The 144,179-nt window shown below is 38.4% G+C and overlaps 2 protein-coding genes and 1 pseudogene across 3 annotated transcripts in view; all 3 read right to left on the minus strand.

Moving 5' to 3' along the window:
* VPS54 (VPS54 subunit of GARP complex) overlaps positions 1-750 on the minus strand; it is a 135,447-nt gene extending 134,697 nt beyond the window's left edge. Inside the window, exon 1 of the mRNA XM_049650292.1 lies at positions 662-750. The gene's annotated coding sequence lies outside the window, so the exon portion shown is untranslated. The remainder of the gene's footprint in view (positions 1-661) is intronic.
* A 6,747-nt stretch (positions 751-7,497) lies between these two features.
* Positions 7,498-69,201, minus strand: PELI1 (pellino E3 ubiquitin protein ligase 1). Of its 2 annotated transcripts, XM_049650307.1 has the most exons (7): positions 69,114-69,201; positions 26,245-26,383; positions 23,238-23,367; positions 20,104-20,205; positions 15,743-15,940; positions 15,458-15,646; positions 7,498-14,676 (listed from the first exon to the last, which is right to left on the minus strand). In XM_049650307.1, the coding sequence occupies exons 2-7, from the start codon at positions 26,313-26,315 to the stop codon at positions 14,110-14,112; spliced, it is 1,257 nt and encodes a 418-aa protein (XP_049506264.1). In that variant the 5' UTR covers positions 26,316-26,383; positions 69,114-69,201; the 3' UTR covers positions 7,498-14,109. The 2 variants fall into 2 exon arrangements, with proteins under 2 accessions (XP_049506264.1, XP_049506265.1); XM_049650308.1 differs by lacking the exons at positions 15,743-15,940; positions 69,114-69,201 and having other exon boundaries at positions 26,245-27,700.
* A 61,418-nt stretch (positions 69,202-130,619) lies between these two features.
* Positions 130,620-131,171, minus strand: LOC125936325 (60S ribosomal protein L17-like; annotated as a pseudogene).
* Between the last annotated feature and the right edge of the window lie 13,008 nt (positions 131,172-144,179).

Raw genomic sequence — 144,179 nt, forward strand, 5'->3', positions numbered from 1 at the left:
GTTAAGCATCCAACTTTGGCTCAGGTCACGATCTTGCAGTTTGTGAGTTTGAGCCCTGTGTCAGGCTCTGCTCTGACAGTACAGAGCCTGCTTGGGATTCTCTCTCTCTCTCTCTCTCTCTCTCTCTCTCTCTCTTTTCCTGACCCTCTCCCACTGGCACTCTCTCTGTGTCTCAAAATAAATAAATAAACTAAAAAAAAAACAGGTTAAAAAAACACAAAAAAGACTACTTGCCAGCATTCCTTGCACTAGATGTTCCATGTTCTATGGTCAATGGATTTAAGTATTAATAGCACATGGTCTTCTCCTGATCCTTCCTTCCTTCTGCTGAATAGAATGCGAACAAAAATGATGGGGTTGGGGAAACTGCTAGACCAGGATGTGGAAGACAAATCCTGAGGACAGTAAACAAGGAGCTAGAAAGACTCTTGATTCTTGACACCTTGGCCCTATTCTACTTGGAGTTTACGTAAGAGAGCAATCAACCTTTTTCACATTTACTGTTATTTGGACTTTTCTTGCAACCAAATATAACTAATAAAGCAAAGTTGGATCATTGTAACTTCCTCCCCATACCAATACTGGGGGCTCTAAATGCTGGTGGTCAAATTACATGACTAAGCAGATCACCGCCTATATCTAGTACATTCTCCAACCTCACCTGGGCCCTCAGTGCTGCTTAGCGGTGTCTCCAATTCTTTCCAGTAGCCACTTCAAACTTCCTTCATGCTCCTCGAACTTTTCTCTCTTCCTTCTTCCATTTCCCTTTCAATTGCTTGAAATGAATAGTTGACCTCTGCTTATTTCAGAGAGAAAATACAAAAAACCATTAGATAGGAACTTCCCCCCTCAATCCTCCCCCTCCAAGATTACTCATATCTATGCCCATTCCCCCCCCCCTTTCCTCTAGTTACAATGAAATTAGCTTCTGAAGGCTAATTCCTCCCCTGTGCTAGGGATCCAACCTCTTCCATCCCACTCAGGAACTACCCTCTCTCCATCGTCTTCCTCCCCTATTCCACTGGCTCCTTCCTTTCAGTTTTCAAGTACCTCAAGTAGTTCTCATCTGCAAAATAAACATACAAAAACTTTCCTTCAACCTTACATCCCTGTCCAGTTTTCTCATCTTCCCTCTGTCTTCCCCCTCTACTCCCTTCCTTTACATCTCTCCTTTCTCTCTCCCTTCCCAACTCCTTCCCTCCTTAGCCAAACTACTTGACTTTACTAGGTCTCCACTTCTTCACCCCTCAGGATCTTCTCAAACCTCCAGGGCATGGTTTCTGCTCCCACCACTCCATGAAAATGCTGTTTTCAAGGTCTCCAACACCTTCCTTATGGCCAAATCCAATGGCTGTTTCTCAGTCCCCTACTTACTTTGCTCCTTAGTAATGTGACTCTGTGGACACTTCTCCTTAATGCATTCTCTTGCCTTCCATATCATTCATTTCTTCTGGCTTTGTCTTTTTTCCTTCTGACATCTCTTTCTCAGTCTTTGTTATGTGTTTCCTTACTTTTACCCTACCCCTTAAAGGTTAATCTTTCTGTCCAGGTCATAGCTTCCTAGGAAGTTTCATTCACTTATAGGACTCAGGCTGGTGATCCCCAAATCTTCATTACTATCTCCAAGGTGGATCTCATTTTGGGGCTTCAGAGTCCTGCATTCAACAACCAACAGAATAGCATCATGGATCTCTTATAGGGATCTCAAACTACATTCATCCCCCATCCCTAAACCTGCTCTTCTGTTATTCCAATATGGTAAATGAACAACCATCCATCTTGTTGCCCAAGACAGTCATGGGTCCTCTTTAATCAATCATAAAGTCTTGCCAAGTTTACTCTTAAATATGTTTCAGATCCATCCACTTCTCTCCATTCTCACAGCTACTTCCCTCACGCAGTTCCTCACCATCTCTCACATCGGCTATTCTAAAATTTTCACTCTGCCTCCAGTCTTGTACACCCATTCTCCACGGTATGGCTGAGTGATGTTTCAAAAGTGCAGATCTGATCTTGGCATTCCCTGATTCCCAGTGGCCATTAGGATAAAGTCCAACACCTCGGTTTTTCTTACAAAAGCTGTCTGATATGGCTCCAGCCTGTGTCTTTGGCCTCTTCTCTTGCTGTTCCCCTCCTTTTATTTTCCACTCATCCCACATTCAACTTCAGTTCCTCAAAATATCTGCTACTCTGTATTGGTGCTGAGCCTCTGCACAAGCAGAGCTGTTCCCTCTGCTGGGAATCCTACTCCTGCTGCCCTAACCTGCCACTCTCCCTCATCCTTGACTACCCTTCCCTCCTTTCAGGTCCCTGATTGATATCACTTTCATCTAGAGAGTCTTCTTTGACCTCCCAAGTTTGGTTCAGTGCTCCTCCTATGTGCTGCTCTCTACCAATCACAAAGATTGACACCTTTATTTCTGTCATAGCACTTACACATCATATTGTAATTGCTTATTTACCCATTTCCTTTTACTAGATTTTCAACATTGTGAGGGTAAGGACCATGTCTTTTCACTTATCTTTGTATCCCAGTGTTTCTCACTTACTAGATAGTCAATGTATTTTTAGTGAATACATGAACCCAAAGTAGGCATTTGGTATTCAATACATGTTTCCCTTTCCCAGTGGCTAAACACATCTGACTAGTCAGGCAATTAAGAGATATTCAATGAAACAATTCTCATGGTGAGTGAAAAGAAAGAATCTCTCTTTTCAGACATTATTTAATGTTTTTTTCCTTAATCACTAAAGTTTAACAAATCTCTTTAAATTGTGATGCTTATGCAGAGAAAAAGATCAAATTAAGATCTGCTCTTGCTTTCCAATTAAGTTGTCAACAGGCTTCCTTCTCTGAGGCTTCCCCAGGAATCCCACAGGACGAGGAGAGAGAAAAGGTGTATCAGAACTGTCAGCAAAGATCCTTATTACTTTCCTACTCTGTTCAGGAGTGGAGTTCCTCTCTCCTATCTTGTGACCTCAAGGTTGCTGGAAAATTAAAAATAGCTCTTTATCATTCATGAAGGATGAAGGGTCCACTTCTGTTCAAATATTCAAAGAATATTTAACTGAATGCTGACTATATGCAAGGCATCCTCTTATTTGTCACAATCTCCGGTTTTATGAGGGATCAAACTTTTTTCTCCTGTGAGTATTTTACTTTCTTATAGACCTCCTTTCAAGAGGGAGCCCCTTATTCTATTACCAAAGGCCCCCTAGCCTTTAAGAAGGCATCTGACTTTGGCTCGGGTCATGATCTCGCGGTCGGTGAGTTTGAGCCCCACATTGGGCTCTGTGCTGATAGCTCGGAGCCTGGACCCTGCTTCAGATTCTGTGTCTCCCTTTCTCTGCTCCTCCCCCACTCATGCTCTGTCACTCTCTGTCTCTGTCAAAAATAAATAAACTTAAAAAAAAAAAAAGAAGCAGAATGAAGTCAGAGAAATAGTTTCAGTCTAGGTCATCCAACTCCAAGCCACATTAAGACTTAAGACACTAAAAAGAATTTCGCCCTGAGCTGTTTTTGTAATCATATTGATCATGATGCATTGCACTACTTATACTCTGATTCAGTTATTCCCGATGGCCCCTAACTTAAAATGGTCTGACTTAACATTTTGATTTTATGATAGGTCGAAAGCGACACACATTCAGTAGAAACTGTATTTTAAATTTTAAGTTTGGATCTTTTCCCAGGCTAGCGATAGGCAGTTCGATCCTCTCTCGCGATGCCGGGTAGCAGCATCAAGCCACAGTTCCTACCTAGTCAGCCATGCGATCAGGAGGGTAAACCGCCGATACACTTACAGTCACTCTGTACCCATACAACCATCTGTTTTTCACGTTCAGTACAGTATTCAATAAATTATGTGATATGGGATACTTTATTATACAATAGGCTTTGTTAGATGATTCTGCCCAACTGTAGACTGATGTAAGTGTTCTGAGCACATTTAAGGTAGTCTAGGCTAAGCTATGATGTTCAGCAGGCTAGGTGTATTAAATGCATTTCCAGCTTAAAATGGGTTTATTGGAATGCAACTCCATTGTAAGTCGAGGAAGATCTATATATATTAGCCCCTGATACAAGTTTGCTGGTCATAAAATGGCTTTTCTCCATGAGAAGATATTTGGTCCAGAAAGGGATCAAATTTTAGAATTATTAATAAGCCAAATCCACTATCTCCAATTCATTTAGAGAACTGATCTCCTGGAATTCCCGGAAAACATGGCATTCATTACCTCATTGGCATCCAGATCAGTTGAGTTGGCTTAGACACGATACCACAAAACAAAAAATAAATGCTGGCATTTTAGAAATGCTGTGTTAGCTGGAAATAAGCCATGCAAATTGAAGCAAATGAAGGAGGGTCTTAAAAGTCACTGTGTTTTTGCCAGCCAGGAAGTTGATGTCAGTGCATAAGATTCCATTTTGTTTCATCATACCTAGTTCTCCAAATAAAGACTTCTATCACCTTTCCACATAAGGAGAAACTGTAAAAAAAAAGCAAAGTCACTAACTAGATTTCCTGGAAGTGTTCTCACTCGTTGCCATGTAAATCATCTCTAGCGGATGCTGGGTCCTGGTGGTTACAGGTATACTTGTGAATCAGACCAAGGGTATTTATTTCAGAATCCAGAAGGTTAACTGGTAGCTCATCAAAATGTCAGCTGTTATGAACAATGATAATGGTATATTATCACTATAAAGTTAATGTAATATTCTCAGAGTAAAAATTCAAACTACTACATGTTGTATCAATTCTTTCATTCGTGTCTCTCCCATTTTGTAGTATATTTCACGGGTAAGCAGGCTTAATCCATCATAATGAAGAAATACATAAAAAGGTTAAGATCCACTATTCAAATTCCCAGCATAATAAGCCCATGCAGATCGAAAACATGTTCACACTGTTGTCACAAATCAACATAGAACTAAATTCTGATACAGGCTCATAGGGGTGGCTTCTTGGAACCTGTTAGGGGATTTCTCAAGTTGCATCACTGCCCTGAACTCTGCCCCTCAAACCAGACCCTTTCAGAAGCATTTCAGCTATGAATAACTTAGAACATCCTTTTCATCAGCCACTGATTAAAAAAAAAAAAAAAAAACAAAACACTTAAACTGAAGATAATTTTATAACTTCTTTAAGATTCTTTGGTTTTGTTACATTCCGAAGAGGCTTCTGAGCTCTCCAAATGAAGAGGCCATACATCTACTAATCTGGGGCCATCTGCTCTGACAAGTCTAATTCCACACAAAGGACCAGCACCAAAGTCCTATGGGACTAAGGCGAAGTAGAATGAGTATTAGTTTATTGATGCCAAAGAGTTGGATTATCTTATTCCCATGGGTTAGCAGGTAATGAGATTCCTAACTGCAATACAGCAAAGGAGTTAAACATAAAAGCATGTTACAAAATTATAGGAAATTCAGTATAATTGGATCCTCTCCAAAGGGGGACTTCTTATCTCAGTATTTTCGAACTCCCCTCACTGAGTCTCTAGTTTATTTACAGTGAATAACTGCTCATTGTTACCTGCTCTGATAAAAAAAACATCTAAGGACTAGTATCTGAGGCCAGACTGGATTAAGGTTTGGACTCAAGCCTTGTCTGAAGAATTCCTTGTGTTTGTGAAATTCCACCCAGATATTTTCAATGGTCTTTTTGTATTTCTAAAGGAATTAAAACACTTTGGTAAATAAATATGGCCATATTTGAAGTCAGTAGAATAATGAAACCATGAAAGCACTTTTAAACAAACTCTGGGTTGTAAACTCTCAAACTTTTAAACTCCAATAGCACATGCCAAAGTGGTAAACGTTCTTTTAGTGCTTCTCTGCAAAAGGCCACGTCTCCAGAGCAGTATCTTTGACTTTCATAGCATCACATCACGGCTTCATTTCATAGTTCTATTCATTACCTCTGTGACTGGATACCAACACCTCGTTCAGGGATTCCTGCTGTCGCTGAGTTCTGAGTAAAATCAACATTTGCCTTCATGCAGTGTGGCTAATATAGAAATTACACTAACGAATGTGTTAGAATTTACACACTCAGGTGAACACTGGTTCTTTGAAAAAGTCACCTTGAGAAGCTATATTCTAAAATTGGAAGCGGCTGTTTGGGGTGTGTGTGTGTGTGAGAGAGAGAGAGAGAGAGAGAGACAGAGAGACAGAGAGAGAGACAGAGAGCTCTAAGAAACTGCCAATCTTTTGATGTTATGATTCCTTCCTATAATTTCCACACCTGGATGTATGGATAATTATGGTTTTGGGGGGGGGCACAACAAATTCTGTCATCCCCTATCCTTTTCTTAAAAATTCTTTTAAAGAGATGGTGAGTAGGGGAGGGGCAGAGAGAGAGAATCCCAAGTGGGCTCTGCGCTGACAGCACAGACCCCTATGTGGGGCTTGATCCCACAAACTGTAAAATCATGAGCTGAGCTGAGACCAAGAGCCAGATGCTTAACCGACTGGGCACCCAGGCACTCCTGTCATTCCCTACCTATCCCCAATCCCTGTTTACACTCAACTTTGGAAGTAATTACTTTAGGGATCCTAACATGTTACCAAGACCCACAGTGGGAAATTCCTCCCGCTATACCTCTGCACGTGCACCTGAGCCCAGCCCAGCCCAGCCCAGCCCAGCTTTGGGAGCTCTTACCTACTGTAGACCTTAGATAGTCATTTTGTGGGAAATTCCTTCTTTATTCCTTGTACAGCTAGCCCAATTCAACTACTGTCTCTCCACGTAGGGATCTGTCCCTCCTGAGTCAGGCTTTGGACAACTTTATGGACACTTAGGGTTTGGGTTGCTATTATTATTCGATTATATCATGGATAAAAAAAAGATCTTGAGTTGCCTGGCAATATAGTAATTTTAACATTTTAATGAAACATTACAATCACCATTTCAAATAACTCCTTTTCCAAAGGTCATGTGACAAGCCAATTGAAAGCGAGGAGTATCTGAATGTGTTGCATTCTTGCAGAGGTGTGGTATGCAAAACAATTGTGCTTACTTCACAATACACAGAAAAGGTAAAATAAGAGCCTTGTCATTTGAGTGAACACTCATGTTGGCTGAATGATTCAAGTAGAGTACTAAGGGGCTATTAGTGAAAGTACTGCACAAGGCTTTGGTTTTCACTTCCTATTCTTGTGTTTCATTTACAAAGCAGGCAGCCTTTTAGTTGAAAGATTTCTGAAACAGACTATCCTCTAAAATTGGGAATCACTGTTTATATCACAACGAGTTGATGTTTTTGACTCTATTGGCACCTTTAATTTAAAAATAAAAACAAAGTGCAACATAGTTGTCTCTGCTTCAACAAACAAAACTCGGGAATTTAACCAAATCCTGGTGACTCAAGTTCCTGTGTTAGGATGGACATAGGAAACAGAAGTTCTAGTACCAGATTTATCAGTCGGTAGCCACTTTGTCTGATTAGGCTTTGGTTTCTCAACTGTAACTTGATTGCCAAGATCTCTTCTAGTTTCATATTCTATATTTTTATTAACAGCTACACAGTAATAAGATACAGTAGAACTTCAGGAAATTCCAAGGCAGACAGACTTTAGTTTTCCCTTTCAATCTTGGATTGCTTTTTGTGCCTTTTGGACCGATGATAGGCTTTCAAGTCTGGATGACATGCTTTGAGGCTATGGTCGATATTCCTTCTCTTTTCTCCAGGAGAATCTTTTTTTGTTCTCTTCTGGCATCATCTATGGGCTTCTTCTTGTTGCCAAGTCACCTACTTATTGTCACTTTTGGCAATGTCTCCATGTCTTCCATTTTTATCTTTTCAGCCAATAACGACACATTTTCTGATCAAATAGCTTCGCAAACTTCATTCTTTTGACTGCTTTTGTTAATGCTCCTACTTACAGAGTGTTTTGGTAGCTTAATGGTTCAGAGTTCTAACAGTTTCCTACAATTACCTAAGAAATAGTTTCTGACAGGCCATGATAGCTCATCCGCTCGGGAAAGAATTCCTTCAGTGTGTTAACGTGGGGAAGCAGCAGACAGGACACCAAAAGCACAGGCAACAAAAGCAAAAATCAACAAGTGGGACTCAAAAGCTTTGCACAGCAAAGTAAACAACAAAACGAAAAGACAACCTGTGGAATAAGAGAGTTTATTTGCAAACCATATCCGATAAGGACTTAATCTCCAAAATATATAAGAAACTCTTAGAACTCAATAGTAAAACACCCTAGTAACTCAATTAAAAAATGGGCTAAGGACTCGAATATCTAGTTCTTTGAAGATATACAAATGGCCAACAAGTATATGAAAAATGTTCAATGTCACTAATCATCAGGGAATGCAAATCAAAGCCACAATGAGATGTCATTTCACATGTCAGGTTGACTATTTTCAAAATACAAAAGACAACAAAGTGTTGGCAAGGATGTAGAGCAATTGGAACCCTTGCACAGTACTGGTGGGAATGCAAAATGGTGCAGCCCCTAGGAAAACAAAAAAAAAAATTTTTTTTTAATTCCTCAAGAAATTAAAAATATAACTACCATATTATCCAGCCATCCCATTCATTTCTGGGTAGTTACCCAAGAGAATTGAAATGAGGGTCTTGAACAAATAATTAGCACTCTCGTGTCCACTGTGGCACTATCCCCTCGGAGCCAAGGCATGGAAACAATCCAAATGCCCAACAGGTGAATTAATAAAGAAAAAATAGTATATACATACTCTGGAATACAATTCAGCCTTAAAAAAGGAAATTTTGCAATAGGCATTAATATGGATGAACCTCGAGGACATTATGTTAAGTGGAACAAGCCAGTCACAAAAAGACAAATACTTCATGAATCCACCTATATGAAGTAATGCTACTACATCCTGGATGTGAATTTTTCTGGTTGCAGGACTAGAAATGATCATGAGTTTCTGCATCAGTGAATTTGTTGCTACCTTCCAGGCAGCTGCATGGATCTTATAACTAATCATGTTTAACCTGCGAACACCTTTGTGCTAAATTGATTTGTGGCTCACATTTAGCAAGTTTATAGGTCTTCATTAAATCTATTCATGCCACTTCTGGTTCTATCTTCTTTTGTTATAATACCAAACCTTTTTTGTTGTTATTCTTTTAAAAAATTTTGATGTTTAATCTTCTTAGTTACTTACAATTTTGGTTTGCTACCTTAAATCATTTTTTAAAAACTGTGCAAGACATAGACTTCAGATCCCACTCAGTGAAAAAGGGGGAAGGAGCAAATATGGTAGTTGCATACACAGGTATGGAGCAAGACTTCCAAGGTTCAAATTCCAACTCTTGCACTCATGAGCCATATGAACCTCGGGCAAGTTCCTAGATAATGCTGTGCCTGGTTTTTGTTGTGAAAAGGAGACAAGAGTTCCTACCTCACAGGGCTGTTTTGAGCTTTAATTAATATACTTAAAATTGTGTATTTAGAACAGAGCTTGACACATAACAAATACTCAAATGTTAGCTGTGAGGAATTTATTTTACGCTGTGGTTTAACATACATAGCTGAATTTACAATCTAATGTCAGCCTGAAGACACCAGCATTCGCATCATATCATTTAAGAGAATGTTTGGATTTGGATGTGATGCTTTACAACACTTACTAGGAAAACTCTTATCTTATTTACTCCATTTTCTGCTGACAGTATTATCCAGTACAGGCATATTTCTTTAAGGGAAGCTGGACTTAGAGAGAGGTTCAAGAATTCTTTGTTTTCCATCAACACCTGCATATTAAAAAGATTTTAAAAAACCAAACACAACTTGTGCTTTGCCACGGTCAGAAAGAATTTGAAACAGCAACATATTAAGATTCAATAAAATAGGACTTTTTTTTTTTTTTAAGGCAAGACCTAAGGAAAAAGATGTACATGAATGAGAAGGGAGAAAAACTGTATTAGGATACATTGGCTAAAGGAAGTTACTGTAGTTGAAAACAGAACTTCATTTCCTCAGAAGGCAGCTGAAACAAAGAGAAACATGAGAGGTGTCCCAACTCTCTATTTCAGTGAAAGGAAGTTTGCCATTAATCAGGAGAAATACTTTTTTGTTTCTAAGGCAGCACAGTGTATATGGAGAACATTGATCATGATGGTTTAAGAACTTTGACAGCACCTTAAAAAAGCAGAGACAGTTTACCTTTGGCAAATAACTTGTCTAACAGGGAGTCTCCATCTAATGTCCGTCCAAGGCTAAGTTCCTGATTCCACAAGCAATGCACCCTCCCCCCAAACTTTTATTTTCATAATCTCCACTTCAAACAGTAATTCTATTCTTCTAGTTGCTCAGGCTAGATGAGCCGAGTCATTGACTCCTCTTCTTTTACAACCCATATTTGATCTGCCAGCAAATATTGTCAGCTCTGCCTTCAAAATATATCGATTCTGTCCACTTTTCAGACCAGCCCCATTGCCACCACTTTGATCCATGCCACCATCATTTCTTTCCAGGGTTACTGTGATGGTCTAACTGGTCTCCCCACTATCACTTTGGTCTATTTGCATCTATTAAAATAGAAGTCAGATCATGTCACTTCCTTGCTCAAAATCCTCCTGTTGCCCCCGTCTCACTGAGAATAAAAGCCAAGCCTCAGGAGGCCCTTCATGATCTAGTTTCATCCCCACACCCCACTTATCTCTATCACTTTTCCTTTTTGGCCTTTCACCCTATATGGCTACACTGGTGTTTTGCTATTACAGAAATATTCCAAGCACACTTTTACTTCAAGATTTTTGCAATTGCTACTTCTTCTGCCCAAATAATCTCCTAGATGTGGCTTTCCCTTGCCTTCCTACTTAATACTGCAAACATTCCACACACATCACATAAAACATTTTGTATCTCCCTTCCCTGCTTTATTTGTCCCTTCAACACTCTTCACTATCATGCTGTATCTTCTATTTTTCTTACTCATTTCTATCTTCCCCACTAAAATATGAGCTCCGTGAAGGCAGGGATTTTTTTCTTGTTAAATCACCCAAAGTTTAGAACAAGGCTTGGTGCATAGTAGATATTCAGATATCTGTTGCAAGAATTCGTGGATAAAACTTGAGGGCATGGACTAAAAGCATACTTACTTCTGAAAGTGGGAGTAGGAGACAGAAAGAATAATGCAGTTCAGTAAGCAGCATTTTGATAATCTCATTTGCTACAGGGTTAATGCTTAGAACATAAACACAAAAGAATGGATCACCCATCTTTTGGCCAGTGGTCTCTAAGGTGGGATACCACAAAATGATCCATCACAATGAGGGGCCAAAGTGTTAAAATTATATTTATCTTATAAATTTAAAGAAATAATGGATGGATTTTCATTGGTGCCCTCACTCACTTGCTCAGTCTATATGTCAGAAGGTCATGCATCACACATGGTTCTTGAGGTATCCTGAGGGAGGAGTAGAGTAGCAGTATTCATGTTAGATGTAATTATATATTTATTTACATGATTATTTACCCCTATACTATTTTGCATGTGTCAGAATGTTTTTTAAATGATGGAAGTAAGCAATTACAGCTTCAGGAAGATAGCCTGGTAAAAGACTCCTCCTTCTGGATATTTACTCTTTCTTGCTTCATGACCCTAACATGTTAGATGAAGGAAATTCCCTACACAAATTAAGGAAGTATTTAGATAATTAGATCACTTTCATAAAAGAGTTAAGCCATAAAGATTACCTTTGGGAGACCTAAATGCAACTTTTTCTCCTTGGCCAGAATACTGACATTCCCTTAATACAACTGAGTAAGTAAAAGTGTTTCATTAGATATAGGCAGAATGACGGAACCAATATTCAAAATGCTTGAACAGAAAAACACCTAATGATTTAAATAGCCTGAGTTTTCAAAACTTGAATTTGATAGAAAATGAATCAGACTTTTCATAGCTGGGAGGAGAAAATTCAGGCACTTTGAGAAGAACGTGGACCTTTCATGGACATCGAGGCACTGTGTAAACAGTCTAGTATTCAACTTGCAAAGAGCCAACTCTCTAGCAGGACTTAACTAAAGCCTCAATTATTCAACCACTACACAAAGTTCCTTTATTAATAAGTAAGAGATGCTTTCCCAAGAGGACCAGCGATTTAAAGTGTTACATTAAATGCAAATTCTTCACCTATTTAAAGTGAGTATTTTTGAAGTGGGGGAGAGGTAGATTTGTCCACAAGTTTTTGTGTCTGGTTTCCCATTCTCAGTTATGCAATAATGAACTCACAGAGACAAATTCAAGTATCTATTTTGAAAAGTATTTACTTAGTTTGAATAAATTAATTGCAAATAAAAATTAGCTACAATATATAGCCTGAATAGAAATGACTAGAACAAATACAACACAGGACTTGATTTCCTTGCATTAGTCACAAAGCATGTGACTATGTGGAAAACTTCAAAATCAATTATACTTCTTTGAAAAGGGGATAACAGCAGTTACTGATACATCACAACTAGTAAACTTATAATACAAGTTTCCTGACATGCATTTCCTGAGTGAACCCAAATGATCATTTTTAAAAACAAGGAAATTCTGACAAGTTCAATTAAAGTAAAAATAGTTCATGGCTTCTAAGCAACAGGTTTTTTTTTTTTTAAACTAAAAGAAAATTCAGAACAGCATAGTAATAGTTATGATAAATTAAAGCTATACTACCACATACAAAAATTTGCTAGAGTCAATTAAGTATTACACAACTTTCAAACTAAAGGAACACAAATCAGAAGATTAAAAAAAAAAAAAAGATCCTGTCTAATCTAAAAGTGTACTGATTTCTACAAGGTCACAAAGGGTTTGATGTAGTGCAACTGTCTATGCGTCCCTTGTGGTACATTATGAAAAGGGGAGGGGAGGGAGTGAAGAAACATTTTCTTGCTTCTTGAAGCAAAGAACTCATTGGAATTAGAGAATAAACATACCGTGCAAGTATGTTCCTCTACTCGGCTGTCACTGGTGCTCATCTGCCAACCAAACATTTCCTCGAGTCACACGGTGGCAACTCTCCTTAGAATTCAAAGCCCACACAGTTAAGGCTGGTCTGCTAGGTTAAAAAAAAGGGGGCACTGTTGTCATTCAACCCTTTATCTCTTTCTAGATTTCTTAATGCCTGGGAAGACCACATACAGAATAATCAATTAGTTAAGCATTTCTTTTTCTAAAAGCAAATCAAGTCACTCTCTTCCTTGTTAATTTATGCTTTTTTCTCATGAGAATGATTTTTTTCTAGAAACAGTGAACAGATGAACCACAGTTTATATCTAAAAAATAAACTTGCCAAATGTTGCTGGTACTAAAAACAGATTAGTTATCATGGGAGAAAAATAGATAATCTAGATTAAATTGCATATTCAACGGAGCATATAAAATGTTTCTTAGCATTAAGTTTTCGTTATATACTACACTTGAGAGAAACATTAAGAAAAAGAACTTTCCTGATTATATTCAACGTGGTTAAAAACAAACAGCTCTTACACAATAGTAATTAATATGAATTTGGTTTTACAAAGTATTCTAATTTACCAAACTCCATATTTAGAAGGGGAGTGGGGAGAGGCTCTCTTGTCCTTCTTTCTAAGCTTGCAAATCCTTGAGCTATACTCGCTAAACTACCATTCACACCAAGAGTGTGACACCATCGTTACCATGCTACTCTATCAAGAACATTCGAAGATATTTTCTATAATAAAGATAAATAGAAAAAAGTTAATATACACGTTGCTGTATTTTACAATGTTTGCAACAAACTGTAAACTAACATAGTTTGAACCAACAGTACCCTCAGTTATATAAAACAATTTTTCAACACTGAGGATGGGTGATTCAAAAACACTAAAAGGAAGGCAACAAATTAGACTATGTCTTTTTATCCTCAAAATAGATTTTCAAAACTCAGAATTCAGAAGTCTGGTACTTTCAGAAATTCTTTTCTTGAGTTTCCCAGATTTTTTGATCAGAAATTGTTGCTATTTATTATAAATGTTTAAAAAAATTCTTCATCTTAATGCAAATGACCAGAGCAGAGAAACTGTGACATGGACAACAGGTTGGAAAACCCAACTCACTTAGCTTATAAATTTATAATGTAGTCCTGGAGGACAACTGTCTGTTAGTCTAGAGGTCCTTGGAAAATAAGTCTGATGTAGCCTTGTTCACCAGCCAACTGATGTGCACAAAAGGGGCAGGCTGCGTGAAAAGTATGAGTACCATGAGGAAGTGGGATCTGGGACCAATAGGCAGTTGTCTTTTCTGAACACACATGCCCGCATGGGCTGAACGCATGGGTTGGAGGGCCGGCGTCCACATAAAATCCAGCTTCACATCCAAGCCACAGAGGGACATAGGGACCAACAGACCTACACATGGGACATTCACGATCTTTTCCATCACGTTCTTCTTTGTTTCCCCAGTTATGATAGCCATGCACATGGCCGCAGTTTAGATATACCCATGGTTGTTTTTCATCAACAACATCTTTCCTCTTCATACTAGGAAACGCTAGTGTGTTGAACCCGACAGGGCACTGAGGTCGTGCTGCATTGATTTCCTGTCTTAAAGCTTCTAAATGCTTCACTGTAGGAGTGTGGGAAAGGCCTTCTGCAGTACGCCACAGCAATGTTGCACCGCAGAGGTCAATTAATGAGCCATCTTGTAATTGATTGGTTTCAATTTCCACCTAGAGGAAACAAGAATCAAAAAACACATTCACCACTGTGTTTTCAATTCTCATGTGAGAGTTTTGGTCTTACATGCTCCTTACTCAAGAATTGAGATTTCCTATGACTGTTACTAAATAGAAGAAACTCTAATGGTAGTCATGAAAAATGTAAGCTTGAAAACCAAAGGTAAAATATTGAGCAGGAACAGATTTCTTTTCAGCCTTATGGTAAAGACGACAGATGATTAAAACATGTAGCTCATCAGTAAGTCTAATATTTCCAATATATGTCATGATCGAAGAGATATAGATACAAGTAGAAAATCACAGTGCTATTTAACTTAGAAAAGCTTAGGTTTTAAAACATATTAACATGATATGAGAGAATAAATTTTTCAAGTGTCTTGATTAAAACATTCAGATATTATCCTCTAGTATAATATTTAGTAGTCCTTGTTTTATAGTCAGACTTGTGTCAGCAAGAGATTTAAGAGTTTTTGGAGGGGCCCTTGGGTGGCTTAGTTGGTTAAGCATCTGACTCTTGATTTCGGCTTAGGTCATGATCTCAAAATTTGCAGAGTCAAGGCCTGTGTTGGGCTCTGCACTGACAACATGGAGCCTGCTTAGGATTCTCTCTCTCCTTCTCTCTGCCCCTCCCCTGCTCATGCTTTCTCTCTCTCAAAATAAATAAACTTAAAAAAAGAAAAAAGAGTTTTTGTAAATACGTAATACATTCAGTCTAACTCACCTTAGGTACAGCTTACTGTACCTAGGTAAGAAACTACATCTCAATACTTACCATTTTTCCTCTCTGCTGAGCTGATCTGGTTTCCCGCAGGCTGAACACATTTCCACACACTGATATTTCTCTCCATATTCCAGGCTTGGAGTCTTCTGTGAACCCATTGCGTGGATGCATAACAAGAACGCCATTAGTGGTCAAACCATCCATCTGCCCATCTGATGTCTTCCATTTGGCAGCCTTCTCCTAGTAGCAATAAGAATAGTGAACTTCCATTTATTTGTAAATTGGAAACAGAAGTGGTTATAAAATAACACATCATTTAGGAAAACAGCTTTTTACCCCAAGGAAGATGTTTTTTGATGAGTCAAATCCTGCAGCATAAATCCGTGCTGTAAAGGGGGGATTCCGTTCACATATGATTCTACAGGCAAACCTTGATATAGTGCTTTGCACGGACTGGGTATCAGAATTACTTTGGCTTCCGGGAACTGTGTCAGTTACTACAAAATCAATTGGACTTTCAGTTGACCGACCAATCTAAGGGAAAAAGAAATATCTATAAACCTATTGAAAGGAATACAGTGGAAAATCCATTCAAGAAAGGTATAATAAGATGAAATCATTAAACTTCTAGAATTTCTAAAGCTTAATAAACTTATACTGAACTCTGAGAGCATCTACACCGTAAAAAACTAATCTGTCAAACTTGTTCTGATGTAATAATCATTTAGAGCACAGAAAGAATTAAGTGGGAACTTACCACCCAGAATATATGAAACCCTCAGGGAATGCAGAGCTTAGGATGGCTGAGATTTTCGATGGCTGCAAATTTTAATTTTAACCCCTTTGGATGGAAATATGCCTACCATGTATTACTCTACCTTCTTTACCAGAATGTAGTGAACATACAAGTAAATCTTTTATGATGACTCAAGGACATTAAACTATAAATACCATTTAAATTAAACTGAAATGCAGTGATGTCTTCAGGTACTATAAAGGTGTACAAGAATGCTGATCCTTATGTTAATGTTAAGAGCTTACACAGGTTTGCTTTGAGGTCTTACGTATACTTTACAGATATTCTTGTGTGTTTTCTGTCAGCTTGTCAGCTATCATTTCTTACTGTTGGGCATGCTCATCTTTAGCAGCATGCTCGCCTCTAACCAGTTAACTATTATTCTGATATTGGTTGAGAAATCAAAAAAACTAAACCTCAAAGAACAGTATTTCAAAAGGTTCTTGGTGAGATCTTAAAAGAGTCTCCACAGAGCAAAGAAAAGGAATTTCAGCCCATGGCCTGTGTGGCCTTTATTTTATATGCCAGATGTCCTTTTTTATTTTCTTCCTGGTTCTTGGCCGTATTTCTGAAAGATAAGGTTTCCAGCTAAGGAGAGTTCTGGTGGGTGGGTCAGCAAATTAAAACATCTTCAGAAGTACCAGCTAGTAAAGAAATTAATTTTCATTTTGAAAGATGAAAGTTGAAAAGGAAATCAGTGGAACAGATGACAGAACTGACAAGTGTCACAGGGCTTTAAAGTAAACATTTAAAAATGATCAGTTCATTCACGGGTTTGTTACAAAGTAGTATCTAAAATTGAGGAAACTGGATACTGAGAAAAAACACTGACCCTCCACAAAGATGACACTTCAGTCATTCTTTGCATAGTTGAGCCTCAAGAATTCCTCATACCTACACACCTTTGGATAAAATACTTTTAGTGTTTTTGTCCTATCATCAATTGTAAGTCATTAGTTTGGATAGTTTTTGAAAGAAATTGGTTGGTTAACAAATGTAAGACTGGATGTCTCTTTTCCTGCTTTTTAAGATAATAATAGCCAAAGAAAATGGTCTCTGACTTTTGAAACTAAAAATATTTCCAAAAATAAAAGCTCTTTTATTTTTTTTATTAAAAAAAAATTTTTTTTAATGTTTTATTTATTTTTGAGACAGAGAGAGATAGAGCATGAATGGGGGAGGGGCAGAGAGAGAGGGAGACACAGAATGCAGAGTAGGCTCCAGGCTCTGAGCTGTCAGCACACAGCCCTACGCAGGGCTCGAACTCACGAACCACAAGATCATGACCTGAGCCAAAGTCGGATGCTCAACCAACTGAGCCACCCAGGCGCCCCAAGGCTCTTTTAGATCCAAAAGATGTAGGCCAGGAAATAGATTGAGGATTGATATTTAGAATCAAGAAATTCAGAAATGGCACTTATTTGGGAGGAGAGATTATTCCAGAAGAGTTGATATTTGATCTGGGACTTGGAGGATATTTAAGACAACAAAGCAATATTGGTAAAGACAGGTAAGAAGGAAGAAATCTCATGAATTTATAAAGAGAAGAAACCTCTGTGATCATGATCAGATTCCAAAATATAATTTTTGTGTGTTAAGATAAATTTTGTAATTCTTTCTCTTTTGAACTGCTACTATGAGCTTTAAAAACATATATCCCTATCATGTTATCTCCCACTCTCATTAAAAACCCCAATGGTCTCTTACAGGCTATCCAAACTTCTTAGTTTCTTATTTCTATAATAATTAGAAACTGACCTCACAATTTGCTTCCCACCAATCCAGTTTAATTTATCATTGCTATTCACACGAAAAGTATATTCTAGCTACAAGCAGCTTACTTGTCAATCTACCACACTGTGTACTTTGCCATCTCTTTTGTCAGAATGCCTTTCTACTGGCTGGACTGGCAAAATCCTGCTCAACTTGACTAAAAAAAAAAAGGAGAGGGGCACCTGGGTGGCTCAGTTGGTTAAGTGTCCAATTTCAGCCTAGGTCATGATCTCACGGTTTGTGGGTTCAAGCCCCACATCGAGCTCTGTGCTGACAGTTCAGAGCCTGAAGCCTGCTTCGGATTCTGTGTCTCCCTCTCTCCCTCTGCCCCTCCCTTGCTCTTGCTGTCTCTCTGTCTCTCTCTTGAAAATAAACAATGAAAAAAAAAAAAAGGCCCGGATAAAAAGGCACTACTATTGAAGTCTTTCCCTCACCCTTCTTCAATCCAATCAGAAGCTTCACATTTAGACTACCAGTGTAGGCTATGAATACAATCAACTTGTAATGTCTCCTTTATTTAACTTCACAGTGTCCACCAATGCAGAGTTGGAGTTTGTATAGCTAATGAATTGAACAATAAATTATCTTGTTCAGTTTGGAAGCAATCCTAGAATGTGTATACAACCAGTTTCTCAAAGACTGGCTAATTTATCAGCGTGGTTTCTGATGTATCTCCATTTTTTTGATATAGAAATGTTTGGATTTTCCATACACATAATGCTTGTAGAAGGAGCATCATGTCTATTATATTGGGAAAAACTCTCCATTCCTTTTTGAAAAGGAGAAAACCAAAAATGGCACAACTTATTTAAGGACCTTCATAAGATGGTAAAGACACTGTTCCATAATTCAGAATGCCCGGTTTAATCCCAATTTTGCCCCCACCTAACTTTGTAACATTGAATTCACAAGATTTCAGTAACTTTATTGACAAAAAATAAGGGATAAACAAATAAATTTAAGGTATTATCTAAAACTAAAATTCTGGGGTCAAACATCTAGATAGCATCTTGATTCTTAAAAAAGTTAATTAGGCACATTCATTTTAACTGGCTATCAGTGAAAAAAAATGTGGAAATCATCCTAAAGCTTGTGTTAGGTTCTCATTAAGATCCCAACCTTCATCTTCATTAAGGGTGTTATTTATTTTAAATTTTTTTGGGAAAAGCAAGAAAGACATAAACATACAACCATATTCTAATATTAACTACAGAGACACTATTCTAGAAAATTCAGTATTCTATTAGAAGGGCAGTGAGTGACTTCAGAGAAATATTTTGTTACTGGTTATAATTAAAGACATCCCAGGCCTTTCCACATTCAATCTTGTAAATAAAGAAAAACTGCAAAGTCACTGGGACAGTAATTATAAGAGCAACATTATCAGGTACTAGTAATGTCCTATTTGTTTCCAAAAAACCCAGGGCTTTACAAAACCAAATAAAGGAGAAGACCATGATTTTAGTTTTCATCTTTCGGTTTGACCGTTCTATCATATATCAAGTTTACCAATGTACCAATCAGCACTGGATTGGTACAAAAATGAGAGAAAAAAACCTTTTACTGCATCAGTAGTAGCTTGGAGCAAATATGTGCTGGAAAACAAGCCTGACACATACATGATATGGACAGTTTACAGACTGCCCATACATTTTGTTGCCTCGAGAGGAAGGTGGGAAATAGTGGCAAAAAAGGTCATAAATATGTGCAGAATATTTCTTGGTTCCTTTTTTGGGATAATAGCTAACTGAACTATTATTATAACTACTATTATTAATAGCTAAGTGTTTACCAGCCACCTGGCAGAGCTTTGAGCACTTCACATGTACTAACACATTTAAGCCTCCTAAATGTCATTATGAGGGAAGCTCTATTATCTGCACTTCATAGTAGGAAACTGAGGCATAGAGTGGCTAAGTAATGTTTACTAGGAATTCTGACTTCAGAGCTCATTTCTTAACCATGCTATGCTGACTTCTATATATGAGATTTAGAAATCAAAATATATTTTAATGAAATATGTGGTTAAAATATACTAATCATTAATCTGAACACAGGAAAAGTCACTGACAATAGGTTTTTAACTTTTTTGTTTTAAGGAAAAAAAAAAATTCAGATGTCATAATACCTGAAACATATCAGTGTTGCTGTCATGAGTATATTCAACCACTACTGTCTGGGCCCGAGATAAGGTATACGATATGCTGTGCTGGTCCTTGTTGCTTATTGCCTAAGAAAGAAAAGATTAATAGCAAAAATTAGCTGGTAGGGTAATCAAATCAAATTTAAAAAAGAAAAGTAATGTATTACATACTTGACATATTTTCTCCTAAAATTTAAGGGAGAAATTAATAACTCTTCCATAACCTCAGCTGTGACAGTAGCTTCTTGGGTCGAGTGGGGTGTAAAAATAATCTGAAGATGTTATAGAGTAAGAACATAATTTCATTGTATAAAAACACTATAAAACATGGATCTCCCTTACAAATATTTTAAATGATAAAATAATCAAAATCAAGTCCCATGTAGAAACTGAAAACAGTACTGAATACTGTTCTAATAAGGAGAAAATACAGTATTTTTCAAGATAATGAAGAAAATTATTTTTAAAGTAACTCAAAGAGTTATATTAAGTTACCACAAGCAGAGTTAACTGGTTTTAACCATTCTGTGGCTCTACAGATGACAAATATTTGCCATACGCTGGGCCAAATATGGAAAAATTCATAGAATGATTAAACATTACCAAAGGAAATGGACATAATGCTTACGACTGTATTTCTGACTTATCCCAAACTAAAAACATTGCTAAAAAGAACTTTTTGGTTTTGTTTTCAGGCGTTTTCTATGTATATGAGTTGAAGATAATATCAGAAAGGGGGAAAACCTACACAAAGGAAGTGGAAACAGACTGCATAAAAGGAAAACAGAAAAGAATGATTATACACAGCAAAGAAGCTAAATTTAAAAATGTTTCTTAACTAGAACTTTGGTATTATACATCTTTACTTGGTTTCAATTTGTAGGTAATCTGTAATAGATAAAGCCCTAAAACAATAGCTTTAAAATTAATTAAGATTGTGAAATTTTCCAATATTTAAAGAGAATAAACAAAACACCTGGGTACCAACTACCCAGCTCTATCAAAGCATAATAATGCCACTTTTACTTCTGATTTCTTAAAAGAAATTAAATTCAACAGGTAATATCAATGCTGCTTACATGTTCTTCTTACTCTCCTCTCTTCACAGAGGTATCCAACCTCATTAAATGCACTGTAGATCCATTCCCATGCACGTTGTTAACATTTTAAAAATAAACATTATATAATCGTTTTACAGGCTTTAAAACCTAGAATTACTTTAATTCAGCACAAACCAATGATTTTTCAAATAACTGCCCAGAACCTTAGAAGTTAATTCTTAATGGCTAAAGAGATTTGAAAACACAGGGTTTTATGTACATTGAGACTGTAATCCCTGGCTTTTTTTTAGCTATTAAACCTACTCTTAGATTAAGAATAAGAACTATGTCAAGTTAAGTTCTCACTGGACTGAAAAGCAGGGTTTAATCATATCCTAGATGACTGCCAGAATAGGGTATTTTAAAAGTGGGATCAGAAATATTTTCCCTATGATAGTGGTTCTCAACCACAGGTAGTATTAGCTGTGTAAGGGGCACTTGGAAATATGTAGGTACATATTTTGGCTGTCACAATGATTTGAAGGCTTAAATGGCATTAGTGGTTGGGACAAGAATATTAAATGTCCTGCAATATACGGGACAATCCTGCATAGAAATGGCATACCCAAAATGCAATAGCACTCCTGCAGAGGCAATTCTGGAATAAAGTTCCTCAGGTTGGATCAATTAGCCGTTCACTTTCACTACCTGCTTAGCACATCCCTTCTCTGCAAAAAGAGACACTTAAAAGAAATTGTCCCTTTTCTACATTTACTGGGTCTCAAACAGTAATAGAGAAGGCCTCGTCAAGGCAAGAGGACTGTTCTAGACACTACACTGGACACAAACAAATCCAATTAACTTCAGGACTGGAGTTATGACCTAAAACAAGTCATCACATGTCAATTTCTCTCTCATTTATTTAGCTGACAAAGATATGCCTCAGATGGTATAATATTGATGCACATCCTGGGGCTGCTTAGCTAAAAACACAGGTATTTCCAGAAGCTCAGAGACACTTTGTAATTTTTATTCATTCAACACGATATCAAATACAGTTTATGTTACAAAGTTGGAAGTAGAGGAATTCATAGAAATGTAAAGATTTGAAATTCCCCCTAATTGTCTATCACTCCAGGAAAAGCCCAAGTGTTCTGAAATGAGGGCCCAGTTCTGGAGATTTGGATAAGGAAAGAAAAAGGAGCTAAGAGCATTAAATATGTGAGGAGACTGAGAAGTTAAACTGTAGATACAGCTGGGTATTTGCTTTTACAGCTTTGATTCATTTTAATAATTACTGAGGTCTACTTTGTTCAAGGCACTATATTAAAAGCTATGATGGTCAGAGGCACCTGGGTGTCTCAGGAGACTCTTGATTTCATCTATCCTCATAGGTCACGAAATCATGGTCACCATGGTCACCAGGGTCATGGGATCAAGCCCCGCATCAGGCTCCGCTCTGAACATGGAGCTTGCTTAAGATTCTCTCTCTCTCTCTCTCTCTCTCTCTCTCTCTCTCTCTCTCCCGCCCCTGACCTCTGCCCCTTTGTCCTGCTAGTGCTGAAAATAAAAAAGAAAAAAAAAAAAAAAGGAAAAAAAAGCTATGAGGGTCATAAAATGAGCAAACAAAACATATGAGAATACACAGAATCTCTGATAAAGACCCTTACTTTAGAAAAATCACCTCATCCAAACTATGCTTCTAGAACCTGAATATGCTTATTATATACTACATTCCTTGTCCAGCCCAGGCAAGACCTCCTTTGGTAATAGTGGAAGCCCTGGCCCAAACCTACCTTTTTTTTTTTTTTTTTTTTTTTTAAATAAGAAAAGGGAATGTTTCCTTCTAATTTCCACCCACTGATCCTGGTGTGTCACTTAAAAAAAAAAGTCTGATGCCCTTCCATACAGCAGCCCTTCAAATATTATGTCTCCAAAGAGTCTTCTCCCATCCAAACAAAAGGAAACTTCTGGTACAGAATGTGAAATGAATGCTAGAGAATATAAACAACATGTACATGTCTTTCAATTTCTCCAAGTTAACAGATTTATTTTAATCTGTGTTTGTTTGTTTTTTACCTTTGCAGCCTGAGGAGTACAAGCAATATGCACAGTGCTGGGCTTCACCCCATTTGCCTTAGGTCTTTTAAACAAAGCAAACCTACTTTTCCTTCTTCCTCTATCGCCGTTTGGGAGAGATCCATTATACCTGGTGGAGGGAAAAAGTCTAGGTGATCTCTTTTAAGAACCACACAATTTTAAATTAAATGCTTTACTTTTGCCTTACAATAAGAATCAATCCCCAATTAATCATTTATTAGCACATTGTAAGTATCTCAAATTCCATTTAGTCACTGCTGATCCCCAGACCAGCTGTCTACGAGTATGAAACAAAATGAGATTTTGCTTACATTCCAAGTTACAAAGAAGTATTTTTTGGATTATAAATAGTCTTAAGTTATATGTATTTTTCTTCCCTCTTTTATTCAAGATAATCAAGAGCTGATTAATGGCATATCTGATTCCTTAGGACTCATTCTGTGTCTTTTAAAGGTAAATGTTTGCATGTGCTAATACAACCTTTAAAAAAGTCCAGTATGAATTGTCTAAAACAGAATCTCCTTTAATTGTCATTTAAATAGCTTAACTTTTGAGAGTTTTTAGATTTGTTTGATAAGTCTCAGTGACTTGAATGCACACATACACATTCACATACACATTGGCAAAACCTGTCCAAAGGAGATGCCTGATAAGTAGTGATTAAATACACTTTTGTTGTTCAGATCTCGTAATCATTTCTCCATGATAACATATATATGTCTTGAAAATAAGCAAGTAAGTGAGGACTGAATAGGAAAGAAGTTCACACCAAAACACTGGGTGTTTACTATGTATTAGGCACTATTGTGTTCTTTACCACATAACATCTCATTTCATCTATCCTCATAGAAACTCTTGAGATTGGCATCACTCAACCTTTACAGGTTAGGAATTAAGTTATTCCTCAGAGGAATAAGATTCCTTAGAGGCTTAGAGAAATTAAGCCATTTTCTGAAGGTCACACAAATGATAATGGAAAAACTAGGATTTGAATCCAGGTGTTTGTCATGCTTTTTTCATTCTTTATTGCTTCATTATGGAACGAACAGTGCCTTAATAATAATCTCCTCATTCACTGTCCCATGCCCTCTGACAAAATCTTTGGTTTGCTAGTCTCTCATATATAGTTGGTCAATCTGAGGGAAAATGAGGCAGGGACTAAGGACAGTTTTGAGGTTGAAGGAGAATATAATTGTAAAATGGCCTACATTAGTGGCTGAGAAGGAAGAGGAAGAAACTTACACTGCCACATACAGAAATTATACTAACTCTTTATACAAAACTAAACACACTGATTTCTATTGGAGAAAGCCCTTGCTAATCAGAGTTCAGAGCAGTGCCCCTTAGTTAATGTACTACTCATTCCAGGATGTGTGTTGCCACCAGACCCACTGTGGGTACCTGACCCTTCTGTCTGCCAAGTTGCATGACTTGTTTCTCTTCTGGGAATATACTCCCCTCCCTCATTGTGTTACCATCGCTCAAAGCTCTTTTCTAAGTAGTGACAACACCAAACTGACAACCATATCCAGCTTTATTTCTCCTAGGGGGCTGAAAAGTATTATTTGTATTTTAAGATACCAAGAGTGCCAATGCAGAGACAACCACTAACTGAGGGTTAAATGAGAAACTGCTGGGCTAAGAAAGACAGTTTAAACCATATACTCAATTTTAAATTCTAGTCTTCAGGGATGCCTGGGTGGCTCAGTCAGTTGAGTATCCAACTCCTGGAAGTTGAATCGCTGCCTGGGATTTTCTCTCTCCCTCTCACTCTGCCCCTCTACTGCTTGTGTTTATGCACATTAAAAAAAAAAAAAAAAAATCAATTCTAGTCTTCAAAGGACTCAAATTTCCTGGCAGAAGAATTTAATTTGGAATATTTTTTGGTACTTAAAAGCTGTTTGTTATTAATACATTAAGATCTATGTGATTTGAAATTGTAACATTGTAGTTACTACATAAGTTTCTAATCTTTTAAGTTGTTTTTATTTTTAGGTCTCAAAGGGTCTTAGATGATCTTGTCTGTCATTTTACCAAAGAGCAACCTAACGCCTAGAATGGTTAAGTAACTTGCCCAAGGTCATATATAACTAGCAATGTTGGAATAGGCACTGGAATGTAGCATTCCTGACTTCCAGTCAAGGTCATTAACTCCATATGATCTGTCTAGTTTCTTTTACTCTCTCATCTGAAACAATGGACACATTCTCACTTAAACAAGAACTTGTACCAACCTGATTCTAAAGCATGTTGTAATGTACAGAGAGCTGTTTTCTAGACAGAAGAGAAAGGGAAAGTAAATTTTGCAATTTCTAGTTTCTGAGATTTCTAGCTAGTAGACTAATATTGTGTCTCTGTTTTGATTAATGCAAGTTTAGACTAAATAAATTGAAATAATGGAATCATTTGTTCCTCAATCTTTAGATTGTGTTTATGTAAATGGATGAGAATACTTAGGAAGCAAATAAGTAGTGAGATCCTGGCCTTCAAAGTCATCGTATCATTATGTCTATACAACCCTATCATAAGCAGCACAGGGCCATAAGCACAAAGCAACAACTTCCTCAGAGGTATAAAGTAACAAATAAATGCTAACCTATGTGAAATGACCTCAAGGGGGGAAGGGATTTTGGTAAAGACAGCTGAGGCAAACTTTTCTAAAAGATGGGATAGGGAAGACAAATGTAATGACTATATGACTTTAGATAAATACACTATTTTATCTTAAGAGGATTTGTGCTTTCTGGGGGTGAGGGTGAGGCAAAATTTATGCATATTAGAGCACTTATAAGAGATGGCATAAAAATGAGAATTGAAAGAGTTTCTTGATTTAATATTATCAACATTATTTTGAGATAATATTACCTTGTAGCTCTAAATTGTTTTTGGAAATAGGTAGGAAATACATTCTAAAAAGGTTTGATTTAGATGCCAAAATTACTACCTATTATTCAGTTTTATGTGTCATCAGATGGGGAAAACTTACCCTAAGACAATGAGTTCACCATATTTTACTGGTGCTTTGGATGGATGATTTTCTTGATCAGGAGAAAACATGAGCTTGGCTGTCTTTCTCAAATCTTTGTTCACTGGTCAGGAGCCTTGGACACCTTTAGCATTATCTCCTAGAGGGAAAAGCTTTCATTAATAATATGAACAATGAATTTCAGTTAAAATAAAGATGTTGGGGCACCTGGGTGGCTCAGCTGGGTAAGCATCCAACTTTGGCTCAGATCATGATCTCACAGTTCATGGGTTCGAGTCCCTTATGGGACTCTATGCTGACAGCTCAGAGCTTGAAGCCTGCTTCAGATTCTGTCTGTCTGCCTCTCTCTCTGTCCCTCCTCTGCTCACACTCTGCCTCTCTTTCAAAAATAAGTAAACATTAAGAAAAATTAAAATAAAGATGTTATTTTCTAGCAGTCCTTGTGAGCACAATATTATGCAAAATATATCACATTATATAGAAGGTGTGTGACATTTTTCCAAAGGGTGGTTATATATTTGGTCCAACTGTTTAAATAGTTTAAAAATGTAAATTTGGAAATTTCCACTTCTAGGAAGATAGAGTAGGAGTATTTTTCCCTATTATTTGCACTAACTACAACTAAAAACTCTGGATATTATATATAAAATATAGGAAGACTCTGAAAAGTAGAGAAGGTGACCAGCTAGGGACCTTGGGGCACAAGGAACGACAAAGTGCTGAGTTCTCTGGGTTTTCTTTTTGCTTAATATATCCCAGATTTAGAGCTGAAGAGAATCCAGCAATCTGGAAATGTCAATTGGCAGAGACAAAAAAAAGCCACCTCCAAAGCTTGTTCACTCTAGTTAAAGGAAGGAGAAAGGGGCAGCCTTAGCAAGACAGGTTTTGACAATAGCTAGTCTACTGCAGCCAATCACCACAGAAATCACTGGCCCTACCACTGCCCACACAAGCAAGAGCCAAATGGGGAGCCTTGGCTTCCACCTCAGAAGGCCATAATGAAGAGTCCCTTGCTCCTGACAACCAAGGTATTTGTAAGGGCAGCCAAGTAGGGAGTCAGGACTTCCACCCTCCTGGTTGGTAACATGTCTTCACCCCTACTCTAGCTATGTCAGTGGAGACCATATGGGGAGCCTGGACTTCCACCCTCATCTGACAGTAACAAGGATCTCCTTCCCTTGGGTGTCAATGAAGGCTGAGTATGGGACCTGGAGTTCTAGGTCTACCTGGCAGTAATAAGGAGGCAGTCCCTATTCCCCTGCCAAAGCAGTGTCAGAAAAAGACAGTGGAAGCAGATTTAAATAACATCCAGAGTCTCAGAACATAATGACAAAACGTCTAGGTTTCAATAGAAAACCATTCATCATAGTAAGAACTAGAAAGATTTTTAAGACAATGCAAAAAGAATAATCAATAGATATCAAAGCTGAGATGACAGAGATGTCAGAATTACCTGACAAAGATTTTAAACCAACTATGATAAAAATGTTTTAGTAAGCAATCACAAACATATATGGGACAAACAAACAAAAAATAGAAAGTCTTGACAAAAAAAAAAAAAAAGATTTAAAAGCTCACTTTTTAGGATGGGCTCACCAGCAGAATAGAAGGGACATAATAAAGAATCAGTGAACCAGAAGATAGAAATTACCTAATCTTAACAAGAGAGAAAATAGGCGAAGAATAAGAAAGAAGAAAGAAGAAAGGAGAAGAAGAAAAGAAAGAAAGAAAGAAAGAAAGAGAAAGAAAGAAATCTTGAAAGCAATCAGAAAGAAAGAGAAATTACATCTTACTTAGGGGGCGAGGGGGAGGGGGGAAGAGCAATTAGAATGAGAGTGGATTTCTTACCAGAAACTATGGAAGCCATAAGAAAGTAGCTTATTTTTTTCAGGTGCTAAAACAACTGTCAACTCAGAATCTTATACCCAGCAAAAATGGAGGAGAAATCAAGACAGTCTCAGGTGAGGGAAAATTTGTCACCAACAGATCTACTCTAATAGAATGGCTAGAGTAAATTCTCTAAGAGAAATGATAAAAGAGAAGAACCTTAGAACATCAGAAAAGAAGAAACAACATGGTAAGTGAAAGTACGGGTAAATACAATACGTTTTCCTTTCCTTGAATTTCTACATTATGTCTGAAAGTTATAGCAAAAATTAACACCATCTGATGTGGTTCTAAATGTATGTAAAGGAAATATTTAAGACAATTATATATGGCACACCTGGACATTTATCCTAGAGAAATGAAGACTTATGTTACAAAACCTGTACATGAATCTTTATAGCAACCTTATTCATAATAGCCAAAACCTGGGAACAATCCAGATATTCTTTACTGAGTGAATGATTAAACTGTCATACATCTATGCCGTGAAATAGTATCCAGCAATAAAAAGGAACAAACTACTGGTATATGAAATAACATGGATGAATCTCTAGAGAATGATACTGAGTAAAAAAAGCCAACCTTAATGGGTTACACAAATGATTTTATTCATGTAACATTCTTGACATGACAGAACTATAGAAATGGTTAACAGATAAATTCTTGCTAGGAGTTAAGGAGGGGGTGGGAGTAAAAGGGAAGTAGGTATGGCTACAAAGGACAATAGGAAGGACCCCTGTGGTGAATGGACATGTTCTGTATCTTTACCAGTGTAGTTTTGCAAGATATTACCATTGGGGAAAATTGTGTAAAGGGTATACAAAATCTCTGTATTATTTCTTCTGGCTGCATAGGAATCTATAATGACCTCAAATTAAAAAGCTTAATTTAAGGGGCATCTGGGTGAGTCAATCAGTTGATCATCTGACTCCTGATTTCAGCTCAGGGTCATGGGATTGAGACCCTACATCAGGCTCTGTGCTAAGCATGGAACCTCCTTAAGATTCTCTCCCCTCACCTCCCACCCAGTGCTCTCACTCTTTAAAAAAAAAAAAAAAGAAAAGAAAAGAAAAGAAAAGAAAAGAAAAGAAAAGAAAAGAAAGAGAAAAAAAGCCTTATTAAAAAATATAAATTTGACACACATAGGGAAAACAACACTAACACTTCTGATAAGCCACAAAAACTGCTACTATAAACAATCCTCATAATACTAGCCTGTCTACTTTATCAGCAGTTTAATGGGATCAGGTATTCCTACATCTATTCTCTTTATGGTCTTCTTGTTAGACCTGTTACAAAGGTTTTACAACAAAACTCTTACTAGCTAACCCATGAAAGTCTCCTGGTTTTTTACATCCACCAACAGTTTTCATAGGAAACTCATGAAAAAAAAAAAATGCCTTTCTACAGTACAGTGAAATACAGCTTCTATAGCAGCACTTTCAGAGAGAAGACAACACAGACTATTTGTAGCCCAATGAATGAGAACAAGCAAAAGGAAAAGGCTTAGCCATTTTCACCCTCTTTTATCTCTTGTAACTGAAATACACATCTAGACCAACAATTCAGATAAACACACTAATTTTTATTAGTAAATTTAAAAAACACTAAATTATTTTAAAGAAATAAAACATGCTTAAGAACTATTTATTACTTTTTTAAAATGTTTATTTATTTTTGAGAGACAAAGAGGGGAGGGGCAGAGAGAGAGGGAGACATAGAATCTGAAGCAGGCTCCAGGCTTTGAGCAGTTAGTGCAGAACCTGACCCAGGGCTTGAACCCATGAACCGTGAGATCATGGCCTGAGCCGAGGTGGACGTGCAACAAACTGACCCAACTGGACGTGCAACAAACTGACCCAACCAGGTACCCCCATGCTTAAGAACTATTTAAATAAAACATATCTCCTCCATTCAGATACACTATAAACTCCCTGCATCTCCCCAGATGAATTTCTCCCCAGAGAAATGTTTTATTTCAGTAAAATAAACTATTCTGATCATATCCCTCATTTGGAAAAAGAAACAATATAAAGCTAACTAAAATCTTCAGTGTAAAAATTTAAGAGTTTTAAAACGAATTAATTCAAATTAACTAAAGAACAATTTTGGTTCCATCTAACAAGACCTTCTGATCTATGTTAAATCATACTTTAATATGAACAAGAATTCATACCTTCTTATTTCCCCCATAAAGAAGCATCCTATTATAACAAAAAGCTAAGCAAAGCTTAATTAGAAGCTTTAACTGTGCCTTTCTTATTAGACAATTAAGGTACTGCCATCAAACAGGAAAACACCGCTTTGACACATTTCTGACCAAGAACAGCAAGAATTAAAAATGTAATAATAAGAATTAAATTTAAAGTTTAAATTAAATTTTAATAGCATAGCTTTGTCTTGATTTGGACTCCTTTTTAGAGTTACTTTGTATTTTTAGGAAGTGATAATTTTCCATTTATAGTAGTAAAATGTTCCTTTTAAAATAAACTTTAAAGAGGTAAGCAATTTAAATGGTATTAAATAGTATTAGTACTGTGATCTGAAATCTGGAAGTGATAGAAATGGATGCCCATATTTGGCTGACACTAGCACGTAGCGTGGTTAGCAAGTATTAGCCTATGTTCTAGTTCTAGCTCTCTTTGAACAAAGCAATGTTTCCTCATCTCTAAAAATGATGGGACTAAAGGAGAATGAAGAGCATTTTGGAGCTGTAAAAAAATATGAGACCATCTTCTAACATAAGAATTTACAAGTAATGTACATATAGGACTACATAGATTTGGCCCATTGCCTCTACAGCAAAAGGAACAATTTTTAGTTTTGACAAATAACTAGAGTAGGGCTAGCATACATTCACCATTTTATACTTCCTGGAGCCCTTGGCCTAATTAGCCAAGAAAAACAATAGATTTCCAATTATACTTATTCTTAGTCTGCTTAGATACATTAGAAGGCTTGATTTGGGGATATTTTATCAGTGATATCAAAGTTTCAATCACAGGAACACACTCAAACTTGGCTTCTATTTCTGTATCTAATAATCTGAAACCTATAATAAAACACTTTAGTAGTATTGTTCATACACTTAAATGACCCAAGATAAAACAGTTTTCTTAAATTTAAATGGTCAATGCTATATAAACTGGCATTCTTAAACTATGAATAACATATGCCATGATAGCTACTTCTCCAGGAACCTTCTATTACAATTCTAAAACATGTTGATAGGTGACTGTTGGAAAGAAGTTGTTAGAATCTTTATATTAGGTTCTGAAGAGTCATGATTTTCACAATAGTTCAGAATCTTTAACAAAACCCAGTTGCTAGACAGTGATATTGCACTCATTCTCTTTGTATATTCTCTGTATTTAAAATCTAAATAAGATATGGAATTCTTCAAAATTAATTCCTAAATTCAATCACTTGAGAACATGAAATGAGTAAATGTATAAATTCTAATGACTCAATTACTGGCTCCACCTGTTGATATTCAATTAAGTTAGTTGGTCTGACCACATATATTCAGTTCTATCCTAATGTGATGATCTAACAAAAATAATACTAAATAATGCCCTTAATTCTGAGACTGGAAAAAAATGACAGAAAAAAAATCTTGCTAAAATAGTAAAACTGTTTTCTATAATACCTATTATTTTAAACCTCCGCTTGATCCTTAAAAAGCGAGCATGTTCTCATCAGCAGGGGCCTTCCCAAGTTCAACAAATTTTTTTAAAGAAACCTATTCTAGAATAGTATTCTTTCTTCCTTCCCTCCTTTTCTTTTTTCCCCCTCCTCTTCTTTCTTTTCTTCCTTCCTCCCTTTCTTCCTTCCCTCTTCTTTCATCTCTTCTTTCTTTTCTTCCTCCCTTCCTTCCTTTCTTTCTTCCTTCCCTCTTTTTTCAACTCTTCTTTCTTTTCTTCCTTCCTCCCCCCCTTTCTCTTTCTTTCTTTCTTTCTTTCTTTGAGAGAGAAAGCACAAGCAGGGGAGGGCCAGAAAGAGGGAGGGAGGGAGGGAGAGAACCCCAAGCAGGCCCTGCGCTGGCAGCACAGAGCCTGACATGGGGCTTGAACTCATGAACCATGAGATCATGACCTAGGGCGAAACCAAGAGTCAGATGCTTAACCAACTGAGCCACCCAGGGGCCCCAGTGTTATTTTCTGTATAGGCTGAGAAAACATTAAAAAAAATGAGCAATAAAATATACATTTCTTAGAAATAGTCTCATTACTTTGACTAATAAAACATTCTAATCATTTGTTGTTTAAAAGCCAGTGAAGTTGGGGCGCCTGGGTGGCTCAGTCGGTTAAGCGGCCGACTTCGGCTCAGGTCATGATCTCACGGTCCGTGGGTTCGAGCCCCGCGTCGGGCTCTGTGCTGACAGCTCAGAGCCTGGAGCCTGTTTCAGATTCTGTGTCTCCCTCTCTCTCTGACCCTCCCCCGTTCATGCTCTGTCTCTGTCTCAAAAATAAATAAATGTTAAAAAAAAAAATTAAAAAAAAAATAAATAAAAGCCAGTGAAATACAATTGTTTTAACATCAACTCTTCCCAAAGGGATCACTTTCTATAACATATAATTGTCAGTTTCACTTAAAGAAGGAAAACTGGGAAATCAATCTTTTTTGTTCAGGTTGCCCTCTCAACATTACACATTTTTTCTTTTATTATCTACATTGCACACAGACTTTTGCTTACTACCTACTAAACACAAATACAAAATTCCTGCCCTGAAAAAATACAAAGCAAAACAAACACTAAGCAAAAAACAAAACCAATCTTAGGTAGATGTTTACATAATCTTCTGAACACTTCTATTTTGAAGGGGAAATGAGTAGGCATAAAGACTGCTGAGGAAAAAAAAAAAAGAAAAAGGAAAATGTTTTAAAACATGAAATGCTTCTTTATGGTGAAAAACATAATGTGGATTGCATATATTGTCTCTAATGAAACAGATTCCCAGCTACACTAGAGTTCCCCTTTGGTTGATTTCAAAAGGATGACTCAAACAGAACTGTTTTGGTATGTTTGTGATGGAGCCATTTTATGAAACCAATTAAGCTGATGATTGAAGGGAGGTGAATTTATAGCAGTTTCTTGATGAGTGAAAATCTAATCATCTTCTTCCTTCTTTTACAATCGGCAGGATTAATAAACAGCATTCATCCATAAAAGGGAAGAAAAAAGAAACAATGGAGTATGAGGTTACTACTGCCTGTCAGTGACTTTTTACTTTTAACACAGCAATGGAGGAAGTAAAGTCCATGTTCTGCTTCCCAAGATACAGGGCACCCCACGTGCAAACACCCAAGTCTTCCCTGTTAGGACAGCCAAATGACATGCTGATATTCTACCACCTATAGGGATAACATTATTTTCATCCTGATGGGAAAGCAGTTAACATCTTTCCCACACAGACAGTATTTGCTCCTCTAAACTAGGGTTTCCCAACCTTGGCACTACTGATATTTTGACATTGTGGGTGGCTGGCCTGTTCACCACAGGAGGTTCTGTAATACCTGGCCTTTACACCCTCTACATGCCAGTAGCATTCCTAGTTGCAATGATCAAAAATGTCCCACCTTCCCACCCTCCCCCCATCTCTTACTCTCCTTCCCACCCCTCACCCTATGAGAACCACTGTTCGAATCTCAAATTGAGGAGGACAATTTGTTTTAGGAGGGGGATTTCCCCTATTTTGGCATAGTGCTTGGCACAAAGTAAGATATTTAATACATATTTGCTTTCTTACATCATCATATTGATGTCTTAAAGGATTATTACCAAGCCTTGTGTTAGTGAAGGCAATGGCTTAGAAGGTAGCTGCAGTTTCAGTATTTTGTTAGTCGATAAGAGTGGCTGGAAGTGAAAACTAAAGAACTATCATCTTACCCTGATGATTAATTATTAATATTTCTGTGTATTTAAAATATCTTAATATTGTAGCAACCTCTCTCAAGTAGTTGAAGGAAAGGGACTGAAGTTGGGGTGGCCACAGAAGTAGTTTTAGAGGCCACTGCTGGGTAGTCTGACATTTAGAGAAAGGCTAATCTGTGAAGGCCAGATAAGCAATTATCTTTCTGACCTAGGGGACCCATATCTAGAGAAATTAAAAGCAAGCTTTGGAAAGCATGGGGAAATCTTTTTAAATCAAAAGGGGTGTCAATGTGAATCAACCTTGGATTAAAGTCTATCTTGCACTGGCACAGAATGTTAATTAGCAAAGTGCTTTCACATAAGATTATTTTACTTGACCCTCACAATAGCCCTGTGAATTAGGTAGCAAAGTCTTATTAACTCCATTTGCCAGATAAGGGAACTGAGTGTGTCAGTCAGAAAGGCCAATGACTGGGTTCAAGGTCAAACAGGTAATATCTGGCAAAGCTAGAACTGAAACCCATATGTTAATACAACACACATTAACTCATTTAATTTCTATCACAACTATGTCAAGTATAATCATTTGCCCCCATTTTATAAATGGAGAGACTGTGGCTCCTATAAGTTATCTGGGTTTTCTGACACCACCAATCAAATCCCACCCAAGATTGGGAGGTGGGGGCTAATTCCTACATAAGAATAAAAGGCGCTATTATGGGACCATTTAGGAGAGAGACGAGAAAGTATAGCTGGGTAAGATAAACTAAACAAATTACACTCCAGTATAGACTAGTAACAACTATGCAACTATGACTAGTGTTTTTTGAGTCTGTTGAATAACTTTGTCACTTCCTTACTGCTCACTTAATTTGTCAATCCTGTTTCCTGGTAGCAATGAACAATAAAAACTTCAGTAAATGAAATGGACTTTGTATGGTTGTTTAAAAAAGGAAAAGGGAGAAAGTAACCTCAGGTGAAAAGCAGGGTATTACACCAGAGCAAATCCCTGGTACCACCAGGAAGAAAAACATGTATTAAAAGTGTCAAGATAGCTTATAGGCAAGCACCTTCATGTACTCCCTAAAAAGGGACAAGCAAGAAAAAACTGCAAGGCAGTATTCCTGACTGGCTGACCTCGATGATCACTTAATCTCGTATACGTAGAAACGTATTTTAAAAAGACACAACTAAGGTCTCAAACATTTGTTCTGTTCCTGCCCATACTTGGCCTGTATGCGACCCTTTCAGATTACCAAAGTTCCAAAAATGATAATATGCTTCTCAGAAAGCAAGACTAGAAATTCCCCTAGGTTTAACCACTAAAGTCCTGAACAAAAGTCTGCAGAAAGCAGCAAATTCAGTGGGATTTGATAGCTATTTGGAACAAAAACATCGGATAAAAGTATACTCATGGAAAATTCTATCATTTTCTAAAGTCAGCACCCAACACTGGCAGTCAACTCATGCTTATGCTACCTTTTTTTTTTTTTTCATAGTGGCTAACACTTACTGGGTTCTGTCCCTGTGCCAAGCACTGTCCTAAGCACTTTACATGTATTAACTGATTTAATCCTCAGAACAAACTTATGAGGTAGGAACTATTACAACCCTTATTTTATAGATAAGAAACTAAGGTTGTTACAACTCAAACTCTAGCTAGTTCTCTGGAACTGCTGAAATAATTGAGTTTAAAACTATACGTGGGTGGTGGGTACACGGGAGAGAACTACAATGGGAAACCAAACAACACACAAGAAAACCCCCCAACTCTTCCTACTATAAAATATTAAACAGAGCTTACATAAATTCTACTGTCCTAACATGGAAATAAACTACAATACTGACTAGCCATTTTAATTTTCTCAGTAATTCAATCAATTGTTTAAAGTTGTATTTAAAAGTCCCTTGGGTAAAATTTAAACATGGCAAAAAAATGAATAAAATGGATTTTTCCCAACCACTTTCCCAACCATTAAAAAATGCAACAATGAGTCCATGGTCATCTTTTTTTTTTTTTTTAAGATTTATTCATTTTTCAGAGACAGAGCCTGAGTGGGGGAGGGGCAGAGAGAGAGGGAGACACAGAATCTGAAACAGGCTCCAGGCTCTGAGCTGTCAGCACAGAGCCTGACGCGGGGCCCAAACTCACGGATGGTGAGATCATGACCTGAGCTGAAGTTGGACACTTAACCGACTGAGCCACCCAGGTGCCCCTCCACGGTCATCTTTTTAATCTTTAGGAGTAAACCATATTAATCTTCTGTAGGTTGTGGGCTCTTCCAAAAAGAGTATTAAGTAATAATTATTTTGGACAGTTAAATTACTCCTAGATATTTCTGGGTTCCTCTAGTCTTTATTTTTCTTGAAACGCTGACCAAGTTGTATGCATTTTAAAAAAAGCAACAACAATGGTCTCAAAATATCTCCCCTAAGACATTTATTACTTATACAGGAGAAAACAGAAACTTCATAGTGGGGAAAACCTGACAGACTCCATTTTAACCAAGTAATCAAGGATAACATTATCCATAATAAGACATTTTGAGATCATGTATCCCTTGATTATGATGCACCAAGGACCCATCACTTCTTTCCATGGTATGTTGCCAAAAAAAATGTATAACCTCAATCTAATTACCAGAAAACATCAGACCAAAACAAATTGACAGACAATATTTCCACAAAATAACTATCAGTACTCACTCAAAGTGCCAAAGTCATAAAAGACAAAGACTGAGAAACTCCCAGGCTGGAAAAGGTTAAGGAGATGCAATAACTATCTCGGACATGGGATCATGAACTGGATCCGGGAACAGAAAAAGGACATTAGTGGAAAACTGGTTAAATTTGAATATGGGCTATAGTTTAGTTAATAGTATTGTATCAGTGTAAATTTCCTGGTTTTGATAAATAAAATCTGGTTACATACACTGTTTACATTGGAGGAAGCTGAGTAAAGGGTGTATGTAAACTTGCTGAATTATTTTTCCAATTTTTCAGTAAGGCTAAAGTTACTTCAAAATAAAAAGTAAAAAAGACACAAAAATAGAACGCACAAAATAGCCCTTTAATTTAGTAAAAGGCATTAAAAGACAAATTCAAGATTCAAACTTTGCCTCCTTTCAGCCTTCTCCTAACCTAAAGGTGCAATGTATCTAAGCTGTGTGCTGGTCCTGTCAAGTCATAGCGCCTCCCAGGTCTCAAGTTCTTTCTCTGATATGAAACTGCCCATCCACAGCCCCCTTGCTCAAGAAAGTTGTTACTATACAAGTGTGGCCACTCGACGGACTGAGTGATACCAGAACCAAAATGACCCATTCCCACACTGACCAGAATTTTGTAGAACGATATTTCATGGATTTTTCTTTAAAAAAAAAAAAAAAAAAGTTATGCACATAAGGGCAACTTTACTATTAATGTTGTAGGTGGCTTTATTAGAAAACATTTTGGGGGCCCTTGGCGGCTTGGTCAGTTTAGCATCCGACTTCAGCTCAGGTCACAATCTCATGGTTTGTGAGTTCAAGTCCCATGTCGGGCTTTGTGCTGACAGCACAGAGCCCACTTCAGATCCTGTCTCTCTTTCTCTTTGCCCTTCCTCCACTGGTGCTATCTCACTTGCACTCTCTCTCTCAAAAATAAACACTTAAAAAAATGCTTTAAAGAGGGGTGCCTGGGTGGCTCAGTCGGTTAAGCATCCAACTTTGGCTCAGGTCATGAGTTCAAGCCCTGCATCTGGCTCTGTGCTGACAGCTCAGAGCCTGGAGCCTGCTTTGGATTCTGTATCTCCCTCCCTCTCTCTCTGTCCCTCCCCTGCTCACCCTCTGTCTCTCTCTCAATAATAAATAAACATTAAAAAAATTTTTTTTTATATGCTTTAAAGAAAACACTTTGTATATGCAATAATATCATAGTTCCTGAATTCATGCATTTACATTTAATTTTCTTATCTATAAAGTGAAGGTTTATAATAGTTCCTTCCTCATAAGGTTGTTCTGGGGATTAAATCAGTTATACATGTAAATTCAGTTAATGTATGGACATTTACATGTAACTGACATCTTTTAACAGTATTTGAATTTGAGTTCTGTCCACCTATACACATGAATCCTGGTCTTAAAGAATTTATGAAAAGGAATAGAAGGGAGCAAGAGTTAGGAAGAAGCAGCATCAACCTATTAATTCTGATATATTTCATTAAAACAGAATCTTGAAAAGCTACAAAGTCAAGGACTTTCCTGACTTATTCACTAATTACTTCATTATGATAGTGTTTTCTTTAAACTAGCGGAGACACTTGTGAAGGTCTAAGCTGTGACTGCCTAGGGTGAACCCTGAGAACTCTGGCCCTGGACAGTCATGAGGGCTAGATCCAGGTCCTTCATGAATTCTCCAATCTACTATTCTGTAGCACATGATTCTGCTATTCTGTAGCACGTGATTTTCTCTACCAATAAAATGGTGACAATATTCTCCATACTTCATAGAATTTGTCACTAGGACTGAGTAAGAACAACAAAGCTGCTTTGAGATTTGGATGTTGGGCCATCTGCTCAGTTCCTCACTGTATACTTAAGTCATAGACTTTTGGGTCTCTTAAAATTATTTAAACTGTGAGAGTAAAAAAAAATTTAAGTACTTGCTAAAATACCTAGTATGTATTTAGTTAGGCATACAAAGTAGGTCTTATTAATACTTCGTTAATTTATGGTGATACTGCTTCATCACTTTAGATTTTTCTCAGAGATTTGTCTTTATTTCTTAGTACCTAAACAAATGTTTACAATCTATTCTTTGTAAGTAAATTTGACATTATGAAAGTTCTAGTTTTCTACTTCTTACAATATAGTTAACAGGCCCTGAAATACAAACGAAGTCCTCAAAAATCATCGCAATTAGTTTTAAGGTTGAATGTTGTATAAATGTTTGGTTTTTAATAGGGTAAAAATAGTACATCTAAGTCCAGTTGGATTTTGTATACATATTACCTGCTCATATAGGGAAGTTAACTTCAACTTTTAATAGTTTCCTAATTCCATTATAAGTTCTACTCAAAAGGACTGGAAAAAGAAAAGTGTAGTTGAAAATTCAAATTACAAATCATCTCCAATATTGTTTTAACATTAAGGTCAACTACCTATAGAAAGAGATCATTATTTTTTAATTTTTTTATATTAAATATAATTTATTGTCAAATTGGTTTCCATACAACACCCAGTGTTCATCCCAACAGGTGCCCTCCTCAATGCCCATCACCCACTTTCCCCTTTCCCCCACCCCCCCATCAACCCTCCGTTTGTTCTCAGTATTTAAGAGTCAGAAAAAGATCTTATTAAAGGATGACAACTATTATTAATCTCACTAACAAAAAAAGTTTCATTTTGTAAGTTTTAGTTTTCTTTCTGGCTCATGAAAAGTTCTCAGAAGTAGCAGCTGATCTTTCTCTGACCAAATCATGTTTTCCCCATAAATTTTTATAGCAGTAATTTAGAGACATTGTGTGTGGGAGGCTAAGAACATCTATTTTTTAGCAGAGTGAATACTTTAAATCACTAAGTGTGGCATTCCTATTTAACTCTTTTCATTAGGAAAATGATACATACATATAGCTGAGGTATTTCTACAAATTTCTTCTCTCCACTCTGATTAATGTTATATTATCACATTACAAATACCCCAATTATGTAAAATTATCATGATAAATTTTTCCTTATTTGCAAGTTTTCTCTTGTTACTGACTTCAATTTTATACATGTACAAGAGAGTGAGTACCTCCCTCTCACTAACAAATTAGAAAATTTGATAAAAAATGAACACACATTACTGGGCAGCATGTCAGTATTCTAGCAAACAGATTCCGTTTTTAATAAATTTCCTATAAAAAGAAACAAAATCTCAATTATAACCATTTTTTTTAAATGAAAACACAATGCTTCAGAAAAGAATACTGGGGAACTTATGATTGTTCATTTTATAGCAGAAAGCACCCCCTCTCATCAATCATCAGATCTAAATTATTAAATCTCTTCCTATCATATCAGAGGAGGAACAACAAAACATTCAAGGTAGAAACATTACTTAAAATCCTTAAAAGCAAGATTCTCAATATTAAAAAATCTTTACAATTTTTCCTTATCTTGTAAGAATGTCTAAATAGTAAATTGTAGTTATCTCAAAGGCCTACATCTCTTTGAGAGGATCTCAAGAGGAGATTTATGGTCAAAAGACAAGATTCTGAATAAGCTGTCAATAGCTAACCAAAGTACAATAACAGCACCATCATTCTGGTTTCCAACTAATTTCCTTCAGAGAGCAACATAATTCTCAAATTTAATAATTTAAAAGAAAACAATGGACAACATTAAGTTCTAAAGCATGTAAAAAACTATATACTTGGATTGGAAAAATATTACAAATGAAGAGTTTTCAGGTTTCTGTTGACCAACAGTCAATGGGCAATAAACACCTGCAGTTATTTTTCTGTAGGACTGATGGGAGGTGAGATTAACATTTGTAAAGCCTCTCTAATGACACAAAAGCCTTGGAGCTTGAGATTTATTCAACCTTTTCCCTAAGACAGAAGGTAATGTAATTCATACATAACATACTTCTAAAGCTGAATGTGAAAAAATCAAACATAAGCAATCTGATTATGATTCAAATCATTCGTTACAACTACAACCTTACCTAAAACCTGAAGCACTGACGTGACACTTAATATTAAGCTACAGAATACCTACCTCTTCATTCCATCGCTATCACCACAAGCTAGATAAACAACCCACTCAGCAGAAGATAAAATCCAGATAGTATTAAAGCATCTCCCAATTACACTTGGAATCACACATTGAATAGCAGCCTGCTCAGTGTTCTTTCAGTTAAGCACTTCATAATGTGTAGGTGGGCCTGTGTTACGCAAAATAGGTAAACACTATATAACTCTAAATTCTATTGGCTCAAGTGAGAATTCACTTCTCCCTCACCTCCTCCCTAAGGAAGTCTGTGGCCCAAATGGGAAGAAACGGAAGTAAGAGGGAAGCATAGAACAGTTTTTAACACAGGCTTAATTTCAAGTTATGGAATAAGGTACCTGAAAAGGAAATATTCTATTTCTTAAAAGGCTGACTGAATTAACTACATAAATGCTCTAAAAATGTCAGAAGTATAACTAAGATACCAAACTACCCTTTCACGATAGTGTAATAGTCTATTTTTACCAGATTTGGTATAATACTCAACCTGTTAAGAAACATTCCATTAAAAAACACAGAAGAATCGACACAATTCATATGTAAAGAAACAGTGTCTGTTTAGCACTCTCTAATGAATCAGACTCTTTTTGTCTTGTTACAAAAGACTACATTATCCCAGGCATAAGAACAGGTGAACATCTGATCACATTTTCAACTGATCATGTTTTTTTATATCTAATTTTGTATTTTAAAATAAACTAGGTTCATTTGGTGCTCATGAACATGGAGAATCAATAGCAATACCCAGAGGTGAGCTGGGACTGTTTAAGCTTCACCAAATAGCTACTGGACACACCGTTCAGTACAGACTTCAGATGCTCTTTTACCATCCTACTTGTAAACTTCATTTGAAGAGTTAACTTCTTGTTACTCCAAATTCCCCCATTCCTCTTAGGAAAAGAAATGTGTTTTCTTATGAAGGGTTGTACATGGAACTCATCTATTCCTCAACACAAAGGTGAGCGTGCTTTGTGCTTAATTACATTTAAGATTTTTTTAAAGCACGCTAATTAAGTCATAAGAATAAATGCTGGTTTATACCTGTTCAATAGGCTGCCTATGCGATCTATACTCTCCACTCATTAAACTGTTGTCCAAATCGAGTCTAGGGGTTGATATTCTGTTACACAAAAATAAATGCTTTTGGCTGGCCTATGTCTAATAATACCTTGTCACCTAATGCCTTGGCACAAACTACACCTCCCTCTGTCTTATAGCTGCAAGTTTACTTCTGTTGCTTCCCAGCATTCCCTATCTGTGTCACATGCCCTGAAGCTGTTCTTCAGTAAGTCTACATCATGTTTCTTTTGCCCATTCTGCTGGCAGTAGGCCTTTAAGGTTACTGCGAAGTAAATCTGCTCTAGTATCGTGCTTTTGTTTAACCAGTGTAGATGCATGTCCAGTCCAGGAAGCATATCTGTAAAAATGATCTGGACACATTCTGAGATTTTGCTATTTGTTGATCCTGCCTTGTCATGTGACTCTAGGCTGATGAAACTGCTCAAGAAGCCGGACATTACAGGTCCAGCAGTCATACTAAATAGAATGCAGTTGTGACGGACTATGCCTTAAACTGGATTCTACAACAAAACCTGAGGACTTGCCAGTCTTTAGACCAACATATCAACTCTCTTAATTTTGGGAGTGTTTCTTGCTCAACAACTAAGGTAACTGAGATATCAATAGCTCATATGCTATCATCATGAACTACCTTAATGATTAAAATTAAAGCATTAAGACTATGAAAGTTCCTTATATATTTCAAACTCTGTGTTTATACCAAATAGTTTCCTGAGGGAATATAGTTTTCTTAAAGAACTCTAAGAAGACATTAAAGGCAAAACATCCATATTTTCTAAGTGAGTATGGTGAATTATTTTTATAATGAAACAAAGACCCATATTCATAAAGGAGAGAAGGGCAAAAATTATATCTCCAAGTTTTTCTTTCCCAATCTGAATTCTACTTTTTGCTTTTCACATGTGCTTTATTTACAATAATGTCTGATTAATAATATCATGTAGACCAGTCAAATACAAGAAAACTTTAAGTACTCTTCTTGGCTAGTGGGACTCAAAGCTCCCAAACACTGGCAAATGGACTTGAATCTTGGTGATCTTTCTCCTACACTTCTTCCATATCTAGCTTGGCTTACAGCTGTCTTAAATTTCCTTGTCTCCATCTACAATGTCTGAACTTTTGGCCAACATCTCAGTTGAGCTTGGAGACCAATGATAAACTTATAAAAATCATTCCAGAGGGGCACCTGGGTGGCTCAGTCAGTTGGGCGTCCAACTTTGGCTCAGGTCGTGATCTCACCGTTCATGGGTTTGAGCCCCATGTCAGGCTCTGTGCTGACAGTTCAGAGCCTGGAGCCTGCTTCAGATTTTGTGTCTACTCTCTCTTTCTCTCCTCTGCTTACACACAGACACACACTCTCTCTCTCTCAAATAAATAAATAAATATCATTCCAGAAAAAGACTAAACAAAAGTACACTTACCTCATGATTTATAGGCCTTTCCAGATGTTTCTTTTCTTATGGTCCTATTTTTCTTCTTATTCGTTATAGCCTAGCTTTTGATTTCACCTTTGGACACAACTAACCTCTGAAAGCTTGCTTCTTCTCTAATGTGATCTCTGAAAACTTCCGCGGATACAATCAAGGACTCATTCCTCATGGTCCCTTCACCTCTAGCCACACCCACAGCAGGTGTGTAAATTATTTCATCCTTTAGTTCTGCCTCACTGATGATGCATAGGCCATGTTCTTCTAATCCATAAGCAAACCCATACAGATGGCACTGGCTATTCTATCATGTCTATACCGAGTATCTACCTGTGCCTGGTTTTTTACTTGCCAAATTCATCTAACTCCATTCCTTTCCAGGAAAAGATACACTGGGGCCTAAGATTTTTCAACAAGGGAGGGAAGGAAGAAGAAGAAAGTCACAGGTATTACTGCACCATATAGTCACATTCTAAAGCTGGAAAGAACCTTAAAGAATATTCTGTTCAACTTGCCCATTTTTCTGTTCAATTTCCTCATTTTACAGATGAGAAAAATCTATAGGTTATAGAGGGTAGGTTATTTGATGAGGTTGGAGGGCTAAGGAGTGGAGCTAGCTAACAGATATTTTGACTTCTATGTTAGTCTGGTTCATTAGTTTTAGAGGCAATACTGCAAGTACTAAATAAAGAGCAGTCAGCCAACAAGTAACTCATACTTTGTACTGTGCAAATATTATCACATGAGATAGCTAAAGATCCACCTTTAGCTCTATTTGCTGTATTGGTTGTTATAATTTATATCATAAAAAGAAAGCTGAAAATTACATAAATAAAAATTTGATGATGGAGATTTCTCTTTGCTCACAGAGATGCTATGCCTCCCTGAATTGTCTGCTCACTCTCCCACTTTGTAGGCTTTTGCTAACCTGGAAGTCTCCTTAAACCAAAGAAACCTAGATGTCAAAAGTACTGCCATAGATAACCCACAGAATGGGAAAAAAGTCCTTGCAAATCACTTTCTCACACAGATATATCTATATCTAGATACAGATATATAAAGAACTCTTGCAATTAAATGATAAAAATATAAAGCCAATTAAAAACTGGTAAAGGATCTGAATAGACATTTCTCTAAAAACGATGAACGAATGAGCAGTAAGTACATGAAAAAATGCTCAACTCACGAGCCATTAGGGAAATGTAAATCAAAACCACAATGAGATCCCACTTCACAGCCACTAGGATGACACAGTAAAAGACCAATAGTAAGTACTGGATGTGGAAGAGCTGGAACTCTCAATCACTGCTGGTAGGAAAGTAAAACGGCGCAGTCACTTTGGAAGACAGTCTGGCAGTTCCTTAAAAGATTACACATTAAGTTATCATATGACCCAGGAATTCTATTCCTAGGTGTATAGCCAAGAGAAATGAAAACATATGTCCACACACAGACTTGTGCACGAATCTTCACAACAGCATTACACATATGGTCAAAAAGTGGAACAACCCAATGTCCACCAACTGATAAATGAATAAACAAAATGTGTTATGTTCATACAATAGAATATCTGGCAATAAAAATGAATAAAGAGCTATTAAAATAAAACACAAATGGTGACCAGTATTGAAAACTCCCTGAGCAGTCATACAAGCAAAGTTTAATTTAGCTTATTATGCAAGACAGGTGAAGTTAACTTGACCTGTGTCACTTCTAAAAATCATAAAATAGTTCCCCCAAATTGGTAAGGGGTGACCAGTTACCAATTCTTTTTAAGAAAATTCCAATATTGCAAGTATCTGAGCCTCATTTCATGTTTTGGTTGAATGCTCCCAGTTTACAAACTGTCTTTTTGGTGTATGCGCAATAAACTCTTACTAATTTCTCCTTAAGTGATTCATTGATTTTACCTGTTTTTTTAATGAACTTTTGACAGTACTGATAAATGCTACAACATGAACGAACTTTGAAAACATGTTAAATGATTGGGCACCTGGGTGGCTCAGTCGGTTAAGCATCAGACTTTGGCTCAGATCATGATCTCACGGTTTTTGAGTTTTGAGCTTGAGTTCGAGTCCCTCATCGGGCTCTGTGCTGACAACTCAGAGCCTGGAGCCTGCTTCAGATTCTGTGTCTCCTTCTCTCTCTGCCCCTGCCCCACTTGTTCTCTGTCTCTCTGTGTCTCTCGAAAATAAATAAATGTAAAAAAAAAATTTTTTTTTTAAAGGAAAACACGTTAAATGAAAGAAGCCACTCACAAAGGACTATGTATTGTATGATTCCATCTACGTGAAATGACCAGAATAGGCAAATCCACAGAAAGAAAGTAAAATTAGTGGCTGAATAGGGTAAGGGCAGGGAATTGGGGTTTGGGGAGTGATGGCTAAAGGCTAAGGGGCGTCTTTTTCAGGTGATGAAAATGTTCTAAAATTGATCATGATGATGTGGGTAAACTGTATGATACATCTCAAATAAAGCTGTCATTAATAAATAACAAATAAATAAAATATTACCACATTAAAAAAACCCAACTCTGACATAGACTTGAGATCACCGAATGCTGGCATTCATCTGGAATTCAAATACTGATCTTTTAAAGAATAAGAGATCAGAAGAACTTATGCAACTTTAGAACTTGCATAAGTTAAAAAATTCTAAATATTTTAACTCCTACTACTTGTTGAACCAGAGAAACTGAGGAAAGTAATCATTTGAACATTCTACAAGTTTTCACAAACAGAGCTTAATTAAGACTTTTCCAAACCAAATGCTTTTTGTGCCAGAGATCACAAAATTCACAATTAGGCTTGGAATTTCTAACCTCATATTATTTTAATCTAGCTTTAATTGTAGACACAAATTTTTTTGGTTCACGTTTTGCTGATATTTTACATCAAGTTCAGTTGATGCAACTGAGCACAGTGTTTCCTCTAACACCAATCAATTCATCAATTCTCTGGCACCAAGTGGGTGTCCAACAATTCAATTCAACTGACAACATCTACCTGGAGTTAACTCAGATCCCACATGTTAAAGGGCTCAATCCCAAAAGACCATCCCACTTCCAATGCCAGTCACAAATCCCAGGCTATCTTTACTTTCAACTAACAGGCTATCCATCCGGGGTTCCCATTCCCCACTCCTCATGTTCCATAATTTACTAGTATGGCTCACACAACTCAGGAATACACTTCACTTACATTTATTTTATTATAAAAGGAAATAATAGCTAGATATAATACCTTACAATCCTGTTTGGTTAAATAGCTAAAAATAGTTTAAAAACTATTATTTCTAGGTTATCAGATGATGCAATCTCTACAAGACAAGATTTCAAGAGCTATCCCTCTTCCAATATTCTAGGTTGGTATTTTCCATTAAATGCTTATTAATGATTTTTTTTTCCTACTAAAAATAGCAACTGTAGGTGTCCCTTGTGGTTTAATTAACTTGGATGTTTGAGTAGTTTTCAAACTGAGGGCTGTGATCTCCTTACCTTTAATTTTGTGCATCTAGAGTAACTAGTAATGCAATTACTAATTCAACAAATTATCAGTGAACATTCACTATGATGCCAGAAGCTCTGGGAGTATTCAAATGAACGCAAAAGGTGTAATTCCCTACACCACCACTTGTTTATTTATAGTCAGCCCAACCTAAATCAGAACAGGACAGATACTATATTAAAGCAAAAGACCAGAGGTACTGAAAGACTGCAAAGAAAAGTATTACCACTTTGGTGGAAGAGGATCCAGGAAAATCTTCACAGAAGGGGGTTTTTGATAAGCAGAGAAATAGCAGTTCAGGTGAAACAAACACATGCATCAAGACAAAAAAGGCAGGGAGTAAAAACTGGATTGTGTGCTCAAGAAAGGGTAAGTGAAAAGGTTCCCTGGAGGGAAGTGATTGGTTAGGAGACAGATAAACAGTAAATCTGTGGAAATCAAGGAGCATGTCTCTGTAAGCTCAGGCACTATCAGCAAACACTGAATAAATGTCTATCTAATAACTGAATGGGATGCAGCTGAAAGGCAAAGAAGTGCCTGATACAGCGGACCTTAAGGACCTGGAGTTAATCAAAAGTCTTTACACAAGGTTTCAGAGAGGGGAAGAAAGCAAGTGTGTCATCTACTGGGTAGCAGGTAATAGAACTTTGTTAAGTGTTAAACTCAATCTTTACAACTGTCTTCTAACAGATGAGGAAATCAGGCTAAATAATTTACTCAAGGTCATTTTGAAACTGCGCAGCAAGAGTTATGATCTGAATTTAAACCCTTGTCCTTTCCACCATTCCACACAGCAAAGGTCAATCAATCAATCAAACCAGGGCCAGAAATTGCCAAAAATGTTTACGATAAAAACACTGTGTTATGTCAAATTATGTCAAATTTGGGTGGAATTTTGGGACAGAGTGACCAAAATTTAGGCTGTAGTATCACACATAAAATTCACTTTGGGAATTCTTGAAAAGTCATCTCAAGGAAACAGTCATCCTTCAGAACAGATTAAACCGATACAAAAGAAGTGAATCTGAAGATGCATAGGCATGAAGACAAAATGGATGAAGTAATGTATGTAAAGGTACAGGCAGCCTGGACTTTTTTTTCTAGTTACTGATTCTGCTCACATGTCTTGGCAATTGTTTACTATTTAGGAAATTGTAAAATATATACTGATGAATATAGGAGGCTGGTGTGGGCTCCCTCAGCATTTGTGCACGTTATTGTTCAACTTCTCCCAGAGGGAAGGCTCTTTTCCTAAGGAAGGCAGGAGACCATTCAGGTCACTAAGAGGGATGGGTTTATACCTTTATTGTTCCTCAGAACGAATGGATCAAGAACAGGCCAGTAATGTGGGCTCTTAGAGTGAGATGAGTTACATAGATGTTTCTGCAATGCAAGTTTGTAAAAGGAATAAGAAACTGTATATGCAGCTGGAAGATGTTTATCAAACCATTTGAAACCAGCCAGGTCAAAACTGATCAAAAGAAATCTCTGATGTTGGACATGGTCTCTATACTTTTGGGTACTGAGAACCAGGACAATCTTGACTAAGTCTGAGTTTACCTATAGGAATGAGAAGCTGGGTTGAGGCAGGCTGGAAGAAAACCAAAGAAATTCCTCACCAATAGGACTTTCAATATTTGTACACCAAAATATGAAACTTCACTTACAAAAACTCAGTTCAGGGCAAACAAAAAGCATGTCAGCGCTTATCGATTCCCCTTTATTACCTCACAATAGAGAAAAATCTCTTTACCTTCTATTTTTTCAACAATGGACAGACTACCAAGACCAGAAAAAAACATTCCCTTAAAACATGTTAATTTGCAAAAGCCCAGGTTGTTAATATCCCTTTTTGCTGATGCTTATTAAAAAAACAACACAAGGGAGAATGAAAGCATAAAACCTATTAAATTCCATGCCATTAAGAGTTGACCTGAAAACTTTTCAGAGGCATGTTTCATTATATACTTGTTGCGAGACTATGATTTGGTAGATTATGACATCACAGCAATGTTTCCTAAACAATGTTAAGTGAGTCAGGTTTTTAACATTGGTTAACATGGCTTGAATTGGAAGTGGATGTCATCTGGAACAATGCTGTGCCAAATATTCATTTAATGCTGTTTTAACTTTTTCTCAAACTGTATTTCCAATGAGCCCCCCCAACAACTGCAATTTTGCTAATCCTAGTTTTATTCCTTGTTGTCAAAGGATTGCTGTACCTGAAATTGGAAAATACCTGTACCTGGAAAGTAAAATCTAGGCTTTTGCTTCAGTTAACATTTGAAAGTTAGAATTTAGCTACCCTCTAACAACATTTGTTAGGACTGACCACTAGATAGGAAAATTTCCCATCAATCATCTCAGATAAAAACAGACTCTTCCCATTCATATCATTTAGAAACTATATTCTAGACTCTAGATACCTGAAAAGATGGTATGCTGTTAAGTCAAGTTCCCTTTTGGGTAATTTCAGCTCAGGCTAAGATTGGGGAGATGAAACTATCAACCAGTTTTCTTCACGCTCAAAACTGAGAACCTATTTGTACCAAAATTGAGGTACAAAAGTGGGTGTGTGGGGAGGGGAGAAGTACAGTTTTACAGCCCAGAAAGATAATACTATCCTATTACAAAATTCCTAAAATTGAGGTTAGTTCAGTAAACATTTACAGGATGCCTACAAGTATCAGGTACAGTGCTAGGAGTTGCAGATACAAAGATTAAATGAGAAATATTTCTTTCTTAAAGGAGCCATTAAAATTAGGAGAAACACTTTTTTCCCCTTTAGAATTTTTCTGATATCCTTTTTTTAAATCATGTAAGCAAATACAAGCTTTAGATAAGCAAATATAAGCCAAGAGGCAAATAAAATTATACATGCTACACTTCTATGCTTTTAAAACTAAAAGATCAGATTTGCAAATGTACTTTTTAAAAGTACTGCATACATTTTAATTGCCATCAACATTTCTTTCTTCTTTTCCTCTCAATGAAGGGAAAACATTTTTATAAGACCTCAAAAATTTCCTAAAATTTTACATTTTTAAAACAGTTACAGACTGAATTGAACTAATGTGACAAACCATAATGAATTTTTAAAAAATTCTTAATTTGCTTCTATTGTCATCTCTAATTATTGGTGCTAATAATGACTCCTGCTTTTATTGGAGATTTATTGTAGAATATATGATAGTATGTTTAAATTCTACACATATCTTTGAATTTCATATAGCTTACAATTCTCAGCAAGGATCTCCATTAATATTTTCACATATCAACATTTGTCAAACAATTGGACTTTACATAAGTTAACATAATTATTTTTCATAATAGAAATAAACAAGATTGTAATTAACATATTGTTCTTTCTCTTTGAAGGCCCTGACTCGGACATAAAATTGCTGATATTTGGATCAGTAAGTTTGGTGGACTGTTTTTTTTCCTTAACCTTTGACCATAAAGTATTTGGTTTATCACTGTGTTTACTGAGCCCAAATATTTATAAGGACAAATGGCAAAGCTTCCTATTCATTCCAGCTAAATCAATTAGGTCATTCACACATTTACTGAACACTTGCCAAAAGCCCCCCTACCTCTTTTGTGGTATCAATAAAAAGCAATCTTATGATAAAGGTTTATTTTGTTTTGAAAAAAAGCCAAGGTTCTTAAATTCACTGTTACTTTGCAACTCCTGCTTCACTTGCCTTCTACACTGTGTGTAGGTGGAGGAAAGAAACCAAGACATTCAGAACAAAATGTGAACTCAAGGGAAATTTTTAGACAGCAATAAATTGTGAAAATGGCTTAAAACTACTGTCAGAACAATCTTTTTCAGAGAAACATAAATGTAGAAACTTTAACATACCTTTGACATTCAATGAAAAAGTACTAGGCTCAGAATACCATAAATTTAAATCTTATTTACTTAAACTAATTTGAGCTCTTTGACATGTAACTCAATAAACTGCAATTAAAATCATATTCAAATAGGTTCTGTCTAATCTCTTAGTACTTCAAAAAAGGACATAACTTCTTAATAACTTATGAAATATATTATTCTTTTTTGTGATTATGAAAATGTTCTGCAGTAAATACTCAGAGTATTTATAAATTTCCCAAGACCACTCATTTAAAGTCACACTGTATTTTGGAAAGTCCACTTTAAATGAACAATCTTATATTTGTAAAACACATTAATATATACATAAGAACTAAGCAAATAAATACATTGCTGATTCTAGCAGATGTAGAGTACAGACTACAATCGCTAATATTGCTGATCCATACACAATCACAGGAATTTCTTTAATGACTAATATTAGAAGATTAATCTAGCACCTTCTAAGGTAATATATATACTACTAAGTTTTTATTCTCATCATTGATTACCTCTTGAGAAACAATGTAATTTATGTTAGAAATTATCAACTTTTATTTATACTACAAAGTGTTATTGTGGTGGCTGAAATAGAAAACTTCCCATTTGATATGTCCCAATAAGTTCCATTACTTTTGATTTTTAAGTTTTAAACCATATATCTTTAGGATCCACCATAATTCAAATTCTTCCAGCTTTTCTCTAGATTTAAAATGATATATAACTTTTTTTGACAAAAAAAAAAAAAAGAAACAATGCTCAGTAAACAATAGTTGTTTTAATGTTTATCACTATTCACCTGTAAAAAATGCCCATGTTTCAAGATCCATTTGGTATGCCTTTTCCAATCAGGAGGTCCTTCCTTACCCTCTAAACACTTATCCTCATATCCAGCTTTAGATTATAGTAGGTACAATCTTGTGCTATCTCGTATTTGAGCTGAAAATTCCTCTAAGGGAAAAACTGTTTTGCTCATTTTGTAGAACTTAATAATAAAGGAAAGAAAATTTAAATATATGTTTAAGTTAGATATTGTGAACTCTTCATTTTAATTTGGTGAGTAAAGAATAAATATTTCCATAGTGTTAAGAAATCTAAAAGAAAAAACCCTAAAATTTCCTAAATACTATAGAATGGTAAGGCCTTATGGGGATGTTTGTACGCATTCACATATATTAATGTGACACAAAAAAGACATGGAAGGAGGAAAAAAAAAAAAAGGAAGGAGCTAAGGAGCTCTCTGAATGATTATATTAGAGACTGAAATCTAAATATAATTTTCCACTTCATTTCATATTTTTGGTGTTAAAAAGAATAAAAGTACAATAGTTATTTAATTTTCCTTTTCAGTAATAACTGAGTTTCCATTTTCAGACTAAAATCAGTTCCAGTAATCAATACATAAAGCCTTTGTTAGTGTCCCTCATCACCCCTTACTGCTTCTCCTCTCCCCCAAGGCCCTGAGTATCTAGGGGAGGTTCTTTATGAACTTCTTGTTCTCAAAACCCAGTGTGCTCAAGGCATTAAAGTATTAACCTAGAAAAACACAGAATCTATAAAGACACTGTTGTATATCACAAGAACTAGTAGTTATCAGCAAATTTGATTACAGCTAATAGGAAAATTAATAGCATGGTATTTGTTAAAGTAGGACCACATTAAAAAAAATTGATATTCTCAAAGTTCTTCAAAGGTGAAAAGTCTTAGCAATTACCATTTATATATTGCTTTAAAACAGTAATTTGGAAGTGAAATCATATAAATTCCAAATTAGCACTAAATACTAAATTAAAAAAAAAATCAAATTGGTCTTCCTTAGATGAGCCCTAACTCTTAAAATGGAAAAGATACAAACCAGAGTTAAGGACATCTATTTTCTGCTGCTCAGCATACATTCATGCTTCCTGTAACGGTATCTTCATTTCCTTTCTGGAAATTACAGTTTATGTGTATCTGGTGGTGTTGATTGTGCCCTCAAACTCGATGGCTGGGCATATGGCTTATTCCCAGACAAGCCAAGCTTCACATTCCCATGGCCACAAGGGGAGTGGGCCAGTCTGAGCCAGTAAAATGCAATGAGACTTTTGCTGGGGCTTCTAGGAAAAAGACGGTCCCTCTTTCCAGATACAGAGGGCACCTTAAGGATTTAGGGGCTGAAGGGATTAAAGTTATCTTTTGCTCAGGTAGGGCTCCAGAATAAAGCCAACAGGGAGGAAGCAGTGCCAAGAAAAGCACAGAACTTGAGTGTTGACATTATTAAATCCTTGGGTGGAGTCATTCTTGAAGCCATACCTATCCTGGTCCAGTTTACACAAACCAGTAAACCTTTTCCCCTCTTAAGCCAGTTTGAGTGGAGTTTTCTGTCTCAATAGAGTCTTAACTGATATAACAACTATTTTAAGTGTGTTTGTTTCCCTCAAGAGTAAATACAGTAGGTCATAGAATTCAGTTCCAAAAACAAGGTAAAACAGACTCTTCCTCATAAATGATTCTGGTTCACAGTCTACTCTCCTTCTCAAAACCCCCTCTCCTTGCTAAGTTCAAAGGCTACAAAAGACTTTTTATCTTCTGCCTTTATATTGTCTTAACACAAAGGAATTTTTTTTTTTTTGCCACAAAGAAATAATAAAAAACCAACAATGGAAAAATTATAAGCAATGGAGAAGTGGGGGAGTAAATCATCTATAGAAACTGTAAATAATAACCAGATGCACTTTTTACTAAAGGCCTAAATGAGAGTCAGGGACTAAACCTTACAAAATTAAGCAGATTCAACTACATACAGAACCTAATACAAAGACCTTAAAGTACTAAAATTGAAGTTCCTATTCAAAAAGCAGCTGATAAAATCAAAAGGAAAACTTCCTTGGGAAATTGAAATGTCTTTTAAAAATAGGCAAATAACTACATAATTTCAAAAGAGGTGATCATAATCACAAAAATTATTGATTTTAAGCATACTATGAAATATGACATGTTTTTGACCTCCCAAGTTATCCTGAAAATATTTAGCAGAACAAGATTTAACAGAGTAAGTAATTCACAACAACTAAAGACACTTAAGAGTAATATAAAATTAGTACTCCTACTTCCTAGGGATTTGTGACTTAACTGCTAACAAGAGAAAAAGAAACAATGCATGTGGAATAAAACGGAATTAAAATGCATATCCTTGTGTTTCTCATATCATATTAAAGTGAGCTTTTACCTGCATATTTTAGATCTTTTACATTTTAAACACCAGGTATGAGTGCTAGAATGAATTACAATACTCTCATGGTCACAATGAGACCATTAATATGAAGTCTGTGTGCAAGAGGATGAGACAGATTATTATTAGTTGAGATGAAGTACAACAGAGTGGTTAATGGAGTTCTGGAGTCAGACTGTCTATGCTGACTCCTGGTACTGTCATGTAATAGCTGTAAGTCTTGGGCCAACCCTACTGAGGCTCAATTTCCTCACCTGTAAACCTAAGATAATAAGTAATACATTAACATGTACACAGTGCTTATCGTAATAGGTGCCAGGTATTTTTGAAAGAGCTTTATATATTTATTCTCTAACTCCTAATAACGTTCTTGGGAGATGAATAATATCATCTCTGTTTTATAGATGAGGAAACTGAGGCCCAGATCAGTAAGTTACCAGAGGTCATACAGCTAATTAAGTGGTAAGGCTGGCATCTGGAATGGGAACCTGAGAAGTCTTGGTTAAGAGTCGATACTTACAAATAAGCATTATAGTCTATTACCTTTCAATAACATACCATCACCCACCTCAAAGAGTTGTTTTCAAAAGTAAGTGTCTAGCACATAGCAACAGCTCAATAAAGATTTATTGTTATAGTTTTTTGACAGTTAATTTCTATTTACTTGAATATTTATATTGTCAATTAGTTTAAAATATTTACTTTAGTATAGAAACTACCTTCTGCAAAAGAGAACTGGGGTGAGGCAGACAACAGTGGAAATTAATTTCTATGAAGGGTAGTAAATAACTCTTCAAGAACTTTTGTAGCCAGGTACTCTTGAGGCTTCTGTAAGTTTGACTTTGAGCATGGCAATCTGAGATAACTTTCAGATATCCATGGAGAGTAAGAAGCAATTATATATACAAGTCTGGAGCTTGGGCTGGAAATATAAACCTGGAAATCTTCAACATACAGATGAAATTACCTAGGGAATGAGTACAGAGTTTGAGAAGAAAGTCTAGAGAAGCACTGAGGAGTTCAAAAATTTAGGAATCTGAAAGAATAGCAGCAGTTCCTGAAAGCGATTTTAAAAAGCAACAGCATCAAGGTGCTGGTGTATGGTGTATGATGTCCTGGAAGTGAAGAAGAATGCTTCAAAAAGTAGGAAGCAATCAACAATGTCAAATGTTGCTGAGAGGTCAAGTAACTAAATACTGAAGAAAGTATCACTAAATTTAGCAATATGGAGAGAGTAAGTGACCTCCAGAGGTATTTCAAAAGAATAACAGGATTTTCTTAAATACAGTTATATATCTTTTTATCAGGAACAGCAAACTAACATTTGATGTATGTTGATCATTACATCGAGTCTCCCTTCTTCCTACCTCCAGCTCCCATAATGCCCATCCAAGGAAGGCTATATTGATGAAATATTCCACAATATGAAACTATAGTCTACTGGAATTTTCCTGCATGTTAAGCACAGTAATGGGCACCACATAAACAAGAAAAACCAAGACTCGGTTTTTGTCCTTAAGAAATGATGTAAAACAATTTAACATCAACGTAATATGGTAAAAGTAGTCTCAGGGCCTCATGGAAACAAAGAATACTCATCCTAGTTTAGGGGTAGGATTAGACTGCTTTATATAAGAACAATATCCAGTCATTCACTTTCTGAGCAGCTGCTATACACTAGATCCCAGGAACACAAAAACAACAAGCTTAGATCTCTGGATCCACATAACCCATGGTTTAATGAAATGTGTCCAGGTATGTCAAAAGAGAAATTCTAATACAATGTGATCAATGCTATAAAAGACGTATTACCAAATGTTAACCAAATGGCAGTAAAAAGGCCCAAGACCCTAACCTAAACATGAAAAAGTTAGAGAAAATTCTATAGAAGAGTAATATTCAAGATAGGATTTGAATGGCAAAAAGGCCTCAGCCAGAGAGGTTTATTTCAGGCAGTAACATATGTAAAGGTTCAAAACTGTTTTGAGAACAATGAGAATTTCATTATGGCTTATGCACAGTAATAAAGGGAAGTGAGGGAGAAGCTAGAGGTAGATAAGGGTCAACTATTTAAGGACTTTATAAGATAGAATTTGGACTAGATTTTTAGGAAATGGGGAACCAGAATAGACTGACATAATTATATTTGTTTTTTTCTGACTCTTAAAACTTGACAAACTAGACTCATGATTCTACCCCCTGCTCTCACCTATCCTATCCCTAATTTATTTCAGTAAATGGCACCACTATTAACCCAGTAATTGCTCTTACCAGAAACCTGGAAGTCCTTAATAACTCCTTCCCCCTCACCTTCCATATACTGTCTATCACCATGTCCTATCATTTCACTTTTAAAAACCTACTCGAGGTCTTTACACATGCTGTACCGTCAGCCTGGAACAGCACTGTCCTGCTCTTTACCTAGCTGACTCCTCATTCTGGAGATAAAAGCTTAAATGTTAATTCCTTAGAAAGCATTCTCTGACCACCCAATATACAATATAACACAGGTCCCCTTCTGTCATTCTCTCTTAGCACTCTGTTCTGTATTTACTTATATATTTACTTGTTTTTAATATCTATTGCCCTTCCTAGTCTGTGACTTTCATCAGGAGCTGTCTCATTCTGTTCTCTCACCATACACTCAATGCCTGCAACAGCCTTCTACATAGTAAGCATTTAAGAAATACTGGTTGTAAAAATTAAAAAAAAAAAAAGAATTTTTAGGAAAGTAACTTTGAAAGCACTATGGAGGATGTGAAAAACATGAGGAGTCTAGAATCAACAAGATCAGATACAAAGAGCCCAGGTGAAAGAGGATAAAGAACCCAGGCAAAGGGAACGTGGAAATGAGGATAGAGAAAAGCAGTACCTGAGACACCAAGGCGGAACTGACAAGTTCCTGGCTTGGGCATGTGGAGAGTGAAACATTAAGTTCCATCAGGACTGAAGGAGGCAGAACAGATAGGGAAAAAAATAATAAAGAGATCTTTTTGACAATGGCAAGTTTGAAGAATTTGGATTAATATGTCTAGCAGGCAGTTGAAAATTTAAATGTGGCACACAGCGGGGAGGTCCTGGGTTGGGGACAGATCTTTTCTTCTGTTTTTCCACTTCTACAAATCAAGATGCTAGTAAGAATAAAAACAGCTTCCAATTCTTGATCACCTACATCACACTTGACATTGTGCTGAGGGCTTCATATATTATTTCTATTCCTTTCAACAACTCTGTAAGAAGGCTTTCAAAGCTTTGAGAGGTTAAGTAAACTAAGTCAACTGTCCAAGGCAGCAAAGCTGCTAATCAGTGGTAGGACTTAAATCCAGTTTTCTTTAAATCAAAGCCTCTTTTTAATATACTACCTTACCTCTAACCTGAATGACCACCTATGAAGTTGGTTCTGGGAAGAGAGAAAAAGCAAACCTAAACGAACTATCAAACTAAGAAAACAGGGAATAAGCCTAGAAAAATGAGGCTTCAAAAATAGGTTTAATGAAATTTCATGTGAAAGAGTCAGAGAAAAAGAAGTGGAGTTAAGATTTGAAGACCCGGGCAGAAGAACCTCAAACCATCATAACACGTTTATAAAACATGTCCCACGGTACACAGCAGTTAACACACTTGGGAGCCTGTTAAAAACATAGAATTTCAAAGGCTCATCCAGACTTAGAGAATCAGAATATGTATCTCAATATGACCCCAGATAATCTGCGTAATGCATTAATGTTTGAGAAGGAATGGTCTGAAACCATTACACGAAGACATTAACCAGGTTAGTGTCAAACTTCTAAGTTTGCAGAGCTAGAACACTTCCCTCTCAGTCAGGCATTCATTCTGCTTCACTATGTGCCCTTCAAACAGACACATCACTTTGAACCTCACTAACCTGAAGCTTTGCCATAGAAACATTTAGGAGTTGAAAGGAGTTTAAATCAAGCCATCACTAACCACTCTGAATGTTTCCACTCCACTAGGGATCTTAAGTGTTCCCATGAATCTTCTCCAGTATTTGTTTTTAACATCACAATGTCTTAGCCCACATTGACATTGGGGGGCTGTTCGAACAGGATACTACAGACTGGATGGTTTATAAACAACAGAGATTTATTCCTCACAGTCCTGGAGACTGAGAAGTCCCAGATCAACACTGGCAGATTCGGTGTCAGGTGAGGGCCTGCTTCCTAGATGGTCATCTTTTCACTGTGTCCTCACACTTACAGAAGGAGTGAGGGATCTCACTGGAGTCTTATGGTCACTAATCTCATTCATGAGGGCTCTGTCCTCATGACCTAATCCCTTCCCCGAAGGTCCTACCTCCAAATACCATCATATTAGGGATTAGGTTTCAACACGTGAATTTTGGGGGGACGCAAACATTCAGTCTATGGAATTACACAAAACATAAACATGCCATCTCTGACTACATAGAATTCTTAATTCACAGAGTAAGTTTCAATTCTGAATGTTCAATGTGAAAAAACAGTAAAGACTCAGAAAGAGACAGATTCTATTGGCAAGTCATTTAAACTCATGGAATCATGGAGATGGAAGGGACTTTATAAGGTTGAGGTGACAGACTTCATCTAGAATGCCAACTATACAGCTGCTGACAGTGCAGCACCAAAAAGGGAGTATGAAGCTGGGATGGGGTCAGCTATTAGCTATATCTACCATGGACTGGCTCCAAAGAGGGCAATCATAGGGCAAGCTGCTGACCTTGTAAAGATGAGGAAACTAAAGCCCAGAGAGGTTAAATGAAATATATGAGATGCATACTAAATAAACGGACCAGAACTCTCAGTCTCTTAGCTTCTGATATAGTGGTTTTTATCCTGAATCCTCCTGCTGTTCCTCTCTGATACATTTATTCAATATAAAATCCTTTAAATATAATAGGAAAAATCAAACCAATTAAAAATTAACTGAGAACAAACAAGTCCTCATAATTTCAAGTCCTGTAACAAAGACTTACATGCAAGTGCATTCAGAGATTTAAATGAAGTCCACAAGCTCTAGGTTGTATCACCGTGATCAATGAAGGATCTGTGACTCAGATTGTTTTCTGACAATTTTACTTCATGGTGAGTTTTTCCATGTTACACTTTTTCTTTAGAGTTTAGCCATGATGACTCAGGGCACCTAGATGCTATGAAGGAGCTTTCAATTTAAGAAGTAGGAGGAGAATGAGGGGGCATATTGAATCATTAACATCCTACTCAGTTCTGACATCTAGCAAATCCTTTTTTGGAAGCCATTTTAAAGAGCTTCAGGAGGCAAATCCTGGCTGAAGACTTTAAAGACTGGTCTTTAAGTGCTGAACTACATGCAAATTAACTGGCATACAATTTCTAAAAGAGACATAACCAAGAAGCTTTAGCAAAATGTGATTTTCTTTTTGTTTACTAAGTATCAGTGATGAATTATAAAAAAGGTCTGGTGTCACTGAAGTAACAGATAGCTCTAGGATGAAGAGTTTAAGACACTAACTCAAAATTCACTGCTCCTTTGGTGAACTGAAAAAACTGTTCAAGGCTGAATCATCCCACTTTAATGAAAATTACAGTAAAGCAGTTAAGTAAATTTAAAAAGCTTTCAGATACATGAAGCTTGTCTATATGACTGTGGTTTCTAATCAGAAGCAACCACTACTTTATAAAAGAAACCCACATCAACACATTTTCTCATGAATGATAAACTTAACTAGTTTTGTAATTTGGAAGTTTTGGTCCTTTGGTAAATTTAAAGAATAGTAGTGAGAAACAATTCAAAGGAAAATCCATTATGTTAACTGTAATCTAAAATTAAAGAAACTCAGCTTTTAGTGCTTCCAGTACATGTAGCTCATTAAACTCGGCATGACCCAGAAGAACATGAGGTACTGTGGATATTACCTGCCAAGAACCAGGAATCCAACACTAAGGTTTTGAGGAACCAGCAAAGCACCTCCAATTGTTTTCACTTATTGTTAAAAAAATAAAGTTAATGGTGCCTTCTAAAGATTAAGCCAACTGATATGTTGAAACTACAATGAGCATTTAAAAACGGGCAACAAATCAGGGCCAATCACCTTATAATTCATTCCACGAAAGGACACGTTACTGATTTTTACCACATTACTGATTTTTCTATCTTTTCCTCTTAACTGTCAAAAAGCATCTTAACTTAAGTTCAGACAGTTTTTCTCCAAAGCCATTTATGATTAACTATTATTACAATGATGACGAAATCCCTGATTGAGGTTTTTGGAAAAGACAACATATACCAAGAGCTGAAAACAGCACTTGAAATTCCACTAGGCTAATAATTCTATCAAATTTTGCTAGTTTAGGTATAGGTTCTGGATGGATGCAGAATTAACTCATGAAGCTCTCAAACCAATGACTTTACTACTGTTTCCTACATTATTCATTTCAAAAAGTGCTATATCCTCTGTGTCACACAGTTATCTATTAGTGCCTCGCTGATGGAATATACCATCTCTCCACTGTAACACACCCACACACAAAAAGGGAGAAAGGAAAGTTAAAAAGAAGCTAAATAGGTAAGACAAAAAGAGGATGAGTGTTATATTTGTCATGAATGTTATATTTGTTACTCCTTTTGAAGTATATAAAAGTACTCCTTTTATACTTGTGAAGACCCTGAATTCATTCCAAGCCCACTTTTAAGTATAAAAATGGCAGACGTGTAGAAAACATGACAGAAGAACAATGGGCACTAAAGCAAGTAAAGAAAGATAAACAAAGCCAGTGACAAAGTGAGGAAGAGATGAAAGTAAGAGAGAGGTGAAGTGAGAGAGGCAGAAATATGGAATACACGTATCTTGCAAAGCACAAGTTGAAAAAACCCTGGAAGCTGATGCTGCAAGAATCTACAGAGCTTAAGTAATAGACTGAATTTTCAAATAATTCTTCCTTACTGTTAATTAGCATCATCATCATTATTAATATTATCAATTCATCATTATTATTATTTCCCAAAATAAGTACAGGCTTTATCATGGTCACAAAGTTTAAGCCACCATGAAATTTAAGATGTACCTTTTACAAAGCAACTTTTTTTCTTGAAATGGAAGCTGTATTATTATTACTATTCTCTACTTAATTTATACATTTCATCTATTAAGTAGATCCAAGTTACAAGAATTATCCATGGTCACGTTTACTATTTTGTGAGAGACGATTTTTTTTTTCCTTCCTTCCCTTCCCCTCCCCCTTTCTCTTCCTTGTCCATCATAAGTTATTTATTTCACAAAAATGGAAATGAAACACTGACTCATAATCCTACCAACAAATCAACAGACTGAAAGCTATTTCTAAAATGAGCCACACATCAGTATGGTCCCATCACAGAATTTCAAAGTCATTCATGAAAAAACTATTATTATTTTATTGTATTTTACAGATGAATCAAAGATAGCTTGGAAATACCTTCAGAATTAATGGAAAGTCCAAGAATTAAACATGGGCTCTGTGTTCATGCTAACAGGCTAGTGTTTAAACTATATTAAACAGGGGTGCCCGGGTGGCTCCATCAGTTAAGCGACCAAATCTTGATTTCAGCTCAGATCACGATCTCACCATTTGTGAGATCAAGCCCCGCATCCGGCTCTGTGCTGATGGCGTGGAGCCTCCTTGGGGTTCTTTCTCTCCGCCCCCTGCCCTACTCATGCTTGCTCTCTCAAAATAAATAAGTAAACAAACCAAAAAAAATACATTAAATAATCTAGCCTACCATTTCAATCTTAGTAGTAATATATAGTATATGAAGAAACGTTCTGGCTATCTACCTATATGTACATATACACATATATACACACCAAGAGGACCAGTGAGTGAGTTAAAGAAATTAAAGAATTTTCTGGGGTGCCTGGGTGGCTCAGTCGGTTAAGCGGCCGACTTCGGCTCAGGTCATGATTTTGCAGTCTGTGAGTTCGAGCCCCGCGTCGGGCTCTGTGCTGACATCTCAGAGCTTGGAGCCTGTTTCAGATTCTGTGTCTCCCTCTCTCTGACCCTCCCCCGTTCATGCTCTGTCTCAAAAATAAATAAATGTTAAAAAAAAATTAAAAAAAAAAAAAGAAATTAAAGAATTTTCTGAAAAATGTTCAAAACAGGGAGTTTTGTTAAAGTATTCCTTATACTGTTACGTACTTATATTCTTAGTGGTCACTTTATGCAATTTATTTTATTTTATGAAAACATTTTTTTTTCAAGTAATCTCTACACCAATGTGGGGCTCAAACTCACAGCCTTGAGATCGAGAGCTGCACGCTCTACTGACTAAGCCAGCCAGTCACCCCTGGAATTTATTATATATTAAAAAATTCTCAAATTCTACTTAATCCCATTAAATCCTATATATTATTGGTTAAAGATACAGAAGAAAATATTGTACCCTCCTATTATGCATAGTTAACTAAAAAAAAAATGGTTTTCTTTATTATTCAATGTTATCCATAAAGTAAAAATCATTGAAATAAGTTTAGTTTCTCAGTTTGGAAAACTTATTCCTACAAAAAATGAAAATCATTTATCATTTTAAATCATTTAGTGTCAAATCATTCAAAACTAGAAATCCCTACATGTATACTGTCTTATCAGTAGAAGATTTTTAAAGTCCATATTTATGCAGGGTTTTTTTGAGGGAGTCTTTCAAACGTTTGAAGGATGGGTTCAATTTTTCTGTAACAATAAAGATTTAAATACAGTTCTTTATGGGAAATCATTATGTTCTGGAAGCAACTATTAATCTGAGAAATGAAGCATGAATGTAAGACTTGAGAGCCAGATTAGTCTCTAACACTAAATGTGCGCTGGTCTTTCAATTCTCCTAGTGTATGCCATAGCAACAAGAAAGTTATACAACTTCATTACATTATAAATGCCATCTCTTCAGTCTTAAATGCCTGACACAGAAACTTATCTGCAGTGACTGTTTTGAGTAGTTAATTATTAAGAAGTATGTATAGTCTTGTGTGTATGTATACGTATGTTTCAATGCACCAGACAAAACACAAATATCTAAATGAGTGTAATAGTCTCTTCCATATCAGTTACTCTCAGAGGTTAGATCCTTATTCCAAATGATGCACAATTGTCCACAACATTATTGAAACTCCTTTTCAGTCTATGGGTAGACCTGATTTTTAAGAAACCATAATTGCCTTCTTAAGGATCTGAATTTTAGAAATAGCCTGAAGTTATTTCTTATTTTCTTTCTTTCTGTCTGTCTTTCTTTCTTTCTGTCCTCTCTGAGTCATATCTGATAAATGAAATATCATGTCTTTAGACCTCCTTTTCCCCTAAAAACATGGGGCAAATATATAGTACTGAGCTATTTTCATGTGTGGCTCTTAAATTGGCTTAAAAGGCAATTACCAAAATAAAAAAAAAAAGTAGTTCCAAAAATATTTTGAGTAATGCTAGTATCATTGAAGTAAGTGTACAGATAGCTCCCAGGGTGACTAAAGTAGACATATTTTAGGTAAGTATAAAATAAATGTCCTTACTTTAAAGCAAGGATAGATAATTAACCAGGCCCCACACAATCTGGTCTCCTGGCCCCTCCCTTTACCTTTCTGACCCTATCTCCGGCTACTCTCTCTTTCTAACCCAGCCACACTGGTCATCCTGTAGTTTCTTGCACAGTCAAGACTCTCTACCTCAGGGCCAAGGTACATGCCCTTCTCTGTGCCTCCGCCCTGCTCCAGGATTATCTGCAAGGCTTACTCCCCCTCACCTACCTCAGGTCTTTCTCAATGAGGTGTGTTCTGCCATGCTCCTCCCATCCCATACTCACATCCCACCTGGTCCCTTTTCCCCTTCTCTCCTTTATCTTCTCGTGTGTGTGTGTGTGTGTGTGTGTGTGTGTGTGTGTAACACTGTTCATTACAGAAATTTTCAAACATACACAAAAGTAGAGAGAATATGAGAAATCTCAGGTATCCATCATCTACCTTCAACAACTCTCAATACATGGCCAATCTTGTTTCATCAATGCTCCTCTCCCCTCCAAATTATTTTGGAGCAAAAATCCAGACATGATATTTTAATTAATAAATACACTAGATCTCTAAAAGTTAAGGCCGCTTGTTTAAAACCCAGAATACATTATCACACCTACAAAAATTAACAATTCCTTTTAATCAAATATTCAATGTCCAAACTTCCCCTATTTTTCATAAATACCTTTTTACAGTTCGCTTGCTCAAAGCAGGATCTAACTAAGGTCCATATACTGCATTTAGTGGATATGTCTCTGAAGTCCCTTTTAATCTTACAGCTTCCTCTCCCTTTCTTATTTCTTATTTATTTCTTGAGGAAATGAGTTCATTTATCCTTAAAACATGAAATTTTTTATTTATTTTATTGCCTGGGTCTCAGAGCTTTTAATTTTAATTTGCGTGAATGGTATCAGCATCTAGACCAGTGCCTGACCCATAAAAGACAACCAATAAATACTTACTGAATGAATATTTGGCGTTCATGCCAAAAGTCCACTGCCCACCCAATAGCAGAAACTGCTAATCACAGCACTCTTTCCTGTTGAGTCTGAACTAGGACTCCCAGTTTTCTAAATATAGTCCAGGGAGCCACCACCAAGCAATCAGATTTGGTACCCAAGGTGAAATCTATTTGCTGTCCCTGCTTTACCTCCCTCCTTTCAAAATAAGTGTACTTCCATCTCCAAAACAGATTCAATGGCCCCTGTATGTTGAAATTTAGCTGAAGTTTAGCATAATAAATGACTGTATTTCTTGTCAAATATGTGTAAACATTTCTTAGCTTATTTTAGACAATTTAGGGGAGAAAGCATATTGTAGCCAAAAAATGATACAAAAAGAAACTGCAGAAGATGGTGGGAAACTAGGGGTAATACATATTTTTAGAATTAGCAACATCCCAAGAGGTTCATTATAGAAGAAAAATCAGTAATAAATTCTTTGAAAAGGAAGTAGATTACATGTGTATTGAATTTGGAACTTTTTTTTAAAACTACAGGAATGGTCAAGATTAACTGGGGAATAACAAATGTCAGAATTTTCTCATTTACAGGCAACAACAACATATTCTATTTTTCTGTAAACAGTATTTTGAGGTGTATAAAAGTTTTACAGAGGTAATGCAAGTAGTACTATGTAAAATTCTACTTCTCTGAAACAGTTTATTGTGGCAAAAAGAATTCTAAAACATTATGTATACGTTCTGAAAAAATAATCACATCTTCTTAGACTTATTTACAATTCATTTCTCTTAAATTACCTAACAAATCTCTTTTCCTCAACTTTATTTCTGAAGGAAGCTATGGTAATTGAAAGGCTCCAATCATATGTTCATGTTTTGATTACTTATTTCTATTTAAAAAGAAAAAAATCAGAAATTCCCCGATGTTCATTCAAGAAATCTTTTTTTTTTCAATGTTTATTTATTTTGCAGAGACAGAGACAAAGCGTGAGCTTTGTAGAGAGGGGTAGAGAGAGGGAGACACAGAATCCAAAGCGGGTTCCAGGCTCCGAGCTGTCAGCACAGAACCCAACATGGGGGTTCAAACTCAGGAACTATGAGATCACGAGCTGAAGTCGGATGCTTAACCGACTGAGCCACTCAGGCACCCCTCACTCAAGAAATCTTGTACTTTCTCTTTATTACTTGCAAAGTAATGCAGCAATAACAACAAAAATTATGTAGGACCTACTAAGGGTAACATGTTAAACAATTATTTTCAACCTCTGGAAAGAAAAAGAAGTGGTCTTTCAAGATAATGTAAGAAAAAGCTAGTGGCATAACTTGAAATTATATCTAGTTCTTTCAGTGACCAATAGTTCTTGTTCTGAGATTTCCATACATTAGTGTGGGGAAAATCTTCTCTGGCAGAGGCTAAACTTAAAGAAAAACAATGACCGCCTCCTCCCCCACTACCACATGTGTAAAAAAAAATCTCCAACAACCCAAATCCCTTGAAAGAATGATTTCTATTTACTTTCCTTGTGTAACATATTTAGAGGAAATCTGGAAAAGATGGCTAGAAATCTATAAACAGAAACTGCTAAGTGGAATTCACTGTTTATAGACTTTAGCTAGAATTTTGTCCCTTATATAATGCCAGGAATCTTTCATATTGTACTTTTTAAAAACATCTTCATCAGGTTTCTTTCTGTTGATTTTCTTCTTCCTTCTTTCAACTGGCTTTTAAATTTGTTTTATTCTCTTCAATGAAAAGACATAAACGTAACTTTTGGAATAACATGATTTTTTCCAAAGAAAGTCCTGGAACCAATGCCATCATATACCTGACGTTTTGAAATTTTAATATACACTGCATAGCTAAAATATATGTAATAAAATAATCCATACAAGCCTTTCTGATTTCATAAATACTAGGATAGCTTTATACTGATGTGCAATGGCAAGATGTATGTGTGTGAGAATGTTAGAAAGATAGTTTTCAGGGCACCTGGGTGGCTCAGTAAGTTAACCATCTGACTCCTGATTTTGGCTCAGGTCACGATCTCTCGGTTCATGGGTTTGAGCCCAGCTTTGGGCTCTGTGCTGGGGCGCAGAGCCTGCTTGGGATTCTCTCTCTGCCTCTCCCCTGCATGTGCTCTCTCTCTCTCTCTCTCAAAAATAAATAAATAGACATTGAAAAGAAAAAAAAAAAGATAGTTTTCAATTCTAAGTTTGGGCTTAAAATCTTTATTAGCTCCAGAAGTTTCTGTGTGCAACCAGTTGTTCACAAAGCAGAATTGGCATAGAAAGTCCTTATCATCTGACCCACCGGACAGTATTAATGTGGCACATTCTAAATGACAAGACTCTGAACATACAAGTGACATTACGACAACCTGAAAAGAAGCTGAAACGACGTCAAAGAGCAATGTACGGAGGCTTCCCCTTGAAACATGCCTGTTTAGCATCTGGCAGTACCAGACTCAGTTTCCTACCCTGTACCTTTCTGCCATTTCTTTAAGGGGTCCCAAAGATATCAGGAAACCTGCAGTGCCAGCCTTGGCCAGTCGACACTAACTTCTGCCTTTGGACTCCACTGATTGAGCCAAGAGGTCCTGTTAGTAGCTTCCTTTAAAGTACAAACGCCTCTGGTAAATTTGGTTTGTAAAAGCTACAGAAAAAAGTTCATCGTAACCAACTGCAAGGTCACTGAAATGACAATTTTAAAAAGAGCACAGATTCTTCCCCTTCCCCCCAAATCTGTCACTAAGGCACAATTTCTAGCTTTTTTTCAAGTCAATAAGTACTACTATTATTGCATTACAGCACCTCTAAAACATTAATGAAAACCCGACTGAACGTTTTCTCTTTACAAAGTGTCAATTTATTAGATGAGGCATTAAAACCACTCCACTACATGCAACTTTCCGTACATTTAACTGTTCTACTTCCAATCGTTTGCTTTAAACTGAAGATCTCTTTAAACATCCCACAGGATGGGGACAGGTTAGAGGATTGGGGAGAAAAATCAAAAAAACAAACGTCTCACTTTCTTTTTCTGATGGAACCACCAGGATCTAAAATCTGGGGGCAACTGTATCACAAAAAATTAAATTCAACAGTAATAGGTAAAAGTATTCACTACAGTTCTGATCATTATTCATCTCAAGAAATAAATAGTAGAAATGATGCTTCACTTAAATTTTTGGTACCATCCAGTTTGGTTCAACTACCAAAAATAAACTTGTCCTCAGAATTAAGCATTCTCTTCCAGAAGAGGCTGTTGGTGTGAATAAAAAAAACAAAAGGAATTCATATGATCTATTTGTACAATAAAGACAATGTTTTGTGATGTAAATTTGATCACTTTGAGAAAACATTTCCTGTTTTAAAGAAAACATCATAAGCTCAAGCAGAAGAACTGAAGAAACTAAACCTTCTCCACAATTCAAAAATTTAAATTCACACTACAATTCAAATTAAAAAACAAACACCTTACATCTCTCCTCAGTTATAATACATATTCAAAGTAGAAAAAGACAAAGCCAGTTCTGAAACAAAAGATCAGCTGCTATGAAAACAAAATAACATTTTTGCAGAGAAGGAAAAGTACACAGCTTTGAACCAAAACAAACAGATGACCTTTTCATACACTTAAAGCTTCAGTTCTCTGCACATCGAGTACCTTATGGGTAAAATGCTCACTCAATTATTTGTTAACATACTGTTTGATGATTAAATGATGGGAAGGCTGTTGATGCTGTTAAAACCAAGATACATCTCCTCGTGTGTAGTGATTAAAATCTGTCAAATTCACATTAAAAAAAAAAAAAAGAAAGAAAGAAAAACCCTCTGTCCTCCTGCTCCCCCGTCACTGCACTCTTGCCTCATAAAAGACCTGCATGTACAAAAATAAAAGTAGATGGTGGGGTGGGTTTATGATTTACAGTATTTTCCACACTCAAAGCATTTTTCAAGAGTCCTTTGAGGTTTTAAGATTCAAACACTATGCAAGAATTATTGTTTGAACTACCTAACAATTACCCAGACTTCTTTTAGACTTCAGTTAACCTTTAACTAAAATGAGCATCTATAACTTTTCCACGGGGCATCGGAGAACGAGTTCTTACTCATAAATGCTTTCAGGTCCTCAGACACCAGGCGCGGTGGAAGATGAAGTATCCATCAATTAGAGAGCTCTTCCGGACCTCAGTTTACCCACTTAGGAATACGGGCGTATTAACTTGTTTCGTGGGGACCACGAAGGTGTAATTAATTAGTGTTTTTAAACGCTCTGAGATCCAGAGATGAAAGGAAATGCGAGAGACACGCAGAGGAGATGACAATAGTCACAACAATAAAAAGAATGACTAACTTGGAAGTCTGTGTTATGTAAGGAAGGAGAAAGAAGTTAGCAGATTCGCACAAACAAAAGAAAAGCCCACCGCCCCCTTTGTTTCTCTTTCATTTCCCTCTTCCTTCCCGCCCCCGCGGAGCTCCCCTCCCGCAGCAGGCGGCCCCGCGCGGGGCGCTGGGCTCGGACTTGGCCGCCGCGCGCGGGGCTCCGAGGTGGAGGGGGAGGGCGCGCTGGGCCGGCTCCTGACAAAGGCGCTTCCTCATGCGAGGGCGCGGGATGCGGGAGCCGCAAACTCCGTTCCCGGCCGCCTCGAGCGCGGGGGCGCGCAGGCGGGCGGGGAGAGCCTGCCGGCCGCCCCCGGCAACCGCCGAGGAAGTTGCGCGCCCGCCTTGCCCGCACCCCTCGTTGGCCTCGCCACCATCCCTTCCGTGGCCCGCCGCGGCCGCACTCACCGGACAACTGCTGGCGGCCGCAATCCAGCACGGCCCCGAGACCCGGAGCGAGGGGGTGAGAGGTGTGCGTACGCGAGGAGCGCGAGCAGACAGCCCAGCGTTCTGCCGCCGCCTTCTACACGAGCCGGCCAAGCCCCGCGAGGGAAGTTGGCCGCGGAGCCGAGCGCTGAGGAGCCGCGGGCGGAGGGAGAGGCACGGAGCCCGCTTTGTGGTGCGCTTCCGAAGGGCTCGAGGCAAAACCGAACGCGCGGCGCCGCTGGTGCTGCTGGTGGAGGCGGCGGCCGCGGCGGCGCCCCCCGACGGTCCCTCCGCCTCACACCGCTCTGGGTCACTGACACACACTCGGAGGGAGGGGAGGGGACTAGCAGGAGGGCGGGGCGGGAGGGAGGAGACAAGGCAGGGCCACAGCGGGAGGCGGTGACGCGGCGCCGAGTGGTCTCTTGGGAGTTGTAGTTCTCCGACTGAAGAAAAAAAGGGATACATCGTGGTTGAGGAAGCGTCCCGGCTCTCACTGCACTGCGCATGCTCGGGGAGAGAGGCTCAGCCCCCTGCTGTTACTATGGTCACCGACACACTGAGGAAGAGAACGTGTTCTTTGCTGCTGCTGGCTGAACAAGGGCCTTCTTGTCTTAAGGTGCTGTTAGGGACCCCGCCCTCAGCTAGTCCTTCCTACTTTGCTCCACCCCCAACTCCTAACCTCACCACTCACAAGTGCCTACTGAAGTCTGACTTCCTGTCGATATTTCGGTCTTCCCTCCTGCCTGATTTTCTGTCACAAATACCCATTTCCCTCCCTTCCCTCAAACGAGTCCTCTGTGTCTTAAATTCAAGTTTGTTTTTTACCTAAGACTTGTAGAGATGTAGTTGCTTCCAGTAACTGAACAATTAAGTGATAACTGTTAAGAACATCCACTGTCAGAATCCCATAATGTTTTCACCTAATTAGTCACATCAAACTTTAAGGCCAGCAAAGGTAAAAGTTCAGGATTAAGGTTAGCATATTTCACTTGCTTGGTGTAAAATAATCCAGATTGGATTATTTTGAGGCCTATGACTTTTAAGAAATATTCATAAATTCAAAAGATATGGGAAGTTGAAAATGGTTTACTTTTTACATATATTGGCAAACTTTCATTTGGCAGTAACAGAAGTCTGAACCAGGGTCTGAGTAAGCTGTTGGGCTGGTCAGCTAAGTCTACACCCATACAGGGCACCCAGGTGTGAATAGGTGGTGGAGGAGGGTGATGAAAGGCAGTACACAGTTACTGGATCTCAGAAGAACTACAGGCAACCTGTCCCAAACTCTTGGTTTCCTTCTCTGCCTGTCTAGGAACCCATACCCTGGAAGAGAAAGATTAATGTTTATAAATCAGAAACACATGTAGAGGAAGAAAATTTGAGGTTTTCAAATGGAATCTCAAGATCAGAAATCCTTGTGTTTGTAGACCACATAAGTACTCATTTAAAAAACATTTACTGAGTTGGGGCGCCTGGTGGCTCAGTCGGTTAAGCGTCCGACTTCGGCTCAGGTCATGATCTCACGGTTTGTGGGTTCGAGCGCCGTGTGGGGCTCTGTGCTGACAGCTCAGAGCCTGGAGCCTGCTTTGGATTCTGTGTCTCTCCATCTTTTGGCCCCTCCCCTGCTCATGCTTTGTGCCTCTCTGTCTCTCAATGATAAATAAACGTTAAAAAAAAATTTAAAAACAACAACAAAAAAAACATTTACTGAGTATACTCCATCCCAGGCACTTTATTCTCAGAAATGGAGATACAAGAATATGAAGGAAACATTCCTTGTTTTCAAAGTGCTTGCTGTGCAGAGAGGAGACAGATAAATAAATTGACTCATTGTGACAAATACCATAACAGGAAAGCACATCAGGTGCTTTGATACACAGCTGCCCCAGACTGAAGCAAGGTCGGGAGATGCTTCCAAGAACATTTGAACTTGAAGATGACTACCAGTTAGTATGTTTGTGTGTTTTGGTAGAGGAAGGGGAAGAGAGAAATGGGTGGGAGCATTTAGGAGTGGAGGTGGAGGGCAACAAGAGCAAAGCACTAGAGGCACGAGACCAAACAGTGTTTTGGTTCAGCAAAGAGTTCGGCATTGCTGGTAGAATAGGGTTGAGGGAGTGGTGAGACGAGACACAGAAAAGGTAAGGGAGACAACAGCTTAGATCATGAAGAATCTTATACAATATGCTAAGGAATGTGAACTCTTTTCTGGAAGCAATGGAAACTCATGCCAGGACTGTAAGCAGATGAAATGTTGATTAAGATATGTATTTTAGAAATGAATTTTATACATTTAAAAAAGATGAGAGCCTGAACTAAGACATTTTCAGTCTCAAGAGACAGATAGAATTAATAGAACCTAGTGAGCAATTGTCTGTGTTTGGGGGTGAAGGGTGAAGGAGAGTTATCAATTATGATGCTTTTGGTTGCAAGCAGCAAAAACTCACTCTAACTGGGTTAACCAATAAACCAATATTACCCGTCTAGATAGAAAGCCCAGTGAAAAGGTGGGCTATGGAGCTGAATGATTCAGCAGTTAAATGATGCCATTAAGGACATGTTTCTCTCTTGTTTTGTTGCTTTTCCATCCTTAATATTAGCTTTACTTATATTTTTTATCAAAGCAGGAGTGGGGAAGGGGCAGAGAGAGAGGGAGACACAGAATCCAAAGCAGCCTCCAGGCTCTGAGCTATCAGCACAGCGCCCGATGCGGGGCTCAAACTCACAAACTGTTGAGATCATGACCTGAGATGAAGTCGGGCACTTGACTGACAGAGCCATGCAGGTGCCCCAGTATTAGCTTTATTTTGACCATATAAGATAGTGACCAGAAATTCCTGTGGTTTTAAGTTTCACCATCCAGGTATATGAAAGAAGAAAAAGGAGTAATTTTTGAAAACTCTTTTAGAAAGGAGAGAAAACATCTTACACCTTTCTCAAAAGCCTCAAGAATTGGTTCATGTCTCTATGTATGGCCAGGGGATGGCATAAGGCTAATCATCTTAGGATAAAGACAAATGCTCTGCCCCTAGATCCAAAGGAGTCAGTTTCCCCCAAAGTTGTGATGAGGAGGTATGGCTCTCCCAAAGAAAACTAAAGTGATTGCCCAGAAAAAGTAGAACGGAGGCTGACGGGGAGGGGGAGAGCACAACAATATGTATGACAAGGAAGGAGAAAGTGACTCAGATTTCTGAGCTAGTGATGCCATTCACTGAGTTAGGGAATGCAGGAGATTGAACAGCTTTTGAGGGGGAATTTGATTAATTCACTCTGGATATGTTGAGTTTGAGACAACTCTGGACATCTCTGTGGAGAAGTGGAGTAGACAGTTATATATGTATGACTCTAGTGCTCTAAAGAGAGATCTGGACAGTAGGAGATATAACTGGAATATACCATCATATAGATGGTAGTTGAAATTATGAGAATAGATGAAATTGCCCACAGGGAGTATATACAGCAGAAAAGGAGGAATCAGTAATAGCACCCTGGGGAGCATCAACACTTAAGGAGTAAATAGGAAGATCTTGAAAATGCCTGGGAGCTAGCAAGAGAACTAGGACATACAAAGAAGTAAAAAAAATGTAATCTGTAACCAGGATAAAAGTCAATCAACACAAACAAAGCCAGATATTACACAGTTGGTAGAATTAGCCATCAACAACATTAAAAGTTATTATAAATATGCTCCATATGCTGAAAGAGAGAAATTAAAGATATTAAAAAAATGGGATTTCTATGGGCATAAAAATTTCACTGGATGGGATTAACACTCAAACGGATTAGACACTCAGATGAAAGGATTAGTAAACCTGAAGACATAGCAGTAGAATCCAGCCAAGGTAAAAAGCAAACCAAGAAAAAAACAAGAACAAAAACAAGAAAAAAAGATTCTCAGTGATCTGCAGGATAATACCAACAATTCTAATTTTTGTGTAACTAGAGTTCCAGATGAGAGAAGGGTGAGAAGGGGTGACAGAAAAATTATTTGAAGTAATATAGCTAAAAATTTGATAAAAACTACAAACCCAGAGACTCAAAAAGTTCAATGAGCCCTAAGCAGGGTAAACACACACATTTATACACACTCACAAAACCACTGCAAAAGACATCATCATTACATCGTTGAAGACTAGTGATAAGAAGAAAATATTAAAAGCAGCCAGTGGGAAGAAAGCTACATTATATATAGAGAAACAAAGACAAAAATTAATAAACTTCTAATCAGAGACTATGCAAGTCAGAAGACAATGAAAGGCATTTTAAAAAGTGCTGAAAGAAAAAAAAATCTGTCATATAGAATCCTATATTTAGAGAAAATATCTTTCAAAAATGAAAGCTAAGGGGTGCCTGGGTGGCTCAGTAGGGTAAGCGTCCGACTTCAGCTCAGGTCATGATCTTGTGGTCCATTGGTTCGAGCCCCACGTTGGGCTCTGTGCTGACAGCTCAGAGCCTGGAACCTGCTTCAGATTCTGTGTCTCCCTCTCTCTCTCTCCCCCTTCCCTGCTTTCTCTCTCTCAAAAGTAAATAAACATTAAAAAAAATGTTTTTCAATGAAAGCTAAAGAACACAAAACCTGAGAGAATGTTGCCAGCAGAACTGCACTACAAAAAATGCTAAAGCAACTTCTTCAGCATTAAAACAAACAAACAAACAAAAAAAAAAACACATATGGAAGCTTGGATTTTATACTAAAGAATGAAGAGTTCTGGAAATGGTAACTATACGAGTAAACCTAAAAGGCTTTACCCCCCTTTAAAAAATTTTTAAAAATGATAATTGACTACTTAAAATATATAACAGTGTTTTATAGGGTTCATAGCATATGTAGAAGTAAAATGCTTGACAATAGTAGCTCAAAGGAGGGGTGCCTGGGTGGCTCAGTCGGTTAAGCATCCGACTTCGGCTCGGGTCACGATCTTGTGGTCCGTGAGTTTGAGCCCCGCGTCAGGCTCTGGGCTGATGGCTCGGAGCCTGGAGCCTGTTTCCGATTCTCTGTCTCCCTCTCTCTCTGCCCCTCCCCCATTCATGCTCTGTCTCTCTCTGTCTCAAAAATAAATAAACATTAAAAAAAATTAAAAAAAAATAGTAGTTCAAAGGATGGAAGGGGAAAATAGAATTATATTGTTAGAATTTACATTATATGTGAAATGTACTATTATTTGAAGGTACATTGTAATTAAAAAATGTACATTTTAAATCTTAGAGCACCCATCAGAAAGAAAACAAACATGTATAGCTAATAAGTCAACAATGGAGATAAATGAAATCCTAAAAAAGTATGCTTGAATGGAGAAACAGAAAGATGAAATCTGTGTCCTTAATGACCATGGAGTTGACACACTGGACTATCTCTTGACTTCGGTTTTTTTTTTTTTTAAGTTTATTTATTTTGTGAGAGAGAGAGAGTGTGGAGGAGGGACAGAGAGAGAGAGAGAGAGAGAGAGGGAGAGAGAGAATCCTAAGCAGGCTACCTGCTTTCAGCACAGAGCCTGACACGGGGCTCAATCTCACGAACTGGTGAGATCATGACTTGAGCTGAAGTCAAGAGTCGGAACTGATTGAGAGGAGCCCCTTTCGTGACCTCTTTTAAGTGAGAGAGAAATAAACTTCTATCTTATTTATAGGTGTTTTTAAAGTTTATTTAGAGAGACAGAGAGGCTGAGCAGGGGAGGAGCAAAGAAAGGAGAGAGGCAGAATCCCAAGCAGGCTGGGTACAGTCAGTGTGCAGAGCCCAATGAGGGGCTTGAACTGATGAAACCATGAGATCATGACCTGGGCTGAAATCAAGAATTGGATGACTGAGCAACCCAGGTACCCTATAGGCGTTGTTATTTTGTATTCTATGTCATGTACATGCTTATAGTAGTTTCATGAAATAAAGTATATTCCCCAGAATCAGGCAGATCCACATACTGCTCAAAATTTGGTTTTATTGCCAGCAACATCAACATAATTCTGGATTTTATGTACTTGTCACTAAAATTCCAGGAAGAGTTTATCTTTTGTATGATCATCACTTGCTGTTAGTTCAATCAGTTTTTCTTGAAAGAGAAAATACATGTAAAGTCCTTGGAATATAGTAAAGTCTCAGTCAATATATATTACTTTGAAACACCCACCATAATAAGGTTAAGATACCACAATTTAGGCATACTGTGGGGTTTGTACAAATCAAAGTGGCATTCATTTATACATGAAAATCCATGAATCTCTTTTTGAAATTGTGTTCACCATATATTTTTTTATAGTGCTTCAAAATCTGCAGTCCTTTGAATTCGTGAAACTTTGGTCACAGAAAACAAGTACACCTTCAATTACCATCTCCTCAGTCTACATATCTAATACCTACATTTCTTTGACCAAAGCAACTCTCCTTTTGTTGCTTACCTGCACTTTCAAATTTGGTATATTCAAATACCTAGTCATTCCAGTAAGAAAGTGAGTGCTGGGGGACTAGTAACTTAAGTTTTGTTAGATCCCTTCAATGCTAAAAAAAAAATTTGATCTTAGGAATTTGCTGAGTAAATTCCAACGTTTTTATCCACCATCTGACTATGTAAGAATCAGCTAAAACTATGTTTCTACTCTCCTTCCAAACACACATAAAAATGGCACTTAGAATATGAATATAAGAAAAAATCACAACATTGATACCTTTCTCCAAAATATCATGCAATTTATCTAATTTGCTAGTAAATGATGCAGAGGGAATTGGATACACCAATCTTTTCTTATGACTTGAAGAAACTGTTGCAAGCTTATTTTTCTCCTTTTATTGCAAATGTTTCATCTGTAGCAATTGAACATATCTTTTCATATTTTCCCCAATTTCTCACATTTTGTACTGACAAGTAATTATATCCTATTAGTCCATGTGTGTTGAAAGTTGTTTTTTTACTAAAAATGCAGGCAGACTTCCCTTTGGAATCAGGAAGACCCAAACTGCAAACTCAAGTCTTGTTGAAACTCTCGGATTTGAAAGTAATAATGTTGGGGGGGGGGGGCGGGCAGAGGAGTTTGCATTCAATATTCATATATTATGTAGTTTATCTCTTAGAACTGCTATCTTTCAATAACCCTCCCTAAAATAAAATTATTCTCTTTTTAATGTCCTCAAAGTCCCCAAATAGCTCACAGTCAACATGGAACATGTTCCTATTTAAAACCTGTGAATGGCACACAATTCGAAGGCCTGGGCTTTCACTCAAAAGATTTGTAGGCCCCAAATGCTGGCTCTGACATTTTAGATATATTTGGAAAATGTCAAAGACAAGCTAGTTAAAATTTTAATGTTTTAAAGCAGTATGCTTACATACCGAAGAATGCAGTCTGTATACTCTCAGTATTAGGCTAACCAACATGTATGCAAGCAGTTATTTTGGAACTTAAAAAAATTACTAAATAATGTGAGAAGTGGAAAACTCATGGAGAGAAGATTCAGATTGTGTTTCCATCCCTATTGATTTATCTGCTTGTGGAATAATTGTATTTTTATACCTCAAATTTCATGCATTAATTCTTTCTCTGAATATTCATATAGTGGCAAGCTATGTATGTAAAGATTAGTCATGTTTGCAACCCTCAAAAAGCTTATAGGCAAGTGAATAGATAAGTACAACAAAATTTTATAATCACTTTTCTAGAAGTATGTTTAGGAAACAGTGGGTATATAGACAAGAGAATAATCAATTTTACACGAGAATACAATCAGAAAACACCTCAAAGAGGAGATAGTGGTTGAGCTGAGTCCTGAAAAATGAGTAGGTACTCACCAGGTGACCAAAGAGATTTTAGTAGAGCTCGCACTATAAGAAAAGACTGGAACGTGAAATAACATGGGCTCTCCAAGCCCACTTGGAGAACTACAAGGAATTCAGGCCAGATCATAGAATGTGATGTGGGCGCCCTGAATCATGAGGTTGGGTAAATTTTCTGGGATCAGATCACAGAAGTCCTTGAATGCCATGCCAAGGAGTTTGGGAATGAGAAACTGCTGAAAGAATTTTAACAGAGGAGTGATAGAAATCACATTTGTGTTTGAGCAGGGTGACCAGTTAAAAGAATATGTAATAATTCAGGTGAGAGGTGATGGACAAACTAAGTAGCTGTGGGAAACGGAAAAAGAGAGCAGAGGCCAAAGACATTCAGGAGGTCGAATGAACAGGACTTAACTGCTGATCGGATGTGGGACATGAGAGAAAGAGGAGAGGAAGATAATTTTGAGGTTTCTGGGTATGTAACTGGACATTATACTTTGGGGTTATTCATTAATACAGTGAACACAAGAGAAGAAGCAACTTTGTGGAGAACAATGGATTTCATTTTGGACAACTGAGCTTGAAGTGAATGTGATGATATCCAGTAGGCATGAGTTAAATATTGAGGATCCATCCATCCCATCACTGAAGCTGAGAGTGGATAAGATCCCCCAGGGGGAGTGAGTAGAGTAATAATGATAACAATAGTTAACATTTACCGCATTATTAAGATCTTGGTTGTACCAAGCATCCTGCTATATGTTATCTCATCTAATCTTTGACACAACTGTGAGATAAGTACTCATGACTGGTAATTTTATGTGTCAACTTGACTGGGCCAGATATTTGGTTAAACATTTTTCTGGGTGTGTCTGTGAGGATGTTTTTGGATGATACTAACATTTGAATCACTAGACTGAGTAAAGCAGATCTTGTTCCCTAATGCGAGTGGGCCTCATCCAATCAGTTGAAAAACCGAATAGAATAAAAAGGCTGGCCCTTCCACAAATAAGGAGGAATTTCCTCCTGCCTGCCTGACTGCCTTAAGCTTGGACATTGGCTTTCAGCTATTTGAACGTCCTGGTGTCAGCAGGGGCCCCAGTTCTAACCTCTGCACTGCAAGTGTAAGTGCACATCTCCTATCCCTACATGGGCATTAAAGCCCTGGCCCCAGGCCCTTAAGGCTTATATTTAAGTCTCTGACTTTGAGTCCCCTTCCCTTGACACATTTTCCCCCACTCTGGCAGTAAGGATTTCTCTTGATTTGTCTCAAGCTCAGCTATGTTGTTGTATTTACCCAGGACGCCTGTTTATTTGTATCAGAAAATGTGTCTCTAACTAGCTCAGCCTGCCATGTTGTAGGAGCCTATTTTTCATTTGTTTCTGAGAATGGTTTCTTTTTTTAATTTGTTTTTTTAATTGAGAATGGTTTCTAAAATCTTTTACCAATACCTTTAAAAACATATCTGACTTTCTAAAATACTACTTCACTAGTGTCTAAGTTAAAAAAAAAGAAATATACTGACTGTTCAGCATTACCATCTCTGGAGTGGTAGTATAGACACTCTGGTTGCAAGGTTAGGGAATACTGGGGAGCCACGGTAGGTCGTGGAGGGGGTTTAGGGTAAACAAACATATTTAAAGTTGGCAAGTTCATGACCCGAATATAAGACTCCTGGACTCTGCCAATAGAATTTTCCTAGTTCTGCCTTTTTCAGGATTGAGTCCTCATGACTAGGTCTCCTGAACTGGGACTGCTTCAATATTTTCTCAAATAATTTCCCTATTCAGTTTCACAACCTGCCTTAAGCATCTGTGTCTCCTGCTTGTCCTGCCTCCACAGTAACCTCTCAGAGATCAGTTTCTTCACAACCCCACCCCACTGTGTCACTGTCTAAAACTCCCAGCCTCCCAACCTGAGTCACCACACGCCCCCTTCCAGTGTTACCAGCCTGGTCTCCTGCCCCCAGCCTGTCTCTTCTCAGATAAAATCAGCACTGCACGTTAGCAAAGCGCAGTTTCATCCATTTGACTAGACTTAGCAGCCTGGAGTTTTTCAATTTATGGGAGTATGTTTTTAATGCATTATTTAAAAACTTTTTATTATAGAAAATTTCAAAATATACAGAACAGAGAATAGTCTAACAAACCCCATGTACCCATCATCCAGCTTCAAGAATTTTCAACCCCTGGACAACCTTGTTTTGTCTCTACCTCCACCACACCCACTGATTTATTTCAAAACAAATCCCAGGTGCCATATAATTTTATCTGTATATCCATACGTTTCTCTTAAAAACCAGGTATCTTTGGGGCAGTTGGGTGGCTCAGTCAGTTAAGCATCCGACTTTGGCTCAGGTCATGATCTCACAGTCTGTGAGTTCGAGCCCCATGTCAGGCTCTGTGCTGACAGCTCAGAGCCTGGAGCCTGCTTTGGATTCTCTCTCCCTCTCTGCACCTACCCCGTTTGCACTCTGTCTCTGTCTCTCTGTCTCTCTCTCTCTGTCAAAAAAAAATTTTTTTTAAGTTTTTTTAAAATAAAAACTGGGTATCTTTATTTTAAAAACAAAACTATAGCACAATCATCACACCTAAAAGTATCCCTCTGAATATTTCTTTAATAACCTCAAATATCCAGTTTTTAAGACTTGAGATCCAAAAATGCCATTGGTTGTTATTATCTCTTAAGTCTCTCCTTTATTTATTTGTTTTAAAAAACTTTTAAAAAACGTTTATTTATTTTTGAGAGGGCAAAGAGAGAGAGAGAGAGGGCACAAGAAGGGGAGGGGCAGAGAGAGAGGGGGAGACACAGAATCTGAAGCAGGCTCCAGGCTCTGAGCTGTCAGGAGAAAGCCTGAAGAGGGCCCAAAGCCCCAAACCATGAGATCATGACCTGAGCCGAAGTCAAACACTCAACTGACTGAGCCACCCAGACACCCCTTAAGTCTCTCTTTTTAAAAAAGCTTGGTATTATAGAAATTTTCAAACATACTCAAAGTAAGCAGTATAATATATGTACTCAACACCCAGCTTTGACTGTGATCAGCAGTTTGTCATTCTTGTATCATCTATATCTCCACCCAGTCTCCAATTTCCATTCCATTATTTTTTAAGTTTTTGAGCTAAAATGTACATATATTTAAATATACAAATCTTAGCTGTACAGTTTTGACAAATGGATATACCAAATGTAACCCACATCCCTATCATCATGTAGTCATTTACATCTCCCTAGATGGTCCCCTTGTGCCTCTTACCCCTTCACAGGCAACTTCTATGTTGACTTTTTTTTTAACCTTAGATTTGTGTCTGTTCTAGACTTTATCCTGTTTTATAAACAGCTTCTTCTCAGTATAATGTCTGTGAGATTCATTCAGTCTGCTTCTTATAATTGCTGTCACTACTGTAATAGGTTTATCCTTTCTTCTGTTAATGGACATTTGGTTAATGAAGGTTTTTCTTATTGAGAATAACGCTGCTATTAACATTCTTTCATAAAACTGTGCTAAGTCTCTTTTAAGGTCTAAGTTTGTGTGTGTGTGTGTGTGTATAGGGGGTTGGTTGTTGTTGAAGAATCCAGGTCAATTTGTCCAGTAGAATATCTAGTCTGGATTCTGTCATTGCATCCACATGTTTTACATATTCCTCTGTCCTTGAATCTTCTGTAAATTGATAGATCTAGAAGCATAATAATAATAATAATAATAATAATAATAAGTCAGGGACTTATTATAAACTATAATATGCCATTTAATGAGGTATTAGCTGGTTTCAATAATTTTGCTACATAGAAATATACATACACACACGCACAGTTGAATTTCATTATTTGTTCTCGTTATGATCTTTAAAGTTGCTGCAAACACCAAATTAGTGAATACTGAACCATGCCTCCTAGAGGAAATATGGGATTAAGTTCCTGTGGGTATCTGGTCACGGTATTTTAGTCAATTGAGCAATAGATAACCTTATTTTATGTGTACTTCTGTTTAAAGACACCTTATTTAATATATGTTGTTGATTCATTAATATTGCACTCACAGTTAACAATACTATAACTCATGCCTGAATGAAGCTTATCTAACACATATTTTCTCTGAGGGCAATGTCACAGCCCTTCTGTACTTAAAAACACTGGACAGCACCTCAGCACTGTTTGTGAGCCATTTTGAACAATGAAATCACCAACTCCCCCCCGCCCACCAAAAAACACACAAAAATTTGAAAAACGTAGTGCTAAATGGACCACAAAAAGGACACTTGTTTAAAGTGTGAGAGTTGAAACAAGAGGGCAGAGCACTGCCTGGTTCAGCCCCTGCTAGGTATGCGGGTGTCAGGTGGCTCAAATTTTTGGCTGCTTTACATGTGCATAAATGACCTGCAAGAGCACTATGAGCATTGATTTTAATTTTAGTGAGTAGGCAAATTCACAAATACGTACTCCATGAATAAGGAAGTTCAACTCTATACATAAAACAGGTTCTCATCTCTTTTCAATCTCCAGAAATTGGGCAACTAAAAAGAAGAATGAGCTCCCTCTTTTTACCAAGCTCAGCGGGACTATATTCCATGAGAGCTGGGTTTGCTGGAGGTATCCTTCCTCAAAATATGTGTAGATTTAAGAGTAACCATAACTCATTGTGATTGAAGATGTAGGTAAAATTGGGTTTGCTAACATTTTTACTCTTGCTTAGGGGTGGAAAATAATATCATATGGAGAGGCAGAAATGGCACGAGGTCTAGAAAGATAAATACAAAAGTGTCTAAAAAAACTATCTTAAAATCTGACTTGAAAGAAGGAAAAGACTAAGGACTTAGTACACAATAAATGCAAAAAATATAGTTCTAAGATGTTTCAGTGAATGGGGAGTGACAGACATACTACCTAAGGAGGATGTCTGGTGATGAGAAGAATCAATAGACCTGGGAGATGAGAAGTAATAGAAAAGTCTGCCTCACTAATGAAAAGGAAAATAGTTCTGACTTGGACTTGAGGGTATGTGTACAGTAAACCATAGCAACAATAGACCAAGTGACTCCAGAATATGGATAAAGAAAATGTCCCATTCTATTTTGAATCTTAGAGAACAATTTGTAAAGAGTCTGATTAATTAACTGAGTGACATCAAGTCAGAATAATAAAACTGAATGCCTGATGATTTACATATTGAGAAAGATTTTCTGCTCTGAAAGACCTCTGTAAATCATAGCCATACATTTGACTCTCTGCACATTAAGCAAATGCTGATGTAAAGAACATTATCAGAGATACTAGAGGTGACACATAGGATAAAGGCCAAATTCTCCAAATATACCAAAACAATTATTTTCCCACCCGTTATCCCTAGTGCTATTCTCTTGAGAGGTGACAACGGAAAATATACCACTAGATTTTTGCTTCAGACTCACCCTTAAAATTTCTTTCTAGGTCAGATATCAGGCCGAAGATAACTTCTTGGAGTCAAATCACAGAGACATTCTAGTGCTTGACCACAACACTTATATCCCTATGGTGAGAGACTCTAACCTCCTTCTTAACCCCAACCAGGATTCCCATAAAACTCTCCTGTAATTTTCTCTCCTATGATGCTCTCATAAATGGCATGCCCTAAATCATGGGTCACTAGCCTGGGTCTCACTTTGCTTATTGGACATTTTGCCCGCTCTCACTAGTTACTCTCCGGCTTTAAGAACTTCAAAGACCATCTCTAGGAAGTGCCGGGGCGGGGCGGGGGGGGTGGGGTGGGGTGGGGTGGGAATCCTTGATGTAGAGGGGGAAATGGTACTGTAAAAGCCCATTAGTATTATATACTTTTAAAGAAAGCAACTTGGATCATATAAAGTTTATCATTACTATGACAGACACCTACATTTTAGTTTCTGGCTGACCAGACATAATGATACTTAGGGAAATATAAGTAATTCTTATCTTCTAGAAAACTAGAAATCATGAAAGCTCTGCCACTCAGAAGTGACTTGAATTATTGAAAAGAATAAAAAGGAATCCAGTAAGAACTCTATCCTATACATATAAAGTAGTAGGATTGATATGAAACAAAAAAGTAAATTTCATAATTGCAGGTTCAGTTTGAGCTTTTGTTTATTCAGTTTCTAAATGTCATTGAATTAGAACCATATAATAACACTCAAGAGATTATTTTGCTATCCAAAGCAATTTGTCACTATTCACTCCTCAACTATAGCTCTCTACCTTCATCTTTTTCTCTTCAATTCCAAATTCCAACAGATTATTCAACTGGAGGAGTAGACTGAGCTAAGAGTGTGATACTTAACACAAAGAAATGGAATACATAATGTAAACATTCCATTTCGAAATAAGTTAGATGTTAAGATTTGGAACTATAATTGCTGTGAATTTTTATTGATGACATGCTGAGTTGTGGCCTTGGCTATTAATACGGTTGGTCACACATGAAGAAAAGGCAAACATTTCTACATGAGAACACGAACAAACTGGTTAGCTTAGAAGAAACTTTAAATCTATCTTTATAAATGGAAGAGAGAAAATGGAATCAAATGACACAGCAGGAAAAAGAGAAATAAAAAGATAGGTTATATCATAGTCCTATATGGTGAAAATCTCAATTATCTTGAGATCATTTATCCGACAATCAAAATAGGACCTATTAACCCAAATGTAAAGCTTCTGAGCTGCTAAAAAGAAGAAGAAGAAAAAAGAAGGACGAGGAGGAGGAGGAGAAAAGAAAGAAAAAAAGGAAAAGAAGGAAAAAAATGTTTAAAAAGTTGTATACTAAAGCTCACAAACTTTATTAGTAGAAAATTTCTAATATTACACTTGATATTTCATTCCCCCAGCCACAGAAAATTAGAAGCAATGTACTGTTTTTTTAAACTCCAGTTATTATAGACTCTAACATTTATTGTGTGTTGACTGTGTGAGGGATAGTTACATAAATAGCTAATTTAATCCTATGAGGTATATATTATGATTCCCCTCATTTCACAGACAAGGAAACTGAGATGGAGACAGGTGACAAAGTTGCCCAAGATCACAAGTAGAAACCAGGAGGGTTAGGATTCAAATACAGTACAAGTGTTTTACCAGAAACCACACTTTCAGGTATTGATGGCAGACATCAGGGACTATGAATACAGTGATGAACAGGCCCGGGGAAGCTCCTGATGTCAAGATCTACAAGGGATGGGGAACGGTAAGAGGAATGAGCTGGCAGGAGCAAGAACTGTTGGGAACAGCACAACAAGGCAGCGGGTGGAGGGGTGGGAGCACCAGACTCTGTACAGTTATTATTTAATTCCCTCTTTGCAACCATTCTGCAACTTGGAAGCTGCACTTTTTAGATGAAGAATTGAGGTTGTGAAGCGTTAAATAAATTTTCCCCAAATTACATAATTAGTAAATAGTAAACCAGGTCTGTTGTCTGACATGAAAGGTTAATTTCTTTCTCCCATACCTCACTACTATAACAAACCCCCAGAAACAGGAACCTACAGAAGCATTTAGTCTACCATCCTGTATAAAAGGGAAGAGCCCTGAATGCTATATCAGCCTGTGAGGGCTTTGTTGAATACATAAAGTAGTTGAATATAAAAATGGTACAATAAAATATGTATAATTAAGACCTTAATGATCAAGAACAAGTGGCACTATGTTGATTACTCTCTGTTAAAGAACACAGGGGAAAGTATAGCATATTTTAAAAAGTCTAAAAATAGATACGGTTAAAGTAAAACTTGTGCATTTAAAGGGATGAGCTTCAAGTATCTGGAAAATTCTCCTATGTGGAATACCTCTTTTCTAATGATAACAGACAAACCAAGTTTCCTATTTTGGGAAACAGTACAAATAGACATATTAAAATAAAGGTTAAGAAAATTTTGTATCATAGGGCCCAATAAAAACAGTGCCAACACTTTAATACCAACTTAGATTATGTGTTAATACTGAATCATAGAGTATCTAAAATATGTTTCTACAAGTAATAAGAAATTATAATTTATTAGGAATTCAAGCTATTAGAAAAGTAAAATAATTGGATTTCTCCTCATTCTATACTTCTGTGAGACAAAAAGGATACCACGTTCTTCAAAGACCTCCGAACTTAAAATTCAGGTAGTCAGCACCAAGTAAACCAAGGGTTTACTTTAAAGAGCAATATTTATGGTCTGTCTTACATGTAGTGTTGAACTCTATTTCCTATACTTTCCCCATCTGTAGTGCTATATTGATGATTGGTCTCATACTGATAATCATGATCCATAGTGTGCCCTCTGTGCTACAAAAAGGCAAAAGAGCTACTACATTAAATGTAATTTGAAAGTAATACATTTGATTACTACCTTTTAAAAAATGAGCCAACAATGCTTATCTAGCCTCTTTAAGATAATTCAAATACTAATTAAAAAATTTCCCTCTCCAACCTATTCATGGGAACATTTGAAAAAAAAATTATGAAGAGGATTCCCAGAAATATAAGAAAATAATGTTTTCATCTACTGCACATTACTTTTGTTGACTTGTATGTTGTTTTAAAGCTCCATGTTCTGTTTAGGTGTTTGATGTGTTTTTAATGAAAATTTTTAATAATTTAAAAATAGGTATTAAGAAACTTTCAATTGGTTAATGATCGTAGACAACATTCAAACAAACAAAAAATACCATTTGTTACTGAATAGCTTTAACATTTTACTTGGGTTACAAGAAAACTTTGTGTGGGAGATAATTACTTAATTTAGACCTATATATGTATTCACTCAGAAGTGGTGCTTTACATCAATGACAAAAACATAATTATGCATAAAGTTAGTTTTAAGCCCTTTTGTTAATTGTGGGGAATTAGAAAAATCAAAGAAATGGATGTAATTTAAAGTATAAGAGGAAGGAAAATATTTTCTTCCTGGGCAAATACATGGTGGATGGAGTCTGTGTACTATAACTGCTTTTTTTAAGATTTTCTAAGACAGATCCAATTTTAATAATCCATTTAAAAACCACATTAGACCATTCATTTTGATTTTTGTTTCAAAGTGTTTGGACACCCTGGAGAGTAATGGTCTAATATTTTAAGGAAAATCTTACTTTGACTTTGTTTCTAAAGGATACTTAGGAACTTCAGAGATTTTCTACAGGTGGGTCCCACACTCATTAAAGACTTAGAGCATCTAATTAATAAAGTGTAACTAATTGTGAATAGGTCTTCTAATGGGCTTCAGAAATTTTGTGAAATTTGATATAAGTTTATAACAACACGGAGACATCTATTTATGAAGCTTACTTATTCCAGAGACACTCTGAAAATTCTTTCTTCCAGTTTAAGGTTGTAAAGAGCACATATATACTGATTAGTCTGTAAGTTGGAAAGAGTCCGTTTATTATCAGGACAGCATTTCAACCATGTAGGAGAATATATTTCTCCTTTTAAAAACACTTATTTTATTTTCTAAGCAGTCATTTAAATATTGAATCAGTATGACAGGCCTTGTCGAAGCAACAACTGAGCAATTGGCCTAGAATAGTACTTTGCACACCTAGAGGAGGCTCGGATAGTAGACTCACTGAAAGAACACAATGTCCTGTTTTCTTCCCCTTTAAAGGAAAGGAAGCATTCTAGCACCAGCAGTGTAAAGACAGGATGTACTTATCCCTTGCTTATTAAAAGAAAATGTTGAAAGGGAACCTTCTCTCCAACTGCGTGACATCTCAGAAAAGACGAATCTTTTAATTTCCTTTCCTTTTTCTGTTTACAACTTTTAATTGGTTCACATGTTCCGGACCTCAGGGGACAATATGATCTCTCATTTTTAATGTGTTGTATCCTCAATATTCTAATGCCCAGGCACACACAATGGGCGTGATACTGGTGGCTTCTGAGACATACTTGTTTTTGCGTCATACTTACGTTACATATCTTTTGTGATAGTTATGACATACTTCTTACTTATCAAATAAAGATTTAAAATTTGCTTTTTCTGAGATTAATGCATATAGTCTCCCAGAAAGCTGTATATTAGTGTCATTATTACCGATTCGTCTGATGACTCCAAAAGTATTTTTTAATGACAAGTTCATACACATGTACCAAGTAGGAGATCTCTTACAATCATCTACATATTCATATAGATTAGATCTAAAAGCTGCCACAGAAAGCCCAAAACTCATTTCATGTCAGAGGACTGGAAATGAGAGAGCATTTCTGTTTGTATTTTGTTTCCTGGTGCTGTGTCTTTATAATACTAAGAAATGATGCAAATTCACATGATCATGGCCAATAGCCAGATCTTCCACAAGCATTTGTGAGTGTATGTGTATGTTCATGAATAGATATATCAAAGATTCTTATCTTTGTAATTTATAAACATTTATGTCTAGACAGAAACAAATACAGTGCAATGTTTAAGAATTATTTCTGATGTGTATGATAATAATTTGCATAGACCATTTAGACAGACTAAAAATATATGCATTAAATGTGGTCCTTCTAAAGAGACCCCTCTTTTTTTTTTTTTTTTTTTTTTTAGTCTGGAGAAAATAAGTTGCTTTTACGTTACTATTTTTTTCCTTATGACTCAAGGGAACCCGTGACTTGACTATATTTTTCTTATAGGTATTTAAAATAACATACTATGAAAACATACAGTATTTTCAAATTTAATTAAATAGGGAAATATTTAAGATTGTAACTTTCAGACAATAATACTCTTCCTGAAAATTTAGACAATACTCTTTTTTGATATTTTAGTGAGCTCCATTCATAAGTGTTTTTGCCCTTTACTGAAAAAAACACTCAATAGGTAATTGGAAAATAAAAACTTACATATATCAGTATTATCATTGTGTCTGTACATTGTATACAGTACACTATATTATGTGATTTACCAATTTAATCATAAATGATGTATGTGGCCACTATTAGCAGCTCAAAACAGCCAAATGAAATAGATGTTGACTTTTAAACTTGAAGAGAGCATTGATGGTTCAATTTAAGTTCATCACCTGGGCAGAGGAAAACCTTTTTTCATCCTTCATGGTCAAATTGATTCTTCTGCTATGTTATTCTACCTTTCTCAGTGTTCACCAGAATGATATTCAGGTACTGCTCTCACGGCCCCTATTTTACCATCACTCCATCTCAGCTTGCAGCAGTACTTCTCTCTGAGGACACCTCTGGTGTCTCCAGAGAGCCCCTCTAGTGGCTCTCTTCCAAAAATGCCCCCAGGACCATACACCCTCCTTTATCTATTACCTTCTCTCTCCCCTTGTCTTCCCATCCAACCTTCTTGAGAAAGGGCTACCTTCAGTCGTCCCTACATTTTCTCATCTCTCATTCAATCCTTGACTGTCTCTTTTTTCTTTTCCTTTTAGTAAAATATACATAAAACTTGACATCTTAACTTTCAAGTGCACAGCTCCTCAACATTAAGTTCACATTGTTATGCAGCCATCACCACTATCCATCTCCAGAACTTTTCTCATCTTCTCAAATTGAAACCATACCTGTTAAACACTAATTCTCTTTTCCTCCTCTCCTCCCCCATCCCAGCCCCTGGTAACAACCATTCTACTTTCTGTCTCTATGAGTTTGACAACTCTGTATACCTCATATAAGAGCAATCATACAATGTTCATGCTTTGGTGGCTGACATTTCATTTAGCATAATGTCCTCAAGGTCATTCATATTTCCTTTATTATCTTCATTCTGACCCTGTCTTTTCCATGTCATTGAAGTGTTCCTTGCCGAGGTTACCAGTGACCCCCAACTTAGTCAATATTGTGGAAAATTATCTTTTTTAAATCTTTCAGTGGCATTTCACTGCACTTGGACTTACTATTTTTATTTTATTTATTTTAATTTCAGTTAAGTAGGCTTCATACCCAGCAATGGAGCCCACCATGGAGCTTGAACTCATGACACTGAGATAAAGACCTGAACTGAGAGGAACTCCTGGGTGGCTCAATTGGTTAAGTCTGATTCTTGATTTTGGCTCAGGTCGTGATCTCACGGTAATGATCGAACCTGGCATTGGGCTCTGTGCTGACAGCACAGAGCCCGCTTGGGATTCTTTCTTTCTCACTGCTCCACCCCCCCCAAATAAAGAAATTAAATTAAAAACAAAAGACCTGAGCTGATATCAAGAGAGAGACACTCAACCCACTGAGCCACCCAAGTACCCCTGCACTTGGAACTTCTTAGTATTCTCCCCTCTTTTCACCTCCAGGACATCCCTCTATCCTGGTTTTCTTCCTACATTCCTAGCACTTCTTTGGTTGCTCCTCTTTACCTTAAATACTGCTTTTCTTCTGTGTCTACGTACATCTTAGAACATGTGTTTTGGGTGATCTCATCCATTCCCATGATCTCTATTACCATCCAGTGGACTGTGACCCTTTATAATCAACCTACATTTCTCTCCTGAGCTCCAGAGGAGGGCAAATGTATGTAGGAACATGTGAATGCTCCACAGGAAAAATGTTTAAAACTGAACTTACTTTATTTCCCTCTAGTTTAACATCAACAGTAAATAGAACCAGGCTTGACTTAAAAATTTTCCCTATCTGCAACATTTAACTGACTTCTTAACATTTTCTCAGTTTTGCCCACTTAATATCTCTGCAATATCCTTAATATCCACTTTTATCTCTTCTCACTGCTACTGTTACTGGTCAGTTCAAGTATTATTATTCTCTCTGGGACCACTGTCATAGCTTCCTAATGAATCTGCTTCCCTTGCTTCAGTTTCATCCCCATATAATATATTCTCCACCTGTTGTCAGAATGATTTTCCCACAAAGCCAATCTGATTATATTACCCCCTGAATAAAAGTTTTGAATGCCTTCCCACTGCCTTTAGGGAGAAGTTCAAACTCTTTACATCGCATGCTGTGCTCTGCAGGATCTGGCCTCTACATCTAAACCTCAGCACTCACTACTTTCCCTTATGCATTACTTGTTTAAGCATGATAAACTGTCCCGAATGTATTCTCCTCAGGCTGCCCAATCTTCATACATGCTGCACTCCTGGCTAACTTGTCCTTTAGGACTCAGCTCCAGGGCCATCTTCTCCAGAAAACCTTCCCTGAAAGTGGGTGTGGTGGATTGAGGGGTGTGCTGCTTGGATTCCTCTACCGCCTTAAGACTGGAACATTCATTCCCCTAACTGTTGAGAGCATTGGTAACAGATCTCAGCTAAGTTTCATTTTGGAGATTGACCTTGGTTGAAGAGAGGCACTTGCTTAAGGTCATGCCCTCCTTCCTAAGGGCAGCCCATATGCAATGACTAGTTGAAACAGAAGTATAAAGCCTTGGTCCCACTGCTCCAATTGGGACAGCACTGCAGGCCACCCTAGCCCTATAATCATCCCATGAAAAGGCCGAGGACTTTGTTGTGACTGCACCACAGTCCAACTTCTTCTGTCCAGTTCAGTTTCTTTCATTTCCCTTATAGGTCTTGATCCAGAAATCAAGCCTTCTGTGCACAAATTTCCATCTTAGAGTCTGTTTCACAGGGAACTAAGAAGCAACACTGAGTAGGACCCTCAATATCACTTGCTTATTTCTATCATAACTCTTATTCCACTATATCATCATAACTGTCTGTTTACTTGTGGGGCTATGCCTAAGTATAGTGAGCAACTTGAGAACAGCGATTGTAGATCTTGTCTTTTTATCCTCACTTCCTTTTTATCCTCATTTATTAAATGAATCAATGAATGCCTGAGATCACCATCTTCAAACGCCTTGAGGGCTTTTCTAAAATCAACTCAATCCTTCCTGAAATTTATTTCCTTTAGGAAAAGCCCCAGAAAATCTGGATTTTCTCTTCCAAGATGTATTTGAGGTTTGCTGCTGCCTGTGCTTCATAAAATAGTGAGAAGCATGGATTTGGAGATCTGGATTTAGAAGTCTTGATTGAATTCTCAGTCATCATAGCTGTGTGACTTTGAGCAAATTGTATAACCTCTTCATGTCTCAATTTTATCAACTGGACAATAGTAATATCTAGCCCATAGATGCTTGGTGGTAAATAAATTAGGTAATGTCTGTATGAAGTGATGGCATGTAGTAGATACTTAGTAAATTTTAGCCACCCCCCCCCTTTTCTACTTTTTAGATTGAACTTATTCTTTCTATAATAATTTACAAAGAAATAAATTACAGTAGTTTGGTCATCTACAGTAGTAGATGATCTCAGTAGCTCTCATTATCTTCTCACCTGACTCCCCTGCCTTCTCTGACACATGGCAAAAATCCATCAGTCTGCTACTGTTCTTATTTTAGAAGGGAAAAAAGCATCTACTGAAAGCATCTAAAAACATCTACTCAAGGATGCAAGTGCCTGCTTGCTACAAGTTTTGTTACATTTATTGTGAGACATCAAATGTGCTAGTGACAAGAGAGCTATGGCTAGGTGTGTCTGACAGTGAGTCAAAGGTGAGTTAAATAACATGAATGTAACACTACCTGATGGGTTTCAGTGAAGCATAGGAAGGGCTAAAATGATTAACATAAAGTGCCAAGTAAAGGTTAAAGGTATGGTAGCAAGGTATCCCATATTTAGGTACCTGATTCACTCATATTTCCAGTTTTCTTTTTCCCAGTACTTGGAAAATCACATTTCACAGTTTCCTTGTCATTAACTGGATGATGTGATAAGCTCCAGCCAATTACTGGGAATAGAAGGGCTACATCACATGTAGGGAGAAGTATTTGAGTCAGTGGTCAGGTCTCAGCTAGAAATCTGGAATTCTGAAGAACGTGTGCCCTGAACAGTCTTTTACATCTGGAGCGAGTTCTGCAAAAAGTGAAATAACCTTTCACTGTGTTAAACTGCTGAGGCATTCATGTTACGTGTTACCTTAACCATTTAGTTAAAACTTAACCATTTCTGACCAATGCACTGGGGTTCAGGAGAGCTCAGGATAAATATGAATAAAAAAAACATCTCAGGAAAAAGAACTACAGCCAGCTGTCTCAGAAAATAGAACTGGAAGGTTGTTCATGATGCTTTTTGCCCACATCTACTCTACTATTCTACCACTAAAGTAACTTAGCTTTTCCCTTTCAATATGCTCTTTTCTGTGTCTGTCTTCTCCCAATTCCAACTGCCAGTTGTCTTTCTCTGTATCATTGCATCTCTGCATCCCCGAATCATTTATCTTTCAAAGAGATAGAACTCGATTGTCCCAAGTTAGACCGCCATCAGAAAGCGCTCTCAATCCAGACTACATAGGCTGCTAGGTAGTCTACAAATAGGCTTTCCTTGAATTAGAAAGGCCTCCCCTGGTCCAGGTAGCAACAACCACGAGGTTGGGTCATGAGATACAAAACATGGCCACCCATGCTTAAAGAAAAGCTTGAGGTCTCTTCTCCTCCCTACCCACCAGCAGGAACTGTGGGTTGGAGTCCTGTTAGATAGGTGCTGTAGATATGGTAGGTACCATTTTGTCTTGCTTAGTAAACTAGGATACAGACCCTTCAGGCCAGTGAGAGGATGTTACTCCATTGCTGTGCCCACAGGGCATTGAACTGGTTGCACAAATGCCTTGATCTTGACCTGAAAATTTGACCTGTGACTTCTGGGTCAGGACAAAATTTTTGTTGAGCTGACAAGTCTTTCTAGATGAGACAGAAAAAGTAGACCCAATGACCCTAGGTCAAATGCAGGAAATTTCTGGCTTCTTAGATATCTTTGATCAAGAACTACATATTCAATTTTGAGAGTGTCTTTTTGGTTGATAATAGGCACAAAAGGCAACAGTTGTTTTCGAGCAGTGTAATAATCAGTGACTTAAAATCAGTTTTGACGTCAAAATAAAAATTAGGAACTATTTCACTTCACCCTGAGCATTTGGTTAACTTATTAAAAAATGTGAAATAAGAGTTTCCCTTTGCTCTTAATACCACCATCTTACCTGCCATAGTTTCTTTTTTTTTTTCTTTTTTTGAGTTAATTTATTTATTTTGACAGAGAAAGAGAGCAGGGGAGGGACAGAGAGAGAGGGAGAGAGAGAGAGTCCCAAGCAGGCTCTGCACCAGCGGCATGGAGCCCAGTGTGGGGATCCAACTCACGAACCGTGAGATGATGACCTGAGTCAAAACCAAGAGAGTCAGATCCTTAAGTACTGAGCCGCCCAGGCACCCTACCTACCAGTTTCTTACAAATATTCTTAGTAATGTATGGTTGTCTCTATTTGGAGTGTGTTCACCTTCTGAAAATGTTTCATTTTAAACTTTACTCCTTAACCTGACCCTTTTGTTTCATGTTCCCTGGAGGAACCTTCTTATCTTCCCACAGCATTCCACTACCCTCTCAAATGGTGTTAACTCCCTCACTGGCCTCCATTCCACTCCCAATCAAAACCCTCATGGCCTCTGAGGGGATCTCAGTTGAGGTTAAGAGGACGTTAGCAATTAAACTGCTATTAAGTCAGCTAAAAATTTCTGATAGTTAAGTGACAAAATAAAAACAATGCAGAAAAGTTTTTTGATCAGATCTGTCTTCCTACAGCTCTTTAAATTATTGCAGTTAGGTTCTTCCAGCTTTCTTTTGACACTACAAGCAGAAGTCTCCAATACTAACTTTTAGTCAGAGGTAATGATACAGGATAAGGATGGTGAATTTAATATTTTTTGAGAAACCATGACCACATTTCAAGTAATTTAAAAGGCTATCATTTATAAAATGCATTTCTATTTCAGGGATGTTAAGCTATGAAAAAGGTGTGCCATAAATTCTACCAAAATGTGGCATTGGGTTGGTTCACTGTGGAGAAACGGCAGGGGAATGGAGTGAGTGCTGAAATTTAATTGGGACTGGGTTCAGCTTCCAATCTTGCCCCTGATTAGTTGTGAGACCCTGGGAAAAGCATTTAACTTTTTTGAGCCTAAGCATCCTCATCTGAAAAATGGGGATAATAATAGCTACAGGTTTATTAGATGTTTTACATAGACTATTGGACGTGAACTGTCTTGACACATAGCAGGTTCTCTGTGGGTGTTAACTGAATTTGAATATTTTTAAGCTCCCTGTAGCTTTCAGGAAAGAAAATCTGTCCTATCAAAAGGATTGATAGGGGACTGGAAAGAACTCTCTGATTGAGAGAGAAAAGGCTTCATCCATAAATGCCCCATCCTCCTTTGGACTGTTATTGACTTGATAATAATTTGTTTGCTGTTCTTTTATTCATTTATTCATTCACTCAATCGTTATTTTGAGAGTCCCTACTTTTTGTTAGGCAGTGGGGATTAAAAAGATGATTAAGACATGGTGGTCTCCACGGATCATAGAACCTGGTAGGGAAAGAAAGTCACTGTAAGCAAATAATTGAGAAGCATTAAACTATATATTCTTTAAAATTGTGCAACCCTTTCCTTTAAAGAAACAATGAAAGACAAAAATAAGATAGAGTCCCAAAATCCTCCATGATTTGTAAAATGTTACAAAGCATGGATGATCCAAACTAAACTCTATCAAAAACAAAATTTCCGGGAAGCTCAGTTGGATGGGTCAGTTGGTTAAGCATGTTGACTCTTGATTTTGGCTCAGATCAGGACTTCATGGTCATGAGATGAAGCCCTGTGATGGGTGTGGAGCTGGGAGGCACTGGGCATGGAGATACTTGGGATTCTCTCTCTCCCTCTCTCTCTGCCCCTCCCCTGCTCATGCTTTCTTTCTCTAAAAAAAAAAAAAAAAAAAAAAAAAAAAAAAGAGAGAGAGAGAGAAAGAAAATTTCTTCCTTCAACTTTTCCCTCTTGTTAGAGTTAATTTTGACTTTGGCATCAGGACACATTTTGTTTTTCTTTTGCTCTCACACTACATCTGTCACCTTCTCTGTCAGGCAAGTATAGAAAGTAATTTGTCAGGCAAGAAACAATAAGCTCAGCACACATGTAGAATCTGAAACAAAATTGGGAGACATAATTTTAGCTGTACCTGTTTTCATAGTGCTTTGCATATGGAATACTGTATCTATAGAACTTTTAGAGTTTTTTTGGTTAGGCAGCATGGCACAGTGGGAAAAATATAGGCATAGGAATCAGAATAAATTTAAATTTTGGCTTTACCACTCACTAGTTGTGTGGGAAAGTCATTTAACCTCGCTGACTCTCAATTTCCTTATTTGTGAAAATACAAATTACAGGCTTATAGTAATGAACATATATGCCCACACATATGACTTCAATAAGTATAAGTTATTATTCAAACCCTAAGACACAAAAGAAAATATTTTCTGAGCCCTTGGATAACTGTACAAAATACTCAAATGCTTTAATATAAATTGCATATATTAGAGGCAGAATTTGACTTGATTATATTAAACAGGCAAATAGTTATTAAGGTTATCTTAACTTGGGACACCTACTGTGACAAGGTCATTATAAGCTGTAAATGCCTAGCTAGAGTGGTGAACTCTGGGAACCAGGCTGGCCATAGGTTGGAGCAAGTCAAGATGGGAGTGTGGAGTAGGGGATTGAGCTCTGCCTCCTGGAGGGCAATATCCATACATAATATTTGGAGTTCTTTTGTAAGGAAGAATTGTTTCTTCTTCTTAATTAATTACTTAATCTTATTCATTCATTTATATTAGTATAGACTAATGTATAGTTTATATTTTAGGTAATAATCTAATGCGATGTTATTTATTTTGTTCAAAATGCTCCAGCTTTGTCCAAACTTTCAGGTTGGTTCCTGTGCCCCCTTTGACATACTCTGATCCTTTTGTTTTTGTTATTTGTTATTTGTTTTGTTCTGTTTTTTTTTTTTTTTTTTTTTTTTTTTTTTTTTTTAGCACTTCTTTGTTTTCTGGGACTGTAAGATGCTCTGGGCTTATCTTGTATTTTCCCTGCTCTAGTTCTAAAATCAACCATCTCTCCAAAGAGTCCTGGTTCCTTTTATTAGGGAATGGCATTTAGAAGCCAAAATCTGAGTGCTACGTATGCTCAACAAATATTTCCTGAACATTTTCTATCAGCCTGGTATTGTTCTGGGCACTGGAGGTACAACAGCAAAGTTTTCTGATCTTATGGAATTTACTTTCTAACGGATCATGAAATACTATGAAAAAAATGATACTATGTTCATGATACTATGAACAAAATGGCTAGGAGAATACTTAGCTTGTAACAGGGCTTAGTAAATGTTAGTAACTCCTTCCCTCTCTCCCTTACTATGCTTTCTCTAAAGTTGTTCAAACTCCTTTCTTGGGGACTGGAGCAAACTGGGCTATGCTGAGGGCTAGAGTCCCATACAGGGGTGCGTGTAGAGATTATTGCTATTGCTGGGCTACAAAATACATGTATTCTACAAAGCATGTTTGAAGTGTTCCTGAGAAGGCAAATCAGTATTTGTAATAGAGGATCACCATCTAACCCTAACTCAAGAGGTACAGCTCAAACTATTGCCAGGGACATGAGGCCAAAGCTCAGAATGTCAGTTGACCAAAACCAACTGTGGAAGCAGAGGACAACTTGATTTAGGCAAAAAAAAAAAAAAAAAAAAAAAAAGTCCAATTGAAGGCTATGATTGAGTAGTGGAGCTCTTTTTTGGGTGCTGCCTCCATGGTATGAGAACACCTTACTGCTCATAAGCCCAGGCAATGCGAACACACTTGTTTGTTGAATGTCCACCTCCCTGCTTTACAATCCCTCCATATTTTCTGTCCACCACTCCCCACTGCCCTGCCAGTGTTACAAAGTTCAGGTAGAGGAAACCTTAGTGCAAGTATAATGTTGACACTACAATGGCCACACTATCCCCCAGAGTCATAACGCAGGGACTGGAGTGAGCTGTTAATAGTTGCCCCAGAGTTAAGGGAATACCATGTCTCTCTGCTTTCTACCTTTGTGTTCACGTCCCCTTGGTGCTGGGTCAACCGGGAACTTGCTACCTGGGAGAGTCTGTGGGGAGGAGTAGGAACCCATGGTATCACTGGGTATCCAAATTGTGAACAGAGGGAGAAGCAGAGGTTAGCACGAGGGAAGTGGTAAACAGCATCATGCCTGAGGCTGTAGACAAGAGAGTAACCCAAGATGCTAAAATCTGGGAAGGCTGAAAACTAGTAGAGAAAAGAGGTGTGAGACGGGTATACGAAAAGGTACAGGACAAAGGCTGAAGGTGATGGGACTCCATGTGCCCAGTTATATGTGGCTGCTAAAGGGATGGGCTTAAAGGGTTAAGGTGGTTTTCCAGGCCCTGCCTCAGAAGCTCCAGTGGACTAACATTGCCCATTCTTTTCACAGCAATAGCAAATAACGAACAATTATTTAGTGTAATGATAATTAAAAGATAATTACTATTAATTTTTATAATAATACATACCATATAAATAACATATGGAAATTTGCCTTCTGATGCCATTCTGAGGTTGTGGTAGTCTCTTAAGAGGCAAAATTCACCAAAATTCAGTGAAATGAATTCAGGAGAGAATTAGTCTTTTAAAATCGGGGCGCCTGGGTGGTGCAGTCGGTTAAGCGTCCGACTTCAGCCAGGTCACGATCTTGCGGTCCGTGAGTTCGAGCCCCGCGTCAGGCTCTGGGCTGATGGCTCGGAGCCTGGAGCCTGTTTCCGATTCTGTGTCTCCCTCTCTCTCTGCCCCTCCCCCGTTCATGCTCTGTCTCTCTCTGTCCCAAAAATAAATAAAAAACGTTGAAAAAAAATAAAAATAAAATAAAAAAAATAAAATAACTGGATTTAGGGGCGCCTGGGTGGCTCAGTCGGTTAAGCGTCCGACTTCAGCTCAGGTCATGATCTCACAGCTTGTGAGTTTGAGCCCAGCTTCAGGCTCTGTGCTGACAGCTCGGAGCCTGAACTGCTTTGCATTCTGTGTCTCTCTCTCTGCCCCTCCCCTGCTCACAGTCTGTCCTTCTTTCAAAAATAAATAATAAAACATTAAAAAAATTTTTTTAAATAACCGGATTTAAAAAAATATGTTGAGTCAAGCCTGCCCTTCTAAAGCTCACTTGGGGGCAGGAAGAGAGCAACTGGTTGTAAAAGCATGCTTGGCGTCCCCTTGTTCCTGTATAGCCTGTTCCTTTGACTGGAGACTATGATATCAAGGTCCAAAGGAGAGAAGGGATGGTTTTAGGGCAAGGTTGTCACATCTTTTATCACTGTGCTCTCATAAAACCTGTTCTCCTGGCACCATCTTGCCAAAAGCATGCTGACCACTGCTTAAAATGCAAGTCAGGAGCAATGCATGGGCAATCATTCGGGATGATTGTGGGGATGAGACGATTTGTCCTCAAAGTCAGGCATAATGTCCTCTCGCCTCTATGCACACCAGGACACTCGAAGAGCACTTTCTGTACCCTGAACAGGATATTTTTAAAGGCTTAGTTGCTTCAAAGTAGAAAATAAAGCCCAACAAGATTTTAAATTAATTTCTGTGCCTCCTTGGCAGCTGTAATATTAAACATAGTAAATATCTGGGGTAAACCAAGTAGTCACAAGGGAAAATGATATTTCACACCTCTATTTTCGAATTCTGTGCAGAGTTTGCCACATCCCTCATGTTAAATATCACATAGTTAAATTATCACCCCAGTTGAACATGATGATCTGTAATTAAATTATTCATCATTGTTCTGTTGCATAAAAATAGTTGATTTCTCAACTCATGGACAGAGTCTGTAACAAAGGTTGCTGGCTTACAAGTTGATATTTACCAATGACTCTTGTGAGATTGTAAAAAATTAATTAGCAATGGCTAAAGAAAAGGGTGAATAACGTGAGAAATTATTAGGTCCTCTGTTAAAAATAAAACCTTTATGACATTTTAGATTCAGTTCCTAATAGAAGAATAAAACCACAAGGACATTTGCTTCCTTCACAGCTGAGCACCAGCATTCTGCAATCCTCCAGCATATATTAGCTATGCTTAAAATTCCCCCTTTGTGCTAAAGGGGACGTATTGGCAGACCAAGTAGAGCTGGGAATGCCACTATCCTGTCCCCTTTTATCTGTTTTTCCTCTGCACTTTCCTCCCCTCACCCCATTGCTTACCATAGTTCTTATCATTTCCTCCCTGCTTCCTTCTAGCCATGTTACCTCTGTTCTTTCCCTCCTCATTTATATTCTTCAAGTCTAGCCTCTTTCTTCTCTTCCTTTTCCTTCCTTCAAGGCAATGATGCATAGTGGTTATTAAGAACATGGGCTTTAGAAACAAATTAAGTCTTCCAGTTCTAGCTCCATCATGCACCTAGTGACCCTGGGTGAGCTACTTAATCTTGCCCCAATGCTACTACCTTGTATATCAGTCAAGGTTTGATTAGGGAAACAGAACCACTAGTGTGAGAGGCACTGCAGAAGTGAAGGTCTGAAGGGGGAGGTGGAAGATCAGAAGGGTCACCCACCAGTCCCTCTGAGATGACAGGCGTGACCAACTGCCAGAATGGGCCTGTGAATAGGGAGCTGTGAAGAAATCCATGGGGAGCTGTTGCCTCAGAAGCTTTGCATGCAGGTATCTGTGTTTCATCAACACGGCCAGAGGTCCTCAGAAGAGCAGGATGTGGAGTGGAGGAGAACCTACCGGCTCTACATCTGACCCTGCTGCATCTAACCATGATGACCTTAAGCAATGGCTGCTGCTTTATTTCTGCATTCCAAATCTAATGTGAATTTCACTTTTGGCCAAATCAAACTGAGAACCGTACAGGGAAGCAGCTTCTGGGGAACCTAGGTCTAATTTAACTAGGTTTTTGCAGTACAAATCACCCTATGAGTCATTTTCAAAATGCAGTTATTAACAGTTCGTAACTTGTGGAGATGTTGTAAAAAGTAGATGAGACCTAATACATGTAAAGAAAGCACTTATCACAGTGTCTGACACTTAGTGAGCCCCCAATAAATTCTCCTTTGTTTTCAAACCATTTCCTCTTATGTTGAATCCAAGTTGTACCTAAGCACTATTACCAAATTCTCACTGTCATTGGCGTTGTATCATCATCAGGATAATTAGTAAATGACGTGAGAAGTGTTACGATAAAATAGATATTATTTACTGAGTACTCACTAGGTAACATGCACTGTAGCTTTATATGCGTCAACACATATGATGCTTACGACAACCCTATGAGCTAGATACCATCATCATTTACATTAAAAGTTGAGGAAATTGAAGTAGAAAGATAATTTACTTGGCCCACATCACACGGTGGGTACGGATTTGAACACGGTACCTGTTTATTTGCAGTGGTATAATGTAAGCCCAACCATTTTAAATACTCTGTTCCCATTAAAAGTGGGAGTACCACGTGTAGGAGGATCATCTTCAGGCACACAGCACCTTCAAAACCTGCAAAGGATCTCAGAAGTCCGTTTTTGTTGTTATCATCTCACACAAAACTGGAGCAAATTCTAAATCTCTCCGTGATGCGGACAACACCAGTGGTCAGAAAGGATTGGTTAGTATGTGGCAGTGTTGGGCAAAGCACCTTTGTGATCAAGCCAACAGAAGGCTGAGGGATTTGGGAGATAGAGAAAAGTTGAAGAAAGGTTAAAGTTAGTTGATAATTAGATATAATTTTACAACCTAAAACTTGAAAAACTTGTTCTAATTGGACTCTCTGGCCCTTTTAAAAGCATGGCCTTGTGACTTTTATTGGCATGCAAAGTCCCTTAAATTACACCAGCCAGTAACTCTGGCTTCTGCCCTAAGCTCAAGCAGAAACTTCAAATTTGCAACTCCACAGATTGTACTCAATGGGCTTGGGCTATCTTTTAAATACTTTTTAAAATTTTTAAATGTTTTCAGATGGGGTTTATCACAGTTCCCACTCATCCCTCCTTATCTGTCACCTAGCCTTATGTCACTCATCAATTATTATATCCCTTATAGAAGAAGGCATGGAGAAGGCATGGAGAGTCCACGTAGAAGGCATGGAGAGTCTAACTCCTGCAAAGTAACAGTCTCTCAGAGGACAGATTTCAAAGGGGTTAGCTGGTCTTGGATTTCCACAGGGAAATTAGCAGAGATGAGGGACATGAATCCTCTCAATTCTTTTTTCTACTCATCTGGCCTCTCACCTTCGAACTTTTTCTTTAAAGTTCTTTATCGATAAACTTGCTGTGTGGCATTCTGACAACCCCTAGGTTTACCTTCTAAGAAATAACATCTGAGTTGCTTAAAAGCCCAGTGGTGGAACCATACAATTTCACCTTTGCCAAGTGTGATGTGCATTTGGTAAACAAAAAATCCGGAGACATAAAGGCTAAGAGCGAAGTAGAAAATCCAAGGCTGTTTGTAGGTAGGCACTTGGTAGGTGCAATCCCTGCAAAGGCACTTGGAAAAACAAAAGTTATTTGTGTACTTTTCAGTTTGCAGGGCTTGAAGTTTTAAAGTGTACTCTCAGGGTGATATTTGATTTCCTATGGTTTGGAACACCTGTGGAATGAAAATTTGAAGCTATCAGAATATGGTAAATGATAGTGTTTTAGATATGTTGACAAGCATGTTTGGCATTGGGGTTGTTGCCTGTCAAAAATAGTGCTAGTATTCATTGCATTTATTAACTGTCCCTGAAACCTAGGATGTGATAATGATGGTGCAGTAAAAAGTATCTGGTTCCAAAACTGGTTTGGGTATTTTCTGATATAGATGGACAGGTTTCTGATATATAATGTAAAATATGGATGCAGTTATGGTAACCATAGTATTTACTAGAGGACAACTTTTTTATAGAGATATGAAGAAAAATGGGACTATATATAGTCTAGCTTGCTAAAAGGAGACCAAACCTGTTTTTCTTTCAAAAATTTTAAATGTTTTTTTATCTATTTTTGAGAGAGACAGAGAAAGGGAGAGAAAGAGAGACAGAGCTTGAGTAGGGGAGGGGCTGGGGGAGAGGGAGACACAGAATCTGAAGCAGGTTCCAGGCTCCAAGCTGTCAGCACAGAGCCCGACCCGGGGCTTGAACTCATGAACCCCAAGATCGTGACCTGAGCTGAAGTCGGCTGCTAAACCGACTGAGCCACCCAGGTGCTCCAGAACCTGTTTTTTTATTACAAGAGACGAAAAGCTTCCTAGAAATCTGAATATTTCTCCTGGTGTGTTCTGTTTCCTGTTTGTGTGCCTGAATCTGAGCATCGTATCATCTTCACCACTCTCTTACCTTTTTCTAGCAGTTGTATCACCACTAAAGATGCTTTTGCTTATATGAGTATTTAAATCAAATCATTACTTTTAATTAAGTATCAATGTCACAGTTTTGTTCTCCTACCCCCTGGCAGCTTTCTAGTCTCTGCTCTCGGAGATAAAATATTTGCTTGTAGTGAATGGAATAAGATGACTATAACTATGGTCTTATATTTTTAAAAATGCTTAATTGTTGAAACAAAAAAAACCTCAGTAAACATATTGAATGCTATTCATTTGGAAGGCTATACAAATTTAATGCATAATTACAATTTCAGAATTGTGTGCAATCATGCACTTAACATAATTAAATAAATTAATACAAATCCAAATCCCTCGTACACTAATGATGACTTCTAGAACACATTATATCTTTCCCATTTTTATTCCCAGTATAGCACACAGAGGCCCAGCCTGTGTCATAAATGCACTTTTAGAACAGTAGGTTTTCTCAATTTCAAGGGCTCTTTCGAATACTCGGGAACGTGGATAGAACTACAGGTGCTTGGACTCTTATAAATCAAAGCAGCCAAATGATTTATTGATGATTTGGAAGAAAAAGAGATGAAGATTCTGCTCAATCATCAAATGGAGAACATTTTTATAGGAAAGGGGTTTAAGTCACCCAGTTAGTATTAACAATAGCAGTGACAATAATGAGCTGATCGAGCCTGGAAGAGTAATACTCTCCTGTGACTGGGATTTCAGAATTACTTAAGCTGTGCTGTCCAATAGAACTTTCTACAATGATGGAAATGCTCTGTAATCTGCACTGTCAAATATAATCTGTGCTATCCAATAGCCACTAGATGTGTGTGACTATTGAGTGTTGGAAATGTGGCTAGTGCAAGTGAGGAACAAGATTCTTAACTTTATTAATTTTAATTAATTTAAGGTTAAATTTAAATAATGTATGCGTAGCTAATGGCTATTTAATGGACAGTGCTATTCTAAAGTGTTACAGATAAAGTCTTTTTGAGCAATTTCTTTACTTCATTCATCTATCTATCTATCTATCTATTTACATTCATTAATTCAATGAATATTGTTTGAGCACCTTATTTGTCTCAGGCATTAGTAACATAATGGTGAGCAAAACTAACCCAAATCCTACCCTCATGGAGGTTATAGTGTCTTATGAAATAGATGAACACCAAGCAAATAATCACACGGCTGGTAGGAATTAGGAAAACATGAAGGTTGTAAGATTATCCCACGTGGGCAATTTCTCTGAGGAAATCCAGGCTTTTCAACCTCTTTAAAGTCTTCTGATTTTCCCCAAGGAAGTGACCGCTGACCTGGGATCTGAAAGCTGCTTGGCTCTATGAAAGGGATAGATTTTATCAGTTGACACTACAGAGATCAAGCAGGGTTGGCAGAAACACATTTAGAAAATTATCATATCAACATGTGTAAATAAAATCACCGTTTCTCTTTAGAAAGAAGAAGAAGAATATCAGGAACTTGGTGTTACAGAAGCATTAAAGCCGTCAAAACTGCAAGTACAACCATTGGTCAGAGGATATCCAGGGAGTTTCCAAGTCATTTTGTCTCCTTGCATAAAGTCAGAGACACTTTGAAGAACTTTTCTCTTAACATAAGGTGTAGAAAACACACACAAAAACACTCATGCACACACCTGGGTACAATAAAGAAGTTAGAAGTCACGTGAATTACATTTCCTTAAAGAAATATTTTAATATCCTTGGAAACCTAAACCGCCACTGAATACTATGTCTCTCATATAGACAAACTATGTCTTTTGCAAATATGCCATATGAAACAGTACTGATCTCTCCCATTAAAATACTTCCCAGTGCCCTAGGATGGTTATCTGTGAAATACATGATCTGAAGTTTCAGGAAATAAAGTTAACCAAAAGGAGCATAAATAGTGATCAGAAGAATCTAGTTTGCATGTAGAATTCCAATCTCCCTAAAAGTTCTAGTTGATAATCTAATTTAACCATGAAATGATAAATGATAATTTGAAAATAATTATGTACTCTTAAATGAGAAGCCACTAAAGTGTGGCAGCACAGAATTAAAGTAGCATGTGACACTCTCTAATTTTACTTGCTGTAATTTTAATTTGGGGTTTGGAGTCAGGGTGGCAAAGCCTCTTCAAAACATCCTGATTCTGGTCAAATATCCAGGCAGAATGGCCAAGAAAAATACATTCTGTCATCCTCAGAAGAGTATAAGATTGTATCTACCACTTCCCCCAGTGCCATGTTTTATAATAAATCTGTCCAATTTTACTGAATGCTGCCAGGTGGCTGAGCTCTATCCTCCCCCCACCCCCCTCCACCCCCCACCATTTACCTGATGTGCCTGCAGCTGAATTAGGCTAGGGGCATGACTCTATCAAAATTATATTGCACTTAATTAACAGAAATCCCTGCATAACACACCTATGGAACATTCTGGGGACATGTGCTATATAGAGCCATGAAGAACTCTTGGGTCAATGCAGTATTGAATGTTTTTATCTCACCTACAAATATTGACACATATCCCTCCCTGAGCCTACATGTAAGATCTTCATGAGTGATCAGAGGGATGGAATACTGCCTCAAAATTCAAGTCTGCAGATATCGTGGAGCCCCTGAGCTTCACTGATTGGATTTTCGATTTTCTATAAAACCCACACTGACTATTTTCATCAGGACATGTATTCATTCTCTCTCCAGAGGTAGGCATTGGTATCAGGGCATTCCCTGAGTTATTACCCTATGCTTACTCTTTCTGACCTAGAGTTTTACATGAAGGAATTCTTGTTGCACAGTCTTCTGTGTGTGAAAGGAGAGGCGGGGAATAGTAGTGGTTAGGGAGGAGAATTCTGCTTCTTTCACCATTGATCATCAATGGCCTATCTGTCCAGTCAGTCCTCCAGGCCCAAATCATTATATTATCATTTGTAGCCATTTACATGTAGTTTATTACCTAAGAAAATGATATGGTGAATACTTTTAACCTTTTTTTTTTAATGGTTTTAATGTTTATTTATTTTTGAGAGAGAGAGAGAGAGAGAGAGAGAGAGAGAATAAGTGGGGGAGGGGCAGAGAAAGAGGAAGACACAGAATCTGAAGCAGGCTCTGGGCTGTCAGCACAGAGCCCAATGCGGGGCTCAAACCCACAAACTGTGAGATCATGACCTGATGCTCAACTTACTGAGCCACCCAGGCGCCCCCATTTTTAACCTTTTTTTAAAAAAAACTTTTTTAAACTTTATTTATTTTGAGGGATAGAGAGAGACAGAGTGTGAGCAGGGGAGGGTCAGAGTGAGAGGGAGACACAGAATCCGAAGCAGTCTCCAGGCTCTGAGCTGTCAGCACAGAGCCCAATATGGGGCTCGAGCCCACGAACTGTGAGATCATGACCTGAGCCAAAGTCAGACGCTTAACCTACTGAGCCACCCAGGCGCCCCACTTTTAACCTTTTCTAATGTGGAATTTCAAACACATGCAGAAGTGGTGGTGAAGTTCTGTGTATCCCATCACTGAGCTTCCACAGATTAACTCACAGGTCTTATTTCATCTGCTTGCCTATCTACTCACTCCTTTCTGTATTATTTTGAAGCAAATTCATGAATAGTTTGCACCTGGATGGGGCTGTTAATCGAGGAGGGCACTTTCCCCCTACAGCCAACTTTGATCCTTCTCTTTCCAGGAGGAAGAAACTGCCATCCTTGAGACTCCCTAGCTTTTTATCTCTATTTTTTTAGGACTTCTTACTTCTCGTCTGGAATTACTGATCTTTTGGTACATCTTACCTTTCTTATTGAACTTAAAGTCCCTTGAAGGAAAGACTTGGGATTAATTCATCTAACATTCAACATTCTTCTTCAAAAAGAAGAAATGTAAAAAGATGGGCTACAATGACTATAATTCAAATTCAGATCAAGATGGATCCACATCCAGCACCAGGAATTGGAGAAACAGACATCACTTTACTTTGTGATTTCATCTGGCTTTTGTTTATAGATCTTAAGTACAGACCTTGAGTGTCTTCCAAATGCCAATACAACTTTTAGGCAAAATATTTATCTTGAGTGGAATGATAAAGGAGCTGAATGGGGTAGAAGATGTATTGGTTATTTGTGATAATGTAGATAAAATAAGTGGTTTCACATAGCTATGCATTAATGTAAAACTGAAAATGGCAATCCACATTTTTCAGGAAATAGCAAAAGAAATTTGGAAAGGACAGTTTTCTTCCGTGGTGGAAGAAAATGGACTTTGGAGTCAGGTAGACCTGACTGCAAATCCCAGCCCTGCCTTGAGCAAGTTACTTAACCTCTCTGACCCTTACCTTCCTAATCTATAAAACTGGAAGAATTTGTCCTTGCTTCACAGGATTGTGAAGGATTAAATGAGATAGGATATGTGAAACCTCCCAGCACTGCCTGTCATATAGCTGGCACTCTTAGGTATTGGTAATAATACTAGCAATCACTTATTGAGAGCTTGTTGTATGATGGCACTGGATTAAGCAGGATACAAGTATTGTTCCAATTAATCCTCAGAGTAACATTGAGGACAGTGTTGATATTTTCATTTTGTGGATAAGGAAACTGAGGTCTAAAATATTAAGTAACTTGCTTAAGGTCACACTAACTATTAAGAGGTGGAGTTGGGGTTTGGAGACTTGAACCTGGGTCTTTTGGACTCTAAAGAGGAATTCTTTGTAATTATTGTGCCACCTTTCTTTCATTAATTTTTGTTTGGAAATTTTGCATGGAATGGGGCTTTTCTTAAAACTTTAAGGGAAATGTATTTTCTTTCAATCACTTATCAACGCTGTAATCATATATAACAGAACAGGAGAAATGTGCAGCTTTGAAAAATTGGGAATTTTTGAAAGCAGAAGATGGAACATTCCATTAATAATGGAAGAATGAACAGAAGACCATATTCATTTTTATTTTAATGCTTATAAGAATAGTGATCTTACAGAAAATTAATACATTTACTTAAGGCATGTAGAATATACAGAGGCTTTTCGATAACACTAATTTTAGTGATGTGGGAGGAAAATACACCTAAAAGCATAACTTTCAGAAGACACCAACAAAAATAGTAGCATCAGGGGCACCTGGGTGGCTCAGTCAGTTAAATGTCCCACTCTTGATTTTGGCTCAGGTCATGATCTCATGGTCATGAGATCGAGCCTCGCATCAGGATTCCTGCTGGGTGTAGAGCCTGTTGAAGATTCTATCTCTCCCTTTGCCTCTCTCCCACCCTCAGGGAGAAAAAAAAAAGAAAAAAGAAAAAAGAAAAAGAAATAGCAGCATCAAACACATATAAAATTTACAAAATTTGGAAGATCTTAAGTTAAAAAGTTAACATTAGTAAAATGTTTAGAACAGTGCTTGATACATAATGAACATGGATTAGGCATTTGTTGGATAACATGAAGGATGAGGTGTAAAAAAACCTAATATATTAAGTCACTCAGAATCTGAGGCAGTGTCCAGTGCTTAATTAAGTCTTGAGAAAACACTAGCACATCTCTAAGAGGGTATATGTTTTCTTTTCCTTCTTATTAGACGTTCTGGCATTTCTTAAATTTTTTAGTTCCATTGGTTTTCCCAGTACAAAAGCCTAGGGCTTCCATTAAAATATTCAGGTTGTCTATTGCAAGTTGTTGTTACTATCCTCTTTGAATAAAAATATTTAAAGGGTTTGTTCTTCTAGAAAGTGTAGTCTAGCCTGAAAACCTGTCTTTAAGGTTGAGCTGGAGTGGCTGGTCCCTACAAATTTCCACATGCTGAACACAGATTTACCGTAGTAAAGAAAAATCTGAGTCAAGTGTCTGAAGAACAGGGTGTGATTTAGCTAAAATTGCTAATTTTGTTACAGCATGTTTGGAAAAGTTGCCCCCGAACCGGCTGTCATGAGTATTTCTTAAATTAAAATAATTCCCACTGAGTCTTTTGAAAGTAAATAGTTGGTGTCCAAGAATCTCCCAGAAGAAGCCATTGTAAAGTCTCACCAGGACAGGCACCTTTGTCTGTGGCACTTACCACTGCATGCTCAGGGCCTGGCACCTGGCAGACACCATCAATCTGTGTTGACTGTGGAATGAAGAGAAATTATTTATGCCACAGTTCAGCCCTACCAGGAGCCTGGCTTTGTGCTTCCTCTTACAGTTAAAGCTTCCCCTAAGCAGGCTCCCAAACTCCTGAATATTACAGCAAACATCCTCAAATAAGTTTGGGATAATAGCCTCAATATGGCCCAAGATAAACCTGCTCTAGCATTGACTCATCTTAAAACTCTCCATGGATTTGGCTTTGGCAGAGATAAGGCAGACCCCAAGATGGTCTCAAGTGGACACATGCTGAATAGAACAATTGCTGCCTCCTGTTGCTTTTGACACAAGTATTTGGTGGGGTGCGGAGCAGAGGAGGACAGTATGTTTACTGTTCGTGGACAGGCTCTTTTCTCTCTTATCCTGTAGGCTTTGGAAGCTAATGACAATTGATACTGTGGGGTCCTCAAGGTAGGACACACAGGTCAGATATCCTATATCCGTGGGTATTCACATAAGGGGAAAGAGGAAGTCGCAGTGGTCACTTGCGTTTGCTAGAAATGGTGCTTGGTGTCCTGGCAGTGCTCTGTCAGTGTGCTTTGGCTTGGGTGTGGGCTGGGCAACACCCCACCAAGAGGTCCTTGAGGGAGGAAGGCTTGAGGGGAGGGGCAGTGTGATAGACGAGCCACCAGACTGGAACACAAGTCCAAAAATATCCATCTTGTCCTTGTCTCATCTGAAAAACATTTGAGGAATCAAGTTACTCCTGCACTGTTAGTGTGCCTTGGTTTCCCCAAGTTTAGCCAAGGGCAGAGTACACTATACCCTAGGGGCTGCTGCTTGCAGCAGGAGATAATGCTCTTGTATGCATCACTAAGCACATCATGAAATTAGTCCCCAAAGGGAGGAGGCATGACCAATGCGTGTCAGATGTTGAGGCTTTCTGTGTGACTCCAGCCAGGGGCAGGGATGTGGCTACCAGGAACACAGGATCTGGGGAGACAAAGGAGCTTGAAGGCAACCAGGGCTCCAGGCTAACTCCACAGTATAAAATGCATGGGGTGGGGGTAGGAAGGAGGGCTAGTGGGAGGCAGTGCAGTAACAGCGAGGGAAGGGGAGCTCTTGTGAACCGGCTTGGCCACTCACCAGAGTGTGACGTGTTGTAAGTTAACCTTTCTGGGCTTCACTATCCTCATTTGTAAAGTGGGGATAATGAGAGTACCTATGTCATCAGGTTGTTAAGAAGCGCAAATTAAACATGGAAAACATATAGGTTTGCACCTGGCCAAAACCCAAAACGGTCAAAAAACATTAGGTCTTGTTATCTGCAGCTCAGGCTTGCTTTTATGATGTGGTTTCATTCGTTTATCTACAGTTTGTGCCCTGGGAATATAGAAGTTCCCCTGGGTATCCCTTCGTAGTTCGAATAAAATCAGGTACACTTTAAGGGTGGTGATCCTTAAGAAATGTCCTTAAGAAGGATTACACCTGCCATTAAGCCTGAATTATTTGGCTAATTCAATGTTACATATAACAAAAAGAATGAAACAATAGGCTTTCCTTACGTCTACACCAATTTGATAACATAATAGGACATTTAGTGGCTCACGGTCTCACTTGCTCAAAAAAAAAAAAGACAATTGAAGAACTTGACAAAGGAGACAGTACACATCTTGAGAGAGTCCTTTTCTCCTGCAGGAATACATTCTCATTAGGTCCTGGGTCAGTCTGCATCTGGGATTTGGGAGCGAGTGCTGGCTTGAGGCAGACCTCTGTACCAGTGTACAAGAGGATCTGATTAAAAAGCTCATGGGAAGAAGAAAGATGCTGTGAGCTTTCAAATAACTACACAGATCTGAAAATCAATGTGTGATCTAGGCCAGGACATGCCTTTGAGAAACACAGGGGATAAGTTATTGTGAAAGTGTCATGTCACCTGGCCCAGCAGGAGAAAGGGGAAAAAAATGTAAAAAAATCCTGGGGTGTAAATGTCAATTTAAATCCTACAGCGAGGGGGTACCCAATAACCTTTTAGGTTACTTTTCACTATCTCTTACCACAGGAATCAAAACGCTTGATACAAGGTCATTTTAAATGAAAACCATGAATAACGCAGAGGCATAATTATTATATCCTCAACATTAATCACACCAAACAAATTTTTATAGACTCAACTAGTTTAGGTCAAGAAGAAAAAATCCATAGTGTAACCTGAGGGAGGGACTATACTTGAATGACTGGAAGGTCATTATTCTATAGGGTTTCTTCTATAATCAGTCTATGATTAGTAGGTCCCTGATAGAAATTAACTCTGAAAAGAAGCATCCTTGGGAATCTGGGTTTTAATGCAGAGTTTTGTAAGCTCATACAATGGGCAGTGGCCTAAGGAACGGAACTGGCTAAATTGAAGTGAGTTGTTACCAAACCATTTGAGTTCAACCTTAGTTTACCTCTTATTAAATAGGCAATTTGTTTTCTGGACAAATAATGTGAATGCTTCATAAATGGAACAAATTAAAGTTATACATTAAATTGCTATAGTTAATAAAGAAGGAAAGAATTAAAAGGGAAAGAAAAAAACTTGAACTTGCAAGTTTACAATCAGAATCTTGGAGGCTGGATCTTGCCTACCAGTGATGGTGTGATCCTGAATAGGCAACTTAGTTTCCCCATGTAAGGATTTGAGCAAATCACTTAATCTTTCTGCTATAAATTAAGAACCCTTTATGAGCATTTTGTCAATGTCTACAGAGCAAAAACCAAAGAAATGATTGAGGATTATTTGGTTTAGGTGATCAGTGAAGTGACAGAAAAAACCAGCAGAGTCTGAGGTTTATTGTGCTTGACTTGCCTGCCTCGATTACTTACGTGGCCTTAATTAGCCAGCTTGGTGTGGACTTCCCTTCATTTTATACTCGGCAAATATGACTGCAGGGTTGTTTCCCTTGCCAGTGAAAATGAGCAATGTTTATATTAGTCAGATCTAAAGGAAATTTTTAAAAGATGACTAAAAACTAGAAAGTAGAACATCTTCATTTACTGAACTCCCACTTTCTATCTCCTTTATCACCAAAGGATGACTCCCCACTCCCTTGGGTCACCAGCTTCTAGCTCAGTGCCTCTTAAATTTGACTCACTTTAGACTCACCTGGAGGGCTTGTTAAAACAGATGGCTGGGCTCCACCCCCAGAGTTTCTGATTAGTGGGTGTAGAATAGGACTGAGAATTTGTATTTCTAACAACTTGCCAGTGATTGTTGATGTTGCCCATCCTGGGACCATACTTTGAGAACCACAGAGGAAATTGGCCTTCTGTCAGCTCCTGAATTGTGCCCTAGCATTCTCTCCTCCCCACCCCCAGCCTTTATCTCTGCTTTGGGCCATTGCTTCCATCACTGCATATCACCAGTGGGATCCCTGGCCTCTAGCTGCTTCTTCTTCGTGGCCACTGCTGGGAGCCCATGGGAAGAAGGTTTAACTTCCCCACATCCCCTTTAATACAAGGTTTGTGTGTTTGTTTGTTTGTTATTTTTTTTAATATTTATTTATTTTTGAGACAGAAACGGAGCATGAGTGGGGGAGGGGCAGAGAGAGAGGGAGACACAGAATCTGAAACAGGCTCCAGGCTGAGCTGTCAGCACAGAGCCCAACGTGGGGCTCGATCCCATGAACCATGAGATCATGACCTGAGCCGAAGTTGGATGCTTAACTGACTGAGCCACCCAGGTGCCCTGAGGTTTGTGTGTTTAATGGAAAGATAGAAATACAGTAAAACCTTGGTTTGCAAGCATAATTCATTCTGGAAACATGCTAGTAATCCAAAGCACTTGTATATCAAAGCAAATTTCAAGAACCACTGGCTCAGTGTGACGTTGGGCATCGCGTACTACTCGTATTGCAAGACATCGCTCGTTTATCAAGTTAAAATTTATTAGAAATGTTTGCTCGTCTGGTGGAACACTTACAGAACAAGTTACTCACAATCCAAGGTTTTACTGTAACTAGAGGGAATTATGAACAGAAGTGGGTAATGTGAAACTGAAGCTGAGTTCTAGTACTCTGTTCCTTAGCATTTTTTTTATTATCACCCCCTTAAGGAGACTTAAAAAAATTTTTTTTAATGTCCCTCTCTCAGAGAGAGAGGGGGACAGAAGATCCGAAGCAGGATCTAGGCTCTGTGTTAACAGCAGCAAGCCCCATGCAGGGCTCAAACCCATAAACTGCGAGATCATGACTTGAGCCAAAGTTGGATGCTTAAACAACTGAGCCACCCAGGCACCCCCCACCAAGGAGACCTTCTGGACCTTTTTTTCTCCAACTCACACCCCACCCCATCCCTCATTCCTGCCCATAATATTTAAACACCATGATACACTGTATACCTGTTTATTCACCACAGCCTTTTGGAGAGCTACAAACCACTGTAATATCTAAAAATTTTTTCATCCTCCAAAGACCAATTTTACCCCCTTGGGGTGTTACCATCCCTGCTGAAAACGCATCTTTTGGCAGAGCAAAGTAAAATCATTAAAGCAATTTAAACTGTCCATAAATTTTCTTTGTAGGCACACTTCCGTTCTTAACCTTGCTCTAGTGTTTCAAAGACTCTTCTTGTCTCTTCTTTCTGAGAGGGGCCCATTCTTCAATTTTTCTAGTGCTTATGTCCAGTCCAGCTTTTCCCTGACTCTCTTTTTAAGAAAACCCCTTCCCATTTCTACCCCTCAGGTCTAAAAAGTGTGAGCAGGAAAGAGGAATGGTAAAGCCACCTAAGAAATCTAGAACCCTATGTTTTTCTTCTTAGTTCTCTGCCAACTGGACTCAGGGATGAAACTAACTGCCAAAGGGGGAAATTCTATTTATTTATTTATTTAAAAAAAATTTTTTTTACATTTATTTATTTTTGAGAAACAGAGTGAGACAAAGCGTGAGCAGGGGAGGGGCAGAGAGAGAAGGAGACACAGAATCCGAAGCAGACTCCAGGCTCTGAGCAAGCGGTCACCACAGAGCCTGATGCGGGGCTTAAACCCACAAACTGTGAGATCGTGACCTGAGCCGAGCCACCCAGGCACGCCAGGGAAATTCTATTTAAATTCAGTACCAGATGCTTCTGTTTGTCTGAGGAGGTAGTCTAATGGTGCCACAACACCATTTCCCAAGGTCTGAGTTATTTAGTTAAGAACAGCCCCATGGGAACTTAAGTAAGATAGTTAATAGCAGGCTCTAGCCCTCCAGGAAAGGTCCTCTCTACAGTTTCTTCACTGCTGGGATGTGCAAAAGTTTCCTATTCTTCCTGCAGGCTCTGTTCTGGGTGGGTGAATAGGAGAACATCTCTCCTTTACTCCCCTCCTTCCCACAACACACACACACACACACCACAAACACATACACGTGTGCAGGTGCCCATGAAGAAAAAGCAACAATTCTGAGACTAAGTAGACTAAATTCAAATTAAGAGCAAGACCCCCCTCCCCCGCCCAACTTTTTTCCCTTCTAAATACGACATAAATGCCCAAATCCCTGTGCCCACAAGGGAGATAGAATTTTACATTTTTCATGCAGAACACACTTTCAGTTCCTTTTTCCTGTCACCAGATAATGCCCTAACTCCTACCATGAGAAGCTCACTGGAACATCTTGCCAAACAACAGAACCCCCTGCTCCCACTAGAGCTCAGAAATCACAGCTTTAAAGCTTTTTCTTTACTTAGGAACATTATCTACTTTACTGGGCTCTACACGGAAGAGAGGAAGTTCGGGCCTTGTTATCGTCCCATCTAGAATAAACACTTGGAGATATATTATCAGGTGGTGGTGCTGGGAGAGTATTGTTCTTCTAGTCACATTTTTTAAAAAACAGAAATCTGTTTTTATTGGGTTGGGATGTGGATTTCTGTACTTCTTCTAAATGGGAAATGGGAGAAATGTCATTTAATTCGTTAGATAAGATTTTATATCTGGCCCAGGTGATGGGTTGGCAGCTAACATGCAAAAAAGCAGAGGGCAGATGCTTGGATTGAAAACCACACCCCTGGTGGCCTAAGATGCTGGGTCCAGTACAATGGCCATCGCCTGCCTAATGAGTGACTCCAACTTCCTAGCCCAGAAAGGACTGTTGAGGTGCCCTAATGAGCTTTCTCATTATATATTGAGGAGTGAGATCCAGAGGGGTGACCTGGCTTGTCCAGGGTCAGCAAGGTGAAAAGGAAAAGAGCCAAAGATCAAACCCAAAGTCACCTCGTTCCTGCTTAGGTGGTTCTTTCCATCACGTCATATCTGCTTCCTATGGTTCCTTCCTCTTCCTTTGTTGTAAGGTAGGATTCTGGTTTCTTCACAGATACTAGTGAGATGTGTAAAGTCTCACAGTAGAGAAGTCTGAAAGGTCTGTCTTGGTTTAGATTCTAATTTTCTAAAAAGTCAAAGGAAACAGGATGACCTTTCTGGCTTTTGAATGTAAGGGTAAGGAGAGACCACAAAAGAAGCCTTCAGAGTTTTAGGAGGCTTCTCTACATTTTCAGGAGCCTCATAGTGAGAACTCCAAAACATTTGCCTGTGTTTGTCACATGACCAAAATGGAAACCAAGAAAGGAAAAAAGGAACCTAAGGGTGAAGTCTGAACAAAGATTTCCCTTGCTTTCTCAAGTTCCTCTTCTAGCATGTGAAGCTGTAAGAAACAAGATTCAGTGACATCAGCAATTTTTGTTGAAAAGATAGAATTGGAGGGTATGTGAGAAGGGAATTAGCAGCCTGAAGGCACCCAACCTAGCAAATGTAACGTGGGCGTACAGCAGCTAAATTAGTGGAAGCACCATCTGAATGTGGCCTTAGTTTCAGATTTGGGCCTAGATTCATCTGTAACTTGACCTAATTCATATTAACAAATACATAGTAAGTACTGATTATGTGTTGTGGGAAATAGGAAGATGAACATGACATGGATCCTGCTTTCAAGGAGCTTATTATCTAGAAGGAAAGAGAAGGGCTGTATATAAATCACTAAGGTACAAGATAGAATGTGACTGTGCTAAGAAAGAGGTAAAAACAAGGTTGTCTGGGAGCCCTGGGCTATGGTGGCACAGACCTCTGGGCCAATATCTTATGCGTCTAGGCTACCATTAGGTTTAGAGAAGGCAGAAGTAGAAGGATTGGATGGCAGTTAGTTGGGGTATTTAGTGATCAAGAGGTTATCAGACGACTGCAGAAGCAACCACTTTTGCTATTTGTGGTCATTGAGGCCAATTTTCAATTTTAGTCTATATATTTGCATCCCCAATTTTGTGAGGTCCTTCTTCCTACTCACAAGTCTGTGCTTTTAAATGGCCAACCACTTTTTTTTTCACTTGGGTAGGCAAGTTATTGCATGTGCAAATTCAGGGGTTTGGAGACAAACACAGCTATGTTGGGGGTTGTGTTACCCCAAACTGGCAATGGACAATAGGCAACCTGTGAAAATCGTTACTAATGGTTTCCTTCTAAACTATCAAAACATAAAGTTCTATACTTGGTCTTTGGAACATGATAGAGTAAACATCTATCTTAGACAAGGAACACAGTAATTTTCTGAGTAGCGGATGCCTTGTTATTTGAGTAAGATCTATATTAATAACAACAACAACAACAAAAATAAAACCAAACCATGAGGTCCTGAATATTTTTTGGCCATTCCAATTTCAGCATAAGTGGGTCTCGAAATAAAGCCTAAACATGTCCAGGATAGGGAGTCTGAAATTTTGTGTGGCAGAAATCGTTAGGAGATCACCAAAAATTCATCCTCTCCCTTCCCTAGTGGAGTTGTTGTGGCCATTCAGGCAGAGGCTACATTTTTCACCACGACCCATTTCTCTGACTCCTTGCATTCAGGTGGTCATCAGTAAATGTGACAGAAGGGACATGTGTCTCTTCTAGGGCCAGGCTTTTTAAAAGTGAGTGGAGGGGTGCCTAGATGGCTCAGTTGGTTGTGTCTGACTTTGGCTCAGGTCATGATCTCATGGTCTGTGAGTTCAAGCCCCGCGTTGGGCTCTGTGCTGACAGCTCAGAGCCTGGAGCCTGCTTCAGATTCTGTGTGTGTGTGTCTCTCTCTGTCCCTCCCCTGCTTGTACTCTCTCTCTCTCAAAAATAAATAAACATTAAAAAAATAAAAAAATAAAAAGTGAGGGAGCTTCTTTCCATTCCTTCTTCCCCATCTGCTGGCTGCTTGCAGATGGTGGAACCACAAGATGGAAATAGCCTGGGTCTGAATGATCACAAGGAGGAAAGCTGCCTGGAAACCAGCAACACTTGTACTGAACTGCTATGTGAGTGAGAAACAAAATTCTATTGTTTGACAGATTGTGCTATTGCTCCCATCATTCTGCTGCTGCACAGCTACAGCAGGGGTCTTTGGTGGTGAGCCTCCCCGAAGGAAGATTGTACTTCCTGCTCACTGATATTGGACTTGGCCATACGACTTGCTCGGGCTAGTGAAATGTCGGCAGAATTGGTATAGACCACATGTGAGCAGAAACCGCAAGAGCTGTGGCATGACTCCACCATTATTCTTTGTCCCACCCTGAGAACAGCAAGCTTCACGTAGAAGCTTTCAGTCTGGGTTCCAGATGAAGAAGACATATGGGGCAGAGCTGCAACTAACACATAGTCAACATATACCATGAGCAAAAAATAAGCCTTTGCTGTTGATATGGGGATTTTTTGTCATGGAAGAATAACTTGGAAAGGCTGCCAGATATATTGTGCTAACCTATTAACATTTTGATAGTTATCTAGTATAGCACTAGTGTTACCCTAACTAGTATACTCTGAAATTAGAAGAACTGAGTGTGTGGAAAACTGTAGAGTGGGGAACAGTGAACAAGATATCATAAATCATCATTTTAAAGAATGGTTAAACACAAAATACTCTAATGGAATTAAAAGTTTTATTAAATATTAATTGACAATTCACAACCAGGTGAAACAGCAAACCAATAAAGTAATTTTCAAACACAAATTGGGTAACAAATCATTATGCCAGTGGACCGACCACCTTCTGACTCCTCTCTGACTCCTCCTGACAATGGAAAGTTCTTGGCATATCAGAAGATGTAGGTTGAAGCCCAAAGAAAGAGATGATCCCACAAAGATTTCTATGTTCCTACAACCCCTCTATCTTTTCCTCCTCCTTTATGGAATGTCAGAGGAGAGGGATACCAGAGAGTGCAGACACGGTGGAAACAAAGGAACATTTCAACTTCTCATTTTTGCATGAGGCTGGACCCCTCACATGGCTGGTCTCTTCATATGAGGCTACAAAAATATGAGGCTCACTTTGAGGATCCAAGGCCCTCAGAGACAGGCATGCTGGGTGGGTGTGTGGGGACAGGGCATTGTGGGAAGAGGTAGAGAGGAAACTTGTGACAGAACCACAATGGTAGCACTACCCAGAGGTCCAACCAGCTAATACCTGGGCACCTCAGGCAAGGTTCCCCATCTCTCTCTTGCTTGACAGGATGGTTAGGGTCCTCAGAAGTGAGTAATTTAAAAACATAAAAGTGAATTATGTCATAGGAAAAAAAAATGAAATATTATCCAGTCAGTAGAAAAATGTCTGCCATTTTTATTTGTTTATCTTGTTATTATGACCAGGGAATTTATTTCCACAAACAATAAGTTTATGGAAAATAGTGAAGGCATAAAAATGGTTATTAACAACGTAGGGAATAAAAAGGTCCATGGTGACGTCTGGCGGAGTTGCAGAAGGCAGTAGGTTGTAATCATTAGCTGTGCCATTCTCCATGCTCTCCACCGCATCTGCTGTAGGAATACGGGATGGGAAGCCTTGTCACACTTGGTGCTACATGCCACCCAACTCTTTTGAAAATCTGATTGGCCCTGTCTCATCATCCTCTGGCTGTGGTCTTGTTCATGTGATATTGGTCATTCATTCCATTTGGGAGATAACTTCCATTTTTTACCCTGGCAATAGTCTTGCTATTTCTTAACTTGGGAGCCCCTTGGCAATGCTAATAGATGTTACGTAATATTGTGATTTATGAGAAATATATATTTGGTCATATGAATGACCAAATATATATTTTTTATATATATTTGGTCTTCGTCCATGGTTTCTAGCTCACAGTTCCCCAAACCCATAGAATTTCCTCAGTGATGAGAACGAAGGTGTCTTTTGTTATGTTAATGATGTGACCACTGGACCCTACCTAAGGATGGAGGCTGGTTACCAGTGGAGCCAACCATGTGATTAGAGAGTTAGAACTTTCAGTCCCCTCTGACTTCCTGGGATGGAAAAGGGGCTGCAGGTTAAATCAATCGCCATGGCTGGTGATTTAATCAATGCTTATGTAATGAAGCCTCCATAAAAACCTAGAAGAACCAGGTTTAGAGAGCTTCCAGGCTGGTGAACACATGGAGGTGCTGGGACAGTGCTCCTGGAGAGGGGGAGAGGGCATGGACGCTCCTCCTCCTTTTCCCATACTTTGCCTTATACATGTCTTCCATTTGGCTGTTCCTGAATTATGTCCTTTTATAATAAGCCAGTGATCTAGTAAGTAAATGTTTCTATGAATTTTGGGAGCTACTCCACCAAACTAATTGAATCCAAGGAGAGGGTCATGGGAACATCTGATTTATAGCCAGTTGGTCAGAAGCACAGGTAACAACTTGGACTTGTACCTAGAATCTGAGGTGGGGGGAGGAGTAGTCTTGTGGGACTGAACCCTTAACCTGTGAAGTCTGATGCCATTTCTGGGTAGATAATGTCAGGATTGAATTGGATTTCTCAGACACCAGCAGGTATCTGAGACTTGTTTGCTGGTGTTGGGGGGAAAACTCCCTCCCCACAATGGAAATTGACTCTCAGAACCATTTCATACATTCTAAATGGGAATGACGGATGGTGACCAGGACCAGGCTTAGCTCCTCTCTGCACCTGATATTACATCACATTACACTGGCCACCAGTAACACTCCCAACCACACCATCAGCTCCAAACCCAAATATTTTGGTGGACAGCTTAACTTTATTATTCCAAAACTAGTCTTAACTTTTTTGTTTGATTAAAAAATTAAATTAACACTATCTAAGAGCTCATGCCAGATGTTTATAAGGATGGTAGTATTGGATATGAATAAGTGCAGTGTTACTTCTTTTAAAGATATATTTGAAGCACTGTTGCATGGATTACACTACGTAAAGTCACATAAATAAAAGTGTTTATAATAATTATACAGTTTTTATATGTCTGGATATAGTTTTTCAATAAAAGAATGTTTTCAGCCCATGTAAAAAAAATTAAATTAAATGTGTGAAAGTTAGGAGGTTGGTGTATTTAGCGTGAGTTGGAACTTTGGCAGCAGTGTGTAAAGTCTATATCTGGGAATGGTTGAGGCCAAGAGTTTAATTGCAAAGCTTGGGATTGCAGGATTCAGTGAATAAAATGGATATAAAATAATTAGGCAATAACTTTTGCTTCTTCCTTTCCTCTGATCGTTAATAAAGAGTAAAGTCCATCTGGTTTGTACTAAAAATATACTTAAAGGTTTGCAAATAGATCAGCAAAAAATTCATTTAAGGAAAAAAAAGGGCAAACTTTGGTGTTAACAAATCACAAATATTGTGATCCAAACTTCACGTTTTGTTGAAAGTGCTTTTACATTTGTATTACTATTATTTCTAGTCCGACCTTTTATTTTCCGAGAAGAGCAAACTGGAGTTAGAGGTGAGGGAGGTGGCAGAACAGGAGGCCATAAAAGTGGCCAGAAGGAATATAAGAAACTAAATATTGATCTTTGTTCTTTCAGTGAGGACTCTCGTGTTTCTAAGGATGTCATTACAGCTATGGTGGCATTGGTTAATCTGATCTGCTATTCAGCTGTGGTCCTGCTCAGCACTGAAAGAACACTTTGTTCATGGGCTTCAGCTGACAACCAGAGAGTTTTCTAAAGTAAGGGTTATAGTGAGAACATTCCTCTCCATGTGTTATGTAAGATATTTGGGGCATGCAGGACTCTGAGGCAATGAATAAAACTTGCTTTAAAAACAGACATAACTAAAAAAAAATGACACAATTTATACATTCAAATTAGTATTATCCTTCAAGGAGTCACACTGGGAGACATATACTTATTCTAGCAAAGACACTATTGCTCCAAAGCATTTTGGAACTTTTTATTTTAGAGTTGCCTATAGAACCAGGGTTAGTCTGTGAACCACAGAGGACTGTATAGGGTTTCACCTCAGCTTTTAGCCCTGTCACAGAAGGCTGATGACTTATTTTTCTCCTCTATAGACTTAACTCCAAATAACTTGGAATATTAAAGAAATCAGAACTACCCATTTATTCATTCATCTGTTGATTCATTTATTCAGTAAACATCCAGTGACTGTTTTGTGTGCCAGGCTGTGTTAGAAGCTGAGGATTCAGTGATGTGCAAGACAGAAATGGTCCCTGCTCTGTTGGAGCTGACGGAATTGGAAAGATAAACCAAAACCACCCCCATAACAACATGCTAACAAACAAATTAAAAAAAAATAAGTGCCAGTTGGGATAAATGGTATAAAGGAAACAGATAAGGAGCTGAGCTGGAGAAGAAACCAGCTTGTTAGATGGGAAAAGTGACATCTAAGTACGAATTCGGCATTAAAGGGTGTCCACTTGGCCACCATCACAAATATTCAAATGAGTAAGCTTTAATTTTGGAGGACAGTTTTGAAACCTGAATGGACGGGGCAGAGCCCACTTTTCCCACAGCAAATTTAGTTGCCACAAATAATCTGTAATATCAAATAGATTGTATCTCACTGTTTTTTTTTTTTTTTTTTTGCTTTTGGCTTAAACACACACACACACACACACACACGCACGCACACACAGAGTTTCTCTTCTCTTCAATCAGTGAAGCCATCTTGACTGTACTACCTGCAAGGCCCTATAGGATCTTCAATCCTTCCTCTACTGAGGACCTCAGAGCCACCAGGGAGATATCCTGGAGGCCCTCATTACTGTAGAAGTGGCACCACTTTCTGCTGTGTTTGCTACTTGCAGGCCAGAGTGGGATGACATCAGCACCATGTTAGATTGTCAAACTCCTTCTCTAGGTGGATGCCATCCATCTTGAGAAAGATTGTGAGGCTGTGCCCTGGCTTCATGGGAAACTGTGCTGAGAACCATTCATGATGTCTGCTATGGGCATGGAATGAGGTCACATAACATCAGTTTGTCCATTACGGATGATGACGTTGGATCATTAGGTTAAGGAGTTGTCTAAAAGATTTCTCTATTATGTAGGTATCTTCCCCCTTTGTAATTAGGAACTACTCTGTGGGGCGATATTTTGAGACCATGTGAATGTCCTGTTCTCCAACATTTCACTGCTAAATGACTTGCCCAAGTTTGTAGCTACAAGTCACAGAACTCTGACTCCCAGTCCCAAGGACTTTCCTTCCACTATGCTTGTTCCATTCATTAGCCCAGGAATATTTCAGGCAGGATAGAAGACAGGATTTCTAAAGACTCAGAAAAGCTAGGTGCCGCTTAGACCTTCATTGTTTATTAAGTGTGTTGAATAATAAAAGTTTCATTAGAAACTCCCGTTTTGGGAGAAATAATTAGATTTCCCTTGATGGGACTGAGGAAGAAATGGCAATATAACTAGATAAATGAATTATTACTATTACTACTCAAAAGAAACAGACAGATGTTGTGGCCTATTCTCCTTCCCCCAAATATTCTTAAACAGGTTTCTTTTGCCTTTCTTCTCTTTGAATGTCATTGTGGATTTGTTGGACAGAAGACTCTGCATTGGGTGTGAGTGACATTATCTTTCCTTAGGATTATTATTTTTTAAAAATTTTTAATGTTTATTTATTATTGAGAGACAGAGAGACAGAGCATGAGCAGGGGAGGGGCTGAGAGACAGGGAGACACAGAATCTGAAGCAAGCTCCAGGCTCTGAGCTGTCAGCACAGAGCCCAACTCGGGGCCCGAACTCACAAACCGCAAGATCATGACCTGAGCCAATGTCGGACGCTTAACCGACTGAGCCACCCAGGCGGCCCTTTCCTTAAGATTATTAACTATAACCCTAAATCAGGTGTTTCATTTTTTAAAACCACACTGTGGTGACTTTTATATGAATTGAATCCCTGTTGTTGAGTCTTCCTAAACTCCAGGAGTGGTCCCGATGACTTCCTGTGGCAGTGTAGTCCATGGGGTAATTATATTAGGATAATGGGGTTGGAACATTTCATAATTTAATGAGTTTTTAGATTTCTTATTCCCAGAATTAAACAAGAACCTCTATGAATGTCAAATTCAGTAATTATCAAACTGAACAGAATTTGGCTCTATGTAACCAACTGGCACACTTTCTGTAGATAACAACATGATTTGATATTTATAAAGGGCCCATTTCCCACCCCCTCCCCCCAGTTCAGACACCAGAAATTCATTAAATATAAAGACTTACATAATTCTGCGAAAAACCCCCTTACTTCTCTAGAGCTTTCCTAGCCTCTAAGTTAGATATTTAAAAAGAGATATTATTCTTTTGGTACAGGCTTTCAGTTCTCCCTGAAATGGAGGGGCTAGTTACAGTCCAGCCTACAAACTGGCTCAGATTTAATGAAATTTGATGAGTAATAATAATAAGTGCAACACTCCCTTGATGTTAGAGTACAAGCAATTAAATTCTGAGGAGGTTGATGAGAGAAAGGCGTGGACCTAGTTTACAGTGGCCTCGGCCTAACAGCTTCCTCCTGGCATTAGGTATACACATTTGGGTTGATTTGGATTGGAAACATGAAAGCATAATTTTTTCCTTTAATTAAAAATTTATTTCCAATAGTTTTCTTGCCTGACATCCAAAGAAATATAGAGCTGGATAAGAGTAATAACTCATATTCATGTTCTAGGTGTTTCACATGAGTATCATTTAACCCTCACAAACAACCCTTTAAGTAGGTACAATTATTATTTCCTTCTTTAAGAGATGAAGAAATGGGGGCCTGGAAAGTTTACCCAAAATGCTGTAGGGTGATCTGTCTTGTAAACCCAAACAAACAGTCTGACTGCAGAGTTAGATCCTGAGATCCCAAAGACAGGCCACACCACCTCCCAAACTCTGCTGCCTCTCCACGGAGGGGTAGGGAGATTTATAGTGCTTTTCATAGGAGGACTGCTAAGCGCTTCTCTTGAATGTAATCCTTTGATGCAGCTTATAAACCAAGAACTGGCGGTCCATCAAATGGGAAAGTGACTTGCGTAAGACATTCCCTGTGCTCCTGGGAGATCTGGGCAGAAAGTAAAGAGGCTCTCACCTTCGCTCCTGGGAGTTCGCCAATGGCTAGTACCCTTCTCAGCTCCTCATCATGAAAGATAAATAGCGTTCTTCCCAGCTGGAGTGCACTCATCCAATATCTGCATTTCTCCCCAGGGACCAACATTCCTGGCAGAGAAAATGAAACCAGGATAATAACCATTGTAGAGATTATGAAATTGCTTCTTATCTGAATTCATACTCCAACCCATTTTTAGTGCTTTCATAAACCACCCCAGACTGATAGAATTATTTTCTTTATGACTCATAGATATATTTTGCTTCTCCATTTTTATCCATTTTACTTTCAAGGAGAAGATTAGATGATGAAGTAAGATTCACCCTGTAGAGCTCTGTGGGATTTTATTTAACCCCAACACATGGACTGTGGACTGAAAAAAAAGAAATATGCTCATATTTTACAGTATTACATGTAAATACCTCCAAAAGTTTTACAAAAACATAACCTAATTATAAAATTTCATTTTTAAGTATCTTTATATATTTTAAGAGAGAGAGAGAAAAAACATAAGCGGGGGAGGGGCAGAGACTGAGGGAGACAGAATCTGAAGCAGGATCCAGGCTCCAAGCTGTTATTGCTGAGCCAGACGTGGGCTCGAACCCACTGTGAGATCACGACCTGAACTGAAGTCAGATGCTTAACCAACTGAGCCACCCAGGCACCCCATAAAATTTCTTAATTTAACAAGCATTTATTGAATTCTTTCTAGGTGTAAAGCACTGTATTAGGTGTTGAAGATATAAAAGTAAACAAAACATCATCCCTGCCCTAAAGACGCTTCTGTGACTGTTCATCTTGACTGGCCTGGTCAGTCCTGGTTTACACCTATTTCCCCAATAATTATGAATAGCACTCCCTTTCGCTCTAAAAAGTGTCCAAGTTTGGGTGATAAATTACATATACCCTATAATAATATTTCCCACTATTTCCCATGATGTTTTTGAAATACTTGTAATTTTTGGATATAAATAAAAACACAAACAGTGAAGGCCCCCAAAATGTACTGACACTCTGTCTTCATTTTGGAATCACTATTTCTGTCACCATGTGTCAGGTGAAGTAAGTTCATTGGGAAAGTGTGGCATTTGGTTTTACGTTATTTTTAAAAAATGCAAGTACTGTTCAATCTCCAGAAGGAGGACAGAAAACCAGTTAGAAAACTCAAGAAGAGAGAGAACACTGAGGTAAACGGAGGTAATACTATGTATCGTACACTCAACTCCAATTTTGGTAGGAACTTGAGGTGAATAGGATGCGAGGGCCCTTGGCAGCCAGGAATGTGTCAGGTGGAGCAGGCAAAGTCATGGTTGGAGGCATTTAGGGTCAAGAGCCTCTGATCTTAGAATTCAAGTTGGCATCTGCCTTTCCCTCCATTGGACACTTTGGTCTCTACTCCACTTCTAAAGGTACTGAACTCATTGTTTTTCAAAGCTACCTGCAATGTGCTTTTGTGAAAGGTTGGTGTCTGCAGAACATCTAATTACACATCATTTTGTGTACTGTTGTCTGAATATGTATATGTATGTATTTTGATATTGAAGACAAGCTATTTTTAGTTTCCTTTTGGGTATGTTTGGAGAAACTCTTAACTGTTGCTATGCTGCTATGGAAACGGTATCCATGTATACTGACATGTTTACAATTGTTTAAAACACTATAAACTTTCCAGGGCAAAGGCAAACAGCTTATTTCCATCAAAGTTTCTCCCTGCTTTCCTTTTTTTTTATTAGTTTATTTATTACTCTCAGACCCATGTTGGACTCTGTTTCATCTGTGCCTGCATGAAAGGACTGTTTTTTTGCTGATGTGCATTATCATTTAATTGATTTCACATTCATAACTACAGTAGAGCTGAGAGCAGATGAAAAATTTCCCCTGAAATCAGAAATATTCCTTGGTCTTGTTAGGAACTGTGGGTTGACTATCTCCTAGGCTCCCAAATGAAAAAAATGGAACAATACCTATTGAGGGTTTGTGGATGATCTATCCAGAATTTGCCAGTGTAGGAGACTTTGATAGTGATTTAAATGTAACTATTGTAATTATTTGTGTATACCGGATGAATTTAAAGACTATTCAAATTGCATAGAAACATGCAAACCCAAAGCCAGGAGTTTTCTGGCTTATTCCAAGCATGGAGAAAAGTAGGTGGCTGAGAATGTTTACAACTTTTGGAAAGAGAATCTTAACAAAGCCCCATGAATTGAAGTGAGTAAGAACCATGTTTGCTCGAAGGTACCAGGAAAATGATTTGTTGTTTTCTAGGAGTCAGAAAATATTTGAAAGTGGAATCTGTAATTGTGAATCACACAGTGATAGGTCCTGACTCTGTAAAAGGGCACACATCCTGTTAGAGCACAATATATTATAGGATTTTAAACTCAGAGTACTTTGCCTTTAAAAACTCCTCTTTACCAAAATTTGATACCTATTTTGGGTAAGTATATAGTAAAGGAAATTTTAGCTTTCATGAAGGAGACTACTTTCCTCTCTCTTTTACTAAAATCTCATTTTTGTCATCTTCCTAAAATGGTCATTTTAAGTCACCCATCCCCCCCCCCCCAAAAAAAAAACACATAGAAGCCCTATCAGAAGGGAATGATTTGTGGAGAGCTGGTTGACTTGAGCCTCAGTTGCATGTGGAGATCAGAGAACCACAGAGCCAACAGTCTCCCCCACCTCCGCTCCCCAGGCCCCTTTCCTACAGTCTTTATACACTTTCTGTGCTACAGTTCATCAGTGGATAGTCCTTCTAGGCTCTTCATAGAACAAGGTTTGTGTGATTTTTTCCCCCTTCCCTGTGGGAAGGATTTTTCCCTGCCTCCTGGAGCTTAGCAGCAGCTAAAAAATGTGACCCTCAAGGTCACATTCAGATTAGAAGTCAGTAAAACCTGATGGGAAACTTGCAGTATGACAACTGTGGCTTGATAGTCTACCATGGGGAGGAGGAAAGAGAGAGGGAGGGTGTACAGGAGGTCCTAACTGGAAGTCAATCTGGCTTAGCAGCAGCTCAAGTCAAAAGGCTAAGAATTGTGATATTAGTTCCCCTGGCTTGGCCGTGTGGGGAAGAGTGGGCGTCAAGCGGCCCTGGCAACTGGGAACCTTCGGGGCTACCCTCAGGATCAGGATGAAAAGGAGGAAGGTGGGCAGGAGCAGCGGAGTGGCTTTACACAGAGAGCTCCCCAGGCACCAACTAATTGTCTTACTCTGTTTAGATTCCTCTGAAGAAGTATATTTCCGTTGCTGTTCTGTTGCCTCTGAGGGGATTTCCCAAATTAACCTTCTCTAAGCTTTCTTGAGGGACTGTTTTTGAGGGCTGGTGGGGAATTTCCCTCATCTGACCAAACTGTTGTCTGGAGAGATTATTGCTGATCTTCATCTGGGGATTTTCTCACAGGCTTTTTGCTACTTCCTGTTTCCCAAGAGTCTCTGCTCTCTGGGAACTGAAGAGTTACCAAGAGATAGGGACAAACAGGCTTTAGGAAAAAAGGGAAGGAGCGTGTATCTGATACAGTGGTGCTGTTCTCCCCTCCTCCAGCTCTTTGCCACAGTGACATTGGATTTAAAGATCCAGGCCCAGGGAACTTGCTGGGGGCTTCAGACTGATTACATTCAACATTCTAGGAACACTGGGGTTGGACCGCATAATCACAAACTCCAATAATGACTGGTTAGAATAGAATATTAGAATAGCTCTCCTGTATTTGGGATGGATAGAAACTCCCATGTTAAAAGAAACCATTAAAGAATCAATACACCTTTTACTTAATGATGATGCTCTACCACTTTTCCAGTGCTTTCTGTGTATCATGTACCCTATTAGGGGCTTTACATACACTTCTCATTTGATCCTGGCAACAACCCAGAGAAGTAGACCTTATTAAGACTCATCTAGGGGCGCCTGGATGGCTCAGTTGGTTAAATGTCTGACTTCGGCTCAGGTCAGGATCTCACAGTTCATGAGTTCAAGCCCCGTGTTGGGCTCTGTGCCAACATCTCAGAGCCTGAAGCCTGCTTCAGAGTTTGTGTCTCCCTCTGTCTCTGCCCCTCCCCTGCTCGTGCTCTGTCTCTCAAAAATCAAATGAACATTAAAAAATTAAAAAAAAAAAAAAGACTCATTTAAAAGATGAGCAAACCAAGGCTCTACGAGGTTAAGTAAGTTAGCCAAGTTTTTGGGCTGTTATTAAGAGATCTCCAGTTTTGTGTGACTCCAAAGCCCGTGCTGTATTCTTGCAGCTATAAATTTGACCCAAATTTGGGATTTGTTTCATAGCCTTTTAGGTGCTATTACCAGGAAAGTAGTGGGAGGGACCCTAAGAAGAAGCAATTCCCCTAAAACGAGGGGTGCACATATTTTAGGGGGCAGTATTGATGGTTGTCAGCTTAGCTCTGTGCATCTGCCAGGCCCTCTTGCTGTATGTTCACCATTTTTTCATCATCTGGAAAGAGGTGCTGATCAGGGAGGTAGTAGGAATCAATATTTAATTAGTTCTTTCTCTTAGAGAACCCTTCTTTCTAACCACTGCTTTCACGTTGCTACTTCCTAGTCTAGCTTTGTACATTTTATCAAGGTTCTTAGAAATAATTGCCCTGAAGATAGGTCCCAGAGTATCTCTGACCTTGCTCTAGCCCAGGGGAAATCATGTTCTAGAGTTGCCCTACCTTCTTGATTTTTGTTGCTCTGAAGCCAGAGCAGTATCTATGCATGCATGGGTATGTGTGTGTGTGTGTGTGTGTGTGTGTGTGTGTGTGTGTCTTCTTGTGGTATGGGATTCTCAGGGGAATGGATAATTAGCCACAGTTAGCCACAGTTGACCTTTACAAAGTTCTCCATGTACTTTCAGTTCCACCAGAGCAGTTATTAGCACAGGTGAGGGTGTTGGGAGCAGTATGGGGACTGATGTGGCCGTTCCTAGGAGTTCCCAAGGACAGGAGATGCACCTGCTGCATTGACTCCCCTTACCCACTGCACACTTTGCTGCAGACCCTCCTCTCCTAGATCTTTCGAGGAGGATTCCTAATCATATCCTCTTCATCCAAATAGTGAACTCTCATAGTCCCCAACAGTTGAGGGTTTACTAGTTACCGAGCGATTTATCTACATTAAATGATTTGATCCTTACCCATGAAGTTAGGCAAAATGATTCCCATGTATTTTACCAGTGAGAAAACCATGGCCCTGGCTGGTTAATAATTGGCCCAAACCACCTAGCTAGTAAACTGAGGGGCTGGGATTCAAATACTGGACTGATTCCTAGTTGGGGCTTAATTAGGGGAGGAGGTAGTAAACCTTATTTATTTTTTAATCACTAGGCAAATATAGCATAGCCTTGAAACGTCAAACATACAGGCTATGTTATTACTGTAAGTAATAAGTAGTAGAAAGCGAACAAGATCCTAATCAGCATGATGCCAGTGCTGAAGAAGGAAGATGGCATGGCCCAGAGGCCCCTGGCCTGACAGGAAGTGGTATTTGGTAAAGGGGATGCTACCCCTCCCTTGAACTGAGGGATCCATAGCTTCCTTATCGTTATTGTTGCCAGAGCACCTTTTCAGGGGCTCTGCAATTTCAGGGGGCTAAGTAAGCAATGCCTGCCATGTTTAGACCTTAATTCCATTTGCTTGAGAAAAAAAAAAAACAGGTCTTCCCAAACCCAGTACTTAACAACTCTTCCTAATTTAGCAGCCAAGAATCCATCTTTCATTGTACATTCCCGGACACTGGTACATATTATAATTCAAATCCCCCTTTTCTTTCAAAGGCAAAGTGTCACTGTTCTTCCCACCATTCTCCTGCAGAATAGCGGAGGAAGACAGGCTCAGGGGGCCATCATGGCAGCTGGTGAGAGGGAAGTTCTGCTTCTCAAACCAGTGTGACACGTACCTCTCAGGTATCATGTGGGGTCAAGGCTGGAAGATGCGATGTGCAGGAACCTCAAGAAAAGCATAGCCGTGCATTGGTAGCAAGAAAGTCACATCCATCAGGAGCCTCTCAAACTCTCCTCTTGACCAGTCCTCTCTTACTTCCACATCTTAATCAATTCCAGGCCCTTGAACATTAATACAAAACCAAGCAAAAGAAAAATACCACCCAAGTATTTTTTCTCTTCATATTGGATATAACCGCATGGCTGTTGCTTCATGGCCAGTGGGAAATGATGCAGTAGTACTGTTGGTATATGAGAGGTTGGCAACAAACACAATTACCCCTCTTCAAACTGCACCAGACCACAAGCAGGATAGAGGATACTCCCAGCCTACTGCTACCTGTCTATCAAGAGCAATCTGGTACCTAGAGGGCTCTGGCTTGCTGTGACAAGAGAGATCCATAGTGTCAAAACAAGCTCTCATTGCATGAAATCTGGGCTCTGGAAAAATCTTGTGTTAGCCTTCTCCTAAAATTTAGCACCACTTTCTTCTGTTTCCAATTCTATGGATTAAAATGCATAATGGAGCAAAGCATCCAGTAGCAAATAACATATGATTCAAACTTGCTGCAATTCTTGATTTCATCATTTCCTAGTTTTGCTTAAAAGAGAAAACATTCCATTCTTTTCAATAGATTCCTGCTCCCATCTCTGGTGGCCCTGTAGGCAAAATTTCTCATTCCTCAGTGAATGAGAGGGGGAAATCCCTTTACATTTTTGATCATGGAAGTAATGTGGTTTATTTGCCTGTCCACATACTTGCTCCCTACATCCAACGAGTCTCTGGCTTAGTTGTTGTAATGTGGGTTCACCAGGCTGGCTGGTCCTGGAACTTCTCCAGCTTACAGGTCACCATGGCCTGAGCACAGCAGCACTTTATGCATGGAGCCCTACTTGCCTTACAGCAGCTGCGTTGTTCTGTCTTCCAAACCCTGCACCATGGGAGCCACTGTCTCCTAGATAAAACCCTGTGCTGTGCCTGCCTCTGCAGTGCACTGGTGGTCTCATGAGGGTGAGCCCACTCCTTTGTCGCCCCTTCACGGGTCATCAAAGTCACTGTGGGTGCCGGTGCTAGAGCTCTCCATCACCCTCAGTAGTGCAACTGGAGAGTTGCTAGCACAGCAATGATAGCAACACTATCCTCATAGTATTTTAGGATACGTGTAATTCTGAAACTTAGTAGTTCTTGGTAGTTTGAACAATTGCCATTCGTTAGAAAGTCTTCTCTTAATATAGTAAATATTATTCCAACATCTATTCTTTTTTTTTTGTCTGTTTTTACTTTCATTTGCATTTATTTTATGCAGAATTTACTCCCAGGCCATACATTTTTGTTGCTTCAGTTTCTTCTGGAACATCTTTTTCTTCTGTGCAACTTCCTCTTCCAGTTTAGGAACAATCTGCTCTTTTTCAGTAAGGATCATCTCAATGTGGCAGGGAGAGCTCACGTATGGGTTAATCTCACCATGAGCCCCGTATGGTCTATGCCACATCTTGGGGGTTTTGTTCACCTGGATATGCTCAATGACCAGAGAAGCTACACCTAAACCCTTAAGTTCAGCATTACTCCCTGCATTCTTAAGCATGTGCAGTAAAAATTCAGCACTCTTTTGGGCCACCGACCCTGTGTCCAGCGCCACTGTTTGGCCTGGGCACATCTACCAACCCACCATTGTAGCAATGGAATGGCACACACTGCTTCTGCAAAGTGACATCTTTCAGATACTTGGTGGCTTTTCAGATATGCATACCTTTGATGGTCTGGGCAGTTTCACGTGTGTTCTTAAAGTGAACACGAGGATTTGAACCTCTTGATTTGCATCATTTTGTTGGGTTTCCAGGTCAAGTGAATAGCAAACCATTTTCAGAGATCACCTCAGGCTGCTTACGGGAAGAGCCAACATTTATTCTTATAAAATGAAACTACTTATATAGTTAGCTCAGTTGAAATGATTCACATTAGTGAAAAGATAGAAGATAAAAATATTCCTTTTACTCAGAGATGATCTTTACCTATGATCATGGATGCAATATTCACTATTATCTTCTCTTTTTGAAGATGTTTTCAAAGCTCCTTACATTAAATCAGGCTTTTAAAAATGAGTTTCAGGAGTGCGTGGGTGGCTCAGTTGGTTAAGTGTCCGACTCTTGATCTTGGCTCAGGTCATGATCTCACAGTTTCAGAGTTCAAGCTCCACGTCAGGCTCTGTGCTGACAGCACGGAGCCTGCTTGGAATTCTCTCTCCTTCTCTCTTTACCCCTACCCCACTTGTACTCTTTCTCTCTCTCTCTTAAAATAAATACATAAGCTTAAAACTTTTTTTTAATCTTAAAAGAATAATAAAAATGAGTTTCAGAATATTGGCTGTGTCTTAAGTATCATGATATGGTTTAGACAACGACAAATGTTGGAATGTGGTAAAGACCAGAACAGCAAGGAATTCCTGCTGTTCCCATCCCTCCAAAAGAAAGGAAACCTTTAAAACACACACCCACCCACCCACACACACACACACGCATGCACACATGTGTGTGTACATACAGAGCTTTTTGGGTTTGAAGTTAGCCTTTGTTATTAAAACAAAACACCAATATTACAGTGAAAATTGGTTACCAGAGTTAGAGCTGACTTCAGAGATACTATTTCTCCCCTCCCCCCATCTTCCCAACACCCACGGTGCCCTCACACCAACTCACTCCCCCTTCCCTTGTACTCCTGGAAGTAAGGCACATTGTAAGGAGACCTTCCCAGGGTCCTAAGTATAAGTAGCAAAGAAACTGTCCTCCCGCCTCACTGCAGTATTCCATCTGAGATGAATGGTAGCATTTTGAGAAGGATGGGAGTGAGAAACACCAAAACATGTATCAGTTAGCATAAAGAATCTTTTATAGTGGAGGTGATTTTCTCATCTCTGAAATGACCTTGTACAGAACACAGTATTAACAGTTTGTTAAATAACTCCATAGTAAATAATTGTGTTTAGGACACATTTGTCTGCTTAAAAAAAAAAAATCAGGACTTTCATTTGGCAATTATTAATTTTTCATGTTTTTAATTGTTATTTATTTGTGTTTAAAATTACAATTCCAGTGTTAACGTATGGTATTATAGTAGTTTCAGATGTACAATATAACAATTCAACAATTCTATGCATTATTCGGTGCTCACAATAAGTATACTCGTAATCCCCTTCACCTATTTTACCCACTCCCGCTGGTAACCATCAGTTTGTTTTCTGTAGTAAAGAGTGTTCTTCTGGTTTGTCTTTTTTAAATTTTGCATGTTTTTTTTTTATTTCTTATATTCCACATATGCATTATACTCTCTAGATCCATCTATGGTGTTACAAATGGCAAGATTTCATTCTTTTTTATGGTAAGCAATAGTCCATTATATATATATATATATATATATATATATATATATATATTTATTTATTTATCCATTCATCTATTGATGGACACTTGGGCTGCTTCCATAACTTGGATATTGTAAATAATGCCATAATAAACATAGGGGTGCATATTTTGAATTAGTGTTTTCACATTCTTTGGGTAAATACCCAGTAGTAAATTTCTGGATCATATGGTAATCCTATTTTTAATTTTTGAGGAACCTCCATACTGTTTTCCACAGTGGCTGCACCAGTTTGCATTCCTACTAACAGTGCAGAAGTGTTCCTTTTTCTCCACATCCTTGCCAACACTTTTTGTTTTTTGTGTAGTTTTTCATATTAGCACACAAAGAAAACATTAAGAAAACCCGGGGCTATAGCCCCATTTCTTTGTTCTCTTCCAAGCACAATTTTTCTAAAGGGTTATTTATATTTGCTGCCTCTAATTTTTCTCTTCTGATCACCTCTTAAATCACTCCAAACAGGCGTTTCTCCCACGAATACTCCGTTGAAACGGCTCTCTCCAAATATACCAGTGACCTATATTTCCCATAGGTTAGTTCTTGTCCACAGCTTGGGTGTGTGTCAGGAGCATTTGACGGGGCTGACTACTCCCTCTTCTCTGAGACAGTGTCTTCACTTGGCTTCCCGCACACACCCTTTCTTGGTTTTCCTCATCCTCACTGGGCATTCTTCTCAGTCTCCTTGGCTAGTCCCTCTTCTCTCTAACTTCATAATCTTGGAGGGTCCCAGGGCTTTCTCCTTGGGCTCTTCTCTTCCTTGCTCTCTCGCTTGGTGATCTCACCCAGTTTCATTGCCTTAAATATTATCCAAAACCAGCCAAATGTGTATTCCCAGCTCTGACTTCTCTCCTAAACTCCAGACCTTTATCCAATTTCTTCCTCGATGTATGAAACTTAATAAGTCCAAACTCGAACTCTCGTTCTTCCTTTTAAAGCCTGCCCCACCACCTCAGATGATGGCGACCCGATCCCCAACTAGTTCAAACCAAAAACTTCAGAGTCATCCTTGACTTCTCCCTTTCTTTCCTCACATCCGAATCATGTTGGCTCCTACTTCACAATATATCTGGAACCCAATCACTTTTCACCACCTCCTCTGCTACTTGCCTGGTCTGAGCCAGTGTCACCTCTCTGTTGGATAATTGCAATCACTTCCTAAGCAGCCTCCCTGCTTCTACCCTTGATCCTAGATGACAGTCTCACTGCAAGAATTAAGTCAGAGAGATATTAAAAAATGCAAGTCAGATCATGTCCCTCCTCTGCTCAAGCCTTCACAATGATGTCCTGTTTCATTCAGAGGAGTCAGAAGTCCTTACAAAGGCCTACGTGCCCCCAATGGCCTGCTCTCCCATCACCGCTCCCACCTCAACTCCTGCTAATGTCACCTTCACTCATTCTACTCCAGTCATACTTATCTCCTTGCTCTTACTCAAGCCCTCAGACATGTTTGTTCCCTCAGCCTGAAATGCTTTCCCCAGACAGCTACATGGCCCACTCCTCACCTTCACATGTTTTCTCAGTTGTCCTGTTCTCAGTGGGACCTACTGTGCCACCTATTTAAACTGGACTTGGCTTTCTTCTCCATCTCTAGCACTCCTGAGCCTCTTACCCTAGTCTAATATTTCCTTTGTCCATAACATTTATCCTTTCTAATGTCTCTGGAAATTACTTATCATGTTTATGGTTTATTTTCAGCTTCCTACTTAGAATGTAATCCTCATAATGACAGGGATCCCTGTTTGTCCCATTCTCTGATGTATTTCTTCTAAGCACCAGCTCATTGTCTGCCACGTGGTAGGAAATCAATAAATATTTTTGAATGGATAAAAGTTCAAATCTTCAGAAACAGGAATGACAGAAATGAGAAAAGTCTATAAAGATCACATCTGTGTTGATTCAATGATTTTGAAAGGGACTTTTATCTCTTACTTCCTGGTGACAGAAATGAGCACACGACTTTGTAAACTCACATATTAAAAGCATCCGCAGCAGTTTGTTCACTTCAACTGTTGCTTTTGAAGAACTTGATAAGCATTTGTCCTTCCATCCCTTCTTCTGTGGTAAAGCCTCCTTTTAAATACTCAGGTAACCTGGGTCTTTCTGCTCTGAAGATATCAGAAGGGCATTTAGTTGAAGGGTGGAATTTGTCAGGCTTCCTGGTCAAAACAACTCCTCAATATTTATTTTGTATTGTCTTTGAGGGAAACACTCATAGTCCTGTCTGGATAGTCCTCATGGTATTTGTAGCGCTGTCAGGACCCTCAAATTCACGGAACCTGTATCCTCAGCTTCAAGTGGGTAGGATTCTGGCAGCAAGTTGGTTTGTAGGTAAACCACTGACACCATTGGTCCAGGTCTGATGACCACCATAGCTGTTACGTATTTATGTGAAAACTTCCCTCTTTGAGGTATTTCAAGAAGTACTTTTCTCGGTAATATAGGGTGGACTGCATGTGCTAATGACAAAATTTCTGAAGCTGCTCAAGAATGTTTTCTGGTAAGCCTAACCATGACATCATGGGTGCTTAATAAATGGCAACATGCTCGGTAAAAAGGTTAAAAAGGGTCATTCATCTTACTGTCCTTTTCATCAGAGGGCCAAAAATAGTATAAGCTATTTTATTCTCTGGTTTTCACTCATTCCCTTTTCCCTACCCCAGGGAAGCCTTAAGTGGATTTGCTGTAATAACTGTGTTATGCATATGATAGAATCTATTATGATGATTACATAATTGACTTTTGTTTTAAAAAAGCAACTGGTTTACAGTGAGAGTTCTATTACTTCAGGTAACTTTGTTTGCATAGATCAAAATTCATCACTCAATTTTTAACACTAGCATTTGAAATTTCTGTTGTATTTTTAATTAAAAGCATTAGAAGAGTACAATACAATTATAGGATTAGGATAACATTGTAGGAAGTTTGGACAATTTAAAATGTCTTCGTAATTCCATCTAATTGCTATAATCATTTGTAAATTTTTTCTGTAATCATTTCCCATAAACATGCTGATTATTCCTATAACTGAAATGAATATCATTGTCACTGGATGGTGATGGGAGCCCTCTGAGATGAAGACCTTTTCTGACCATTGCATGTATACCCATAGTGTAACACAGGGTTGGGTATAGACAGCTGCTTGAAAAATTATTGCCAAAACAATGAATTTATTAATAAGTGGATTTGCAGAGGATCTAAGATTTAATTAAATATAACCAACACTGGCTGGATTATTTTGTTGATTCACATTGAGAGGCCAAAGTTCCAACACTTGGCAAGCATCAGCTATTCTACGACTCTCTCTTCTGTCCAGATCTCTAGGAGCAGCACAGGGGGAATGCGACAGTCCAATGGTGATATGGTTACTCTTCTGCCTTGTTGGAAAACAATAGCACTCATTCGTTTTCCTTCTCTACCCTTTGCAGATTACCTGGGCCCAGACTGGTTTTAAATCTCTGAAACAGACTGAGCGCTAATAAATGGATCGCTGGTCCGAAAATAAAATTGCAAATCAGGTTTAGAATTTGATGTAAAAGCTTGAGAGACACAGGTTTGTTGCTACTTTAGATTACAGATGTCATAAAAAATAGAAACCAAAAAGGTTAGGTAGTTTCTAAATTAAACACTTTTTCTTACAATAATTACCGTGTTCCAGCATCTGTGTACTTGGGTAGAATTTGAATAACACTTTATTGCTCAGAATAATGTTCTATTCTTGTCACCAAGTAATACTTGAATACATGCCCTTGTACTCCATGACGGCAGGAAGGGTGTTGCCCTAAACACTGTCCCACCCTCTGTAGCAGGGCTCGGTTTTGTTGGAACATTTCAGATGCTAAAAAATCCTTTTCTCTACTTTCCATTCATTCACAGTCAGGAGGCCTGAGATTTACTATTTTTTTCTAAATCTAAATGGATGGAGTCAAGCTCGTGCAGTCACCATTAAGGACTGACCACAGTAGCATGGGGAATATTGTTTGAATCTTCTTTCCATAGGGAACTGGCTATGAAAAGGCTAAGCCCATCAATCATAATTTGAAAGGCAAGTTACAAATCCTTTGATGGAACTTTCCAAGCCATCACTGCAGCAAATAGAACAGGGATCAGGGTTTTTTTTAGTTGAGTAAACACACCTGGTCATTTTGCACATTTCCATTTTGATAGCCAGTAGGAGAAGTTCTTGGGCTTAAATAATAGCTTTTCAGCATTTCATGTTTCTAAGTCTGAATCTGAATTTAAGGAATGCTAGTCTGTCTCATTTTATACCACAGCAGCTATAGAATTCCACAGAATTTTGTCTAAAATGACATGAACAGGTTGTCATAGTCTGGGAGATAGTTCTTCACTAGGACACAGCACTATCTTTATTCGAAGGCCCAACATGGCATAAGCAAACAATGGCTGTGTTTTGTGTGTTTCTGTGTTACTTTAATGCATTTAAATTTCAATTATGGGAATACAAGACATGAGTTGTATTATTAGGCTCTCCTTTATGTTCCTTAATGATGACTTTTTTTTTTTTCTTTCTGAGTTAAAAGTAAACCCTTTAGCTTAAAAGACCTGTGTATTCTAAAAATGAATGATTGCTTTGCAGACACTGTTCTCCTTTGTTCTGTTGTAACAGAACCCCTGATTTTTAGGCTGGGCGTTTAGCTGTCCAGACAAAAAGGCAAATGGGGGGGGGTGCTATTTCCCAGTTTCTGTTGCAAAGGACTAGGTGAAAGTATTATATAGCAACTTCTGGAACTTTCCTTAAATGATAGTTGTGTACCTCTTGCCCCTTCCCTGTCCCTTCTTCCATCCTGCTGCTACAACAGTGGACACACTAACAGAAGCCCCAACTGCCATCCTGGACACTGAAGACAAGGGCAACACAGAAGATGAGTAGACAGAAGTGCCATACCAATTTGCCTACTTTGCTTGATATGAAAGAAAGAGAAACTATCTTGTTTAAATGACTGCTCTTTTGGGTCTGCTTTTCTCAAAATGAAAAACAATCCTCATGTACATAGTCACCTATAATACAAAATATTGTATTATTTAATCTGACCCCCAAAAATGAACATGCTGTAGCAGACACCTCATCACTGCAACATTGTTTTCCAGAACTGACCTTCTCTCTACCACCATCCACATGGCAGTAGTGAGTTTCCAAATTCTAGAACATGACCTCACCTTTGATTGAAGGATGCTCCCCCGATCCAGGTTGGGCCAATCAAAATCCTTCTCCAGGAATTAAAAAATAAGGTAGAGAAAAACAGATTAGTCTCTTTCAGTTAGTTGTAAGACCATAATAACAAATATCTGAGCTGTTAACAGCTTGACTTTCCATCATGTGTTGGGGGAAGTAAACAAAACAGGCTTAATGAGAAAGAACAATGAATCAGAGTCAAAGAGGGAAGCAGAGATTTAGAGATGGAGAGGATAGAGGATTCCTAGGCTTCCCATAGTTGGTCAATGCTTCGTGGTTTCAGCACTGTTGCTTTCTTACCTAATATCCACTCTCCATTTTCTCTTTTCTAAGCAATGCTGATCTTGTTCTGGATTCATCCCTTCTTAGAGGGGGATAACAAACTGGTCTAAAATAAGATGTGCATGGCAATCCCCTGGCACTTGTATTGATCCGGTGATGGGCATGCATCCTGAATTGGCCCAATCTGATTAAAAATTTATATTCCATATCGAGGGGGAAGTTACTCTTTCTCCTGCTGAGAGGAACAAGGAAGTACATAGTCCCAATTATATTGTCAGCTCTCTTGCCACCATGAGTGTGACCATCCTGGGATGAGGGCAATATTGAAGATGACTGTAAAAAGAATTCTAAAAAGCTGGAGACTTTGATGGAGTTTTTGAGCCCAACTTGGACTGAATCAATTATATTAGATAATAAATGACTTATTATAGAAGCCATGGGTCACCAAACTTTTTTCTTAAAGGGCCAGATAGTAAATACTTTAAGATTTGCAGGCTATGAGGTCTTTGTTGCAACTAATCCACTTTGCCATTGTAGCTCTAAAGCATCCCTACACAATACAGATATGAATGGCCATGAATGTGTTCCAGTAAGACAGGTGTCCAAGCTACATATAGGTTGTCATTTGCCAGCCACTGTTATAAGCCAGTTTGAGTCAGACTTTTCTGTTGCTTGTTGCCAAAATTACCATCTATGATACACAGGCTCTGGTCCATTTCTGAGGTCTGGCTGTGTCTTGCTCTTGGAGTCTATGAGGAGCTCCAGTGTCCAGAGATGGTGGCCAAAATATTTAACAAAAGGTGCAGCATGAACACCAACCAATCACAAAAACATAAGATGTCTGTCTTAGGGTGAATAGGCTGGAATATCATTCCATCATTATTGTTCTATCAAGTCCTCTTTATTACTTAAACCAGCCAGAGTTTATTTCTGTTATTTATAAACAAAATCATCCTCACATTGTTTTTAGATTTTCATTTGGGGTACTTCTTTAATCATTTCCCTCACTTTTGGTTGAGATGCTGATCAGCTTTCTTTCCTTCCTTCCTTCCTTCCTTCCTTCCTTCGGTTCTCCATTTCTTAAGTTCGGTATGTCAGTGCCAAGATTGTAATACTGATTCTTTTAAAAATTGAGTGGATGGGGGTGCCTGGGTGGCTCAGTCGATTAAGCATCCGACTTCAGCTCAGGTCATGATCTCATTGCTCCAGGGTTCGAGGCCAATGTCAGGGTCTGTGCTGACAGCTGCTTCAGATTCTGTGTCTCCCTCTCTCGGCACCTACCCCGCTCATGCTCTGTCTCTCTGTCTCTCTTTCAAAAATAGATAAACATTAAAAATTTTTTTTTAATTCAGTGGATGAAAACCTCCTGTGATAATGAGCTCTTTTTTAAATTCCTGCAGGCCACATAATCTAACACCTGACACATAAAGTATCAGAAAGACTTTAGCACACATACCACTACTCAGACATCCAAAGTATTTTGTTAAATGCTGTTGCAACTGGAAGTTATATTCCAACAATGCCTCCATTTCTCAAAGTATCTTTGGAATTCCTCCAATCTCTCCACTTATTATATCTGATATTGATGGAGATTTATCACATTGTCACCAGGCTTGGCTCTGGATTCCTGCCATTTGGGAAAAAAAAAAAAAAAAAAAGAAAGATTCCTCTTAAATATTTGCAGTCATTAAGTACTTGCTTTTTCCCTTTCCTTTCTCACATAATTCTTAAGCACTGAGCTATGCCTAATATACACACCCATCACTCTTCTAGGTGATGGTGACATAGAGTCCCTATTATCAATCTGCTTATAGTTTAAAAGGGGAGGAAATAAGTAAATAAGTCATAATGTAACCCAAATTTGTCCAGGCTTCATCAGTCCATGAGTACAAATATGGTTCTCCTAAGAGAAGTAACCCAGATTTTACAGGCTTTGCCCCGCTTACATTTGTGGGAACTTAGCCTCCTGCCACCTTTTCACATGGGCTCCCACACTGGCTACTTATGGTTTCCCATTTCAGCTCTTGCCTGTTGATATCTACCGCTTCCCAGCCTCAGGGATGCCAGGTATCTGGTGTTTTCCTTCCTTTCCTTTCCTTCCCTTTCCTCTTTTCTTTTCTTTCCCAAAACTTTTATTTAATGGTGGAGGAAAACAATAGTACTTGTTATACCAGTTTAAAGTTTTTCACATTATTTTTTAAAAATTCTAGAAAATAATTGAACAGGGGATAAATCCCTGTAGTAGGCAGCCTGACTGGCAACTAGTGTCTCTAGAACAGTTTAGAGTAGAGAATTCTTATTGTTTTCCAAACTGACCTGCTCCAGAAAGAAAGAGGCTAGTTTAACTCAGTAAGCAAATGTAGAACTAAAGGACAGGAGGAAAATGGGCCAGAAGAGTGACTAAGACCACATTTTCTTCTCAAGCTCAGCCAGTTTCCCCTCCTTTGTGGTGGTAGTTTAAAAAAAAATTTTTTTTTTTAACATTTATTCATTTTTTGAGAGTCAGAGAGAGACAGAATATGAGTGGGGGAGGGGCAGAGAGAGAGGGAGACACAGAATCTGAAGCAGGCTTCAGGCTCTGAGCTGTCAGCACAGAGCCCAATGCGGGGCTTAAACTCATGAAACATGAGATCATGACCTGAACTGAAGTCAGATGGTTAACTGACTGAGCCACCCACACACCCCTGTGGCCATAGAGGAATAAGCTCCAAGAGGGCAGAGGGCTTTGTCCATTTTATTCAGTGTTGTAGTCTTTGGGCCTAGAACAGGGCCAGACACTTACTAGCAGCTTACGATGTGTGAACATTGAAAGAATGAATGCCAAAATAGACTGAGTCCTCCAGTCCACGTTTCACTGCAGTCCAGTTGTCTGCAATCCATGCAGAAATGGAGAGAATGTCCCTCCCTTTCACTGAGTGCTACATTTGTTTTCTGGGTGCTGATGCAGAGGTATCTCGGCCCCTTCTCTTCCAAAGTCCTAGGTGATCACAGTCTTTTCCAAATGCTCTCTCAGCTCCGTTTTCTAAGAACTCAGGCCTTGTTCTCGGGTCCATGCTGGGAAATAGACATATTTGAACTCTAACTATGGCCTAGGTTCAAATTTAATTTCCCAACTGAATTATAATATAGAGTGATAAGGGTTACACTAGATGTGCTTACAAGGATGCAGCAAAGGAGACAAGAAGCTGAAGACAGTAGGAAATCAGAAGGAGGAGGTCCGAAGGTCTAGAAAAGATGATAGACAAAACTTGGCCTACTTCATATTTTTGCCTTTTATTTGCCCTCAAAATTTTGTCTTTGTAACCTGATTGTAACCTCCTCTTCCTTGTTTCATAATTTCCTCTTTCAAGGTGCATAATAAGTGCTAGTTAAATATTTGTTGACTGGTTGACAAAAGAGAATTAAGGCTCTAGGGGTGTCTCTTTGCTTTGCCCCGAATATCTGCTTCCCTTATGGATTTCTCTGTGGTCCCACTGGGCTATGTATGGGATCCTGGCTAATGAGAACTGAATACACCCTCATTTGTTCAAGTCAGTAACTACTTAGGGACCATATACCATGTGCCAAGCTCTGTGCTGGATAGAAAGGCACAGAGATTAATCAGACGTAGCTCTCAAGAACTAGGCAGAGATAAAGCTAGGAGAGACAAAGCTAGGAGAGATGAAGCATGTCAAATAACTACAACGTAAGGCAGAAAGAGTTCCATGGTGTACTAGAAGATCACATAACTTGCCATGAGAACATGGAGGAAGCAGGATAACTCTGATTTGCAAGCTCTGAGAAAGTTCCACAGAGGAGCGCTGTGAAGAATATACGTAGGACTTGAACCAATGGAGATGGATGGGGGGAGCATGTAGGCAGTTGGAACTTCATGAACAAATATCTGGAGGTGAAATCCAATCTTCAAAAGAACACATATCATGGATGTTTCTAGTATTTTCTCTCATCCTTTCTCAGTTATGTGCCAGTCTCTTAAAACCTAACAGCAGAAGAGTGGCAAGGCATGTTTTTGGAGTTTGCACCGAAGGAGAGGGTTTCATGGAGCAACAGTGCTGGCAGTGTTTTAAATGAAGATTAAAGTACCATGCTGCAAGTGAATCGGTCTGTCCAATTCCGCATGCAAAGCAGATGGCTGTTAAATGTTCTGTCCTTGGTATTGTCTGCCTTACAAATGGTAAAGAGTAGCTGAAATGGAGAATTCTGTCACATTAAAGGAATTTTTGCCTATAATTTGTTTATAACACTCTCTCGGCTAATGGTCAAGCTCCCTATTCCCCGGGGCTATGCTCCAAGTGTACACACATTCCAGAACGATTAGCCTCTCCCCTGTTGCTGCTAAGAGCCCTAAAAGCCATGGAAATCGATACATACAATAATTAATCACTGACAGATTAAAATTTTCTATTGATTTCCTCTGGAATGGGAATTTGTGCCCCCCCCCCAAGATCTTTATTCTTTTAATAGTCGACTCGGCAATGAGTTGTAACTAAGTTTTGAAATGCTTTGGCAACGGTTTTTATGTAACACACACAGAAGAAAAATGACAAGAGGCCCTGGATAATTTCAAAGTCTTGCTGAGATGTACAGAAGTGAATGTTACTTGTCTGCCTATGCCAACTGTGAGCTTCAGTCCCCTGAAACAGATGCTCCGTCCCTTGCCATGCATCTGAGAACTGTTGTCAGTCTGCAAAGTACGGGAAGTCTGATGGGATCCTTGTCTTCTTTTCCTTTCTGGAAACAGTTATCTGCTTGAAATGTAATCTGAGGCCATACATTTCTAGAGACTAGCAAGCAGTTGGTATTTGGAGGATCCATCATTCAGGTAGGCTTCATATGAGTGCTTTTCAAACTTGAATGTGTGCACGAGTCTCCCTGGGGACACTTAAAATGCAGAGTTGGAGTCTGGGGTGAGGTCTGGGATTCTACAGTTCTAACACACTCCCAGGTGACCTGAAGCAGGACTTTAAACTTATCCCTTTTCAAGGTAGGAAGGACAAGTGGTGTGACAAGGGTCGCGTGCTGAGCACTCCAAGGACACTTTATAATATGAAGCTCTGATCAAATGTTCCACAAATGCCATGAGCAGAACCCAAAGGGAGAGGCTTAACTCTTTACTGGTAAAGCTTATCTTTATTTACATGTTTCTCTGAAGCAATACAGGAAGGAGGTAAAAGAGAAAAAGAAAGAAAATAGATCATTCTTCCATTCTGTGCATTTGAATCCCCTACTCCATGCCAGTCATTGGAGGCACAGGGAATATAAAATATAGTAAGAAATCGAGTAGAGAAATAGTCTATTTTGGAAAGGCGGACGTTGAAAGCATTCCCTAAAACCCCTTTAATTTTGTCAGGAAACTTTTACTCCAAGAGACCCTGTAAGAATCCAGCCATTCAGCAATTCCCAGCAGAACAACATTATCTGTCATTGTTCTTTGTGTTCAAAGATACTTCTGGCAATAACGTTACTATTCCTGTGTGTGTGAGTCTGGCAGAAAGCCCTAAGATGTGACCTAATTTCCAAATAGCTTGTCCTTCGGGTGAGCTGTTATTGGTCAAACCTGCAGTAGTTTATGACTCTACCCTATAGACTTTGAGAAAATGGGAAGGCAAAGATTTCCACCTGCATTAGTTTGTGTGACTAGAAAATCTTTTTGGGTTCATAGCTTATGCCCATTCTACGAAGAGATGACGTAGAGACCAAACACAGCATCTTTTCTTTCTGAGAGAAGGATTCTTAAAAGCCTGGAAGTGGAAGATCATTAGGTAATTTGTTGTTAGCTCAAGAAGGGCACATCCTGATATATTTATAGTCATGCTGCCCATAGGGAGAATGTTTATGTATGGACCTGTCTTATCATCCCTTCTATCTTGAGTAGATCTTGAAAGTTAAATTATAACATTGCATTATGCTTAAAACGGAAGGATGCTTCATAGAAAAGGCATTTACTAAGCTCTTGAGGGACCATTGCACACTCATCAG

Source organism: Panthera uncia (assembly GCF_023721935.1).
Source record: "Panthera uncia isolate 11264 chromosome A3 unlocalized genomic scaffold, Puncia_PCG_1.0 HiC_scaffold_11, whole genome shotgun sequence".
NCBI classification, from domain to species: Eukaryota; Metazoa; Chordata; class Mammalia; order Carnivora; family Felidae; genus Panthera; species Panthera uncia.

Bases quoted from the DNA above. Each gene is read 5' to 3' on its own strand.
- PELI1 (XM_049650307.1), bottom strand. From the start codon at position 26,315: ATGTTTTCTCCTGATCAAGAAAATCATCCATCCAAAGCACCAGTAAAA. The intron at 23,368-26,244 runs GTAAGTTTTCCC...TCCCTCCACCAG, and splicing joins GGTGAACTCATTGTCTTAGG to GTATAATGGATCTCTCCCAA. The intron at 15,941-20,103 runs GTATTATGACAT...TTTTTCCCTTAG, and splicing joins GCAACACTGATATGTTTCAG to ATTGGTCGGTCAACTGAAAG.